Genomic DNA, 126,031 nt, shown 5'->3' with positions numbered 1-126,031 from the left:
TGAACAATTATATTAGAAAAAGATTGAAATTAGCAAACATTGTACTGTATGTTACTAAAATTGAAATTTATCAACATAAACTATCAAATAACAAAATGATAAATATAATGAACCAATATTGTAAAAATATATAATTTGTTTTAAATAATGAATATAAGATTTTATTCAAGAAAACGGAAAATAAAGATATGTAAAATAGATAAGTATTACAATTTTTTGTGTTTTATTTTTTGAAATGAGTCCAATTACATAAATTCAAGAAAAGAGGCCAAATAATCGATAAATAAAGTATAAAATTTTAACACATGAGTTGACACAAGATAAAATAATAAATATATTGGACAAACATTATCATTTTATGCATACAAAATTTTTAAAAATTTAATTAATGAGCCATGTAGCTTTATTGTTTGGGCTCTACATAATTTGATTAAATCCCCAATGAACACAATCATCATATTTAATCATGTTTTCAATGAGTCAATGTCCAATTTTTTTAAAAAAATGTCCAATGCACATACTATTTAGATGCAGGCCTCAACAACATGAGACCAACGATTTTTTTTTTGGGCCCCTGTGAAAGCCGGATCCTGAAGCGATGGCCTCTCTCGCATCACAGAAAGTACGGCCCTGTCTGCCGATATAGCTCCACTGCCTGTTTTTACCCGATCGGGTCATGTAATTTTCAAAAATGTTGGGCTCGAGTTAACACCCGAACTAGGTGTCAGGTAATTTTCAAAAATGATGATGAACTGACGGCTGTTCGTCAATGTAATCCGTTAAGAATTATTTTTATTTTTTTGTTTCTTTATTTTTATATTTGTATATTTTAGTAAATTATTAGTATATTTATTTTGTACATAATTTAAATAAAATATCTAAAACATATATATATATATATATATATATATATATATATATATATATATAGACACATATATAGACACATATATCTTCTTATTTTTAGTTTTAGAATTGAATGGTGATGAAATTAAAAGTTATGTCTTCGCCGAAATTAAAAGACTATTATGAAGCTGTAGAAGGAGTTTACGTGAATTCAATCAATGTCATTTCCCGTGATCAATATTTATGGTCTTCACGAAATATATTATTACACGATGAATTACGATTTTATAAAAGATATTTGTCAAAAGAACAAGATTATCACCTTAATTATGTGAACTCCAAATACATCTTGTATGAGATACGATAATGAATGCACTTGATTCAAATAAGGGAGATGTTTTCTTTGTATATGGATATGGAGGTACTGAAACGATGTGTCGCTTATATAAATATGTTTATTTTTTTCATGATGTGCATACCTCAAAATTTTTAAATTAAATAATATGTTTTGGAGTGCCGAATCACGTGTTAAACGTGAAGGTTGTAACTCCAGTTATGTAGCTATGGAACATAGATTTACTTGGATTATGTAATGACACTAGATTGATAATGAAAAGGCTCGGAAACCATGTTTTGGAAGGACAATTTCGTACTTGAAGGAATTCGGGTCATAAAATACTTATTCCAAGATTGTCATTGACCATTTCTGATCCAGGACTTTTAAATTTTGGAAGAATATCGTTTTTAGTCATTGTCAGTTGTATGTTGTTGTATCCAGAAACACAAATCAAAATTCTAAACTTTTGACATGTGACATTGATGACATCTAAATTAATTGTATGATCTATAATATTTATTAATTTTAATAATTAATTATATAAAATAACATAATGTTTAAACCAGGGCTTTTTTTAAAAAAATAATATAAATTAAAAAATTATTTAGTAAAATATTGTAAAAGTGAAACTTTTATAAAAATAGTGCAATCCGGGACATATTTTTCTGGATTCTATATTTTCTATAAAAAAAATAAAAATAAATGAATCCGTGACAGACTGCACTGATTCTGAATCCGTGACTCACTTTCATGGTTTCATTTAAATCCGTGACTCCCAAATCCCTTTAAATTGCGCCCATTTCTTCCGATTCATTTGCACAAAATCCATCCTTTCTCCTTTTTACATTATTCTGAAATCTGACTACGCTGCGTCGGAGCATCAATATTTTTGCAATATTTGACAGATATTAAAATTTGTTATCAACTGATATTTCGTTTTGTAGGTATTTCACAAGTAATTCTTAAATTTATATTATTGCTAAATTAAATTTTTTTGATAATGTTATTTTATAATCGTAATTTTTAATATTATTATGTATTAATATTTTTCGTTGATTTTGTCATCCATTTTATTTAAGTATGTCTTGAAAGGTAATGTTTAATTTTGTTCACAATATTATAATTATATATTAAAAGGTAATATTGTTACATGTAAGGTATTTTTTTTTACCTTTCTATATTGAAAATATTTTGTTTTGTGTAATATTTCTGATAATTTTTTCATTATTTCAGGTATTAACATAGTTCATTAATTTTATTACAAATTCCATACAACCACATTCGAAAAGATAATTTAAATAATTTTTGTATATTTTAATTGTATTATTTATATTGTATTAATATACTTATAATTTTTTTCATTTGCATTATACGAATAAGTATAATTATGTTAAATATTATATTTCAAATATTAATCACGATATAAAAATAATAATAGGAATACTAATAAGAAATAATAATCAATATAAATTTGTGATTTTTAAAAATATTTATCAAAGTTAGTATTTAAATATAGTTATTTATTTTAATATGAGAATTAGTTAATGTTATTGTACTTAATATCAATGTAATTATAATGTAGTTTATTACGTTTATAAGTGTTTAGTATGAAATAGTGTATAGTTACACTATAACTTCGATCATTTTAATATAATCATAATATTCTAATCATGTTTATGTCAATGCAAATTAATATAAAAAATTAATCGTTCTAATTAACATATTTTTATCCAATGATATATTTTGAATTAACTTACTTAAAATTTTAATTTTATTAATTAAATTAATTTTTAAGATCAAAATTTATTATGTGCTTATATAGAAAACAGCTTTAAAAAATATTACTCTATATCTTAAATTAGGAAATTTTTATCTGTTTATTTTGTTTTGTTTAAAAATTTATTGATACTCTTAATTGTTAAAATTGTTAATATAAAAAATTAATATATGTAGAAATTATAATTACACATTTACACAATTTCAAAATCTTAATTTTTTAATATAAGTCATAACAAATTTTTATTATTATATATACAAACATATGTTTTATTAAATATATGTTGTAATTAAATTGATTGGACAATATTTATCTCAATAATAATAATAATAATAATTACAATAATAATATTTATTTATTTATTATTATTATTATTATTATTTAACTGATTCTTGAAATTTACTCCAATATAAAATATATATTTTAATATATGTGTAATAAACTCACAATTAATTTTTTATGATGACATTATATCTTAGTTTTCGCTTCAGACATAGATACTTGTGAGGGCCTTACTCTACGTAGGTAGCTATGTCATTATTGAAGATGGTAGGGTTGGATATAGTATCCCCGCGACCAGGCCCATGAAAATTCCACGGTCTATTACAGTTTCGCAATTGGTGAAATATGTGCATTGCATGCTAGAGATCAACCCAACAAATTTCTGCATCAAATTGTCAACGAAATATTCTTATAGCTCGTTGTCTCGTTACATTGAAGAACATGTATATATCACAGATGATGATAGTCTACAATTTATGTTTTATTTACCCACACTGGATTGCATGTACTTGTACGTTGATTCATCACCAGTGTTACAGAACGTAAGTGATTACGATATTTGATGCAGTCATGCGGGTAATAATGCAAGGTTTGGGAACATTAGGTTTAAATCAAGCGGGACCTTCTACGTATCACGTTGATGAACAGTCAACTCATATATATTTTGGGATCGATACTGGTCCTTGGGATCATCATATCACGGTGCACACCGAAGAAGACTATGCATGGGGGATGAATAGAACACGATAATGGGATTTTACTTCAGGGGGTTGGGATCATCATATCACGGTTCTCTCAGGAGTTGATGTTGCATGGGGTTCGAATATAACACGACAATTAGATTTAAATTCATGGGATGATGAAAAAAATATTACAAATGTTAGACATTTCGATAGTTCTACTAGAGCTGCAAATATTCCCGCCCCAATTACAGAACACATGTCTGAGCAAGATGATTTATTTGGGAACAGTTCTCATCATGTCATGAACAACGATGATGATTTGTATGCTACATCAATTGACGGAAAAGATGATGACCATGTTGAAAATGCAAATGAAAGCACATCGTCGTGTGTTCTGATGTCTGGAACAACACTGACAGGGAACTTTCCTAATGCACCGGAGCAACATTTACGTGAAATTCCCCAATTTTTCAATGAAATATATGACGAACAAATTCCAGATCCATTTGGTGTTCCTTCTGCATCACGAACCAATTTTTACAATCCTGATAAGCTAGAGCTAGCTGTGAAATGGTTTTTAAGAGCAAAAATGATTTAATATCTTCAGTGAATGATTTTTCTATTTGAGTTTTGAGACGTGAATATATCGTTGTTCAAAGTTCTCCGACAATTTGGAAGGTCAGATGCAAGAACTTGTCAGAAGATGGAAATTGTGGGTAGGGACTTCGAGCATCATTGAAAAAAATTAGGCTATTTTCATGATCACAAAATATGGTGATGATCACACATGCATATTTAGCCAAGTGGGTATAGATCACCACAACCTTGACGTCAACATGATAGTCATTACACTTTTGAGAATCGTGCGTTGTGATCCTGCATACGAGATCAAGTATGTGCGAGAAAGTATTAAGGCAAAATATGGGTATGATATATCGTATGCTAAGTCATGACAGAGTTTGAAGTGCGCGGTGGAGATCATCTATGGTACATGAGAAAGCTCTGTAACTTTGCTTCCTAAATATATGGGTGCTTTGTCGAAGTGCAATCCAAGAACTATTGTAGAGTGGAAGCACCTTCGACAGCATGACCATCCACATAAAATTTTGAACTTTTTATTTTGGACCTTCAAACCATGTATATATTGTTTTCGACATTGTCGCAACATAATCAATGTAGACGATACTCAAATGTACACCAAGTATAAGCACAAACTACTCATAGTAGTAACTTTGGATGTCAATAACCAGGTCTTTCCTCTAGCAATTGCACTTGTTGAAGAAGAAAATTATGAGTCTTTGTAACGACCCGTTACAGGCCCAGTGGACCGCCCATACGGCCCACTGCCCCGATCGACCTAAGGCTATCCCGATCTTGGGCTCTGCTCTATGGGCCTTGGCCCATCTATGGAACTCTTCCCTCACGGGCTTTCCATAGGCGTCGTACGGGTTACTCATAGAACTCTTCAGCCCATGCACTGAAGCTTGTGCCTTCCCAGGATCGAACCTAAGACCACATGGATATATAGGTACTTAGCACAATCCTGGTACCAATTGAGCTGTAATAGCCAAGCCTGGTGTACGGTACGATTTAAGTTTTCATAAGTTTATTGACTACTTGGTCAAGTTTATGTATAGTTTGGATGTTAAGAGTTTCGATTTATGATTTATAGTATGGTTGGTTATAGATGATGTGTAGTGCTTTTGTAGCGGCGTTACGATTAAATTCATGATAGATTGTATATTGATCCAAATGAGGTGAGGCCATTTCCATTAGAAAGATAAGACATAGAGGTGTAACTTTCTTATTTTGAGTTTTGTTCAAATCATTGTGGAAGGTAAGCCAAAAGTGCCCCGAAGTGTTTCGTGTATTTCGACGTTCCTCCAGTGACAATTGTTGGGAGAATGGGCATAACGTTTTACTCAGACGTCCAATTGATCTGAAATTTTGAGGGATTTAAGATAAGACATAGAGCTACAACTTTGTAGTTTATCACTTTTCCAAATTATGAAGGGAAGAGGCGTTTCAGAAGCGATCTTTGGAGTGGCAGTGCGCGCCCTGCGGGAATGTTTGTGCGCCCGGGCGAGCCTACTTCGAAAATATTGTGTTTTGGCCGTGAGTTCCACGCCCGAGCGGAAAAATTTGTTCTCCCGAGCGGCCAGCAATTTTTAAAAATCGTGTTTTGGTATTTTTAGTGTTTAAATACAAGTGTTTGCCCTCATTTCTCTCATTTCCTCCATTCTTCTCGGTTCTTCACTTCAAGGGAGAGCTAGGGTTCTCATTCCTTCTTCATTTCCTTTGATTCAAGCTTCTTGTTAGTTATTTGTGTTGAGAGCAAGATTATTTTGGGATCAAGGAAGCTAAGGTAAGCTTTTGGTTTGGTTATTTCTTAGTTTTTGGTGTTGGAGATGTTATGTGTTTGTGATGATGTTGATTCTTTGGCTTTTATGGTATTGTTGTTGGGTTATTGGGTTATTGATGGTGCAAATTATGGTTTATTGTTGTAGGATTGCTACCAAGAGTATAGAATCAAGGTTTCAAGTGGTTGTAAGTGGAATTTCATTCTTGTGCTCACATGATTATATATGTATTGTGTTTCAAAGGTTTTATTGTGTTATTCCCTTCATTTGATTCACTATTATGTATTGATACCTTTGTTGTATATTGTGGAGGCAATTGATGTCTCAACTTTGAGAAGGGAATACAAAAGAGAAAGATTATCAAAGTGTTTGATGAAATGTCCCAAAGAAAGAGTTTAAATGTTTTATGGATTGATAGATACATAGTCAGAGATTGCATGCAATTAGTTGATCAACGACTATAGGCTTATATCCCTCAGAGTTGTCGATTTATATGGATGGGATAAGAGCACCACAGACAGAGTTACTATTGATATCAATCCACCATAGTAAAGAGAAATATCATCTCATTGTTATGCTATTGCTATGATATACATGTTTCAGAAGTGATAGTATTTTATGTTTCCAAAGCCATGTTTTACAGAATATACTATGTATCATTGCTATGTAAGAGTTCCACTTGCTGAGTTTTATACTCATTTCAGTTATTTCATGTGATGCAGATAAGAGCGACGGACCAGGACGTTGATTGTGGCCCGGAGTCATATGCATACGAAGTTGGAAGGAAGATGTTATTTTGCAAGTATTTTTGGATCATGATCATAGGAATGATATTTTGTATTTTGTTATATCATTTGAATATTCATTTATTTACTTTTAAACATTTTATGGTGATGTATTTTGAAACCTTCCTTCATTTTATAAGAAAATTTTAAATTCCGCTGCTACTGTTATTGTAAACGGGTCGAGGTGTCACATTTAGTGGTATCAGAGCACCGTTCTTCGGACCAATGCATATGACTTCGTCTACTTTCAACTGTCCGGGTATGTTTTCTTTTGCATCTATTCATTGTTATTTATTGATATGTCTTTTGCGAGCACATTGTAGAGTATGCCTCCTAAGCGTAAGGCGTCAGAGGGTGAGGATAGTTCTTCCTCGAGAGTTGTCGACGAGTTCGGAAAGTTGCTTAAAGAGCAGGCCAAAGTCCATAGAGAGCAGATTCAGCAGCTGCTTCGATTGCAAGGAACAGGGCAGGGTAGAGGTCAAGTGAGAGGCCAAGTAGCTCAGGCAGTTGGCACTGATGCCGTCTTTTCTGCTTTTAAGAGAATGGATCCACCGGAATTCGCAGGTAGCACTGATCCGTTAGTGGCTGTCGAGTGGGTCAAGGCGCTTGAAGCAATCTTCGACCATCTTCAGTATGAGGATAAAGACAGGATCAGCTGTGCAGTATTCATGTTGATAAAGGCTGCACGTATCTGGTGGAATGCCACTAAGGTTGGTGTCGATGTTTCAGCTTTGAAGTGGCAAGAGTTCACAGACCTGTTCTATGACAAGTACTTTCCCGACGCACTTCGAGCTAGGAAGGTGACTGAGTTTCTGGAGCTTCGACAGGGAGGCATGAACGTTGATGAGTACATTCTCAAGTTCGAGGAGGGTTGTTTATTTGCTCCGTATATTGCTTCAAATGACAAAGATAAAGGTGCTCATTTCATTCGAGGCCTTAGAGCTGAGATCAGGAGAGATATCAACATGTCCAAGGCTGTGACTTTCAAAGAGATTGTGTCTAAGGCGTTGTTGGCCGAACAAGACGAGAAGGATATCGTCAGAGAGAGGCAGGAGAGGCATCAAGCTGTTGCTCAGAGAGGCCAGGGCTCGAATCAGAGAGGCAAGGATCGTTTCAAAGGGAAGGGCAAGATGGAATCGAGTCCTAGACCACCGCCAGTTCCAGTTGATCCTGAGAAGCCGCTGTGTCCTAAATGCAGCAGACATCATCGAGGAGAGTGCAGATTTGGCACTCATATGTGTTATCGTTGTGGCACGGCTGGCCACATTGCTAAAGATTGTCCAAGGGGAGCGAGCAAGGATAAGGTGCAGGGTCGCATCTTTACGATGACCAAGGAAGGTATAAACCATGATTCTTCTGTGATCTCTAGTACTATTTTAATTTCAGGCAGAGTAGCTACGACTTTGATTGATACATGTGCTACTCATTCTTTTATGTCTGAATTGTTTTTGAGATCTTTGGGTATAGTTACTTCTGTTCTTCCCCTCCAGTTCAATGTTGTTTTGCCTTCGGGGGATGTGTTGTGCCCGACATCGATTGTGTATGCGTGCTCTGTTTAAATTGATGGGCGTTCGGTTTTTGCTGATTTGATTGTCATCCCGATGGTAGCATTTGATGTTATACTTGGCATGGATTGGCTATCAACCTATCGTGCAGTGATTGATTGCGTTGCTAAGACGGTGACTTTTGCAGATGATGGCAATAGGGAAGGTACGCTCGCCAGTGCAGGTACTTCGCTGGTCCTTCCTTTTATTTCTTGTCTTGAGGCTGAGAAGTTGCTGTGTAGAGGTTGTGATGTGTTTCTGGCTTCGATTGTGGATATGGATAGAATGGTTAAGTTGAATATAGATGATATCGATGTTGTGAGGGAGTTTGCTGATGTGTTTGAGGATGATGTGCCGGGTTTGCCGCCGGACAGGGATGTTGAGTTTGTGATTGATCTAGCTCCAGGTACGGTTCCTATTTCTAAGGCTCCGTATAGGATGGCTCCTACCGAGATGAAGGAGTTGAAGACGCAGTTGCAGGATCTTTTAGACAAGGGTTTTATTCGACCGAGTTCTTCGCCTTGGGGAGCTCCGGTTCTTTTTGTCAAGAAGAAAGATGGGTCGTTGCGGCTGTGTATCGACTATAGGGAGCTCAACAAAGTGACTATCGAGAACAAGTATCCGTTGCCACGGATAGATGATTTGTTTGATCAGCTGCAAGGTGCTACTGTATTTTCGAAGGTTGATCTTCGGTCTGGCTACAATCAGTTGAAGGTGAGGGAATCTGATATCCCTAAGACAGCGTTCCGGACCAGGTATGGTCACTATGAGTTTCTTGTGATGTCTTTTGGTCTGACCAATGCTCCTTCAGTTTTCATGGATCTGATGAACCGTGTGTTCAAGCCGTATTTGGATAGCTTCGTCATTGTCTTCATCGACGACATCTTGATATATTCCAAAACCAGAGAGCTTCATGCAGAGCATCTCAGAGTTGTTCTTCAGTTGTTGAGAGAGAAGAGGTTATATGCTAAGTTGAAGAAGTGTGAGTTTTGGTTGGAGCAGATTTCTTTTCTAGGCCATGTTGTTTCGAAGGATGGCATAGCTGTTGATCCACCAAAGATTGAGGCGATTCAGAAGTGGCCTATTCCTACCACTGTCTCAGAGGTACGCAGTTTTCTTGGGTTGGCAGGTTATTATCGTCGTTTCATCTCAGATTTTTCTAAGATTGCCCTGCCGTTAACCAATCTGACGAGGAAGACTGTGAAGTTCGAGTGGTCCAATGATTGCCAGAGTGCATTCCAAGAGTTGAAGGACAAGTTGACGACAGCTCCTGTTCTTGCTTTGCCCAGTGGTTCAGAGGATTTTGTTGTGTATACCGATGCGTCGAAGAAGGGTCTTGGAGCAGTGTTGATGCAGCGTGGGAAAGTCATCGCCTATGCTTCTCGCCAGTTGAAAGACTATGAGAAGAATTATCCGACGCATGATTTGGAGCTAGCAGCTGTGGTTTTCGCCTTGAAGATTTGGAGACATTACTTATATGGCGAAAAGTGTGAAATTTTCACGGACCACAAGAGCTTGAAGTATCTGTTTTCCCAGAAAGAGCTCAATATGCGGCAGAGGAGGTGGTTAGAGCTTGTCAAAGATTATGATGTGACGATTAGTTACCACCCAGGGAAAGCGAATGTTGTAGCAGATGCTTTGAGCCGTAAATCGAGTTCTTCTTTGAGTTCGATGATTCAGCAGCCGTTGTTGTTAGACTTGCAGCGAGAGGAGATAGCTTTGGTGGTTCCGGGGACCATTGCTCGCTTTTCAGCGTTGGTCATTCGGGCTACTTTGACGGACAGGATCCGTAGAGAGCAGGCTGTTGATGTTCAGTTGTCAGAGTTGAGAGCCAGGGCTGAGGAGAGAGGTAATTCAGAGTTTTGAGTGAATGGAGACGGTTTGATGACATTCAGAGGTCGTATTTGTGTTCCTACTGGTGATGATATTCGGCGAGACGTCTTGACAGAGGCACATACCGCACCATATTCGATACATCCAGGCAGCACCAAGATGTATCATGATCTTCGTAGACTCTACTGGTGGCCAGGTATGAAGAAAGACATTGCCATGTTTATTTCTCAGTGTCTAACTTGTCAGCAGGTGAAGATTGAGCACCAGAGACCTGCTGGGACATTGCTATCTTTGCCGATTCCTCAGTGGAAATGAGAGCATATTACAATGGATTTCGTGACTGGTCTTCCCAGAACGCAGAAATGTTTTAACTCTATTTGGGTTATTGTCGATCGATTGACCAAGTCAGCGCATTTTCTCCCAGTCAAGACGACGTATTCCATGAACCAGTATGCCGAGGATTATATAGCAGAGATGGTTAGACTTCACGGTGTCCCTGTGTCGATTGTGTCTGATCGTGACCCTAGATTTACCTCAGAGTTTTGGAAGAGTTTGCACAGAGCTATGGGTTCACGGTTAGCTTTCAGTACAGCATATCACCCTCAGAGCGACGGTCAATCAGAGAGAGTTATTCAGATTCTAGAGGATATGCTCAGAGCTTGCACTATTGATTATTCTGGTAGCTGGGATTCTAAATTGCCTCTTGTGGAGTTCACGTACAATAACAGTTACCAAGCGACGATTGGGATGGCACCGTACGAAGCACTTTATGGCAGGAAGTGTAGATCTCCCTTGTATTGGAATGAGATTGGTGAGAGGAAGATGTTGGGTCCAGAGTTGGTCCAACAGACTGCTGATGTAGTTGCTGTTATTAGAGAGAGGATGAAGACAGCGCAGTCGAGACAGAAGAGCTATGCGGATGTACGTCGTAGACCTTTGTAGTTTGAGGTTGGCGATCACGTGTTTTTGAAGATAGCAGCTCTCAAGGGTGTGATGCGGTTTGGCAAGAAGGGCAAGTTGAGTCCGAGATTTATTGGCCCCTTTGAGATTTTGGACAGAATTGGTGATCGAGCCTACAGGTTAGTCCTACCGCCAGATCTTGACAGAGTCCATAATGTTTTTCACGTATCGATGCTCAGAAAGTATATTGCGAATCCTTCCCATGTTCTTCGCCACGAGCCATTGGACTTGACGCCGAATTTGACGTACCAAGAGATTCCGGTTCAAATACTGGACCGCAAAGTTAAAGTTTTGAGAAACAAAGATATCGGCATTGTTAAAGTTCTTTGGAGGAACCATTTGATCGAAGAGGCCACGTGGGAACCAGAGGATGAGATGAGAGAGAAGTATCCTGAGTTGTTCGTGCAGTGACGTCAATTTCGAGGACGAAATTCCTCTAAGGAGGGGAGATTGTAATAGCCAAGCCTGGTGTACGGTACGGTTTAAGTTTTCATAAGTTTATTGACTACTTGGTCAAGTTTAGGTATAGTTTGGATGTTAAGAGTTTCGATTTATGATTTATAGTATGGTTGGTTATAGATGATGTGTAGTGCTTTTGTAGCGGTGTTACGATTAAATTCATGATAAATTGTATATTGATCCAAATGAGGTGAGGCCTTTTCCATTAGAAAGATAAGACATAGAGGTGTAACTTTCTTATTTTGAGTTTTGTTCAAATCATTGTGGAAGGTAAGCCAAAAGTGCCCCGAAGTGTTTCGTGTGTTTCGACGTTTCTCCAGTGACACATGTTGGGAGAATGGGCATAACGTTTTACTCAGACGTTCAATTGATCTGAAATTTTGAGGGATTCAAGATAAGACAAGAGCTACAACTTTGTAGTTTACCACTTTTCCAAATTATGAAGGAAAAAGGCGTTTCAGAAGCGATCTTTGGAGTGGCAGTGCGCAGAGTGCGCTCCCGGGCGGGAATGTTTGTGCGCCCGGGCGAGCCTACTTCGAAAATATTGTGTTTTGGCCGTGAGTTCCGCGCCCGAGCGGAAAAATTTGTTCGCCCGAGCGGCCAGCGATTTCTTAAAATGTTTTTTGGTATTTTTAGTGTTTAAATACAAGTGTTTGCCCTCATTTCTCTCATTTCCTCCATTCTTCTCGGTTCTTCACTTCAAGGGAGAGCTAGGGTTCTCATTCCTTCTTCATTTCCTTTGATTCAAGCTTCTTGTTAGTTATTTGTGTTGAGAGCAAGATTATTTTGGGATCAAGGAAGCTAAGGTAAGCTTTTGGTTTGGTTATTTCTTAGTTTTTGGTGTTGGAGATGTTATGGGTTTGTGATGGTGTTGATTCTTTGGCTTTTATGGTATTGTTGTTGGGTTATTGGGTTATTGATGGTGCAAATTATGGTTTATTGTTGTAGGATTGCTACCAAGAGTATAGAATCAAGGTTTCAAGTGGTTGTAAGTGGAATTTCATTCTTGTGCTCACATGATTATATATGTATTGTGTTTCAAAGGTTTTATTGTGTTATTCCCTTCATTTGATTCACTATTATGTATTGACACCTTTGTTGTATATTGTGGAGGCAATTGATGTCTCAACTTTGAGAAGGGAATACAAAAGAGAGAGATTATCAAAGTGTTTGATGAAATGTCCCAAAGAAAGAGTTTAAATGTTTTATGGATTGATAGATACATAGTCAGAGATTGCATGCAATTAGTTGATCAACGACCATATACTTATATCCCTCAGAGTTGTCGATTTATATCGATGGGATAAGAGCACCACAGACAGAGTTACTATTGATATCAATCCACCATAGTAAAGAGAAATATCATCTCATTGTTATGCTATTGCTACGATATACATGTTTCAGAGGTGATGGTATTTTATGTTTCCAAAGCCATGTTTTACAGAATATACTATGTATCATTGCTATGTAAGAGTTCCACTTGCTGAGTTTTATACTCATTTCAGTTATTTCATGTGATGCAGATAAGAGCGACGGACCAGGACGTTGATTGTGGCCCGAAGTCATATGCATACGAAGTTGGAAGGAAGATGTTATTTTGCAAGTATTTTTGGATCATGATCATAGGAATGATATTTTGTATTTTGTTATATCATTTGAATGATCATTTATTTACTTTTAAACATTTTATGGTGATGTATTTTGAAACCTTCCTTCATTTTATAAGAAAATTTTAAATTCCGCTGCTACTGTTATTGTAAACGGGTCGAGGTGTCACAGTCTTGGCATTGGTTCCTAAGTAATGTTGCACGACAAGTTACAAGAGGGTGCAGAGATGTTTGCCTTATATCTGATAGACATGCGGGTTTAACATGTGCAGTGCAAGATCTCCCTGACTTCAAGCCTCCACGCGGTGTTCATCGTTTTTGTTTGAGGCATGTTTGCTCTAATTTCAACAGTAAGTTCAAAAACATTCATTTGAAGGACTTATGTTTGGAACCAGGGACGCAATACCAAATAGAAAAATTTAATGTCACAATGGAAGCAATTAGAACAAATAATGCAGCTGCTTTCACTTATTTGTCAAACATCCCAAAGGAGAAATGGTCATTGGCTCATGATGGTGGATGAAGACGAGGGATAATGACGACGAACATATCTGAGTGTATTAATGGTGTGTTGAAAGGGGTTCGACGTCTCCCAATAACTGCTATAGTGGAGTTGATCTTACAGCGATGCGTGCACTATTTTATTCAACGCCAAACACAAAGTAATAAAGTGATGGAAAAAATCAACCATGGACTGATTATGCATGTTCTAAATTTGATATGTGGTCAAAAAATTCAATTGAACATCGATTAATAAAATTTGACTAAATGGATAAAACACCATCTGTCGCATCAGGAGTAAGACCAGGTCTTCAACACCACGTACAAGCTGTTAACATTTCTACACGTGATTGCACATGTGGTAAATTGACAATATTTGGAATTCCTTGTTCATATGTTATATGTGCAGCAAAATGGTTTAGATTAAATATCGCACAGCTGGTACAATCATGGTTTACACTCATCTAATACGTGAACATATAATGGAAGATTATACCTTGTTCATGATGAACAATACTAGGATGAACCTACATTTCAATTACAACACAACACCGTTCGTCGAGAAAGGAGGCAGGCTGGTAGAGATCGCAGGACACGCATAAGAAATGAGATGCATCAACCATCATCGAGGGAGAGACAATCTGAGAGGTAAAAGATCTACAATAACGTATTTTACATTATTTTTACTTGATAACATGTGAAGTGATTAATGTAATTATAAATTTTATAAAGAAATTATATAGTTATTAATAATTGTTTTCCATTGCATGTAGGTGCACGTGAGAAGATCGAGCTATGATGACAAATACATATGTTAGTAACGCCGGTGTCACATTTAATAGAAGTAGTAAATAAATTTTATTCTCTCGTGAGATTTAGTGTTTTATTGTTTTAAATATGTTTGAATATCAACACTTCGTTTGGTAGGGTGGATTCATAAGGATTGTGTTGATCTTTTTATGTTAATCCATTGTTTGGTCTATTTTTTAATAAACCCATCTAATGTCTTCTACAATGGACTAGCCTCTACTGAGTGGGTTAAAATAAACCCTTACATCAGCCCAATATTATTAATCCTTGTATCTATCAAGGCAGCATTTTCCTAAATTACCCTGGAGAACCCCAACAATAATTCAGCCTTCATCTTGAGGACAACGTACGAACAGACGCGATGTGCTAGGTTTTCGTTGTGTGCTGCGAGAAGTACATAAATCAGGTAAACACGCTTCGAACGACTTCTTGTAAACGCTTTTTTTTGGTAATCTGTTGTCGAAATTAAGTTTTGGTAGGTTCAAGTTGCTGCTGTGTCGTGCGAAAATTGAGAATTGTGAGGAGGCCATCACGGTGTCGGTAAATGCGATCTCTTTACTTATCTTGCTTTCTGAAATACGACATTGGATCTCTTTTTTTGTTATTCCAGACGTTGAAATGAATTTTGCGTTCTAAATTGTTTGTAGCATATTTGTTTGCAGCCACAATTTTTTTTTGTTTTGTAAGGCTCATCTTCTGCAACGCATCTTCTCCATCTTATTTACGTAACAACATAACTACTGAAGACCATTTCGGAGTAAACAACTGTTGATTTGTTGCTCACTACAATGTCGAAGTTTTAAAGTTAATAGAAATGTTTATAATATTGTGAAGATGTTGTTGTGTGCATTTTAATACTGCATTTTGTAATGCAATTTACACACTATTCGAAGAATGTGTTAACGTATTCATAACCATTGATTTCTAAACAATAATTGTTAAGGTTTAATATCTTCAGTATTTGTACTTGTATTGTGTTTTCAAAATTTCATTCTTAACCCCATTTTGAATTTTATTTCTCTCTGAAGTTTCTTCCATAGCTGGCTATTATGCGTAGACACATTACTCATTTTGTGTTGCTGCACCAAATAATGTGTCGAGCATTGTTGGTTATGTTACTCGTGAGACGACATGTACTGAATAAACATGCGCAACGACGTCGCAGCAAGCGTACAAGAACAATGTCCTATAGCATCACAGAAAGAATAAGTGTGCAAACGAACCATTTACACAGGATTGTTGAGATAGGAGACGTTCAATGTGTGCTGAACTTGCGAATGAACAGGAATGCATTTCTACGCTTGTGTTACTTGCTAACTCATGTTGGAGGACTAGTAGAGTCTAGATATGTCTGTATTCAAGAGAAGGTGAGCATGTTTTGTCTGTATTGGCTCATCACAAGAAAAATAGAGTTGTTGGACATGACTATGTACGTAGTGGCCATACAATCAGCACTCATTTCCATCAAGTGCTCCAATCAATTCTCATGTTACATCCTTTACTACTGGTCAAACCGTCTCCTGTCGATGATTCGTGCACCAACGAAGGTTGAAAATGGTTCAAGGTAATGTCAAACCTTTTTCAACAAACTGTACGAAGTAAACATTTTAACTACTGAGGTGTGATGTTTTTGATAAATACATTGATTTGTAGTTATTAATGTTAAACTGTACAGGGATGTCTTGGTGCATTAGACGGAACGTATATAAGTGTACATGTACCTACCGTGGACAAGGCACGATATAGAACAAGAAATGGTACTATCGCAGTCAACGTTCTTGGGGTTTGCGACCGTGAGATGAAGTTCATATATGCACTTACGGGGTGGGAGGGATCTGCTGCAGATGCCAGGGTGCTTAAAGATGCCGTGACTCATGACGAGACACTGAAAATTCCAAGAGGTTGTGATAATCTTTTTTGCTATTATGAACTTTGAATTGATGATACTTGTTTTTAAAATATTGTTCTCATACGTTGTAAACTAATATCTTATTTGTAGGCTGTTATTACCTATGTGACAATGGATATGCAAATGTAGAGGGGTTCTTGACTCCTTACAGGCGAGTACGCTATCATAGGGATGCCTGGGGAAACCGTGCAAATGGGCCACAAAATTATAAGGAGTTATTTAACTGGAGACACTCTCAAGCCCGAAACATAATCGAAAGAGCCTTCGGTTTGTTGAAAAAAAGATGGGCCATACTTCGAAGTCCTTCGTTCTATCCACTAAAAACCCAAAACAGAATCATAATGGCGTGTATACTGCTGCATAACTTCATCAGGTCTGAGATGCCCGACGATCCAATTGAGGAAGTCATCGATGATGTAGTCAGTCCGGAGAATGAGATGCAAGATGAGTTCATCACTAGTTTGGAAGCGTCGGATGATTGGGATAGTTGGCGGGAGAACCTTGCTATGTCTATGTGGATGAATCTAACCTAAATCATTATGTTTTTTGTAACTCTTTCGTTATAACTTTGGCATTCAAGTATTTTTCACATTTGATGTTACTTAATTTTTAATCTACATAACTTGAATGCATTTGATGTTATTATGTTTGAATCTAGTCCAACCAATTATATATTTCTTTGTTGTTTGAAAATGTGATGTTATGTAGACTAAACTAATGTGACAAGGCTAACCATTGTGGTGTGTTACTACCAGGTGGAAGACAACGGCAGTGTCAACATCGTAATTATGGATAGTTTTGCAACTCCCGAGAGTTTTGTTGATAAAGCCAAAAAAGTTGATAAGACAAGACGTAGTTGGAGTGAACGTGAAGAAGAGTTTCTAATACAAGCACTAAAAGATGCGTCCGCAGAAGGTTGGAAAAGCGACAACGGATTTCGGCTAGGCTATTTGGCTTTTCTTGAGAATCGAATGAAAGTTGCGTTTCCTGACACAAATATACGTGGGAACCCACATATTAACTCTAAAGTTCATGTCTGGAAGAAACTGTACGGATCTTTGGTGACAATACTAAGTAAAAGTGGAGTCGGATGGAACGACACAGAGAAGACCATTGAAGCTTCAAACGACATTTGGGATGCACTAATAAAGGTATTTTTGTTTCCAACAATACTTGTCAATTTTTGTTCCAATAAAATGACTCGTGGCATTACTCTGTCATAATAAATTCACAGGCAGACCAAAACGTCAGGTCAATGAGACACAAAAGGTGGACCTTTTACCATGATTGGTGCGAAATCTTCGGTAATGATCGTGCAACCGGAGAGAAAGCTGAACATTTTGCTGCTGCAGTTCAAGAGATTCTTACCATGACACCTGAAGTGGCTAACGATACAGGTATGAATCTAGACGCATTGTTCTCTGTTCATGAGGGAGGTGATGAGTCCATCTCTGTATCTGTCACACCGTCCTCGCGACCCATATGTGCTGCGAAATCAAAGGGTAAGAAACGGAAAAATGTAGACGCTGCTGACGATGCGATAATGGAAGCCATAAACAATTTCGCAACCATCACCAAAGACACAATGAATGACCTTATCAAACAATTAGCAAGACAAAAAGAAGCAGGTGATGAGAAGATGCGCAATGACCAAGACAATGTGTTAAAGGTCATGGAAACAATTCCTGAGTTGACCGAAGACGAGAAAGTTAGGGTTATTGAAGAATTGGTGGAGAACCATGCGAAATTGTCACTGTTCTTGCGCTTGGGTCATGGCGGAAGATTGAGCTTAGCTAGACGGTTGCTAAGAGGAGGTTGACGTTACGACATATCATGCGGCACTTTTGGGGTAAGATTGAGCTTAGCTAGACGTTAATTTTTTGCGCATCTCAAACTTCCAAATCAACTTTGCTGCCGCGGACTCGTGTGTTTGGATCGAATAGATTTGTGCGAATTTCGTGTTTCACGAAGGGCTTTGTTTTGGAGACGTAAGATGTAACAATTACATTTACTTTTGATTCATATTTCGCTGTAATGGTTTATTTTGGAAGGGGTTGGTTCTTCAGAACAAAGCTTCAGGCCTTCATTTGACAAAATTGTGTACAGTTGCTGTATCAAAACTATGGATATTTGATTCTACACCATTTATCAATTTACCTTTCTTAAACCAAAAAAGGTAAATTAAGTTGCTTCACTACACAACCATTTTATTGGATACGAACAAAGATGTATACACATCCACAGATTCAACACCTTTGATTGGTCTTGTGCAGATTTCAACTAAATGTGTCCCTATGCATTGACCCCCTCTCGTTGTAATCCATTCGTAAAATCTTTAAGCCAACGATTAAAAATATTCAACTACATATTTGCAACAAATTTTTTAGCAAGCTTTCTGAAATGAACACACCACGCATCTAATACCGATAAGTTCAAAGTCGTTGTTGGTAATGCATATAAAATGGCTAGCGAAATGTTGTATGAGTTCAAAGTCAGATGAGCAGCATAAAGCACAAATTATGGTATACATACTGATGAAAAGTTTCAAACATTGAAGCTTAGATGCATGTTCGCAATATGGTATCTATTAAACATTTACTTCAACATCTACAACAGATAGGGTCCTTTTTTTTTTTTTGTGTTGTGCTGTTTACAGAAACTAAAATTTGAACTCAAGAAGTCTGTATCATACAAAAAATGACTATTGTTGAACACAAGAAAATATTTGTTGTACTGGTACGCAACATATGGGCTGTAGATTTGTTAAACATAATAATATATTAAAATGTACAGGTACATAGCATCATTTGATTACAGTGGCACATCACACTAGCGAAATAGTCTTGACCACCAAACCGTCGACTACATAGACAACTATAATACACTGCAAAACAACACAAGGGTGACTGCAAGACCATTTCACCTGATAAACAAAGTCACTACATTACCCACTTGACTCGCTTGACGAGTCGATGACAACAACCGGTACACATTTATCTTCTGCAACTCGCTTCTTCGTGGCACCAGTGTCTGCAAGACAGCCACGCTTCTTGCTTGTCAGATGCTTCATTAGTTCTTTTACGTACATGTGTGCCACAGGGTGAAAAGGTTTTTTGGTTGATGCTGTTTCCTTAAACGAATCAGCAGGAAACAAACCCCCCATTTTTTCCTTCGTCGATGGTGCTGGAGGCTGATCAACACCATCGCCTTCTTCATCTGACAACAATGATATCAGCGGTACCATGTACTTGCTGGTCACGGAATCTTGAGACCCAGTGGGGAAAGTCACGGACATCTTGTTACCTGAGACAAAAGAATGTTTCTGTTCAGTGAGACAAATAGCACAAATAAATAGAAACTCAACAATTGCCTTAAGTAGAAGATGAAACGATTTAAATGATCACAACTCTACCAAATTTAATGCCACATCCTGTAACATACAGAAAATTAATTGATTGGATGTAGTTGGCAGTACAGGTCAACCACTACACATAGGCAGCTCTTTGCATTCAATATAATACCTTCAAATACTGTATAACTGGAACCGAAATTAATACTAATTACTGATAAATGCAATTAAAGCCAGTCCCATCAATCGAACCACCTGTGGTTTGAAATACCAAGGAGAAATGTGCACAAAAGAAATTAAAGTGTTTGTTAAATGTTCTTATCTCCACAACCATACCTAAGTAGCTAATTCACCTTCGCATGCAGCAATATGGCAGATTCAATTCACTACACAGCACAACAAAGAAGCTCAAATGAAAAAGCTTGATGCACCTTAAGCCCTTGCAATTATTTGTCCTCGTCCCTGTGGCAACGGAAAAGTTCAAAAAGTTATTCATAGCACTGTTCAATGAATATTAAAACAAAATCTAAACATTTTCAAATATTATAATGAAGTTCTTACTTTCATCTCAGCATTGCTTCACTGCACCGTGTATACATGGGGTTACAAATGAAATAACATTGACTTGTGTAGGTAAGAAGACAAATTTAAGATACAAAATACATTCTGAATTATATTGAACGTTACAACATGTACAATAACAAAATAGTACAGTATTACAACTCTACAACCAGCAAATAATTACAATGCCAAGTATTTTTGTGGCTCGTCAGGAAAATAACAAAAAAGGGCTAGGACATATACAATATCAAGCAACAACGTGGACAACATTTCGCACAACACTATTACAACATAACGAACATACACACAACATTTTACTTACGTAGTGATTACAAGAACAAGCATGAAGAACAGCATTAAACACAATATTGAGCAAATGCAACCAAAGCAACAACAAACTTGTTCGACAGATAGAGGTTTGTGATCCACTGGATCATTTGATGGAGCTGATGTTGTGGATGCCATGACTGACTTGGTTTGAACGTGTTGTTCCGTGTCAACTGTATCGGCATTCTTCAAATTATAAGACTGTGAACCAGAAGATGCATTGTATCCTTCTGTGTGCCGACGCTTTACGAAAGGAGAATTAGGATTTTGCGACGAATTTGAACCCATATCAATTTTGGATGATGGTTCATTGCTTGAAGTTACTTTTTGATACTCATCGTACCAAAAGAATCGGTTCCGATGTTTCAAACCGGCTGGACATATAAAGTAATAGTGGCCGGGTCGTGTCGAATGGGGACCAGCTTCACGTAAAACCATAAACCCATTGCTGCACTCGCACAGCGGTGCTGTCTTCAAATCCATGAAAGCTACGCTAAAGAATCATTACATGATTTCCTAAATGAGTTACGTAGGTAGACATATCTGCCTAAAATACATTTGCAACGGAATGAAATGTTTCGAAGAACAGAAACTTCAGCAAAACAAAAAATTTGTATAAAAGTGTTGATATTCAACTGAGAAATATCTACAAAAGCTGTACAGCGCGAAGACTGAGACTAACACATTCCCACCTTGCCACATTCAGGAAGCAACTCAAAAGGCAAGTGTAAAGGCATGAATGCAGATTTACGATGCCATGCCGGGGAACCAAATGTACATGGAAAGGGTTCAAGTTCAAGAGATAGGAAACCTGCTACAAAGTACAAATTGTCTAAAACACAGTAGGCAACCTTGAACTGGACTGTATCCACTTTTGCAAAAAATAACATCAACTACAGAGGAAATTAGCGTAGGGAAACCAAAAATCAGTAGCAATGTTAAAATGTAAATGTCCATCACTCCCACCCAATAAACAAGTCACCGATAAACATAATCCTCCCATACCATAAGGCACTCAGATTTCAGCATAAATCCTTCCATGAAACATTTACAAGTAAACTTCTATTTCACCAATGATACGAATGAATAACAGCAAAATCACGATGCCCAATCAACCACACACCTAAAATTTTAGTAACAATGCAGATAGAAGTTGAAATTTATATAAAATGTTAAACCCAAGAATAGCGTAACTCTAAAAACTTGTACACTTTTCTCGGAATTGCTCATATACCATGACAGAAAGAAATTCTCAACATATTTCAAAAACAAATTTACGGATATCAGTAAACGATCTTAAATCTAAAAACTTGTCATATTTTCTCAGAATTACTCACATTTACTGCAGCTGGTTGTATATCGAATTTCCTTCTACGCAATGTGTCCTCAGTTACATATTCTCGCCATTTCTCCAGACTTAATACCTGCAGAATCGATTTTAAATCTTTCACATGTTGGATTCACCGGTACCACATCAACGCAGAGTGTTGACGGCTAGGGTTTTGTTGCGAGAACGAGCAGATGAAATGTGGGGTAGATGAAATAGGTATTAGTTTAAAAATTTGTAAAGACAAAAGCAAATGGTATTTTTGGTAGTACACACATAAATAGTTTCTCAATCACACCCTTAAAAAACTCACCAAACGCAACACAGGATATAGGCAAACCATGCAAATCTTGGCATATCAAATACTTAATCATTTTGGTACTAATCATTTCATTTGTCCTATCATTTCAACCAAACGAAGCCCAAGTGTTCTGACTTATTTGCTTGATTAAGTGTTGTATTAATTTAAATTTGTTAGGAGATTGATTGTTTTGACTTGATTTATTAATTATACTTATGTTTTTCATCAATATAAATTTATTCCTACATTTTTTATAACCTTTGTTTATGTTAAAAAAGAATAATAATTGAAAGTATTAAAAGAAATTTTTTTTTGAATAAATGACTAATAAATCACATGTACTATTTGAATATAAGTTTTGTTTATATTAAAAAACTATATGTTTTTTATATAACATTAGAATAACTGAAAGTACTAAAAAATATAGTTTTTTCTTGTAAAATGAATAATAAATTACATATATTATTTCAATATAAATTTATTGTAGTATGTTAAAAATCGGAGACATTTAATTTCAATTATGACCACGAGTAAGAAAACTACTAACGATTTTAGCAATATCTAATCAAATCTTTCATATAATACATCAAATTAAAATAAAAAAATATTACAAAAAGATACAATAATACGACCGAAGTAATTGTGCAGCTCGAAAAAATTAATTAATGATGATGGTGACGATGCCCCCCCAGTGCCACACGAATGTTTTCTAATAACTCTATGTCCACGAGCTAACATCTCCTCAACATCTCTATGTGTACGTGTTTGTGCTGCAGACGTACTGGTATCACCAATGTTATCACAATCTCATATCCTTATGTTTCTGAATATTATTGAAATGGTACAGGCGATGTGTTTAATGTGTGGCGACTCTCACTCATAAACGATCGAAAGTCACTTTGTAAAAATTGTGTAAAACAACAGGCAAATGGAGTGTGGTAAGCATATTCATATGATGGAAAGCTTGAAACCACAGGCGGAGTAGTGTATGCAGTATTTGAAGTTGATGGTCCAGTGTGACTCTCATTTTGTGTCCACGTCGGTAGAGGTTGCATATAATTTGGGCGTGTCTGTGACATAGATGCATATATTATGTATGCTATCTTTAATACAAAAAATAAAAATATATGTACAGATGTAGATAAATTGAACATTTCTTACGATAAATTGTCGGTAGTTTGTATCTACAAGATGATAGCCAATGACGTTAGAGGGTACCAATGTTGGAAAAAAAAGTGAAATACAATGATACCAACCAATATAATCTATTGCGATGCCGGGTGTACCAGATATGACATAATCACCACCAATCATAAAATTATATTTGTCGTTCCACATCTCTACAAAATGTTTGTGATACGTCACTCAATCACAATTGTTCTGCTCTTGTCGCGTCAATTTATGAAAATTATCGAAGTTAGTAGCAGGTGGCGGGATACCCTGGCACATTTCAAATTGTCGAAGACAACGCTCTGATCTATGCATCTCAACTATATGAAAATTGATCAATGCACATGCCGACCGACATAGATGAATTCTATTTCCATCAAGAATTCTAGCAACCTCATGACTCAATATAATAAACGGCCCATAGAAACTGTAGCAAATAAAATAAAAAAAGTTATCAAGTTGATAATATAACATTTAGATTATATTTCAAAAGCATTAAAAAATTTAAAGAACTAAATAATTTGACTACCTGCCCTTTTACCATCATGTCAAGCATATCTCTCATGATACAGACTGAATGATGGGCCGTGTGTGTCCAAAAGAATCAACGTATCCACTTGTAATTTAAAAAAGTACACAATATAGTCATTAAAAATACATAACAAAATAATATTACAAGTTAATTATTTTTTATTAGTATTGTGCGCCGTATGGTGGTAATGGTAGACCTTAAAGCACATCTACAGCCTGCTCTGCTGACATAGTTACTTGTTGCGCTATATCAGGGCAAAGAAGAATAATTCTAGACCTACAAAAATCTACAATAACATACAACATAAATTGTCACATCATAAGAAAAATTACGTAGAATAAATATAAGGACCGTAGAAGTGCAAACATACATGCAGTATCTGAACAGGCCCACACAAATCGACCTTTAATCCCATCGATGTGTCGCACAGCTCTCTGTAAAGATATTCCAACACAGCAGAACCTCAGCTAAACGTATTCACCATTTCTATGTCCTCGAGAAACTGCAAATACATAAGTTTCACAGCAGCACCTGTAATGCCCGAGATTTTATTTACTGTAATCTGAGATTAATCTGAAATGATTTATGGATTAATTAAGGTAAGTATAGATGGAATGGATTAGGCCGGGAAAGACGCGAAAATATGTGCGAGGGAGGTGCTATTCGCGCATATGCGCGACCTAGTGCGCACACATGCGCGATTCGGGCAGAAGACCCGCGCATATGCGCGGAGTGAGGCGCGCATATGCGCTAGGTGTCCAGTAGCCAAGGAGCTATAACAGAACATTGCGCGCACATGCACGAGGTAGGCAGAGAGTTGGGCGCACATGCGCGGGGTGAAGTCGCGCATATGCGCGAGTATTGAAATGCCGAGACAATACGTCTCACGCATATGCGCGACTTATGTGCGCACATATGCGCGAGCAGTCCAGTAGCTGATTTCCGGATAGAGCTTCCGGCGCATATGCGCGGGGCTTAGGCGCGCATATGCGCGCAAGATGCAGAAGGAAAATAAGCCACTTGGTCTTGGAATGCGCGAAGATGTATATATATGTATATATCATGAATTCGTTTCAGAATTGAGAAGAAACGAAGAAAGGAAAGTGGGAAAGCTTCTGAAATCCCTACGCCTTTTTATTTCAATCCGTCCGTCAGATTTGGAATCCGACTTCAGTACTGGGTTCCTAGCGACGACAGCTACAACTAGACGTAAGTTTTGTTACGTTTAGATATGATTTGAAATTATGATATGGTCAGAATCGAATATGAATCATATATGGTGTTTATGATATAGTAGACATCGTATAATTGAAGTCAGATCGAAGAACAGATTGTGTATATAATTGTTGTGATTTTCGAGGTTGATTTGATTGAGATTCGATATCAGGATTGTATTGCTAATGATTATAAGTTGTACCGATATTGATTATGAATTCTGGTATTATATCTGTGATGTTGAGACTGATGGGGTTATCGAGACTGCATTGTTATACCGTCGAAACATCAGTAAATTGATATTGATCAGATTCAGTAGTGACTTCGATTATATCGTGATATCGTCGATATGGATTAGATTGTATCTTGATTCGATATTGATCCGATTATGTTGATTTGAATATTGATCATACTAGATTTTGAATTGAGTTGCATATTGAGATTGTGCCTATGCGATATTGTATTTCAGATTGATATGGACAGATTTGACTTCGAGACTTCGACTTCGTCAGACCGCGAAGACAAAGGTATAAATTAATGTTGAGTTGGGATTGCACAACTCGAGTGAGGTTTGACTCGAGTTTCCCTAAATCACATACCTTAGTTTATTGCAGTGATATTTGCAATTAATTATATTGATGTGTGTGGTCTATTGATTCATAGACAATGTATGTATTGAGTCATAGACTGATTCGTCTAGCTATCGGCTGATTCGCCTAGGCACTGGCTGACTCGTCAATTCTGTGGCTGATTCGCCCAAACACTGGATATATAAATTATATCGATATCGTTTAGGAGTTGATTCATTCCTATCGACTGAGATTCGATATATTTTTCAATATCCAGACACCGGGATCCCTAGATTAGGATTGAGTCGAGTCCGAGTCTGAGTGTGATTCATTACGTGATATTGATTTATGTTTCTGATTCGATACATGTCATGAATATCTGTTATATGCTTTTATATTGTGTATATGATTGCATGTATACATTGTTTATACTGGGATGTATTTCTCACCGGAGTTATCCGGCTGTTGTCTTGTTTTGTATGTGTGCATGACAACAGGTGGGGCAGGACCAGGATCAGGAAGAGGATGAAAGATTCAGAATTAGCGTGGAGATCCGGACTTAGAGTAGAGTGATTTTCAGTACTTGACCTAGCGACTGAACTTTAATTAAGTTAAATAAATGTTGTGCAAGATTTGTACTATCATACTGACACGTGTACCGGATTTATTATCTTACGTTTCCGCACTTGTATATTAAAAAAATTTTATGTCCCACTATTACTTAGTTGTTAACTTTGATCTTAATAACAATTAAGTGTTGAATTAGGTTCGGGTCCCCACAGCACCTTCCGAGTCCGGAAACATACAACCACCAATGATCATTAATGCCACACAATGGAAATATTGTGACACGTCCTTTTCAGTGCTGTGATCATTTATCATATTGTTTAGGCAGTGGTCTCGCAAAGCGGTCAGATAAAGATGTGCACCTTTAATCTAATCTGAGAAGATGTAGGCATAAAACCCAACCAAGTTGCGCAGCGCTGTAGTAACATATGTTTGTCGTACGCGGTATCTACACCAGTGATGGGCATGCCATCAATATTCAACCCCCAAATGAGTGCAACATCCTGCAGGGTGATTGTTGCCTCGCCAACTTTAAGGTGTAATGTGTGTGTCTCGCGACACCATTTTTCAACTATGGCTGTAAGCAAGTGATTATCATATTTTTTAATAGGACCACAGTGAATGACACCGTAGAAACTCGTGCATGCTAGACATAGGCGGACACGGTGGTGAATTCCAGTATTATGCAATCTCCAAATACATTTGTCAGATCGGCATAGAGGTATGAGTGCATTTATGTTTTCAGCTTTGATATTATTTGAAATGTGTTTACCCAGCAAATACAACATATTATCCGTATTTTCAGCCATCTAGCAAACAAAAAATCAGGATATAACATATATTATATTTTTTAAATCCAAAATGTAACTACATATTTTATATTAAATAAAATTATTTTGTTTCTCGGCCGTAAATAATAATATGTAATTGCTGATGACGAATTGATAAATATGATAAAGATGATTAATTTATTTTAAAAATAATTAATAATTCTTAATACTTAAATAAGCTAATTAGATTAAATGATTAAGCTGTCTTTAACTATTATTAATTAAAGAATATAAGTTTAAAATATTATTGTAGTATATCATATTAAAATTAACTAAAGAATTAAAAAAATTAATATTGTTATTATAATTATCATGTGTAATATTTAATTTAATCAATCAAATTTTTAAAAATATGTATTAGATAATAATATATTCAAAATAGTATAGATATTTAAATAATCTTATTTATAGAAAAATATATATTTCCGTTTATTCCTAATTATGATTGACAAATATAGTAAAAACCACTTTTAAAAAAATAATTATTACACTTTATGTAAAGATGTTATTTTAAAATTAGTACGGTTTGCTAAATATTTCACAATACAACCTTCTACAATTAAAAATATTTCTCTTTTCTATTTGTAAGATTTTTTAAATATAAAAAATATATAAATTGTTTTAAAACAAAAAAAGACTTCCCAAAAAAGTAAGAAAATTGATATATATTAAAAAATATAAGAATTAGTCATTTCAATAAAAATATTATAACGAAAATTTAAACAAGTAAATTTTATAATTTGGTGTACCACAAGATAATAAATAATTCATTTACTAATCGTGTATGAATGAAAATCACGGGTGATTGAGCCATACATTGATATTGGTTAATCCAAAATATTTTAATCTAACTCAAATATTATTACAGTCTTTAAACAAGAAAAAACAAACTTTAAAATTATACGTTGTTTATCTCATATTTCAAACAAAATAATGATTTATAATTAATTATTTCTCAGAATATGTTAATTTATGTCGTACAACTAACAACTCTCTAAATAAAATTTTTATATCGTTCTCATAATAATAACAATACTAATACGAAAATAATTTCAATATTATCAACAAAAAAAATAACGTAACATTTTAAGAGTTGCTCGAATGAAATGGATGACAAATCAACAAACAATTATCACCTAACAACGTTAAACATTTTTATCAAAAAATAACATTATAAAATATAATTATTTCAATAATAAAAAAAAAATTAATATCTGTCAAATACTTCAAAATTAGTAATGCTCGATAAACCAACGCAGCATAGTCGAAAAACACAACCGGAAACAAGAATTTGTTACAACCTTTAAGAATTTTGCGCAAATGTTTACGCAAATGAAACTGAGGAAATTTGCGTAAATGAATCGACGAAATGAGTGCAATATAAAGGCGGAAGGAGTGTTTGAATTCGTGACACACTATCTCGGCCTTTACTCTATTTTTTTTATTTATTTCTTTAAAAAAATTAGAATCCAGTGCACATTTTTGCAGATTGCATTATTTTTAACCTCCCTCAGTTTTGTAATATTTTAATAAATAGTTTTTTAATTTATATTATTTTTAAAAAAACCCTTTAGACCACATGCCACGTGTACCTAACTATATATAGGATGAACGTCAGCCGCTAATATAACAGAGCCCAAGCTTGTTTTTATCAAATTAAAAAAAAAGGCTTTCTGTGTATGAACGCTTGATTTGCTGCATCTATGAGGGTTTCTTCTCCTCTGACCCAAAACGTCGTCGTTTCACCGTCCCTTATTTCTTGTATCATCTCCATCACCCACTTAGAGATGTCAATGGGACGGGTATGTTATGGGTATGGCTAAACTCAAGACCCGTCCCATGAAGAAAACTTCGACCCATTATCCGTCCCACCCTGGTTAAATATTCTTCGGATCCGTCCCACCCCAAATACGAAACGGGGCCGGTTAGACCCGTGAGACCTGAATTTTTTTAAAATTAAAACTGTAATCTTCTCTTTCACATGACTGATTATGAAACAAACAAACATCTAAATACAATACAATAGGAAACTAATCATGTCTTCAATCACACTTAATAATAACAAACAAAGTATTTTTACGATATAAAGAATTACATAAAAAAAGAGTTACTAGCTCTCCAAAAAAATCTTGACATCCCAAAAAATAAGTCATAAGAGAACTTAAACATATCAATATAAAATCAGCGAGTAAGAAATATTTCAGACACATTCTTCATGATCATCTTCCTCTTCATCAAGAATGATGAGACAAGTTGGTAAACTACTTGAAAATTAATAAAACTAAAACCTGGAATATTTATATCTACATATATAGGACGGGTATTATAAGACCCATGACCCGCCTCATACCCAAACGAATTTAAAAAATTGGATCCGAGACCCACCTCGTTATCCATTTAATATACCCAAACCCATTCCATCTGAGACGGTCCATCAGACCCATTGACATCCCTGCACCCACTAGCTCAGTATTCAATCAATCAACTTCTCGATCTCCATTTTTTCAATCTTCACTTAACTTCGTCGATCATTGAGAGAATCAATTCATATGTTGCTACTTGCATTGATCATTGAGGTGATTGTGATTCTTATTTCTCGATCGTTTATCATTTCTGAATATATTTTAGTCTAGTCCCAATTAATGCGCTCACAATCTGCCAGAGACAGATCAAACGGGGTGGGAAGTTGGTTGTTAGCTGAAAACATGTGCCCGTTTCATTATTATTATTTTTATTTATTTAGATATGGAAAATTTTGTAATCGCCTGGAGTCCTAGACAAAGTTTTAGGTTTTGTTCCTGTTAATTAGAAAGAGATCGAATGATATCTTTATTGCAACCGTTTGATTTATTTATCATATTTTACTGATTGTTTATACAACAGTTTGTTTCTTTCATAAGTTCGTTTCAATCTCTAAAAGATTGATCTTTTTGGTTTAAGTAAGGTTAGTTTGTAGATAATTAAGAGAAAAGAAAATGGCATATTTCATAACATGGTGAGAAAGAGGTTCATGTGGTTTATTATCCCAAGTTTTCTGGATTGTGTTAAATTAAATTCTGGACACCTAGCTAAATCATGAGTATGTAGATTCGTTTGAGGTCTCAATATGTTTAGAAATAAAGCGATCGAACCTCTGAAGTGTAGTTTCTCCTATGATGTGCTTTGTTGGAAAATTTTGACGCTGCAATGTTTGGACAAAATACATTCCATGACTGTTCTAAGATTGTCGATCCGCAAAGCTCAGTCACCAAATCCATTTTCCGTTCTTCTATTTTACAGCTGTGGGAACTCTATTGTGATGGAAGACCTTAAAGAGCGCCTGCTCCTACCAAAACCTGCTTCTGCTTTTAATCTCAGAGATTCGTCGTGTAGGCCGGCTGCCTCTGGCTGGCTAGGAGTGGATGTTTCTGGCCTCAAAAAGCGAGGGCAAGGCCGTAGATCATGGATACGAGTCGATGCAAATGGGAATTCCCAAGAGATGGAGGTTGACAAGTTCACCATGATGCGGCGTTGTGATCTTCCTGCACGTGATCTAAGATTATTGGATCCAATGTTTGTTTACCCCTCAACCATCCTTGGTAGAGAGAAGGCAATTGTTGTGAATCTTGAGCAGATTCGATGTATTATTACTGCAGATGAGGTTTTGTTGTTAAATTCCCTTGATAGCTATGTACTGCAGTATGCGGTGGAGCTGCAGCGACGTTTACAAGGGGCGGAAGTTGGTGAATTTTGGCAGTCTGGAGGTCCAGAATTAAGCAGAAGAAGAGGAAGCAGAAATTTTGACAATATGCTAGCTAATGCATATCCTGATTACTTGCCCTTTGAATTCAGAGCTCTTGAAGTTGCCTTGGAGACTGCCTGTTCTTTTTTGGACTCTCAGGTATGCAATAAGAACCTAGTTTTCCGTTCATTTCCCTTAACTTTATCTGTTTTCATTGCCTTTTAGACATAGATTGTGCATCTCAAATGATATGATAAACATAAAATTTCCTGATACTGAGAAGTGACGCTAAAATTTCGGTTCTGGATCTGTTAATGACACTCTGGATGTTCTTGACATAATATTTTCCTGTTGAAAGCACCATATAATAGTGGTCATCTTTGTCTGTGATTGTGCTTAACGTTTAGAACACAGAATGAAATTTGTCTTATCAAAATTGCTTATTATGTAAATGGTGATGGTTCTCCTCTTTCTTTCTTCTTCGTCTGCTTCTTCTTTATCTTATCTTTTTTCGAGTACAGACATGAATCTGTTCTTCATTAGTATAATGTCAAATGACAAATCATTCATGATGTCAAGTTTTTATGTTGACCATGTGAATACCACCGGATTCTGGTTCTTTATAGGTTCTGTAAATATCTCGTGTTCAATAATTTTTGGATCATATAACCAATAATTATACTCGGATTTATAAAATTTTTGAAAAGGCAGCAGAACTAGAAATTGAGGCATATCCACTGTTGGATGAACTTATGTCAAAGATCAGCACATTGAATTTGGAACGAGTTCGCCGATTAAAGAGCAGACTTGTTGCATTAACTCGGAGGGTTCAAAAGGTCTGAAATCAATCTGATAAGTTCACCATCTTTCATGTCCCCTGGTGATTTGGATCTGATATATACTTCCTACATATTTCTAATGTTATTTTGTAGGTTAGGGATGAGATAGAGCAGCTCATGGATGATGATGGAGACATGGCTGAAATGTATCTTACTGAGAAGAAAAGACACATGGAATCATCTTTTTATGGAGATCGATCTTTGATGGGAATCCGATCAATTGATGGGTTGCTGTCTGTTTCTGCTCCTATTTCTCCTGTTTCTTCACCCCCTGGTGGCAGGAAGCTTGAAAAAAGCCTGAGTATTTCCAGGAGCAGACAGGAGAGTGTGAGGAGTTCAGAAAGCGTTGTTAATAGAATAGAAGAGCTAGAAATGTTGTTGGAGGCATACTTTGTTGTCATTGATAGCACCCTCAACAAATTGACTTCGGTATCATCTACAACCATGTATATGCATTTTCTTATGTTTATTCTCTCTTGTTGTAACAATTTCTTGTCTAATTTTAGCTGAAGGAGTATATTGATGATACTGAAGACTTCATCAACATTCAGCTGGTGTGACAACCTTTTACCTACTCAACTTCTTTCTTTATTCCTGAAGAAATACACGTCTTCTGTTAAAAGCAAGAGATGTGTTTCAAGTGGTGTGCACTATTTCTAAGTGAGCTGTAGATTAAATATGATTAAAAATCTTCTTTCATTACATGGACCCTTTTAACAATCTTGACCTGATGAACAAACTGTGTATGAAATTTTGTTTCTAGCTGCTTAAAGGTTGTAATTCTTAATCGTTGTGAAAAAGAACTGTGTGTTAATATAGAAATCTTCATCTGGACTGATTTACTAATCTGAGATTCAAGATAATGGGAGGTGCAATTGTAAGTCCTGATAAACCTTAGAAGCCACACTTCTAATCTATTAACCCCTTCAAAAATCATTTGAAAAGATAATGTTGGGATACCACTTGAGATTCAGAGTGCCTGTTGTGACAGTCTATGTTCTCTGCATTTATTTCAACATGCTTTGAATTTTTTGATGCTTGCTTTAGTCATCATAGTCAAATATCCACGGAATTTCAATGTCTAGTTTGTGGTGCCAAATGAATTGGATCATAATTTTTGTGCAGGATAATGTTCGAAACCAGCTTATACAGTTTGAGTTATTACTTACTACGGCAACATTTGTTGTTGCCATATTTGCTGTTGTAGCCGGTATATTTGGAATGAACTTTCCTGTTCCGTTGTTCAATGACCCGGATGCATTCAAATGGGTCATGATAATCACTGGAGTTTCTGGACTCATTATGTTTTGCCTATTTTTATGGTTTTACAAGTATAGAAGGTTGATGCCGCTATAGAAAATGGATAGAGCAGATGTATCTCTTGCTCTAGTCACTAAGTTGTTCAGGATCCAGACTTGAGGTACAGGTTCTAGCTCGTGTAATTTCACTTTTCCTTCTCATTTCCGTCTCTCCTCTAATCACTAAGTTGTTCAGGATTCAGACTTGAGGTACAGGTTCTAGCTCGTGCAATTTCACTTTTCCTTCTCATTTCCGCGAATGAGGAAATGTGTTTCGAGGTCATGATACTCTTCCTTTGGTCTTTGCCAATTACTGGTGTTGTCTTCCTCCCAACTGTCCGAGTGGTGGGCTGATTGTCCCTTGCTGCAGCCTTGCTTTTCTTGTCTATTTCCCAGCAAGGAATGGAACTGGGATCCACTTACCAAGTATCTTCTCCGTCGACTGACATGTTTCAGGTTCTTAGTAATGTTCCAATGGGCTGTGCTATATATCCCAAGTGAACTGCTCATATTTAGTTATTCACAAGTCTTGATGAAAAAGATGGAATTTTAAAATGATCAGTCCTAATTCACCTGTGTAAATGAAAATGATCTATCGAAATTCCTTGTATTTGCCATTCACCTGGATAAATGAAAGTTATCTATCGAAATTTCTGTAGAAAGGTCAAAAGGCGTTGTCACTTGTGTTCTTTTGTTCGCCAGTATGCCTTATTTGTTATTGTTTTCGGCAGTGCTAAAATATAATCATACGTACAAGTTGATCTATTTTGTCATTCAGTTCATTGTTCGTCTGATTTGCTTTGTTAACCAGTTAAAAATTTGTTTGGTAAGCATAAATTTAATTTGTATATTGATCAGAATAGTTGTCTGACTTAGAAAGGTAATCGTGATAAATAAACTATCATCTGAAGTTACGATCACTGACAAACTTTCTTTCCTCAAATATTGATGAACATGAATTCGACCAAGATGCCTGTTGACAAAAAAATGATTGTGGATATTACCGATAGATAAACTTTGGACCAATAATGTGGAAATATAGATAAAGATTGGACACCCCCTTTAAATGCATAATCTTCGATTAAAGTAAGTCTGACTCCCTTTTATTATCAATGAAATTAATTGGTACAGTTTTCATATGGGTTAATTGTATATACCATATTTGTGAAATTCTCAAGATTGTTAGAAACCATCATGAAAATAAATCTATTAATTTTTCGTATTTTCAAATCTTGAGCACATGCATCCTTGTCCGTGTGTATTTTCAATGGTATGTATGTGCAAGATTTGAAAACACGAGAAATTAATATTCGTAGGAGATTTTCAAGAGTCTCAGGATTTTTAGGTAGTGTATAGAATTAATCCTTCTCATATTTGTTCTACAGAGATTTTGCTGACATTAATATCAAACTATACGCATAAAATAAGATATTGAAATAATCAAGATGCAATATCAGCATATGTAAAGGATAATTAGATATATACTTCAATCTGCTAGCAGCTAGCATCTGAGATGCGCGAATCGCTAATATATATATATATATATATATATATATATTATATATATATATTATATATATATATATTATGAGTGTATTGTAATCACTTAAAAAAGTTATTCTTGGCTTTTGGTTTATAAAAATCTGTTTTTACGTGTTTTTAAACTAAGATTATGTATTAATTTTTAAGTAAAATTCAAAAGTTGATGAGAAGTTGATTTCACTTTTACAATTTTGTTGGAAAATAACATTGGGTGGATCATATTTTATATCGAATGTCCTAATTTACCAAAATTTGATTATTCTATTCAAAATGTAATTAAATCATTTTTAAAAAAATCATTTCCAAAATTTCAAAATAAAATCAATTAGTGTGTACATTTGATTGCACATTTAGTTATTATTATTTTTATTTATTTTTTATTTTTGAAGTTACACGTCTAGTTATTTTCAATATAAAATAATTAATTTATGAACTTTATGCATAATAATATCTTTATCTATATATAATACATGAACACAATATACAAATTACGAAGACTTATGCATGCAAATAAAGCTTTAAGTAACATAATCGAAAATCTTAAACAACGGAAACATAACTTAAAATTAAACAACTTGTAAGACTGAAATAATATCAAAGCTCATACAACCATATTGAACTACTGAATCAAAAATATAGTTCAAAGACTGAATGATCGGTAAACCAGCAAACATATACCTTCTTCTGCTAGTCCAACTTTGAGCATCTCTTATGTGTCGGCAAAATTAACGCAGTGGTTGGGGGAAATCATATATTGTTGGTCGGGGAAAATATGGAAACGCGTTTCACAGTAATTAAATAACTCTACAAATAGAGCTCTCTCATCTCATTTCATATTATCTATTCATCGAGTTTTCTATTATCATATAGCATTTGAGTGTTTAGTTCTATAATATTTGTGAGGTTTTTGTTCTCCTGTATTAAGAGAGTGTATGTTATCTTTGGAAACAAAGTGAGTGGTTGTACACCATAAAATATTATAGTGTAATTTTTTCATCATGTCCGTGATTTTTATCAAATAGTTGTCGCACGTGAGACCAACAAGTGGTATCAGAGCCTTGGTTTAAAGCCTAGACTGATCTTCCACATCAAAAAAAATTTTTTTGAGATTTTTTTTATTAAGGTGAGATTATTTTGTCAAGTCTACTAAATTGTTTTAGACATAATGGGGGACATGTACGAAATAACAAAGTTCAATGGAAGCAATTTTATGTTGTGGAAAATAAAGATACAAGTAGTTTTAAGAAATGAGAATTTCTTGGCGGCTATTAGAGATAGACCAGTGGAAATGACTGACAATAGAAAGTGGAATGAAATGAATGATAATGATGTTGCCAATTTACACTTGACTATAGCAGATGAAGTACTGTCAAGTATCTCTGAGATAAAAACACAAAAGTTATCTATGATACTCTGACAAAGATGTACGAGGTAAAATCAATGCACAACAAGATTTTCCTAAAGAGAATGTTTCATACTCTTCAGGTGTCGGAATCCTTATCGATGACCGACCATATCAACACACTAAATACTCTATTTGCCCAACTCACTTCTATAGGGCATAAAATAATGGAAAATAAACGTGCAAAGCTTCTACTTAAAAGTCTACAAGATTCATATGATCAACTTATCATCAACTTAACCAACAATATTCTTATGAGCTCTCTAAAATTCGACGATTTCTTAATAGCGGTTCTTGGAGAAGAAAGCCGGCGCAAGAATAAGGAAGATATGCTGGTAACTTCGAAGCAGACAGAAGCTTTACCGATGATGAGGGGAAGATTTATGGATCGTGGCTTCAGCGAGAGCCAAAGACGAGGTAGATCAAAGTCGAGAAGTAAGAAGAAAAATATTTATTGTTTTAAATGTGTCAGTAAATGGCACTTCAAGAAGGAGTTTACAGGTATCGAAGGAGTTGTCAAGGAAATGTGGCCAGTACTTCAGGCGGTGGTGCAATATTATTCAGTGAAGCGACAACTGTTGTAGAAGACATACACAAATTTTGTGACACATGAATTATGTATTCAGGAGCGACATGGCACATGACGTCTCGAAGAGAATGGTTTGATCATTATGAACCAATCTCAGGAGGATCTGTATTCATGATAAAAGATCATGCCTTGAAAATCACTGGGGTCGGTACTATCGAAATAAAATTTTTGATGGCACCATTTGCACCATACATGAGGTACGACACGTGAAGGGATTCATGAAAAATCTTTTGTCCTTTGAAAAATTTGATGATATCGGGTGCAAAACTCGTATCGAGAACGAGACCATGAAAATTGTGAAGTGTGCACTTGTGGTTATGAAGGCGGAAAATATTACAAATCTGTATGTACTTCTGGGAGAAACACACAAAGAGGCGAAAATAGTTGTTGCATCAATTAGTTCAGGAGAAGAATTAACAATGTTATGGCATAAAAAGCTCGGGCATATGTCAGAACGAGGGTTGAAAATTCTCTCAAAACGAAAGCTATTGCGGGTACTTATGAAAGTGTCAATACCTTTTTGTGAGCATTGTGTTACCACTAAACGGTACAGATTAAAGTTTGACACTTTCAATGCCAAAAGCAAAAGCAAAAGCAAAAGCATATTGAAGATAATTCATTTGGATATTTGGCAAGCACCGGTTGTATCTCTAAGAGGAGCGATATACTTTGACTCGTTCATTGATGATTTCTCTAGGAGATGATGGGTGTATCCAATCAAGAAGAAATAAGATGTTTTCCAGATCTTCAAAGATTTCAAAGCGCCGGTTGAACTTAATTATGAAAATAAAATCAAGTGTTTGAGGACTAACAACGGAGGAGAATATACCAGTGACGAATTTGATGTATTTTGTCAACATGAGAGCATCATAAGACAGTTCACGACGGCTTACACACCTCAACAGAATGGAGTGGCAGAGCAGATGAACATGACCTTGATGGACATAACAAGAGCCATGTTGAGAACTGCGGGTCTAGCCAAGTCATGTTGAGCAGAAGCAGTCAAAACCGCTTGTTATATCATCAATCATTCTCCTTCAGTGGCGATTGATCTGAAGACTCCGAAGATGTGGATCGGGAAGTCGTCTGATTATTTTTATTTGAATACATTTGGAAGTTCTGTGTACGTTCTGTACAATGATCAAGAAATATCGAAGTTGTATTCAAAATTCAAAATGCATCTTCTTGGGTTATGCTGATGGAGTAAAAGGGTTTCGCGTGTGGGATCCTACTGTCCACAAGCTTGTCATCAGTAGAGATATTTTGTTCGATGAAGATAAAGTAAGATAAGACAAAGACATGTTGAATTCAGAAACTACTATATTTCATGTGGAAAATAAGACGAACAAAGATCAAATTTCTTGTGAAGCAATACCAGAGCACGAAGAACAAGAACATGTTGAGCCTGAGGTTTCTAATGTGAGGCAGTCAACTCGAGACAGAATACCACCAGACTGGTTTTCAGATTATGTCACTGAAAGCATTATTACATATTATTTATTATCTGAGGATGGTGAGCCATCGAGTTTTCATGAGGCTACTCAAAGCTCGGATGTATCCCTATTGATGATAGCAACGCAGGAAGAATTGAAGGCATTAGACAAGAATAAAACTTAAGATCTTGTTACACTACCACGAGGAGGAAAGCTATTGGAAATAGATGGGTCTATAAGATCAAGCGTGATGACAATAACCAAGTGGAACGGTATCGTGTTAGATTGGTGGTAAAATGATATGCTCAGAAAGAAGACATTGACTTCAATGAGATATTTTTTAATGTAGTTCGGCTTACAACAGTCAGAGTAGTATTGGCATTGTGTGCGGTGTTTGACCTACATCTAGAACAGTTAGATGTGAAAACGATTTCTTTATGGAGATCTTGAAGAAGAAATCTATATGCTCTAGCCAGAAGGCTTTGCGGAAAAAGGTAGAGAGAACTTGGTTTGTAGGTTAAACAAATCTCTGTACGGTCTCAAACATGCGCCAAGGTATTGGTACAAGAGATTTGATTCTTATATCACGAGCCTTGGGTACGATAGATTGAGTGTAGACCCTTGTACATATTTCAAGAGGTCTATTGATGATTATATCATTTTGCTGTTGTATGTGGACAAAATGTTGGTAGCAGACCCCAACGAAGATCAAGTTCAAGGATTGAAGGCACAGTTGGCTAGAGAATTGAACTGAAGGACTTGGGACAAGCTAACAAGATTCTAGGGATTCAAGTTCACCGAGACAAAAATAATAGAAAGATTTGACTTTCCCAAAAAAATTATTTGAAGAAAGTCTTGCAACTCTTCAACATGCAAGACAGTAAGCCAATTTCGACCCCTCTTCCTGTTAACTTGAAGTTATTCTCCGAGATGTGTCCTAACAGTGAAGCAGAGAGGATGAAGATGTCTTGAGTACCATATGCATCAGCAGTAGGACGTTTGATATTTGCCATGAACTATACAAGACCGGACATTGCTCAAGCAGTGGAAATAGTTAGTCGGTATATGACGAATCCTAGAAGAGAGTATTGGAGCACGGTTAAGAGGATCCTTAAATACATTAAGGGCACCTCAAAGAATGCATTATGTTATGGAGGATTTGATTTTACACTCAAGTGCTATGTTGATTCAGATTATGTAGGTGATCTCGATAAGAGAATCTCTATTATTGGTTATATGTTTACGCTTGTAGGAGAGCAGTAAGCTGGGTTTCAAAACTGCAAACAGTTATGGCGTTATCTATAACGGAGGTAGAATATACGGCAGCTACTCAAACTTGCAAGGAGACAATATGGATTAAAATGTTATTGGAGGAGATCAATCACAAACAAGATTAGGTTCATTTGTTTTGTGACAGTCAGAGCGCCTTACACATCGCTAGGAATTCAACCTTTCATTCCAGGACTAAACACATTGAAGTTCAATTTCAATTTGTTCAAGAAGTAGTAGAAGAAAGAAATGTGGATATACAAAAAATTCATACAAAGGACGATATATCTGATTTTCTGACCAAGCCAGTGAATATTGATAAGTTTGAGTAATGCAGATTCTCAAGTGGCCTAGCGAAAAAGTAAGCAGCAGAGAATGGAAAGATTGAAATGATATGTGGATATGCGTTTGATTCTCAATCAAATCTCCAAGTTGGATAAATATCGGCAAAATTAATGCAGTGGTTGGGGGAAATCATTTTTTGTTGGTTGAGGGAAAAGATTAATTGAAACGCGTTTCACAGTAATAAGGGAACTTTATAAATATAGCTCCCTCATCTCATTTCATATTATCCATTCATCGAGTTTTCTATCATATTATAGCATTTGAGCGCGTAGTTCTATGATATTTGTGAGGTGTTTGTTCTCCTGAATTAAGAGAGTGCGTGTTCTCTTTGGAAACACGGTAACTTCTCGTACATAATATAATATTATAGTGAAATTCTTTTCATCTTGCCCATGGTTCTGACCCCAATAATTTTTATGTGTTTTCCACATAAATCTCGATGTCCAGTTTTATACTTTATTTTTATATTATTATCTCAAGTTGCAGCACGTGAGACCAACATTAAGAACCACCATGTTCGCTTGGTCCATCCAACCTGAGACTTGCCCCATGGAATAAGGTGTCTGAGACGAGAACAAAGATGCAAACGACAAATCGTCCGATACGTAAAGCACGAGTACACCGACTTATATGTAAATGCATGAAATATGTACCGGATATCTGAGATCAAACATTGTGTTGTCGCATCATATATATCTCATGAAGAGATCGAGTTTCAGAATGTGACCCTCTGATACATGATGTCTTTGTCCCGTGCATTATCTGATGTTTCTTTTACCATCTCTGGAGGAACATCGGTGAGTTGATTTTACTCCGATAGAACTCCCATAGAACAATGCAAACCTCTTACGCTTAATTACACATGAACTTAAAGGCGGCCACATGACAATGAATCAGGTGGGAATTGTGGGAAGGACAGACACCGGAAAATCTAGTATCCTGAATTTTTTATTCCGTCTCAAATCAATTTGTGGTGGATGTATTCTTTCCGATGGTATAAACATTGACGGTATCTCAATTAGACTAAGATAACAAGAATTTGGCCGTAGAGAAAATACTTAATTATGGTGATCCATTTGAACTTTCAGAGCCAACCTCGATCCGTTCCAGACCAGCTGCGATAAAAAGATTTGAGGAACACTCGGAAAATGCTGTCTGAAATATGAAACTGAAGCAGCTGGAGGACTAGACAGTCGACCGAAATATTATTCTTCATTGGTCAACAATGAAACTGATGAAGAAACTAAGTTGCTCTGCTTGGATGAGTGAACGGCAAACATGGTTATGCAAACAACTCCTAACCTGCAAAAGGCTACTGCAAGTGAATGTAAAATCAGTACGATTGTAACGATTGCTCATCTCATTTCCACTGTTGTGACCATGGACCACATGATCCTCTTCTTTGATCAAGTGTTGCTGGTAATTTCACATGAGATATGCTTTCTGTTTTCTTGACACGATAAGTTCATTAAGTCTCGCTGTATTTCTCCACAGGTTGAATAGGGAAATCCTCAGGTACTTTTCTTCTTGATGAATTATCTATATTTCCTAGCTCCGCCAGAGCATCAGCCTTGTGAAATTATATGCAAGTTTCTGTAGTTTTCACTGATATTACCATTTATCAACTCTAAGCAGTTATCAATATGCTTCTCTATCTGTTCTTGTTTAATCTTACATGATGCCCCATAATGTCCCGGGTTATGCACAACCCGGGACATAGATATAGAATAGTGCCCGAATCAGGGGCATGGATTATTCCCGGGTTGTACGGATAACCCGAGAATCGGGATAGACGGATTATTAAGTCCCACAAAGGAGCCTAAGGATAGCCGGGACATTTGATGCCCGGGCTGTGGGACAGACAGGTCGTCAAGGAGAATCTGCAGGTAGAATTCATCAGGAGCCGGAAGGCGAGTATCTGAGGAGTCCGATCATCCGGCTATTAGGGGTCCGGTTTCCTGTGTTATTTCCCGGGAAGCATTCCACCCGGACCACCTCGATATGAAATAAGCATTTAATACCGCCGATAAACAGAATGTATGTAGGTGACCTATCTCCGACATCAGTGCAAGTGGTTGGTCAAATCAAGTAGGCTGGATGTGACTACTATGCGATTTGACATGTCAGAACAATATGGTATAATCAGCCAATCTACTATAATTAATGCTCACACACACAAAACGAGGTCATCATTACATTCTCTACTATAAATACCAGGTTCTTTACTTGCATTTATTCCCTATTCAAATATTGAATACACACATTGAATACTCTCATTTATTGCTCATTTACTTCCACTCTCCACACCAATCTCACGGCCATCACTTGACTACATTGGTTTTATTGCTTGAGTATCCTACTGACTTAAGCATCGGAGTGGTCACGCCGGACACCCCTCCGGCGCCCATTCACGTGGTTACTTTCTTGTTCGCAGATCTCTCAAATCTCAGGAAGGAAAGAAGTTCGGTCCATACGCTTAACTCATATTTCCTTTAATTTGATAGCAAATCCGGTAGAGTACTCGACCTTACTCATCCATTTCGCCCGGGTTGCATCATTGGCGCCGTCTGTGGGAAATCTGAGTTCTAAGACGTTGATATGGCTCCTACTAGAAGAGCAAACCAAGACACTTCTCGAGTCCAAGATGAGAACAATACTCGTCTTTCTGGTGCAGGTGGCCCTCTACCTAATGGTCCTTAGCCCACCATTCATTTAACTCCCGAGGAGTTAAACAAGATTATAACTGATGCTGTTAAGATGGCCATGGCAAAGAAGACTCATACTCATCATTCCAGTCATCCTGAGCAGCAACGTGAGCAACCTCAGGAGGAGGAGAGAAGGGAGGAGGAAAGGGAATCAAGTGCAGGATCTAAATCTCCCACTGTGGCAGAGGAGTTGGAGGGATTAAGGAAGAATTTGAAGGCATTGGAAGGACAAGTTGTTTCTAAGAGCGTTATTAAAGTTGCGAAGGGTTGTCCATTCTCTGATGTCAACGTCCGGGAACCGCTACCCGGGCATTTCAAATCAGCCAAAATCAAGGACTATGATGGGAGTTCTGATCCCGAGGAGCACCTTGCTCGCTTCGAAAACATGGTCATGTTGCATTGTTATGGGGACCAAATCAAGTGTAAAGTATTCCTAACTACCCTGGTCGACTCTGCACAAAAATGGTTCGAAGGGTTGGCACCACAAAGCATCAATTGTTTTGAAGATTTCCAAAAGGTATTCTTGCATCAATTTAGCAGCAGCAAGAAGTACAAGAAAACTGCTTTCAGCTTGTTTGAAGTAAAGCAGGGACAAGATGAAATCCTAAGGGCATATATCAAAAGATTCAACCGAGTGGCCCTGGATGTGCCGGCCTGTGCACCCGAGACGAAAACCACCGCGTTCACGCAAGGGCTGTGGGAAGGGGTTTATTTCGATCCTTGACCAAAAAATTGCCTGAGAACTTTGAAGATCTCTTGTCCTGGGCAGAAAAATACATTAATATGGAAGAGGCGCAGAACCAAAAGAGAGAAGCTTTGAAGAGAGCCAGAGGAGACCGGGCTGTCAGGCCTGAAGAAAGAGCTCCCAAGAAAAGTGGCCCGGGACATTTCTCTCATGTACCTTTGAGAATTGCCTGGGACCGAGAGATTCAAGAATGCAGCTCGGATGTAGCCCCGCTTCCCAATCCAGTGACGAGGGCATCAAGGCCAGAGCAGAGAGGGTACTGCACCCTTCATAAAGATTTTTCTCACAACACCAGTGAATGCCGGACCCTGAGAAAGAAATCCAGTAAGCATCCTATGCCAGCATCACATCCCCCTCGAGATAAGTCTAGACAACCACCTTGGTTGTCTAGACGTCCCGGACCGAATATTCCTCCAAAGTCAGCAGACATCCCAAGTGGAAGCAGGAGGGAGGAAACAAGTTCCCGAGAAGAAAGGAACAGACAAGTTGAGAGGAAGGACCCTTCTCCAAGCCGAGGAGTAATAAAAATGATCTCGGGAGGGTCCACAGATGGTGATTCCAATCGGGCCCAGAAAGCTAGGAGCAGGAGGGAGTGTTTGGAGGTTGATGGAAGGAGGAGAGACGAGCCAATTATAAGATTTGGGCCAGAGGACCTCAGACGAGTTAGTCTACCCCACAACGACGCTCTGGTCATCCAGGCCCGAGTAGCTAATTATGATGTGTTGAGGGTATTTGTTGACAATGGCAGCTCGGTCAATGTCATCTTTAAGGAGGCGCTGGTCCAAATGGATTTACATGAATATCAATTAGAGGCGGTTGAGACTGCCTTGTTTGGTTTTGCTGGACATGCTGCGTACCCTGAGGGGGAAATCACCCTGCCCCTGACTTTGGAAACTAGAGACATGAGGAAGACTGTGATGACTGTGTTTACAGTGGTGGATGCCCCGTCCTCGTACAATATCATATTGGGGAGGCCAGCTATGAATGAGATGAGAGCTGTGGCCTCCACTTATCACCAAAAAATTAAATTTCTAGTTCGAGGACAGGTCGGGGAAGTCAAGGGATATCAACCCTCTTTCCGGAGGTGTTACGGGGAGACCGTCCGGGTAGATCAGAAGAAGGCAATGAGGGAAGGGGAGGAGAAGGAATGTCAAGAAGAAGGGGCTAAGGAGAGAGATGTGCATTTTATCGCTGAAGAAGAGCAAGAAATGGTGGAAATTGAGCCAGGAAAGCACGTCCAGGTGGCCCGGGACATCAGCACGTCCACCCGAGTAAATCTCTTGCAATGTTTAAAAACTAACATTAGTGTTTTTGCCTGGTCCCAACAGGAACTAACCCGGATCTCGCCCCAAGTGGCCGAGCATAAATTGAATATCCTCCCGAGATCCCGGTCCGTGAAGCAAAAGAAGGGGCACTTTGGCCCTGAAAAAGATAAAGTAATTGAAGAACAAGTGGGAGAATTGCTGAAGGCCGGGCATATCAGGGAAGTCCAATTCCCTACCTGGCTATCAAATGTGGTCCTCGTCCCAAAATCCACTGGGAAGTGGAGAATGTGTGTTGATTTCAAGGACCTGAATAAAGCCTGCCCCAAAGACTGCTATCCACTCCCCCGGATTGATCAGCTGGTAGATTCCACTTCTGGATGCGAGTTATTAAGCTTCCTGGATGCATATCAGGGGTATCACCAAATCCCCTTAGCTCTGGAAGATCAAGATAAAGCCAATTTTATCACCTCCGGAGGCACCTTCTGTTATGTTGTTGTGCCTTTTGGATTAAAGAATGCAGGGGCTACATACCAACGCCTGATGAATCTTGTCTTCCAAAAGCAAATAGGTTGGAATATTGAGGTGTATGTGGACGACATTTTAATCAAGACCCGGGAAATCTCCCACTTTGTTGATGATCTAGCTGAAACATTCACCACTTTGAAGCAATACGGAATAAAGCTCAACCCAGGCAAATGTGTGTTCGGGGTCAGAAGTGGTAAATTCTTGTGTTTCTTGGTAACTGACAGGGGAATCGAAGTCAACCCTGAAAAAATCAAAGCAATGATGGACATGCCTTCTCCTCAATCTGTCCGAGATGTGCAAAAGTTAACCGGGAGGATTGCTGCCCTGTCACGCTTCATCTCCCGATCTGCCCATCGGAGTTATCCATTTTTCCAAGTCCTGAGAAAAGTGCAAAAATTTTGTTGGGACGACAAATGCGAACAGGCTTTTCAAGACTTGAAGAAACATCTGGCTGAATTGCCTGTTCTGGCCAAGCCCGAGCCTAGGGAAAAATTATGGGTCTACCTCTCCGCTACTGAATTTTCTGTTAGTTCTGTGCTTGTCCGAGAAGAAGGAACCGATCAGAAACCGATATATTATGTCAGTCATGCCCTTCGAGGAGCAGAATTAAAATACAGTGAGGTGGAAAAAATAGCATTGGCCTTGATAATGACTGCTCGGAAACTAAGGCCTTATTTTCTATCACATCCCATTGTGGTCCTCACCAACTCTCCACTCGGGAGGATCATTACTCACGCCGAAGTCTTCGGAAGAATGGTTAAATGGACTGTGGAACTCGGGGAGTATGACATTGAATACAAACCCCGAGCTGCTATAAAAGCCCAAGCATTGACAGATTTCTTAATATAAATTATTCAACCAGTAGAAAAAAAGGTCTAGAGGATGTTTGTTGATGGTGCATCAAATTTATCAGGATGTGGAGTGGGGGTGGTCCTGGTTTCCCCATCAGAAGAGAAAAATCAAGCTGGCTTTGAGGATTGATTCCAGGATCACCAATAACGAAGCAGAGTATGAGGCTGTTTTGGCAGGGTTGCAGGCTGCCCGGGAAGTCGGTGCTTCCCGGGTCATTGTTTATTCTGACTCCCAATTGGTTACACAGCAGGTAAAGGGAACATATGAGGCCAAGAACGAAAAAATGCTCAAATATTTAGGGCTCATCACTGCCCGGGCAGCGTCTCTGACCGACTGGAGTATCGAGCAAATTCCCCGGGAAGAAAATACAGAAGCTGACACCTTAGCCAAATTGGCTGCTTCAATGACAGAAATAAACACCCAGGAAGTTATCTGTTTTACCTGACTAGTGCTCTCTACTGATGAAAAAGTACCCCCATACCAGAAAAGCTCGTGGATGACTCCTATCGTTGAGTATATATTCCATGGCAAGTTCCCAGAAGATCGGGCCCGAGTCACAAAAATTAAAAAACAAGCTCCCAGGTTCGTCTTTTTGAATGATGTTTTATACAGACGATCATACCAAGGCCTATTACTCAAATGCTTATTAGAAGATGAGGTGGAGTATGTCCTCCGGGAAATACACGAAGGATGCTGTGGTGAACACCTCGGTGGGACTGCTCTGTCTCGAAAAGCTATCTTGGCCGGATTCTGGTGGCCCCAAATGAATCAGGATGCTGCCCGACTTCTTCAAAAATGTCAGGGTTGTCAACACCATTCCAATTTTCATCATCGCCCAGTTGCTAGCATGCAACCAATCTCCGTATCATGCTCTTTTGACCAATGTGGTTTGGATATTGTGGGTCCCTTCCCCATAGCCCGGGCACAGAAAAAGTTTCTTCTTGTGGCTGTGGATTATTTCTCCAAATGGATAGAAGCCGAGCCCTTAGTCAAGATTACTGAGGATGAAGTCATGAAATTTCTTTGGAAGAATATCGTTTGCAGATTTGGCATCCCGAGAAAATTGATTTCAGACAATGGGAGACAATTCCAGGGAAAAAAAATCACTTCATGGTGTCAAGAAATGAAGATTATTCAATCTTTCACCTCAGTAGCATACCCTCAAGCTAATGGCCAGACTGAAGTGATTAATAGAATCATTGTGCAAACATTGAAAGCCCGGCTCCATGGGAAGGGTAAAGATTGGGTGGAAGAACTGCCGAGTGTATTATGGGGGTATCGAACTACACCACGAACAACTACTCGGGAAACTCCCTATAGTCTTATTTATGGTTCAGAAGCAGTCCTACCTGTGGAGATTGGGCAATCTTCTACTCGGGTAGAATCTTACCCGAGCAACAATGATCAATCACGGGCCATTGAACTTGATTTTATTGAAGAAAGAAGGGACCGGGCAGCCATTCGAATGGAAGCTTATCGCAGCCGGGTGATGAAATCTTACAACAAGCATGTTCAATCGCGCAATTTTCAAGTAGGGGACTTGGTTATGAAGAAGGTCAAGCCAGTGGGTGATGTGGGAAAATTAGAAGCAAGGTGGGAAGGACCCTTCAAGATAGTTCGAAGAATCAGCTCGGGGGCAGCTTATTACCTCGAAGATCCTCAGGGACACACTCTTAAGAGACCGTTGAATGCTTTTCCTTTAAAGAAGTATTATATTTAAAAGCACTTGTATCTACTGTTTCTACATCAAATAAAGAAATTGTTCTGGAAAAAATGTCTACTAAGTCTAGGGACCCGTACCCTTGCCCGGAGGACCCGTACCCCGGTTATATCCTAAGTCTAGGGACCCATACCCTGGCCCGGAGGACCCGTACCCCGGTCATATCCTAAGTCCAGGGACCCGCACCCTGGTTTTATCTACTAAGTCCAGGGACCCGTACCTTGGCCCAGAGATCTGCACCCTGGTTATCTACTAAGTCCAGGGACCCGTACTTTGGCCCAGGGATCTGCACCCTGGTTATCTACTAAGTCCAAGGACCCGTACCCCGGTCATCTCCTAAGACCGAGGACCCGCGCCCCGATCATCTCAAATCCAAGGACTTGTACCTTGGCCTGGAGACTCGCACCCTGATCATTCTTCAAAGATCAAGGATTATATCCCGATTTAAAAGTGTTTGGAGAAGATTGATTAAAATCTACAAGAGTATTTAAAGCGAAGTATTCACTCAAAATTATCAAACACAAGGAATATAGAGCAAAATATTTTCATTAACGGGAAAAAATTTACAAGGTGCCCGGAAGCCCGGGAAATAAAAAAAAAGGAGAGAAACCTAAGTCCTAATCTATTTTGGGGTCTTGACCCTGGTCCTTCTCCTCTTCCTCATCCGGGAGGGATGCAGCGGCCTTCTCCAAATCTGGAAAGTCCTCCCGGTCTGCTGGGATAAGACCCGCCTCTTCAAACTGCTCCAGGCATTTGTTAAATCCCTGTTCGAAGTAGGGGAAGGCTTTATCAGCCAACATATTCTTGAACTCTGGGGACTTCAGCAAATTGGCCATTTGTTCTTCTTGGGCAGTCTTCATGAGGCTTATTGCAGCCTGGAAATCCTCAGCCCGGACGCGGGACGACTCTGCCTCTGTCTTTGCTGCTTTCGCTTCCGCCCGGGCCTCAGCAAGCTCCACTTGGGCCAGGTCCATTTGCTGTTGCCAGCAGGCCTTCTCCCGAGCCAAGACATGCTCATGGAGGTCCTTCAGCCGGTTCACTACCTCCTGAAGCTTATCATGTATTTCCCGGGCAGAGGTGGCCTGTGTGTGGGCCCTTTTAGCAGCTTGTGCCACTCTCTCAAAGGAGGCCATGAGCATCTGCAAACCCTGTAAACATGGAAAGTTAGGAAAAAATTAATATGATAAAATCAAATGATGACAAGTAGAGATACTTACAGAGAAGGATCGGGCTACTCCTTCGCATAGCATCTCGTTAGGGTGGAGCCCTTGTAAATGCCCCACCTCATCAGGGCGCAGAAGGCCCCGAATCGTCTTCACGAGATCCGAGCTGACATCGTCCCCGAAGATGTTGGGAAGATTCCAGGGCCTTCCACCGGATGGACCAGCAGACGACCCGGTGAGTGGAGGAGACTGGATGATCTCCTCGGGTACATCTTCCAAGGCCACCGTCTCGATGACCGGCTCCGTAGTAGCTTTCCTCTTTCGATGATTAAGAGGCGCCTGGTCTTCCTCAATGACCAGGGAGATGGGCTTCTCCCGGATGGGGATCGCTTCCTCCCGGGCTTCCGTCTCTGCCCGAACCCGGTTATCCTCCATCTCCCGAGCCTCAACCTCCGCCCGGGCATGACGCTCTTCCTGCTCTTGAATTTCCCGGGCCCTCTTCTCCGCCCGGGCCTTCTTCTGCTCGGCCTTTCTCTTGGCAGCAGCCTCCTGAAAACTCGCCTTGATCATTTCTTCGGCTGCATCATAAATCGACATGTCAGACAGTTAAGCATGCAAAAGATACATAAACCAAGGAAAGTAGTTTACCAGCCTGCGACCCGGGATGATCAAACTCATCTATCATCTGGTCTACAGGGTCTTCAGGCCGGGACCCAACCCCGTAATGAACCAGATTATTTCCCCCGATCAATACAAAGGATAAGAAGGACTGCTTCTCCAAAGCATCCCAGACCTGGGTAAAGGGCGGAAGAAGTTTGAAGTCTCGGGGGAGCTCGGGTTGAGTGGGCAAAGAGGATAGAAAGCCCAGAGCACAGGTTGGAAGGGTTGGAAATCGTAAAAAGAAAAATTTTGTCTTCCACCCCTTCAAAGAAGAAAGGATATCAGTTAAAAACCGATAATGCATCCGGGCCATGAAAGAAAAGACCTCGTCATTAAATCGGCAAAAATAAAAATAATGGAAAATAAAGGAGTTGATCATAAGGGATTTCATGCGAAACAAAACAAAAGTGGCTGCCATTATCCTAAAGGCATTGGGGTGGAGGTGATTGATGGGAAGATCAAAAAACCGAGCGATGCTTTCGAAAAAATGGTGAATCAGGAAGCGAAGCCCGCTCCTAAATTGTTCTAGGAAGAAGGTATGGAAGCCGGGAGGAGGGGTGTCCAGGTGGTCGTTTGGCCCGGGGATTTTGATTTTATAGGTGGATGGGATAGAACCCAGAGACTTAATCTCTTCTATACTACCCGAGCGAAGGGTATAAGTTACAGTGGAAAACCACAAGGGCCCTGCTACTTGTTTTTTTCCCTTGCCAGAGGTCCCGGCAGGTCGGGAGGAAGACACTTTGGCCTGTTTTTTAGGAAGGGGTCGGGAGAAAATAATGGGTATACCTATTGGGATGTGAACGGATGTTTCAGAAGGGGTCGGGGAGTTATCCTCTTATCGACCCCTGGCGTTCTTACCGGATGTGGATGAGGTGGAATTGGACATGATGAAGAAACAGAGTAGGGAAGAGGGGACTTACTAAGAACGGTGGTGGAGAGTTGGTAGTGGAAATCGCTGAAAAACAAGAGTGCACATCGGAATAGCTTGAGGAGAAAATTTGGCAAAGCTTTGCTACAAGTTTCGATTTGCAAGTGATTTTTCAAAAATCAGTCATCTACTATATATAGGAGGAGGAGAATGATTCTCACCATTGATCTAAAACGAATCGAACGGACCAGATCAGCCTCGGAAATTGAGCGGCATGATTAGGCGGGATATTTGAAAAGACAAGCGCATAAATCGAGGCGTCATGATCATTTATCTGCTCGGAATCCGTACATATTCTGATAACTTTTCAGTAGGGGACACGTCATTATAACATCGCATTAATTGCCTGGGAAAACCAAACGACAAAATATTATAACCCCGGGGGGTGTAAGAGCCCGGCATCTTATCTATAAGCCCGGGCGATATGAGGCCCAGGTATTTTATGCTGAGCCCGGGAGATACGAGGCCTCGGCACTTTATTTTAAGCTCAGGAGACATTAGGTCCTGGCATTTCAGTTTCACTTATCGGTTTTATATTATTCAATTTACATTGATTTATTTGCAGAAGATTAAAGAAACAATGTACGTCCATTACAAATTTTATTAAGAAAATATTCGATGCCATGTTATGTTATCCATTATCGAAGCTACAGAATCTTGCCACACAGTTATCCAATCAGTCAATTCATGAATTCGAAGATTGGTAAAGGACTCAGCAGTTGAGATCTTGTTCAACTGATGTCATTCCTTCCACATCATCGCATGCAACAGAACTTGATCGGTAGCTAGATCTGCAACTTGATCTACTTCAAACTCTCGCTTATATTTCCTCGCTACTGCTCTTTGTGCACGAGTAAGAGCCAAACCATTTTGGTGCATGTTATTGAGATCTTAAATCTTATAACAAGTAGACATGACCTTTACCCAGATGTACTCTTCAATAGTCCTCTTCAGATCCTCCAGATGAGGACGTATTTCGCTTGTTACTTGAACGTGCGTACTACTGCAAGCATCGGAATCACTTGAACTCGACATATTGGACTGATACTCACATTTCATTTCTATCGTCTTATTTATAGACAAGTGACATTTAATATTGAGGAAGTCGGAAGGTCTCAAACCAATCGAAACGCCTTCTCATTTATTCAGGAGGAGGGAGCTAATCACAGCCGTTGATCTATGAACACATGAACGTTCAGGATTAATTTTGGAAGTTGAGCTGAACATACGAAAGGACGTGTACGAATATCAATGTGTCAGACTTATCGGATTCTCAGAATATGAAGCGATTTTCGGCAATATAAATGCTAAAAGCATGCGTCATAATGACACCCCGTGGACTATCCGAGAACCCTCACCGACGAGAAATCTAAGCCCGGGAAATATAAGGCCCCGGCACCTTATTCTAAGCCCGGGCGATATGAGGCCCCGGCATCTTATTCTGAGCCCGGGAGATATAAGGCCCCGACACCTTATTCTAAGCCCAGGATATAAGAGGTCCCAATATTTCGGTTTGTCGTTTATCCGTTATTTATCTTCGACTAATGTTAGTTAGCTTTGTCAGTTATTCAATTCATGATATATGCATACACTGATGAAATTTAAAAATACTGGGAAAATAAACTACAGAGACGAACTAGAAGAAATATTTTTCATATTATCCGCTTAACAGAAATTAGCACGGATTACATCAAAATATTCATCTTCTACAGCAGCCTCCCATTTTCTCAACCAACCGATTAAGGCTCCGGTGGAAGTCTTGAGGAAGCTGTCTGAATCAGCAATCTGGTGGAGGATTTTCCTTTCCTTCCGAAGCATCAGTTGGTAGACATGTCCATCAGTAAAGATGTCCGACCCCTCAGTTATGTGCAAGTGGTCCCGAAATTTCTTCATCTTTGCCACCAGTCTGGAAGTGGTAGCTTCTCCAGTTTCATAAAGAAACTTCAGCCCCTGAAGCTCTTCCCAATAGCAAAGAATTTTATGGAAGACTTCATCTTCCATAGCAGCTTTTCGAGCCTCCAAAGCAGATTCCTTGCAAGCCTCAGTCATATCAGGAGTCCTTGAGCTACTTGCACCGACCATTATACTGCTTGGGTAATAATTTGCTAATATGATTGAAAAATAGATGGGTTACTATGTATAGGAGTAAGGAATTGATCATAGCTGTTGATCTTTGAATGCATGAATGGTCAGGATGGATATTGGAAGTTGTATCAGATAGCCGAAAAGACGTTCGCAGATATCGAGATATCACAATGATTATCCTTGGGATATGGTACGTTTTGGATAAGTTGGAATTTTAGGGCTTACGACAGCATCAGTGATTGTGACGACATCTTTATTGTCTCGAGAGATTAAGCGACAAATTGCTTTGCCTGGTCGGGCACACATGATTAATCGGGACAGCGAGTAAGACTCTAGCCCGACTATTTAAGGAGGGAGTGATGATGCCCCATAATGTCCCGGGTTATTGACAATCCGGGACATAGATATAGAATAGTGCCCGAATCAGGGGCATGGATTATTCCCGGGTCGTACGGATAACCCGGGAATCGGGATAAACAGATTATTAAGTCCCACAAAGGAGCCTAAGGATAGCCGGGACATTTGATGCCCGGGCTGTGGGACAGACAGGTCGTCAAGGAGAATCTGCAGGGAGGATTCATCAGGAGCCAAGAAGGCGAGTATCTGAGGAGTCCGATTGTCCGGCTGTTAGGGATCCGGTTTCCTATGTTATTTCCCGAGAAGCATTCCACCCGGGCCACCACGATATGACGGAAGCATTTAATACCGCCGATAAATAGAATGTATGTAGCTGACCTATCTCCGACATCAGTGCAAGTGGTTGGTCAAATCAAGTAGGCTGGATGTGACTACTATGCGATTTTACATGTCAGAACAATAGGGTATAATCAGCCACCCTACTATAATTAATGCTCACACACAAAAAACGAGGTCATCATTACATCCTCTACTATAAATATCAGGTTCTTTACTTGCATTTATTTCCTATTCAGATATTGAATACACACATTGAATACTCTCATTTATTGCTCATTTACTTCCACTCTCCACACCAATCTCACGGCCATCACTTGGCTACATTGGTTTTATTGCTTGAGTACTTTGCTGACTTAAGCATCGGAGTGGTCACGCCGGACACCCCTCTGGCGCCCATTCACGTGGTTATTTTCTTGTTCGAAGATCTCTCAAATCTCAGGAAGGAAAGAAGTTCGGTCCATACGCTTAACTCATATTTCCTTTAATTTGATAGCAAATCCGGCAGAGTACTCGACCCTACTCATCCATTTCGCCCGGGTTGCATCATTACAGATAGAGAGTGTTCAATTTTATAATCATAACTTGGGGATGTGGTGTTTTACTGTGTGATTCCACATTGATACATTGAATCTGATAAGTCGCGTGAATTTTTAAGTTCTCATGAACACGCACATGACAGACAATATATATAACCACTAAAAATCAAAGTATCTCCATGATACATAACAAACAAATGAAACAATTTCTTGATTAATCCAAACAAACGACGGATTGAGCCAAACAACAGGTATCCCATTTTGACTGCTCTAAAGTCGATGAATTTGAAATCAGTCCAAGCACAACGAAGTTTTTTAATGGCTAACTAAGACATTAATGATAGCTTCATGCAAATGTAAAACAGGGTGTATGAAAAGCTGGGAGAATCCGGAATGTATTATGGCGAGCGATTTGGAAAAATCATTGCATGGAATACCGAAGCCAGAGTCAAAAATCTCGCGAACGTTCGGTACTGTGGGAGCTTCGTGAGTCTTGTCGTTTTCCTCACTTGGGATCAATCCATCTACATTGTCCTATGGCAGATAGGACTCATATTTATGATCAATTTGGAAGCAGAGGAAGATCCAACAACCATGGTTCGCTTTCGCGGTCGCGGAGATCGGAACGGATGCTACCGTTCCAGTTACAATGAAATTTCGCGGAACGAGTATTTAAAAAAAATATTATAAATATATAAAAATTAAAAATTTTGGAAAATATTTAGAAATATAAAAATTAAAATAAATATCATTTAAATAGATTATTTGATGTAAATAAGAAATTTAAATATTTTTAAAATTTTATTAACAATTTATTGAACAAAATTTATATCGTCATTATATTTAAAATATTTCCAACCATATCAAAAATTAAATATACTATTAAAAATTATTTGTATTTAATTAATTAAAACTTTAAAATATTTTCGATTGGATATATATAAGTTCGCACAAATTTGAATCAATTTAGAGTGATGGACTAATAATAAGCATCAAATCTTATATAAAGTGATGTTACAAATTATTTAACATCAATTAAAATAGAAATATTTTATAATTAACTTAGTTTTTTTCACAATTTGTAATGAAAATTTCTCAATAGAAATAGTTGACTTGCAGTCTCTTCTTTATTAGTCTTTCATTGATGGATGCAGCGGGAAGAAGACTCAAGATTCACCATCGCACATCAACCGATGTGATTTGCTTTCCAATGTTCCTAGTGAAATTAATGTTAAGCTTATTAAATTACTCATATCATATGATAATATAATAATAATGAGAAATGAAATATAAGTTGATGAAAACAAATATTTATATAGAAAGGTACATGTAAATGTTATATCATCGAGAAAGCAAAGATACGTGCATTAGGACTTACAATTGCATTATTTGTACTAGAAAGCAAAGATATGCGAAATTTAGCGACGGTTTTTATTAACCGTCGCCGATTTTAATTTAGCGACGGTTTTATTGAAATCGTCGCTAACTATAGCGACGGTTTTATTAAACCCGTCGCCGATCGGCGACAGTTGAATAAAAACCGTCGCTACATAACCGTCGTTAATAGCGACTGTTCAAAACAAAACCGTCGCAAATTGCGTTCCAGTTCCATTCCACCGTTGTATCCCCGTTTTCGGTATACGAAACGCCGATACAAGCAATCAACCTACTCACCTCGGAACTTTGGAATTGCATAGGCCGTTCCCGTTCCGGCTACATCACGGCCGTTCCGGCGAACCATGCCAACAACTCGCGTGAAGCCATTCTCGAGTTAGCAGCTCATCGGAAATATGGAGCAACTGTGTTCATGCAAATTTGCTTCAATCTTTTATAGTCTTGTGGCCTGCATGTATGTGGCACCAACTTCTGTAGTTAAATTTCTTTTTTTGTTAAGAATAACTAATAATGTATCAAATTCTAAGCAAAAATTTGTGTGAGACAGTCTCACAGGTCGTATTTGTAAGCGGATCTTTTATTTGGGTCATCCATGAAAAAATATTACTTTTTATGCTAGAAGTATTACTTTTTATTAATACAGATAAAGATTCGTGATCGTCTCACAAGAGACCTACTCATATTTCTATATATTTTAGAAGAACATGTTGAAGAATGACTAATGCAGGTCCTATAAATAAATAATTATTCAATAAATAAAACATTTTCGTTTTTCTTTTAATTTCTTGAAAGAGTCAAATTCAAGATCCAAATCCAAAAAATTTCACCGATAGTTAGTTAGGTATTGCAGTCTAGCCTTTAATTAATAACTAATACTATAATTTTTGTTGTTTTTAAATTAATTATTTTTTATTAAGAGTGACAAAGACAATCTAAATTCATGAGACCGTCTCATAAAAAAATATTTATCCGTGAAACATGTCAACTCTGCCCATATCTACAATAATAAATAATTTTTTTGGGTAATATTTTTTATCGATGACCAAAATAAGATATCTGTCTCATAAAATTGACTCGTAAGATCGTCACAAAAAAAATTATGTTAATCAATATGCATTAGAATTACAGGGAACTAGTCTTTATAAAATTTTGATATCATAACCATTATATTAAATTTTCTTTTAAATATTTTTTTATGTGATTTAGATACTTCTATTTATTTTTTATTAGTAAAGAAAATTAATTTGTGGCATGTTAACTTAATATAAGCTAATGGCATATTCAGAATAAAAATAATAATTTCTGAAATTCTTGTATTTTGATTAGAAATATATATTTCGATAAATAAAAAAATTAATTTCTATTTTTTAAAAAATACGAATTGTTTTATGAATCTTCAAGAAGTTTTCTGACCTAGGGACTGTGCTGATATGACAAACGTGTCCATTTAAACTTTCTATATTCAATTATTATTAATAAAAATATAAATTTAAAAATACTTTCTATATAAAAAATTATGCTTTTTATTAAATAAAATAAAAAATTTAGATTAAAAAATATTTATCTATATATTAATTAAAATCTAATAATTACACATCCCGACCCAAATACTAAATAACCTTGTTCACCCATGATGAACAAACAGAGCCGACCATCTACGGCGAATCAGACAGAGAGCTGCCTCGTTCTAGAATCTCCCGCAGGAGAATGGGCATGTGGGCATGGATGGGAGTGTTGTCTCCATTCCCGTTTTACTTCTTTCTGTGGACGAATCCGCAGACATGGGTAGATCTCTGCGGAAGACAGCATGATCCTTGTAGAATCATGGCTTTGGTGTCGCATTTTCTGAAGTTAGTCCAGTTCGCGTCGCTTTACTCCGTGTCCACTTTTTCTTGGCCGCCGCCCCTGTACTTTTGGCCCCTTCTCGTCATTGGCCAATTTCTCAACTTCAGGTGGCAAATCTACAACGCTGTTCATGTATATTAAATTTTATTGGGATTTTGACAGCAAAGAATGTTTCTTTATCCATTGCTTTTTGGGTTCTTTATAATTTTGGTGTCATGTCGTATTGTCGTTGCAAAGTAGCTATTGCTTTTCGACCCTTTGTAAGATAAAAAAAATGGAAAATATATTTTTCTAAATTTAATATATCAGTAGAAGTACTTGGTCTATCTATCTATATGTTCTATAAATCTCTGCACACCTTTGGATCATCAGAACCAAAATCAACTTTTTTAGTATAAGTTAGGGATTGAGTGTTTTAATGTGGATTGGACTTTGATAGATGAATTTGAATTGGCTAGTGCAGATGAGTAATTACCTTTTTCATCATCTGCATTCGTGTGATGAAACCGTAGTGTGATTCATATGTTACAATGTTAACGTGCTAAATGTTGTATTATTGTTAAGTGATAACACTCTTGGAAATACGGTCGCAGAAAGAAAGCTGTGCTGTTGCTTCAGCTCACCGTATTGGTAAAGAGTAGTTAAAGAACTGAAAGGATGTAGGTTTTGTGAATTGCTAACTAGTGCAGTGAGTGATGGGACATTGATAATTTGGCAAAGAGTGTATAATTACCGAACGTACATTTTAAAACTACACTCTCTGTTGGAAATGAATTTTTGTAAGATGGTTCTGTTTACTGCTAAGAAACGCATGTTTCTTGATGCCCTTTTTTATAATGAACTAGTATGTTGACATGTGTCTTCCATCTCAAGATTATAATGGCTCAATATTTTGTATCCCTTGAAGTTTTTGTTTGTTTTGTGTTGTTTGTTAAGCGTTGGTTCTTTTCTTTCATGTGACATGAAGTTTTGTGTAAAAGCCAGAATGGTTATGTGACAATTAGAAAATGAAAGGGTGTGAAAAATTATTTGAAGGAGAAATGAGGCGCAACCTGATAAATGGAAAGAAGTTGGCTTTCTTTCTTTTCATCATCCAGTAGTGGATGACTAAATTGATCTCCCGTTTTTATTATGCTTTATTTGAAATTGAATTTTTATTGATCTCCAGATCACCTAATATCAAGTTAACTTCATCATCATATTATGTTTTTTTTACTGTTAAACCATTTCAAGCATTCGATCTTAGTATTATCTTGGATAGTTTGTATCTCTTCAATTAGTTTAAAATCGGAATGAATACGCATAGGATTGAAGAAGATACTAGGTTCTAATTCTTGTGTTTATTGTCAAAGTAATAATAGCAAAATGAGATTCTAATCCTAAACATGTAGACTCGTGCTCACATACGGCTTATTTGATGGATAAATGGAATTTTTGGTTCTTACCTTGTATTCTTTACAGCTCACTTGCCTCCCGCTTTAAATGGTTGTTTCTAAGAAGAGATTAAGAAAAGGTTGGTGGGAAATTGTTTCTAAGTAATCACTAAGTGAAATAAAAATGGGGAGAGGGGAATGTATAATTTACATTTTCTGGTAAATTCACAGTAAAATTAATGTGGCATTTTATTGATATGTGTTCGGTCAGGAAAGGATCAACTGTCCTGCATTTTCACCTCATTCAATACCTGTTTAACTATATGAAATATTTTACATTGTTATCTCCATTTTCTGCTTTAAACAGGGTTTATCAGCTGCTGGGAGAATCTGGGACATATTATGGCGTACGTTTTGGAAAGAGCATTCCATGGGTTACTGAATTCCCATTCGGAGTGATCAAAGATCCTCAATACGTTGGGAGCATCGCGAGCCTTGTTGCTTGCCTCGCTTGGGTTCCATTCATGTACATTGTCCTGTGGATTATAGGATACATATTTATGATCACTATAGAATCTAGGGAGGATCCAGCAACTCGCGCAAAGCCAATATTGATTTAGTAGCAGGCACACCTATGTTGCCACATCAACCACTCTCGTCATCAGAAACAACATTCTCTTTTTTGGGAGCAATCAAATTTTCTTACTTCTTGTAGCCTGGTGCCCAATATGCGGACCTTTTTTTGTTAATTCGTTTTGCACGTCTTTTTTAATAAGAATGACCATTTCAGATGTTTTCTTGTTAATAATTTTGTTGTGGTCACTGTTGATTTACCTATTCCTGATACTAAAGTGGCAAGGACGCAATGTTAAAGTGAATTATCCTTTTAAACTGCAGCAACTTCTCTGAATGTAACCAAGATTATGGCATCAAATCAATCACCCATCTGCACTTCAAGGTATGCCAGTTTCAAATGGCACGGAACCGTCGTAAGATTATCCTAGAATACAACGGATGGAGAAAGCTAATTCGTTCTAGAAACCATGCAAGTACAAGTATATATCAGAATGGCCCCAAAATGAGATCAAGGTAAAAAATCGATCGATGTTCCAAGTTATCTTATGATCTCCACTTTGTCGCACAAAATAATTGTTCAGTAATCAACATGGTAAATCAATCCATTTTATGAGTTGAGAATTTACTCCTTTGTTATGCCCGAGCTGTCGCCAAGAGCAGGTTGCATCTCTTCGTGATGTTCATCCTCGATATGAGTAACTCGAGATTTCAAGCCTTTTTCACCTTTCAATCTAACAGAAAAACGTTTATCCGCGTTAAGGGTATGGAATTTCCACCCAAATCAACATGTTGAGTTTATGGACCAGAAAGGAAGACCGACCTTTTAGAGGACGAGGACATTTTTGGTTTCTCGAATGGACCTGGCTTACCTTTTGCTGTCGATTTTTTTGCCCTGATCCAGGAATAAAACAATTCAACTGAAACACTTGACTCAATGATATATCGTGGCCGAGGATGATGTGATTATATCTTGATAACATAGATGAGAAATCGAACACATTTAGCAAGAAAATAAAGCATTCCATCCCTCTTTTTCTCCATTTACTTTGGCCAGGGGCCAACAAATTGCAAAAAAGATTTTGGGCTTTGTTGGAGAGTAAGATGATGGTGACTATAAACCGGTACTGTCTTAAATCATAGATGGATATCAAGGTGGTTTATGTGTTGAAGAGTATTTCAAAGAACTGATAGAGACGTTGCCGGAAATCAAAAGTATACACATTATTTATGAACATCTTACTCGACATGTTCCTCAGCAGAAGCAGGAGGATCGGCTTCTTGTTTGCTGAAATCCTGGGTTAAATGATCACATGCATCAAAAAAGGCGAGACAAACTAAAATATCATTAACTGAAGAAAATAGGATGATCATGGTGATAATTGACAAATCTAACCTGTTGGTCATCAAACGGTTCCCAAATTTCTTTATCCATATTCAAAATTTCAGTTTCGCCGTCATCATATAAAACCTGCAAAAAATATAGCCAATTAAATTGCTTGTTTTCGCAGGTATCAGCACAGGAATGAATTCAAAGAAGTCCTGTAAAATTCAACTGAGAGAATGAAACAAACAAGAAAAAATATGGAAGTATCTAATCACCTTGTGCTTCTTTTTAAAAGAATCAAAAGATACAATAGTGCCTGAGTAATACCTGCATAAGTGGAACTTTGAATATGAGAAAAAGTTGTCTAGTTGAAATGCACAAAATTGAAAAACATCTGAGTGCCTCTGACCAGGGATAGGTCCACCGGAGCACGAAAGAACAGAGTATAAATTACCAAAAAAACTTCAGATTTTTTGATATAACTTGAGCAACCTAATACATACATGAGTCGAGCTCAAGTTCGAAATTGGATGCTCAATTGAGCTTAAGTTCAAGCAATAATTTCCTTTACCAAGCAGAGCTCAGATAATGATCTACTGAAGGTCATCTCGGCTCATTCATACTCCTATCCTATTCTAATGGCATAATTCAAATAAGTTTCAACAGTAATTATCGTTTATTCACATAACTAATTATATGATTCTCATAGTAAATGTAAAATAAAGCAAATGAAACAATTTCATAAATAATTATTGAAGTAACATGTGGAGACACGACGATGGCTTTTGTGTTAAAATTCTCTAACCCAAGGCTGCTAAATTCCTTAATGTGTTTGGTGGGGTGGATTAAACAAGGTTAGATAAATAATCAAACATTTATCTAATGTTTGGTTAAAATTTTAAGATACTTTAATAATCACTTTGACCCGGTTTAAGACCCAATTTTATGGATAATTATTTGATTATTAATCTAATAAAACAAGTGAGATAGGCTATCAACACTCATCAAATTACATTTTTATCCTCTTATTTCTTATTCCATGTCAACACTCATCATTTTATACCATGTCAAATATTATTTTGTCGTTTATTAAAAATACGCAATCTAGAAATATATTTCTAATAAATATAACAATAAAATTAATATTCAAAATATTATTACTATTTTAATTATTAATTAAATGCATATTTACAAATATATTTCTAATAAATATATTTAAATTAATTTTAATAAATGTAAATTATAATTATAAATATTTAATTATCTATCAAATTATTTTAAAAATATTTATAAATATTTTAAAAAAACAATAATATTGTAGTTATTACTAAATTTTATTTAACAATAACATTCAAAATATTATTGTTACTTTAATTATTAAAGTAAATGCATATTTACAAATTTATTTCTAATAAATATATTTAAAATTATTTTAATAAATGTAAATTATAATTATAAATATTTAATTATATATCTAATTATTTTAAGAATATATATTTAATTAGCACTTGGGGCATTTTGGTGATTACAATAAAATTTACAAAATTAATCAATCATTTTAAAATTATATCAAATACCATGTTATTTATCCCAACATATTATTAATGCACATCTCTCATTTTTTAAACACTCTAATTACTAATCATTTACTTATCCCATCACACATACCAAACGGAGCCTAAACTTCTTATTAATCATTTTATTCATTATAATCACAATTTATAATTTTTGTTTTCAAATATTTTAGAAGGGTGTATGGTTTTTAAGATCCACAAGAAAATAGCTGAACGCTTTGTGAAAATGTAGTCATGAATATATTCAGTACTTACATTTTATCCCTTGGCCACCAAACTTGTATCCTCGAATTAACCAAATCCTCCCCATTAGAAAGTTCAGAACTTCTTGACCTCTGGATGAAAAATCACCAATGGAGACAGTAAGCTACAACAATAAACTAAAAGTGATGTATATTTCAAATAGATATCATCCCATCCAAAATAATGATCAGAGTAGACATTTTACTCACTAAACCAAATTCACATAATATATTACAACAGAATGATTTGGTAAATTTTTCTCATTTTCCAGAGCCAAAATTCACCGGTGCATTGGTGCCGTGGTTTTAAAAGCAGACACAGAAGCTACTATCTATAAAATTTTCACATTAAATAAATAAAAATGGCAGAAGTTACCACGGAAAGAATTCAGTTACCTTGCCTAAGTCGATTGATGAATCCAGATTATTTGTCTGATTTATCATTCTCCCTTTCTTCTTTCTTATATTTCCTTCCTTAACAGAACCACAAGGATCCTTGTCTCTCATTCTGCAAGGAAGTTCATACCCTTCCTCCGGTTTGTGCAAAGAAGGTTTTCGGACCCTTCTTTGAACAGATCTTGCCTCTCCTTCTGATGGCAATATTTCCACGGCATTGACTACTTCATTTGCAACACCATATCTTGCCATATGACTTTTGTGCCGACAGGCCTTTGATGTTTCCAGTGAACTTTCACCATCCAATGTATTTCCATCACCATTCTTAACATGTGGAATGCAATCTTCTGGATCAGCTATGGCTAGTCCATTTAACTTGGATATTGTAACAGTTGATGAAGCTTCTTTTGGCACCTAATTCACATAAGAAACTTACTAAAGAGACTGAATAAATTTGTCTTTTTTCCGCTCAGAAGTAGTTTGAACAGGGAAAAATGAGCTCTAAAATCATTCAGCACAATAATGAGACGACAACACTGAAACAACCAGAGAATCTGGAATGGTTAAAATATCATGCTAGATACATTTTTCTTCTGCGTTTTTGTAAGTCATACTTTAGGGTCCATGCAACAGGAATATTTGATTTGGTTACTTCGAATGCAACGTTCTTCCTCACCTGCGAGGACCATCTACTACAAGAGAAATTAACAGATAATCTCTACACATAAATATCATGTTATCATGCATAGTAGATAGCACAAGTCTCTTTTGCCGCATTATTTTAGGAATTGCATATAAACTGAGTGTATGATTAAAAACAATAGTCCTTTCTAGTTTCACGGAGAAGCGTGATTCGGTACCACAGCCGTTCCAGAAGGGTCTCGATAGCTACCGATACAAAATTTCAGGTTGTAAAGATTGAATCACTATGGCATGTTTTGAACGAAAATCGCTGATTTTTTACGTAGAACGACATATGTCTCTTTTGCCTGACTATTCAAGGAATTGCATATGAACGGATAGTTGTATGATTCAAAAAACAATTGTCCTTTCTGGTTTCACAAAGAAGCATGTTTCATTGTAGCGGCTGCCAAATGATCAAACGGCCATTCTAGAAAGGTTTCAGTTGCTACTGATACAAAGTGTTTTTAAAAGGAAATCACAGGTTTTTCATCAATGCGAATGACCATCTCCGTTATCGCGGAATGGTTTTTGAATTTTTTCCAAAATTTACAAATTTTTTTCACTGTTGTTTTTCCAAAAAAAAATCCAAACTTTCTATATATATTTAAACATCCGCACCAGTCATCGAGATCATTTCACGAAATGCCGATGGTATTGAAACAATAACCTCCCGCAAACCTTTTAAGCGAACCAAGCCAAGAAGTCGACTCTTTTCTTTTGCACCAGTCATCGAGATCATTTCATGAAATGTCGATAGAATTGAAAGCGTAGTTTCCTTGACCATTTCAGCAAACCATGATGAGAAGACACCTTTTTTTCCTAATTGTATATGCCGCATGCCAATAAATTATCATTGATTATCTTCGCCTCTTTTGACAGGGTGGAAGCATTAATATATGCATTTGTCTAGATCTAGTACCTTGTCATATCCAGTTCCATGTTATGCTTAAAATGGATTGACCATACTTGTAATTTGCTCGTAAATGTATAAGCAATGAATTGAGTTAGTAAAGTGAAGGAACAAACTTACCTTTATACTTGATTTGAGTCATTTGACCAATCCAAAATTGGGGCATTCGACATATATAGTTGCCACCGTCAAAACACTCACATGCCTTTCCCATTGTACCCTTATAACAAACTATATCGATAATTTGAAAATTGATCAATATTTTCATATATAAATTATTTACATAAGTTGCTATTGTCTTGATTAGAGGTGTACGACTTAATTTGAGCTCAAATGAGTTTAAGATTTTTTGAAACCAAGCTCGTGAGTTCAAGCTTACTAATGAGTTCGAACTCGAGCTCATACTAACTATTCATGAGCTCATGATCCAACTCTCGTGATTAAATATTTTTTCATAACTAATATTTGCAGTACTATACATGTACATACAAAATATAATCGGTTGAGTTCAATCCACCCTTACGGCATTGCATCAAGTGTACATCCAACAATCTACATTTATGGCTACATATGGGGTCCATGATTGTTTTTTGGACATCACTTATAAGAATGACTAAGATCATTGGATACAGCCTTAGGGTATTACCCTAAGGCTAGCATCAACCAATATTATCATAGACATATTCTTATTGTTTCTCCAAGTGAAGTTCATGAATGAGCTTATCAGATCAAGCTCGTGAGCTAAACTCATGATTTGACCATACAAACATATATCTAAATGATTTTGTAAGCTGAGATTATTAGCCAGTTTACAAGCCCGGGCTCAAGCTTCTCTATTTTGTGCTCCTTAAACTCAAGTTCAAGCTCGACTATTTTACTCCCCAAATCTTGATATTTTGTGTTTGTATTTATGCATCAATTGTTTTAATCTCTTCAAAATCCCAAGTACTGCACGTTCATGAAAAACACCAACGATAAAACTTCATGATTGCGATAATAAGTATTGATCATTTTCTCGTGGTTAACATTCTAATAATGTTGGTTGCTTAGTACCTTCGAACTTGGGCAATAACTCTCTACTTTTCTTGCGATCTACATTAGTGTGGCATGTTTAATTTGTTGTCTTATCAATTATATTAACTAGATACAGAAGGCAGATAATAATATGAAAGGTAATTTTGATCTATGCCAATTATTATGTTAAGGGTCTGGGGATAATAAAACGAATTATTTGATCTTTCATTTGTATCACTGATTTTTTTAATCCAAACCTTGAATATGTCATAAATTCCTTCCCTAAGTTCACAACTTAAGATAAGAAGTTTTGCATGTAGAACTCCATTTTGCAAAAGTATAGTGGTGACCTCAATCTAGCCCCAATCTCTCTCCTTATATATTTAGAGAGAGCACTCCATATAACATCATTTGCACTCCCTTCATAAAACATCATTCGGGACTCCAAATGTATATTACCAAAACATCAACTTGAAAAAGATAAAACGGGTAATTATAGAAATCAAATGTATATCACATATTGATTTCTATTTACTACAAGGTAATGCTTCGCAAAAGATAGATTTGGAACTTCAATTATAGTCAACTCAAAGAAAAGGAATATGAATGGTTGATTATTTTCATTATTGATAAAATTTATCAATCAAAAAAGGTATTCTCTACCGATTTTTTAATTTTAGTAGGAAAAAGTTCTTTTGCAAAACAAATTTATGTATAATAGTCTTTTCAAAAATAACATAAATAAAAGTTAACAAAAAATTATTTTAATAAAATTTTCGATAAACGTTTAGTTGTACATATCTTATAGAGATTTTAGGGATTTATTTTCTCATATTAGTGTTTATTGGTCGTTCACTTGTTCTTATTCCGTATTTGCGCTTTTTTCATTTTACAATGTTTTTAAGTTTGATATGTGGAAAAAGTTTAATTACGTAAACGAGGTCAAACAATTCAATGTCACATTGGAAAGACTCCGAAAAGTGAAGAAGGAGCAGCCACCGCAATGAATCTTGATATTTAAGGAAGGAATTTGTGAAGAGCATTATTTATTTTTCAATGTGATTTTGCAAGACTCCAATGACAACAAAATTCTAAAAATAAGAAGAAAAAATTCCTAAAACTTCCTTGGACATTCACATGTGGAGTTTTCAACTTTGAAAAATAACCCTTTGAATCTTTGAAAACTTTTTCAATCACGATCGAGACAACGGCTGGGATTTGAAGCTTTTCGAGAGGAGATTGCAAATTCGAGCAAGAAAACGTGCCTAATCAATATTTCTCTTATTTTTTGTTATTATGTTTATGTTTATGGATTGAAACATTAGATTTTTCTTTTCTTTTAAATTTACAGAATAGATTTTGTCAACAGGGCTGAGACAATTTATTTTTTTATGTTTTGAGTTTGATTTGATTTTATTATTTATTTAAATTCATTTATCGGTGTCATTTATAATCATTGTGTTTAATTTGGCCAATTAGATGGCATAACTTGTTTGATCCAAACCGAAAGGCGGTGGACAAATTTTAGTTTCACGACATCAATCAACATATAGTAAAACTTACTATGAATATATTCAATTTCTCTATGCGATTTTAGGTTAAAAAACTAAAATTCCATGGTGCTATTATGAATAATTGGACTGTTAAATTTTATTGAGTTTATTAAATCCAAGGATAGTTTAATAAATAAATTTTGGAATTATGTCTTGAATTGGGTAATTAATTAATTAAATTTAAATTAAAATTTGATACGTGGGATATAACTTGACTCAATTACGTTGAGAGTCTTAGTCGTTGTTAAGAATTTGAATTCCCTCTAAGCATTTTGTCGTTATTTTTTGAGTTCTGGCATTAGTTGATTTATTTTAGTTTGGTTTATTTTATTTTAAACAATATGATCTCTCACCTCGCTTAATTTGATTTGTCTAAATTAAGATAAATAATATATATTCTAGTACTTAGAAGTTGACTTCTATGAGAACGATAATTGGACTCACATCCATTTATTATAACTTGACCTAGTTCACTTACTAATTTTCCCAATCGAGAATATCGGTCATATATGTTGCGCTTATTTAATTTGGTTGTCATACAGAACGACCGAATCATCTAACAACCTTCTTTCATTCATTCTCATGCCTCTGTTTTCCTCCAATTTCCACCTCTTGATCATGAGATCCTCAGCCTACCTTTCCACTAACAAGCGATTGTTTATCCTTACAAATCCATGTAAGCGTCAGACATCACAACTTTACACATACTCCCGCTCTCTTCATCCCTAGTTATTCTAAAGGAGTATGTGTAATTGATTATGTAGTTGAGGAATATTTTTAAATTTTTTATAGGAAACGAGTTTATATTACTAAGATATATTAATTACAAAAGGCGGAAACCGGAGTCATATTAACATAATATTAGACTTCAGTCCCTATATAAGCATGTAACCGAAAAAGTTTGAACTCCACATTCTTCAAAATCCAGCATGAAACCCTAAATTTTATCTTGTCTCAGCAATCTGCAAATGAGTCTTCTTCATTGTCAAAGGTCCTATTCATCTCCAACCAAACTGGCCAACATATACAATGAACTACCACAACCAAGAAAATTCTACCCTTCCTACCTAAATCACGACCAAGATCTGATGTGAATAAATCCCTAGTTGATCTTGGAAATACCCAAACCAGGCCCAACTCCGCCAAAGCTTTGAACCATAGGAAGCTTGTAAAAGGGCAGTGAATGAGCAAGTGGTCCCGGCTCTCCACCTCTTGCCCGCACAACACACACCGACTTGGACAAAGAGAACAAGCGGGGTACCTCTTTTGCATCATCTCGTAAGTTGGTAATTTTCCAAACATTGCAGTCCACGAGAACACTTGAACCTTGGATGGAATTGGTGCTTTCCAAATGGTATGATAGAGAGGAAATGATAGAAAAATATTATCCAGAAATAAGGATTCGAAGAAAGATTTCACTGAAAAAACCTGAACAATCCCAAACCTATTTCCTAATATCTTCAGCTCCTTCAATCGAATTTACCATGTCCAAGGACCATAGAAATACGCTCAAGTCATTCACCACCACATCCCTTAAGTACCAGGGAAAATTCAAATTCCATGAAAGAATGGAAAAGCTGGATGAATGGTCAGAAAGAAGAAAGTGGGAAATCGGCTGATTATGAGCCAAAGAAATCTAGCATAAAGATGGAAAAATTTCCTTACAAAAAGAACCTCCACCATCTATCATCCCAAACCCTAAATTTGTTTCCCCCTCTTGCTATATAACCCTCACTGACTCAAGAAAGCCGGTAGATCTTTGAAAAGAACTTCCAAGGACTCCTAAAAGTAGCATTCCTCACTAGACCCGCATCTCACACATTATAATGTAACACATATTTGCTAACAACAATTTTCTTCCATTACGACTTCCCCTCGCTGGAAAATTTCTACCATCATTTTCCTAGCAAGGCCTTATTCCTCTGACAGACGTTACCAATACTCAAGCCCCACTCACTCTTTTGGTCTACAAACTTGGTCCCAAGCGACCAAGTGACAATGGTGCTCCCCATCAGGACCATCCCACGAAAAATCCCTCATAATCTTCTCCGTAGCTTCCACTATGTCCCGGGGGATCCTAAACAAAAACATGAAATACATTGGTAAAACATTCAACATTGTTGAAATCAAAGTCAATCTACGAAAAGGCTCCCAAAAATAGACTTTTAATGGAATCCCACCTAATGGGACCCCCGGATATCTAATGGGCCAAGACTCAGTCCCACAACAAATTTCTCTAGCTAACCCTTCACTTTTTCTTCTTCACAATTAAGCCCCGATAAAGCACTTTTTCCCAAATGATCTTTTACCCTAACATTTCACCCAAAAAAATGCAAAATCTCGACCAAAAAACTTAAATGTTTGTCATTCCTCACAAAGAACAGAGTATCATCCGCAAACTGAATATGTGAGATCTCAACCTCTCTATGCCTACTACTCAACCCCGGATAAGGTCCATTGCCTTTGTCTTGTCGACCAATCTGCCCAACACATCTACTATCAAGTTAAACAGAAAAGGGGAAAGCGGATCTCCTTGCCTAGGTCCTTTTTCTAACACTTCTCTCTCAATTATCCTAAATCATTTGCTTTTTACCTCTTGATGACACAATCTCCGCAATCTTGCTGCAAATGAATTTATGTCCCACTAACCATCAATCTATCCAGATTTGTAGTCCAACAAAGATACATGTGTGCTACATTTATGGAGTTTAGAAACTAATATTTAGAAGTAAAACGTCATGAGACAAAGCAATGTTTAGATCCACCAATCTTTCTTATTAAATGTCCAGGTAAAATGTAAGTGTAGCTTTTAAAGTCAAGTAAAGATTCTCTGTCTACAAAAATAAAATAAAAATGGGAATATATGAAATTATGATTTTGATGGAACTTTTCAAGTTCGCAATCTTGATTTTGATGTTAACAAAACTTGTTATTGTGTTTCTAACATATTTACTCAAGTGTGAAGTTGCAAACACAAGAAGCAAGCTGAAACTGAATTTTGCACAAACTGAATTTCTGGCGAGCTTCAGTATTTTGATGATATCTCTCAACTGGATTATCCAAATGACAATCCGCCAGTTGGACTGATTAGAAAACTCAATTTGGAACAAATCGTATTTCACGTCAGTTGGGCAAAATCGGATGTTATCATGGTCTAACTGATCGCTCAATTACCAAACTGATCACACGAAAACAGCAATCAGTTGAGTTTGAGCAGCTGCGGTATTTTGGTCATATCTCTCAGCTCGGTTATCGAAATGAAGCGATTCAGTATGCGTTGGAAAGATAAGACGATGATCTACAAATCATGTTCAGAAGTCAAAGTCTGAATCAAAGCTTAAGATGCTGATAAATGACGATGAAGTTACTGGTTCTGCACAAACTGAAATCAGCTAGGCTGATTTCAGCACACCAGTTGAAACTGAACCAACTGCTGACCAGCTGACCAACCAACTGAACTGAACCGGCTGCTGACCAACTGAAACTGAACCAGACCAGCTGAAGACCAGTTGAACCAGACCAGCTGAACTGAACCAGCTGAAACTGAACCAGACCAGCTGAAGACCAGTTGAACCAGTCCAACTGAACCAGTTGAACTGATTGACCAGTTGAGTTGACCAGAGTTGACCAGTCGAGAAAATGTCCAGAAAGACGAATTTGACCGTTGCAATTCCAGAAACAGTACAGAAACTTTCCAACGGTCATATTCTTGTGTCTAACGTATATATCAGTGTTGGAGCCTATAAATACAACATATTGAATATCAAACAACAGCTTTTGAAGTGGATTCAAAGCATGGGCAGTTAGCATGAAGATATCAGCTAGTTGAAAGCACAAGCCCTTGTGTGAGGATACATTTGAGATATACACTGTAAATGATAAATTCCTCACACACAATCACTCACACATATACAAGAGAGTTGAACTTCAAAGATTAGTTGAGTGAGTCTTGCACAAAGACAATAAACTTGTATATGTAGTCTTTGCATATGAGACATTAAACAATATGCTGATTGTGAGGTGCTGCCTACAATCTTGAGTGCTAGGAGTTCTAGTTGGGTGCTGCCCTTCCGGAATGGGTTTGTACAAATAGTTGTATAAATCAAAGTCTTCTAGTGGATCCTTCCCAAGGGGAAGAAGAGGTGACGTAGGAGTGTTTGAAATCTCCGAACATCCATAAACAAATTCGTGTCTATTTGTTTATTGCATTTACTTATCATTTCCATAGTTTTAAAGATGCATTGTTGAAGCATTTTATGTCTTCTTCAAATACCAAAATATTGTATACCAAGTGTTTGATAAAATGCTTCAACTGAATATTTTAACTCATTCAACGTGCATATATTTTAAATGGTTTACAAAATATTTATTCGGTTTCTACGAAGGATTATTTCGAGTATTTTCCGCTTGGTTTGAACACCAAACTCGATTTAATTCATCGGTGTTCAATATTTCAAGAACTGAGCTATTTTAGCTCAACGGTGATCCCCCTAACCGATCCAACAGATTTGCATTAAGTCATAATAAGCATGTCCAACTATCTCAAATACCTCATCATCACTCAATCGGAAATGTGTTTCGCCCAGCTTTATATTTCATTTGCCTAACCAAATCTTCAATTTCAAAGTTGAATTGTCTCTCACTTTTACATGTTCTCAACTAGCACTTTACTCTTATGGCCCATGATTTAACTTTTTAAGACTCCTAATCATGAGTGAACCTAGTTCAAGGAAAGTATCATCAGTGCTTGTTATGTACTCGTTCTTTGCCTTCACTGACTTGAATGACAATCAATTCCATTCAAGTTAATAACTACATCACCTACATGAAAGTGGTAGCGATGGGATTTATATAGCTAACCATGATTTGAATTCAGTATGACTATGAGGCAAAGCAATCAGTATCTGGATCATTATAATCGCGAGTACAGTCAGCATTTGCACGGTCTGTCTTTATGAGGTAGTTGAAGTGATTGTGGCGAATGACACGGGCATGCCATTTCTTACCACAATACATCTTAATTTTCAAGAACAGAAAATTCCCATCCAAATCATCCACCAACAAGTTTTTGCTCGTGGAAAGCCATCAGCATATGGCCTTCATGAATTTTGTTCCAAGCTTCAAAATTTTATATTAGAGAAAGCGAGTGGCACTGGAGGTAAAACATTAGACGATAAACTCATAAACATGGTCAAGGCCATGCAAGACTAGAACACTTGCAAGGTTATCACAAATTGGTCTGAGTCATTTCATAGGACACACCGTTTTCCTATTTCTCATCCAGGGATCTGCTACAACAAATAGAGGCTCAACTGAATCTTCCACCAAGAGGTGCTGCGGGAATAGTAACTAAGCTAAATTGACTTAATCACAGATAACAAAGAGAAAAAAAAGGTAAGTGATGGGAGAATTTCTACCAAATTATGACAACAGAGATGACCATAAACAACTCTGCAGCTGAAAGACCTGAAGTGGTAGCATTACAAAATCACATTGATCGTGTTCCTCATCACTTTTATTTCTCTTTAAACATTTGTTTTAGTATCTCCTTAAATGAGACATTTGGTCTTGCCTCAATAAACCTGCCCCATTCCAAAAAAAAACAGATTGCAGGAGTCTATACTAGGAACTACTGTTAGCATTTCGGCGTAATTTATGAATTTATGGAGGAATATTTGGAAGTTGGATTGGTTTCCTCAATTGCAGAGCACCCAAGGATGTTCCTGTTGGATCTCGGTTTTCTACACGCCCAAACGCAGCGGAAGTTTTAAAATTTTAATTTATTTTGACAATCAAAATATGTTTTGCTTTGGGCGCTCGTATGATTTTAACATAAACATTCATAGAATGTTTAAAAGTTATACCTTTGGTGAATAAATCACGTGGCTCCAACTACACCGGTATTAGCGGACGTAGCTCTTGTTGTAAATCCCTACGAACTTTCTTCGATCTCCTAATCCGGTCCACGACTGGAATATTTGTTCCTTTTCTAAATTGCACTAGAAATTTAGAAAAACTTTTGCGTAGAGATGGAACACGAAGAAGAAATTGACTCACCAATGTCTAAATAAGGCATGTGTATTCATTTGACTGTCTTAACAGTCATTCTCTCAAAATTTCTATAAGCTTTTATAAACTTTATTTATAAGCTTATTGATTGATCATATCAAACTTATTTCTTATAAATTCAACTCATTGAATTTATTATCTCAACGGGAACAAATAAACCAGTGCTTGTGTGACCCTCAATGGTTCAGGGATACAGCTAGCCGTGGGTTCACAACTCTTTGTGATTCAGGACATATTCATTTATTCGGGCTTACCCTAGTTAGCCCCATTCTTTTCATCAACACCTTGATCAAGAATGTCAGAACTCATTTCTGATTGCACCCATCGGATCATGGTAAGAGCGTCTAGTAGCATCGTCCCATGATCCCCTAGGTATCACTGATAGTACCTGTAAGAACCAGTCGATTATGATTAACGCACAGTACGGTCCCTTCATCTCATATATCCCGATCAGATTTGAAACCATTGGTTCATCGAGGATTGCATAATAATTCGATAACTATGTGATAACTATAATAGTGGCATCGCGTGCACTATTTGGAGAACTCCTTCTCCAACGTACATCTCGTACTCTGGCCAGAGATTCCATGCACTATTATTTCATTAGGTCACATAGGATATCCACACCCGTAGGTGAGCGGTGAATCCCCAACTACAATGCACTGGCTCCTATATGTGTCGCAACTGTACCCAACCTCGCCACCTGATGACTCTCCTGGAGCCGGTAAACGAGTCAAAGCACAGCCCTAGCATATAGAGCCTCAGTGTTGTCCCGGGTCGTAAGGACTAATGGTGTACAATCATAACCACGGACTTATCCTCTCGATGAATGATAACCACTTGGAAAGTCCGAGGGAGGGTTGTTCAGTATAATCATCATATGACTACCCATCTGCATGTTTGGACATCTCCATGCCCTTACCAAGAAACGCAGTACACAACATCACAGATGCTAGTCTCGAGCTCAAGCGACCTTTATCCCTGTTTTAGGCGGCTGAATCGACTAGAAACGAATTTAGAATATGCAGTGTTTACAAATGAGTTTCAACGTCGAATTACGATTCATTTGTATTAAAGCATAATCAAGGACTTTATCTATGCTGTTTGCATGGGTATACAGATAAAGTATAACAAGACCATAAAAAGTTAAATTATTTTAAAATAAAGATTGTTTATTTCACTTGAGTCAATAAATTCCCTAGCCAACCGTTGGCTTGCAGGGCATCTACTCTAACAGTTCCCTTGGGTACCAAGCCAACAGTGTCAACTAATTTTGCAAAGAAAGTAAACAATTCAGAGCACTTAATGTCTTACGTTGTCTTTGCAGCTCAAGGGATTGAGTGGCTTCAACCTTGAAGAGCTAATAGCCTTGGAGGCTACTGGACATCTCAATAACTGGGATAATGCTTTTAACCTCAATCAAGCTTGCTTAACCCAATCACAACCATAATATAGAAAATCGATGACTAATTTTCCAAAAATCTGATCAAAACTCAATGGCAAAGCATCTAAGTTTACAGGCAAACAAGGCTTCAAAGAAGAGTCAAAAGCCACATATACTATCTTCCACACGATAAACATGTGAATACATATCATGCAACATTATTTTAACAATATATCATGTTAGTCAAATATCTATTCTCCGATGATTGGTATTCCCATGAAATTGCCAATGAAAGGGAACAAAGCACCAATTGAATGTCAGAATTACATTTAGAAGGAACGAACCATGTTTTTCATACTGGAAGCATCCTCGCATATAGAAGCAACTATTTCAGCATAATCATTAACATCCAGATTCAATGACTTCACCATTTCTATCAGAAAGGGCTGGAGTTTGGCCGAGCAATTTTTGAAGACTGTGTTTCCCAAATCCCAGGACATTTTTGAAATATTCTGAACCAAACAAACTCTATTTTATATTTTAAAATTGGTAAAAGATATAAAGGAATGATATCAACAAATTGCAGAGCAAAATATTGGATATAATTATAGACAGAATCATTGCCTTAGTATCCATTTTGATGCTGTCTAGAAGTGGCTTCAGGAGTTCAGATGGGATCTCATCACTTTCTTGTATCACTAAGGTCATTGTCATTTCCATGTATTTGAATATCTGAGTTGGGTGGTTGGGCCTTCAAGAAAATTGAACATTCGTGAATAGGCACTAAAAATGAATGCAGTTAGTGCATGGCAAATAAGCATTAAGAAATCAGCCAGTATATCAATGAAATGGATGAATTCCAATTCTTTTAAACTATAGAAGAATACAGACCATTCTTGCAGACATACCTAATAGTATTGAAAAACAGTTGGAACATCTCAACAATAAGTTCACCGCATTGCATGTCCAGAAGAACCAGGCATGATCTCACTGTTGCCAGTGTTTCAAGAATATTCAGAGCTCTAAAATAATTGGTACCAGACCCAGAAGACAAATGCTTCAAAGCAGCCACGCTTAATTTAAAAAACTCCTGTCACAAGTAACCAAACTGCTTATCAAGATACATGAATTGTGTTTGCTAACAAGAGAGGAACACATGACACATGTTCAGGATATTACATAAGAGAAAAAACCAAGGATTTAAATACCTTCATGTAAACCTCATTGCAAGTAAATTTAGGAGCACTGATTCTTGTAAGCTCAATAAAACAAGAAGCAACTGCAACTTGGACATTTTCATCGGTGTGCCGCAATAGTTTATTGGAGACAAATGCCTTCATCAATGGTGTGAGCGCCAATCTCATATAATCGGGAGGGTCTTGACATATCTGGAGCAAAATGATCTCTGCTTTCTGAGGGAAAATCCAAAACAAAAAAGTAGTATTCACACTATCTGTAAATGATTTCGAGATAACAGTGAAGTTATGGTGAAACTATTAAAAACTTAAGGGAGAGGGAAAAAAATCAAGCGTCAAATGTGTTGCCATAAAATTCCAGAAAGGAAACAGTGGGGATTAGGAATCCTGTGCTCCTCTTCCAGACATGTGAAAAATTACTTAAGCTGCATTCAAAATGACTGTATGCCGCAGAAAATATAGATCCAAAAAATAAGTAGAAAATCTCTATCATGACCTGTATAACAAGGTTTCATGAGAAAGTGTTCAGTTTCCCCACCCATTACATATTGATGCAAGAAGACTTGAGGAGGATAAGAGAATTTGAGTTTTAATGGATAACCGGCTGAAAATTAAGAAATAATTTATAAAATGCCCAGAGATGATCAACTTGCAAAATTATTGTGCATACCAACACATTTAAGTGTTCGCAAAACATCACCTAGGACACAGATAAACACGGAATGACACATTAAGTCCATTCCTTCCATAAAAGACTCGTAGAATTCCCCAAGTGCAGCAACTATATCATCTTAGCCAAATGGAAAAAGATGGGTCCGACACTATATTAAACATAAAAACTCCCTGCACAAGTTTTCATCAACAAGCCAAAAAATATGAGAAGAAGGGACAGAAAAGCACATAAAGGTTGACCGTAAGTCATAACTATGATCAAATCGATACAAATTTCAAGCATGATATCTTGTGAATTTAAGATATCAGTCAGACTCAAAAAATTTCAACCCTTTCGAGTAAACACTTTGGCCACATCACAGACATAATTAGGTAGTGTAAGACTCATTCCCATCATAACATCGAACATTATCGAATCAGGAAAAAAAATTGAGCTGAAATTGATGATCCAATCAACATGTTGTTAATCTGTATAAAGCTGTCCAGCGACTCATACTTAAACTGGGATCTTAACAGAATTATGACAGTCGTTTGGCCACATAGACATTCAACAGAAAAGGGTCTTCAGGCAACCGTATGAAATTTCTAAATTATACAATCAAAGGCAAATGCACCAACAGTTTGACAGCAGTGAACAAGTCTTAAGTTAACTTTTTCTTACATAAAATACATTCAAGACAACTGGCACCCAGTTGAAGTGAGTAAAAATGGAATCTTTACAGATATTTACACGCACACAAATGAGAAATGCAACGGTTGAAGAATTCTTTACCCCAAGAAGCGCGAGTTGCTCGTCAATGGCGGAAGGCAGAGAGAGGAGCTTATTCCCCAGAACACGTATCTTTTCCGCAAACTCTTTCTGCATAGCATCATCATAAGTAGAAGAACCCATTTTTCAATTCACCTGTTAGACAAAAAGAACAAAGAAGAAAAGCATTCAAAAATCCAAGCAAAAACTCTCAGCGAGTCCACCAGCACCAGCATTACACAAAAACCCACCTCATAAACACAAAATAAATAGTGAAAACACACCTCAATTCAGTTTGTATCAAAAAATGCAAACTCAGAAACAGCCAAAATACTGATGATAAACGAAGGGGTGGAGTAAAATAGGGATCTTTTGCAAGATGTCTTGCATGCAGACCCTCTACTCGGATTTCCCCCCATTTAATGAATTTCTACAATTTTACGAATTTGAAATCCGCTGACCGATACACAGATTATGTTTCCTACTCGGCTGGATGATTATTTCCGAAAGATTTTGGGCGATTAACGATGCCAAAATATACACTTGTAATGTACTTTCCATTGACATTTTTCTCAACTTTTGAGGCTTTACTGGCTACTGCTGCTGACTGAGAGAAACCTTAAACATACATACTTGTATCCTACAAAGCAGAAATGACATTACTGCCCCTGAGGTTTTGCCAAGTAGTCTACTTGTGGGGGGGTACTTTCGTACTTGTGATCAGGTTTTTTATGTTTAAATTTTATTGAATTAATATATGATTCTCAAAATCTAACAGAAATAAATAAATAAATATAACAAGATTACATATTATGTGAGAGGAAATGCAATTTAATTCAACAAGATTATGGATTTTCTCAGTAAAAATTCGATTATTTTTTTTTCAAATTTGGTAGCAAAAATCAATTAAAGAAAATATAGGACAATTAAGTGTCCAAAACAGCATGAACAGATATTTATAGTATAATGAATAATTTTTTTAAGTGATATAATAATTAATTTTGATGTGTAATGTAAACCAATATTTTTGGTTCTTTTTTCAATTTTGAATATTCTCTTTGAGTATCCTCCTTCAATTTATTCATACACAAAAACTCATATAAGATTATCTCACAAAACATATCACCGACACGATCTTTCCTATGAAAAGAAATTTATTTTAATGTCTAAAATATTACTTTTCATAATATGTATGAACCACATCGACCTATCTCACATATATATATTTACGAGACAATCTCACAAAAGACTTATTCTTATTCTTAAAGTAGTTTTTTTTTTTTTTATTCTGACTAGCCTTGAATGGTCTGATCTCCTTATTTTTCTTTTTCGCTTTCATATTCTTCTTATTTAGCAACGAATCATAGCTGTATAAAAATATCTATTTTGTAAAAAAATCATAAAACTAACCTAATAATCTTGATAACATATATGTTAAATTAATTTGAATCACACAATAACATTAATTAATTAACATATATAAATATAGACATAGGAAAAGGTCCACTTGGCGGGAAAAGTAGCATTTCCTCTCCAGGCTCTTTCCCTCCAGTTTTATACAATTTCAACAAACTTTAATCGAATCCACGTTTATTTGACTTGAAAGAAACAAGACCCGACTTATCAAAACACGATTTATATTTCATGCTTTATTTAGGCTCACTTAAAGTATTTAAGTTGAATTTTATATTTTGATTGTAATCCAATTTTCATATTTAATATTATTTTTAAAAACTCTTTTACCAATCTACTCCTATTCAAATGATTTGTACAATTTTTTTTAGACAAAAACTTGCATAAAACGATCTTTCGAGTCGTATTTTGTGATACAGATATCTTATTTGAGTCATCCATGAAAAAGCATTATTTTTTATGTTAAGATGATTATTTTTTATTGTGAATATCGGTAGAGTTGACCCGTCTCACAGATAAAGATTTGAGAGATCGTCTCACAAAAAACCTACTCTTTTTTTTATCATACTAAAATCTTTGTTAAATAATGGTAAATTAAAAATTGTTTTATTTTCCAAACACTATTTATATTTAATCGGTGTATGAACACACACTAACCAAAATACATAAGAAGGAAAGAATATCAATTTACTCGTACACCCATCCCTTGTGCGCAATGGGTCTGATTAAATTTGTCAAATTTTTATTTATTCATGGTCATCTTTTCAAATTTTCATATATCATTTTTATTGTTTAATATTATTTAGTTAAAAAAAATCATCCTAACAGCTTCAGAAGCCTAATCAATAATCAACAATGAAATAAATACATATAGAACAAAATTTTCAAATATCAGGAAGAAAAAAGAGAGAGCCTTGAACTCTAAACCAACTGCTATTTGTATTTAGGACAAATGATCTCAAGATTTCCCATGAACGGCCTCAATGGCTCGGGTATAATGACAGAACCATCCTCTTGCTGGTAATTTTCGAGCAGGCATATGATCATTCTAGGAACTGCACATGCTGTGGCGTTTAGTGTATGGACAAACTGTGTTGGACCCTTTTTCGAAGGAGTGGAAGATTCAGGACGATAACGAATGCCTAGTCGTCTGCTTTGGTAGTCTGTACAGTTGGAGGCACTTGATATCTGTTCAATAAGTAGAATACATTGATCAAGAAACAGTCAAGATTCAGCTAAATTGGCAGGATTGGTTCAAAAACAGGATGGTACCTCACCGTACCGTCCCAATCCAGGCATCCAGGCTTCAATATCAAACTTACGATAAGCTGGTGCACCTAGATCCTCAGTTGACATGTCCATAGTTCTGGTAATAGCACCATCAGCAGAAAAGTCGTTAATCTTGTGAAGAGGGAAAACGGCTATACAAGTTATGCAATAAAACAAAAACAACAGTCAGTTTGTTTTCGTTCTTTCGTGGTGCCTTTTTCTTGTCAATGCATTTAAATAAAAGAAAGTTGGATACGCACTTAAAATGTAGTCCTAATGACGAGAAGAGCTCTTCTTCAATTTGAATAAGATGATGATGGAAGGAATCACTCTCCTCTGGCCTGCATAAGATGAACATCTCCACCTTGCTAAATTGGTGAACACGATAAAGGCCCCTGAAACCCAATTGAACGCAAGAAAATAATGACTACCCAGATCATGTCTGTATAATTTTACAAGCGGCAAGAACTAAAGGATTTCAATTATGAATTAACTTTGGTTGGATGCAATTTCAGAAACTTTTAACAAAAATAAAAACAAGTGACGAAAAAGTAAATAGTGTGTACTAAAGTGGTCTCCAGAGGTCTTTGATATGACTTCAAGTTCATAAGGTGGTATTTTTTATCATTACTTCCAGATTAATTCAGGCACACTTGCCTAATTTGGTATAGCCCGCCCAAAACTTCTATTTCTTGAAATTCATTCAAAAGGAATCCATCTAATATAGCACCGAGTCTCACAAAAACTGGTTACACAGATTGGACAGATTATTGAGCGTAGGTATCTAATGCTTCAATCTAAGTCTAAGAATAAAAACTAAATAAAACTTGGACAAGAGAAAGCAAACAGTGATGAATATTTTCTATTAAGTATACCAAATGACCATGAAAGCTAAAGCCTATGAAAAGAGGGAAAGACAGAAAAATCAAGATGGAAAAGAAAACAAAGCTTAAAAAGATCAATACAGCACCCACACTGTATATAATCATATAACCTAAGCAAAAGCTTTACCTTGTTGCAGCACCTGCAGCACCTGCTTCTGTGCGAAAGCAATGAGAGAAAGCCGCATACTTTAAAGGCAATGATACCTCTGAAAGAATGGAGTCCATATGAATTCCTCCCACTGGAATCTCTGCAGTACCTATGAGGCATTGATCACTACCCTCAATTGAATAAACCTGAAAGAGTTGGTCACACATATCCATAAAAACCAAAACAATGTAGACCGATCTGAATTTTCATATTTCAAGCATCTTTTACATACCGATTAACTGAAAATCAGCCACAGATAAATTGAAAAATGGTCCTCACATTTCAGCATTCTGACTGAAATGTATGAGTTCAACTTCTCATGATTTCTTGCAATGGCCATCAAACCATAAATGGGCATTATGATACAATACAGACAAGGCCTGTGAACTAACTTTAAGACCGAGTGAGGGCCTTTCCATTAACTATAACATCAAATTTGTAAAGGCTGTTGCGGTTCTCAAATATATTTTATTACATTAAAAGATGTTATGATATGTGTGGCAGTACATTCTTCAAAGTTGTCAGGGGAAAAAATATATCTGGACTATGTAAAGGTGAAGAAGACTCGTATATTGCCCAATATGAAGACTGGTGTTCGATTGCAAGAATTGGCACCTGAGTGTTTGTTCCTCTGGGCAGGAAACCACATTTCTCTACAACAGAAGATCGGACAATTTCTGGTGTTGTAAGAGGTATAAAGCCTCTTTTCATGACTTCTGATACTGCCCAGTTCACGAGTCCCATCTCAAGCATAACTGCTTCATTCTTCAAATAATAAAACTTCGAACCACTAACCTGTAAAAGATCCGACAGATACATTAAGCGTAAACGAACCCACAAGCATATGGTAATATTAACTTGAAAGTAGGAAAACCACCATGGAACCATCAGATGCAGTCTGGACTTCAACGATTAAAACTAAAGTTTCAACTAAGAACTGAAGGTTCATAGAGAGCTATTTTGAGCCACACATAATTAACACATAGACGCAGACTGACGCAGGTCAAATCAAGGATGGATCTATTGAATGAGCGGGCGACTTTATTATTCAACCAAAGACTTCATACGACAGTTTTTTAAAAAAATATATTTCATGTAATTTCCCTTCTGAGGCATTTCTTTTTTAACCTATGCTTCATAAGCATCTTTTAAGAGCCCAGTGCCCTCTAGTACCTTCCATGAGTAAACTCTTTACTCTAGGTTCAGATTATTTGTCATTATTTTATTCACCAAGTAGTCCAGCATCATGTAAGAAGTTAACCCAAAAAATTAATAATTTAACGACGGGAATCAAATTTGAGATAATTAGCTGACACCCACCAACTTGGCACCTAATCAACAAGTGAATCAGCTTCATATTCAAACACTTGAACTAAATGATTAAAGAGGTTACCTCCGCGGCAGCATCAAAATCAAATAATTCCAAGTCTTTTCCAAGCTGGACATGATCCTTGACAGGGAAACTAAACTCACGAGGCTGACCGACCTGCAACCATGAAATGATAAAGTTTGCAAATAGAGAGCAAGCGAGACAGGAGTAATCGAGCAATTTACTGCAGAGGAAATACCAGAGCACGAAAAATTACCACTTTTCTCACAGTAGAACAATCTTCTCCGCCTAATGGGACATCTGGATGTGTCATATTTGGCACACATTGTGCTTCCTGCTGAATTTCGTCTGTAAGTTTAAGAAGGTCTTCTTCCAGGGAAACAAGCCCTTCCTTGAGATTCTTACCTGGATAAACATACTTAGAATGAATAAACGGAATCCTAGAACCCAGTATTTCAAATACAATAGCAATGCAATAGGTAATGTACCTTCTTCTATGAGTTTCTGACGTTCTGCAGGCTCCAGCTTTCCTTTCATCTTGTTTGCAACTGCATTTCTCTCTGCGCGAAGTCTTTCTACTTCCTGCTATCTGTGAGCAACAATTAGCTGAAGAAACTAACCTATCATAATGTGGCAAGACAATTAGCTGAAGAAACTAACCTATCATAATGTGACAAGCTAATTATCCATTTGTTCAAAATAGTTGTTTGTTATATCACATATGACATAGTTCATTCTAAAAAATCAAAAATAGGAATTATTTTTATTTTTGGATTACTAATCCCCCATTAGCATCAGAGAATTCGTGACATGCTACGACTTATGAAGCATGTGAAATCTATCATCATCATATTTTCAAGATACAGTTAATAAATTTCTGCCCTGCAGTGAATGCATGAAAAATACAACGTTTCATATTACTTTGAGGTTTAGATGCCGTCTGCAAATATAACGAAAAGAAAAACACTCGGGCATGCATGTACAGGAGTAACGAGGGGAACTGGACTTGATCATATATTGGTAGAACAATGATATTCACAGAGGAACAAGTAACAACACATGAAAGTTGTGTAAAATGCAGGTCTACTTGTTCACCTATGAATGTCATTGTGCTATCGATATATGAAAACACATAAAAGTTGTGGAAAATGCAGGTCTAGGGAAAGAGTAGAGTATTTCAGATATTTAAAGTTGATCGCATTTAAATACAAAAAGCAACCGGCAAATGTATTCTTAGGTTGTAAAAAGGGAAAATTTAAGCCAGGTCTAAGCTTAAGAAAACCGACTGTTTGATCATCATCACATTGCATAAGATTACTGCTTAACATGTGTAACCCTTTTACAGGTGAAAATGCCGAAGAAATAACTTTTTTGGGTTGTATCTATTTGCCATGCACATGAATCTCATAAGTTTGTGGCTATAAGTTCAAAGGAATTTCAAATTTTGTAAAGTGAAGCTTATCCTCCAGAGCATACACCTGGAAGCAACTGGGGAAACATGAATAGCTGGCACAGATAACGTTAAGACAAATTTGCGGTTGAAATTGCTAGGAAGAATGAAAAATGGAAACTTGACCTTTTGAGCATTCAATAAACTATCATAAAGCTGAAGAACAAGATCTAGATTAGCTTGTGATTTGCGATTCTTGATATTGGCCGCAACAGCCTCCTTGTTCTCCCGCATCCACTTGTAATCAATTGCCGCTTTCCATTGAGACATCTTCACTTCTATTAATCACCAAGACCCAAGATCAAAAAATGCAAAAAAAAACAAAAACAAGGCATACAAATTGCTGTGAATACACATGAAACTCGGGAAAACTACAGTTCTGAGCTGAAATAAGATCACCGAGAGTCTGGAACCCAATATGAAACAAAAATAAAGATAAAAATATAAAACAGGAAAGTAGTTATCATTGAATATTATTAAAGAAACAACTAAAAGGCACCAGAATTAACAGTGAACAAACTTAGTAGAGTTGGAGGAACGTAAATTCACCCTTAACATCATCTGGGCTGGTGACATCGGAGGTTTTAGTAGCTAGTTGAGGAGCGGCAGAGGCGTAGGCTCGTTCTCTAGCATGAAGCGGAAATGAACGCCGCCGGAAGTGGTACGGGATCAAGAATTTGGAAATTTGGGGAGAACTGGTGAGGGGTTTGAGGAGGGAAAATGGATATAATTTGGACGCACAAGATTGAAGCCCCATTGATGCCTCCTTATCTCTTTATCTTCATGTGTTCTGCTTCTTCTTGAAGAGGATGGATGAAGGCTGCTCCATAAACCCTCGTGTTTTCAGAAGATTTTCAAAAAAAAATAAATTGAAAAAATTTCATATTTAAAAAGGTAAAAGAAAAAACCATTATCACTAGACTTTTTTTTTCTTAAAAGTTTCTTAAATTGATTGAAAATTATCTTCGAAATTGTAAGATTTTTGAGACATTTATTTAACTTAATCACGAAATAAAAATTTTAAGCAAAAACTTGTGTGAAACGATCTCACGGGTCGTATTTTATGAGACGGATCTCTTATTTGGATCATCCATGAAATGCTAAGAGTATTATTTTTTAGAGTAGGTCTCTTCTTGTGAGACGGTCTCACGAATTTATCTGTGAGACGGGTCAACCCTACCAATATTCACAATAAAAATAATATTTTTTCATGGATGATCCAAATAATAGATCTGTCTCACAAAATACGATCTGTGAGACTGTCTCACACAAGTTTTTGTCTATTTTTTATTGTGAATATAGGGTTGACCCGTCTCACAGATAAAGATTCGTGAGACCGTCTCACAAGAGACCTACTCAAAATTTTATTCTAAATTTTATATAATTTTATAAAAGTTTGATTAAATAAATCAAAGTTGAAACAAAAATAATTCATTTTATTAATATATATTATATTATTAAGTGTGAGATTCTCAGAGTAACCGTCTTAAAGGACACCAAAATATTTAATTTCATAATTATTTTTTTATCATTAGAACAACCGTCTTAAAGGACACTAAAAAATTGATCTGTTTTTTGTTTTCCTAATTTTACTCTAATTTGATATCAAAATTACATTTTTGTTTTTATTTTTTTTAATTTCAAAAAACATTTTTGTTTATTTTTTTATATAAATTACAACGATTCAAATAGCACTTTAGTCCTTCGATAATTTGTCAAATTTCACTTTAGTCCATAGATAATTATAAAAAAAATGTACACACGCAAAGTAACTATTTTAAATAATAAATCTCCGTCATACTTGATTAATATGAACTTTAAAAAAAAATATTATTTAACGATTATTTTTCTATTAAAGTTTGAATTATTTTTCCCCTTTAACTCTAAATTGGCTTATGTTTATGGGCGAAGATGGTCAAAGAAATGTATGTTGATTTAAAATCAGTAAATCAACCATTCAGCTATGTGATTCTTCACTTTATATACTAGCATGTATGTGTATATATATGTATGTATTTATGTGTATGTATATATGTGTTGTACATACTACTAGCAAAGTACGTAGGTAACGAACTTAATTACATTATTAATATTAACTGTAAATTTGCAAATTAATATAGACAAATAATTTTTTCACAAATTATTCAATAATAAATATTATTAATTTAGTTTTTTTAATCATTTTCTTGTATGACTTTTGAAACTTTTAATATTTTTTATTTATTTTTTACTGCTTTTTTCTTCAATTAAATTCAATAATCATTTCATAATATCTAATTTTCATGTTTTTTGTTTTCGGATTTTATTTTGCTTAATCTATTTGATGCTTTCATTCTTTTTCCTATGTCTTCTTATTTAATTTATTTGACTCGTTCAGGCTTCGTGTCTAACTCTATTTTATTTTTCTGTCTTTTTTTTTTGAAGTCTCACTCGATTTTTCACATATTATATTACATAAATAATATCTATACCATGACTAAGTGTATGAATTAATTGTTAATGAAAAGAAATCACGCTTGAATTTTGATATATAATGAATAGAAAAAATTGAAAAAAAATGGAGTGATTAAAATGAATGTAATGCATATATTAATGTTAAAATTATTGATATAATTATTTGATATAAAAATTAGGCAAAAATACATAAAAATTCAAGATCAGATAATTTATTAGAAGAAAAAACTCTCCCGATGTAAGGGATGTAGATAAAATTTTATTATCGAGATAAAATAGATTCAAAATAATTTATTATCGGAAAAATCTAAAATAATAACTGTATTTTCTTTTTAAAAAAAATAATGAGACACTTCCTAATTTTTAGGTACAAATATTAATATTCAAAAGTTAATAAATGTTTTTTTTAGATTTAAGTCATAATATCATAAAAATAAGAAAAAATATGCATATATTCACATAATTCAAAAACTAATTTAAAATATATATACACACACAAAATATATGTAATCATTAAAAAATAATAAATAATAAAACAATATTTTGAATAAAGTCAAATATTACAAAAAAAATTAAGGTACGATCACTACATTTTTAATTAATTTTGAGGCATTTAAAAGTTCATATAATAGTTAAAATTATCTAAAAAAATATAAAAACACTTTGAATGTAGTTAATAATGTCAAATATTACAAAAAAAAAAAAATTTAAGTTGCCCCAACACTTTGTAAAATTTTATAAATGTTAAAAGTAATTGAGGTCTTATGCCTCCCAAGCTTTGAATAAAGTGTCGGGACCTCATTAACGTTCATTACTCATTTTTCTTTAACATGTACTATAATTTAATTTTTTTGTAAATCATTCGGCCAAAACACACACACACACACAAACATATATATATATATATATATATATAGAAATATTTTACACCGTTTAAAAATAAACTCACCAACTAATAATTTAAAATCTCAAAAATGCAATTCAAAACATGGAAACGTATCGTCAACTAAACCTAAAACTAGCATTTTTCAAAATAAATCATAAACATCGTAATCCCTCAAAATCTCTCAAAATCATCATAAGTCATAAAATCTTTAAAGTAAACTTAAATCATAAAACTAATTTTGTGGAAAACTAGCGACGGTCCTCCGGTTATGTGCACCTTCAGTCCAACTAATTCAACCATCAAGTCCTCCATCAATATCATGTTCACCTGCATCGATCACACCTAGTGAGTCTAATAACCCAGCAAACCTTAACCATGATAGCAAATAATACATATACATCCACATGCAACAGTGAAAATACTTTTAATAAAATAGCTTTTCATAAACATAAATTTTAAACATTTTTCTTTCATCATATACTTTTCTTTCCTTTCATCATATACATATATGTTTCCCTTTTTATTGAATTCATATTCTCAGTTGTAACTTTCGTATTAGTTGTAGGTCGATGGATCCATCTACGTATAACCACGTTATCGGGCGGCGGGGCCATCAGTGACACTGTCACCTGTCAACTGAGCATTGGTCTTACATATCATGGTATCATCGTACTATTCACAATTAATTCATTTCCTTCAACATTTCATATTTCCACCACTTATAAAAATTCATGTAAATATAAATCATTTTTTCTTTCAAACCACGCATGCAATATGTCTTTTAGCATAAATGTTTCATCATAAAATTCCATAAAAATTTGAAATAAACATTTTAATATTTATTAAATCATTCATGGCCCTGCCAGAACGTCTAACATTTTTTCATGTGTAAAATGATCGTTTTGTCATTGAAACCCTAATTTTCTCAATTTATCCTTAAGCCTTAAAACGACGACCCAAATCCATCCAAACTTAACATAATACCATAAAATACACTCATAAATATTTCTTAGACTTAAACTTAAGCTCATCGGCTAATTTCTCAATTCATATTTAAAACTTAATCGTACATCCCGGTTTTAACCCGAATTGACTCGAAACTTAACCAAATTTACCAAAATTGAACCATAGTTTATCAGAACTTAATCATCCCTATACAACCCAAATCAAGCCAATTATAACCTCTGAACAAGCCTATAACTTTACTGGAATTTTCTGCACTTAATATCCTAAACCCTAGCTTTCTCGACCCTTGAGCCCTTTCGTCCCTAGCCCTTGACCACCATATCCAGACAATAGTTGACCATTCTAGGACCATGAGCAAACCCTAGACAAGCTACTGGAATAGCCTCTACAGCCCTTGCACGAGGACGGCCCCTATGAACCCTTCCTAAGCCTTGCGCGCGTCTAGCTTCCCTTATAGCCCTAGGCCTTGCACCAGCCTTTCTCCAAGCCATCTAGTACCCTGAACCAGCCCCCTTAGGACTCCTGGACGTAGCCCTTAACCATGACCGAGCCGCCCCCTTCAAGGAACCTCAAGCCAAAAACCTTAGGACTCTAGAATCTCATATTTTCGTTCATCTTATTGCCCTAACCTTTCCAACCCTTAAACATGCATCTCATCACCCATAAATACGTAGATAAACGTCTCATCTAGTAACCCTACCATGGCAGCCCTTTTGAGCATCATAAGCAAGAGTTTTAAAATATGAAAACTCTAGTTTTATCATGTTTATGCCATAAAAACAAAAATAAAATGCGTGTATCATGTTTTTCATGCAAATATGCATCAAAACATATAATATGGTGTGAAAAATAAGTGAAGGAAGATTAAGACGTGCCTTTGCATTTATTACGCACGAAAAACGACTTGCGATGCGAGGAACGTTGGCGGAGAGACGACCCCTTGCTGAATTTTCCTTCAAAAATCACGTGAGAATCCTTGGTTGTGTGGTGTGTGATCGTGTAGGCTGATGGAAGAAGATTCCTTGTGTTTCCTTTGGATGGGGCGTGAGTTGTATTGAAATAAAAGAGCTTGGAAGCTTAATTATTTGATATAAAAATACATGGTGCGAGCTTAGGCTCATTAACCTATTATAATAGACTCATTAAGCTCATTAGATAATATTTAAAATATTTTGTTTAGGTTGTTTGTCGAAAATAATAACTGAACCTCCAAAATGTCTCTATTTTCGTCAAAGATTGATTGCCGGTTTAAAATACTACTCGAAGCGTAAAAACACCTCAAAATACCTATTAAAATATACCATATATTAAATAATTAAAATAATCATTTAATAAAAATATTTTTTCTCTTATATGATCAACGGTCTTCATTCATCGATCGTGTCTAAAATAACCCTTTAAAACACAATTTTTATGCATTCTAGTAGAAACTACATTTTAAACATGTAACAATGCCTACCATAATCAATTTATACGATTAAAACAATTTAATTAAAATACAAGAAATTTGATAACTTGCATGCATGTGGTTCACGTGGACCTTCAAATTTTCGGGACGTTACATCTCATGTCTTCCGGGGTTAGATAAAGTGTCGAAGCCTCATATCTCCCGTACATAGAACCCTGATCGAGTGACCTGAATCCTGGTCAAGGGAGACGAACACTGGTCGGGACAGATGAACCTTGGTCGGGCAAGATGACCTTGGTCGGGGGAGTTGACCCTGGTCAGGTGACCTGAAACCTAGTCCGGGGAGATGAACCATATATAACTTCTACCCGAGCTCTACTTAGTTTCTCGAGAGCAACTTGAAATCTGGTCTTGTTTTGGTCCTCTCTTCCTGCCCGAGTCCAAGGATGACTCAAGCTTTTCCGGAGCATCGACGATCTTTATTTCGACAATTGTGAGCCAAGAGACCAGGTTTTTTACAATTGTAACATTTAAATGAATCATCCTTCAAATAGGGACTTTCTCCATTTCTGAGTATTCCTACGGTTTATGTTGCAACGAAACTTATTTTGATTCTTCAGAAAATTCTTCATCGGTTTCAAAACATAAGTGGATCTTATGATAGTTAACAACAAATAATACTTCCTCATTCTGGTCATGTTCACGGGCAATTCTAAGGCGGGTGACCAAACTTTCCAATGAATTATTATTTTTTTTTTGTCTTGTGCCCAAGAAAAACATAAAAATCTTCCATAAAAATCTTTCCAACTAGGGGATAATCATCAATCATGAGAGCAATACGAAATTGTTCATTTAAAGTCATACATTATGGGCTATCTTTTGGAGTTCATGTGATTGTATCTCGACCGATTTGTCATCCATCATTTGGAATTTGAGAGAACGACTCATGACGACATATTTTTGTCGATCCAGACTCCTCGCTATCATACTTTCTTTGAAGTTCTTCCCAAATCCCTTTTGCGGATTTGTTAGAATTGTTGTCATAGTCGTATAGGTAATCACATAAATCACTCGGGATGTAGTTTGTGTAAAGGAAATCATTCTTGGTCCAAGTTTCCAAATCCGTCCCCAAGATAAATCAGCCCAGAACCTCCGTTGATACGCACTTCTTTTAAGCTCAAAAATATCGACAAACTAACACTCCGTTAGCTCTTCGATTCCTGCTTGAAATTTTGACTTTCTTTTGTACATACAGCATAAGAACCAACATATATACCTTAATCTAATGTTAGAACAAATCTAATCTCAAAATAAAATTCTTGAAGATCAGAGAGTATCACAAATTGGATTAATAATCTATGAGTATGTCTCTTGTGAGACGGTTTCACGAATCTTTATCTGTGAGACGGGTCAACCCTACCGTTATTCACAATAGAAAGTAATACTCTTAGCATAAAAAATAATATTTTTTCATGGATGACCCAAATAAGAGATATGTCTCACAAAATATGACCAGTGAGACCATCTCACACAAGTTTTTGCTATAATCTATTGTGTGTCGACAAAAACACACGTTAGAAATATTTCTCCTAAAATAGGATGTCCAAATTCATATAAATTATGAGTATGGAGCTTTAAAAAAAATTAAGATTGTGAATATTAACTGTTAAATATAAATCATTCCAAATTTGGAATCATCCTCATTCAAAAATATCAAGCATTAGCCAATCAATATCCTTCCAGCACAGATATTTTATAAAATAATATAATACACATATTGTAAATATCTATACTTCTATACTATATTATTAAGTTTGAGCCCCTTAGAATAACTATTTTAGAGCACACAAAATATTTAATTTCATAATTATCATTCTTACCCTACTATAAACTTCTGTAAGTCACTTCGTATTTTACATAGAAAAAAATCTAAACAAGATTTTTCTTTTAAATCGAACAACTATTCTAAATTAAAGATAATTTCGTGTTAATTGTTTAATAATATTTGATCAAATTAAAAATAATAATAACACATATAACACGTGTACATATTTCACTAATAATATATTATGTCAGTGTTTGGTAGGAGAGATAAAACATAGATAAATAAATAATACAATGTCTTGTGTTTGTTTCGTTTTCCAACTTATGATACACATCATGTGCCAATTTATATTTTTTAATATATTTTTTTAATAATTTATATTTTAAAATTTATTTATGTAATATATTTCGATTTAATTTATTTGTAAAATGCTTTGAATTACTATTTAATTATGTATTCACTTGTTTCAAGAATATTAATTAATCACTACAAGGTAAAGGTCTTTTGGTCATTATGTGAGATATAAAATTCTATCTTACATTTTATACTCATACATAATAATTTTTTTAAAAAAAGGTTGTTTAACATATTTTACAATCAATTTGTATAAGATAGAGACGATGACATATCATTGATTTTGAGTTAAAATTTGATATCGATAAATTATTGAAGAAATATAAGGATAAACAAGAAAAATTAGATATGTAAGCAAACAAAAAAAATTTGTTTTATCGGTCGTCTGACTACCGCCCATCGTTTTTTAGAACACTAATCATACCAAAAACCATATATTTTTTATCACACAATATTAATTATCTACGTATTTAAACTATTTATCATTCTTGCAATTATCATATCTCACACATTGTATTCACTTAATTACTATATAACTTTTAATTTAGATATTAATTTCAATTTAGATATTAAAACTTAATATTTTATGCTATTTTTTTATTACAATAAAATTTCATGATAATTATTCTTCGGTGTATATTGGGTAAACTTTGGGCTAAAATAATAATTTGCAAACCACGTTAGCTAGATAAATTACATTCGAAAAATAAAATACAACATACTTGCTCAAAAAATTATTTATACATAGAATAAAATTCATAATCATTGATCACATTTATATATTCTACTCGCTCGAACATCGAATATGGTATGCTATTAATTAGGTGGAAGATGCATTTTTAAAATTTCCAAAAATGAAATTCAGAGTTTGATTAGGAAAAAAAAGTTAAAATGCAGAGTGAAAAAATTATTGGGCAAATGAAAATTTTCCTCAAAAAAAAAATAATCAAATGAAAAATATATAAAAACGAGAAAAAAAATACGAAAATATATTTATAAATTATAACCACATATTTCGAAAGAAAATGCCAGAGGGTATTGATCGTTCAACGTTGGCCCACTCCATAGCCGCCTTACATTCATTATCTCCTCCTCCTGTCCAAACCCTAACACCTACACCCTCTTCTATATATTTAATTATCGTTAATATTTCACACCCGAGAAATCAAAATCTATGCAGTGTATATGTATCTGTTATGAATCTGGGGAATCGAATTTAAATTTCACATCTTTCGTGGATCCAATTTTGTTGATGAGAAGGTAAGTTTTTCGATCTTTATTGCTCATTTTGTGTTTTTTATTCAAATGGGTTTGGATTGTTATTAGCAAACGCTGTTTGGGCTGTGATTTCTAAATCGTTTGAATAGGGTTTGTATTTCCTTTAATTTGGGGCTTATTTATTCATTTTTTGGGTTTTCTTGCAGATTTTGCTGCGAATTGGTTACTTTATGAGGTATTCGTTTTGAGGGATATTCAAAAGAATCGATTTTGGGTGCCCCTTGGATTCGAATAGTTGAATACGTCTCGTTGATTTTATGTGGGAATTGCTTTGATCTTCTTAGATGTCGCTTTTGCCCAAAAGCGATTCGATTCAAATCAGGGACGTTTGGGCCGATAATTTGGATGAAGAATTGGCATTGATTCGTGATATTGTCGATGATTATCCTTATATCGCCATGGACACCGAGTTCCCGGGAATTGTTCTTCGTCCCGTGGGAAACTTCAAGAACTCGGGTGACTACCACTACCAGACATTGAAAGACAATGTTGACCTGTTGAAGCTAATCCAGCTAGGACTAACATTTTCGGACGAAAACGGAAATCTGCCCACTTGTGGTAGTGACAAGTATTGCATTTGGCAATTCAATTTCCGCGAATTCAATCCAAACGAGGATGTCTTTGCAAATGATTCAATCGAGCTGTTGCGACAAAGTGGTATTGACTTCGCGAAGAATAATGAAAAGGGCATTGATGCCAAGCTTTTTGGGGAGCTTTTAATGTCATCTGGTATCGTTTTGAATGACAACGTGTACTGGGTGACGTTTCATAGTGGGTATGATTTTGGGTACTTGCTCAAGCTCTTGACATGTCAGAGCTTGCCTGATACGCAGTCTGGATTCTTTACCTTGATCAATGTGTACTTTCCAGTGCTTTACGATGTCAAACATTTGATGAAATTTTGTAACAGTTTGCACGGTGGGTTGAATAAGTTGGCGGAGTTGTTGGAAGTGGACAGAGTTGGGGTCTGTCATCAGGCAGGTTCTGATAGCTTGCTTACTTCTTGTACATTCAAGAAGTTGAAAGAGAACTTCTTCATCGGCTCGATGGAGAAGTATTCCGGTGTGTTGTATGGTTTAGGTGTTGAGAATGGATAAAATAAGTGAGATGTATTTTTTTTTTATTTTAGTGCATTTGTTGGGCTGTCTCTTTTGTATACTTTATTTTACATTTTTTCTATACATGATGTCACAATGTCACGTCTGTTAAGTTCTTAGGTTTTTTTTAGATGATTCACCTAATTTTCTTTCAGAACGAACGCCAAGCAGTCACTTGTGAAATTTAAAAAGTAAAACAAAATTTCCCCATTTGACCAATAGAACACACAGGTTTTTAACTCGAAGCGCATGAAATCATAGTTTCTTGTCAACATCTTGGAATCCGCCACCAATTTCAACTGTGACCTCACACTTCAACAAAAAAAATTTAATTTAACAACAAATGTCAATTGAAGTTCGCTTTGGAAGTTTTTTCTGATATATTTTTTGGTCTTCAGATTTAAAGTGATGGATGTTGAGAATGTAGAAGTAATCAAGCATCCACTATTGACGCAGGTAGGTATTACTAGGTTAGGGAAAATAAATCATGGGACGCAAACGACAGCTTCGAAGTTCATATTTCGTTCTATGGGGAGAGGGATGAAGGAGAAGTACGAATACCAAATTAAGACAGATTAAATCAGAGGGTCATTCATTACTCTAGGCAAAGCGAAAGCACAAGCAATTGTGATTCACAACCATAATTAATGGAGAGCCATAAATCAGAATATACTCATGAAAACAGTAATATTAGACTTTCCAAGAAAAAAAAACAATAGTATTTGATCGTCTAGCACGTTACAAGATCTAATTTTCTTATGCTAATTCATCTTTCCAAGTAACTCGTTTATAAGGTCCCCGCGATTTCCAGAGTCTCCTCCATCCTTAAATCGTTTTTTCCTACCGCTCAATGCTTTATCCGGGTTGTTCAACACAAAGGGACGAAGAAAATTAGTGACTGCCTTAAAATGTGTGCCGACGTTAGCAATTTCAGACACAATATCCTCAATGCATATGATGTTATTCTGACCCAATTCCTGCCAGAATAAGGAATTACATTATGATGTTAAGACTTCTCGAGGAAAAACCAACAGGAAAACATGCTTTGAATATAGATCAATACCTGTTCAACTATGTTATTGTCCGTTAAAGGAATCCTCTGCTTGCCAACTTTTACAACACCCTTTTTGTATATCAAGTCCTTCACACTCTTCAGATTTGGATAACTGCCAACCATGAGAGTCCATTAAATTGGAATATAATTGATGATTGATCAATAGGTAAATTGCTCAGATAATCCTCCGTTTTATTATTCACGTGTCTGGACAAAAATCAGAACAAATGAAAAAGTAATAGACAGCTGTTCGGATCCAAGTTTTACGCATGGAACAGAACACAGATACAAGTTCTAGCCTTGGAAAGACAATGTGTAATCAACATAGCCAACTGCAAGCTAGCTGGAGAAAGCTTTGCGCTATTTGTAGGTTGAACTGGTTTTATAGGTATGAAGTTGACTAGGTAGTCAACTGTCAATTTTTTGAAGAAAATGATTCCTTTTACTTCTTCCATTCCAATATATGCACAATTTCTCAGAAAACAGAGTTCCAATGCTTAACTTTTTAATGCAACACCTAGACTCAACATAAATACAAACTCAAACAGAGAATTCAAACCAGCCAGCATTATGATAATTTAGCCCCATTTTGGAAAGTTCAAGATAAGAAGAGCCAACTCATGGTATTATTATTAGATAGTGTGTTTGAATACAAAAAGTTAGAGTATATGAGATTATTTTTTTAAAAGGGCTTTTGAAAAATAAGTTGTCTGGATGGGTTTTTTTCACACGAAAAAAAAGTAACTAAAAAGACAAAATATGGCTCTTTCCTCTTCTAAAAGCTCAACAAATAGGTATTCTTCACTACTCTATCCAAACAGTAAAGTGCTTGAAAAAAAAATACTTAAAAAGCTTGCTAAATAACCAGCCTTAAAGCATTAGGAATGATGTAAAGAAAAATATCACATACCCATAGGTCACATAAGGCTCCACCTTCTGTAAGATTTCCATTATTCTTTCATTTCCCTGCACAAACACCCCGCTGAAGATTTTCCTTAATCTCAAAGAATACAGAAGCTTACGAGTTTGTGGATGCATGTCATTTTTCCTGAAAATAGTAAGTTAAAATAGTAAAGAAAACATCAAATTTAAATAATTTTTTAAAAAAAGAGGCAAGGGCTAGACTATTTGAGCTCACCCCCCAATGCGTATGATGAATAAGAGCTCGGAATCAAATGTAGCTGTTGCCCATCTCCTTAGCCTTCTTCCCCTACACTTCATTTGGATGAGGTCCAACTCCTGGATACAAAGCAATGAATATGGGTAATTTTTGCAATCTACCATTTATTAAATATTTCAGGACAGATAAGTTGGACTCCTATACAAAAGCTTACAACTTGACATATGTAACAGTAGAACTTTAATGGATTTTACACCCACAAACAATAAGATAAAATACTGAAGTTCTTCTATAGCAAAAAACCCACTTGATTTTGTTATTTACCGAATGCAAGACTCTTTTGAAATATAAAAATGAAAAAAAAAATTAATAATCAAGCCCTCGAACTTCTGTAGACCACCAAGAATCACCTCTTGAAGAGTCACATATAATACCGAGAGAAAAATGAACTACCAAGTCACTTACAATCCCATGAACATATGTGTCCAGTACATTAAAAATGCACCAGCACAATGGTCTGGAATTAAAATAAGTGGTCTGTTTGTCTGGAAATTAGAAAATATAATCCGATCCCATAAGTGATCATCAATCCAAAAATAAATTTTCTGCCGTAATTGCCACCCGTATGGCATTCATCAGCCACACACACACCGACACACAAAATCAAGTAAGAGCGACGACACAAACAAGCAAGTAACAGAAAACACAAGCAAGCAATAGCAAACCTGTGTTTTAGGGTCAAAATAGCTCACAAAGTTTTAAAAATTCGGAAAATGAATAAAAAAATGGCTGATAGCAAGCATTTTTACTTTATCACGAAATTCACGGATGAATTGCTCGGGCTTTTTGATAGCAAACTTCTCCGACTTAAGCCGCTTAACCCTCTCTTGTAACTGAAGCTTCCTTCTAATGGCCCACTCCTCATTGTTCTTCCTCTTCTTCAATATCACTTCCGGAATGTAATTCAGAGCCATCGGCGCAGCCTCTTCAGCTGCCATGGTTACTCGATAAATGTTCGAAGGCGGGGAGGAAGCGACGGAAAGAATAAAGAAACTTGTAGCTCGAAACCCTAATACGATTCCTTCTTGGGAAGACCGGGTTTATTAACATAATAGCCCAAGCTTCTACTTATTTCGATTTCTCCCCCAAATACTTTTGAAATTTACATTGGAATCCCTTTTGTTTATTTATTAATCGGAAACCTTTCGGGTTTTTTTTAGGGCAAATTGTAGATAAATCTATAAAACTCAAGTCAAATTTATTCTAACTCCCTACACTTAAAAACATTTGTTTGAACTCCCTAACAAGTTTAAAAAGACCAAAATATCCCTTATAAGTGTAATTCCTAATGATTGATTTTCTGGGCCGAAAATTGTATCAGAGCCTATGTTAAATTATTTCAAACACAAAATTTATTATTATTAAGCAATTATTGCACCCAACAATCTCCATCCCAATAATTGCACTCCTTGCAATCAATGAGAATCGAACCACTGACCTTGGCTCTGATACCAATTGTAGGATCGATCGTTTGCCGCTTTAACAAAAGCTATAGCTGGTGGTAATGGTGCAACTCAAATATTTTAAACCGCACAATAGCTCAAGCACCACGGTTCGATCGCTCTATCAAATAGGGACAATTATTGCACCCAACAACATAATTTACGTGTTATATCGTAATAAAAAAAAAGTATGCATATATGATATGTGTGACTATGTATTTAGAATTTAAAGTCATGTAAACATTCAGATACAAATAACGTAATAAATTAAAACTTTCCTTTTGAATTCAAATTTAAATTCTTGAACCCAATTTTTTGAATACCAACTTAAACACATAGAATTGTATTTAATCACTCTTCCTTCACTAGGTGTTTCTCTATTCAAAACGACCCCAATTAATAAGGGTCGTGGATAAGAAATTTAATTTGTATAAAGAAAACTTCTTGATCATATAATCATGTTTAAGAGCCTTATTTATTCCATATTTTTTTAATTAAATGATATAAGTTTTCTATAATTTATATAAAGAAAACGTTCAAATATTTTCAAGTGCTACCTTAATTATATTTTTCTACACAACATCCATTTGTATTATACAAATAAAAATGGTGCAATAAAATAAGATTTGACTATATCTTATGGAAAAAACTTGTGTGACACGGTCTCACCGGGTCGTATTTTGTGAGATGAATCTCTTATTTGGGTTATCCATGAAAAATATTATTTTTTATTGTGAATATCGATAGGGTTGAACCGTCTCACAGATAAAGATTCGTGAGACCGTTTCACAAGAGACCTACTCTTATATTATATGTACACATGTTCCCAAAAATGGGAAAAATACCCAATGAGAGAGAAAATGGTAAATGACGTGGAAAAATGACAAAGGTAAAAAGTTGATAGCACATTCGATTATTATATTACATATTGGGGGAAATGTATTTTCTTCATGGGGTTCTATGAAGAACCTAGTTTTTGTACAAGTATCCCCTCCCCTACCTTAGCCTACACGTATGAAAGAATTACCATACATGGAAAATTAATTGAATATGCATGCAAATATAAAAGTACTTAACAAAGACATAAATATTTAACATATAATAAAAAATTGGTTAAATAACAATCACAGGCGATATGCATATCCATATGCATGAATAAATTATAATTTATTATAAAAATTCTTGTGAGACAGGTCTCATATGTTAATTTTGTGAAACTGATATCCGATCTGACTAGACTCATAAAAAATATTAATTTTTCTGTCAAAATATTATTTTTCACTGCAGATATAGATCAGACGACCTATCTCACATATATATGTATATGAAACTGTTTCACAAGATACATACTCATATAATATATACTATTGTCAAAGTGTTTCTTTATCAATTCATAATATTTGCTTTTTAGAATGTTTCAATTCCAAAAGAACACCGAATAATAACTCACATCAAGCTATATAAACATAGATAATTAATAAGTTATTTTATAGTTGTTATTAGAGAAAATAAATTTTTTTTCCTATTAACTTAGATTTTCAAATTTTGATTTCGGTAAACTAACTTTTAATTTTCGACTTTTTTAGTTCGATTATTAATGTGACTTCGGAAAATACTGATGTGACATCGAAAAATGCTGATGTAATATCGAAAATTGCTGATTTGTCTTATGTCACGTCATAAATTGGACCAAAATAATTGTCAATAAAAATTTAGTATACCAAAAACAAACATTGAAAATTTATTGAACCAAAACTCAAAATTATACAAGTTAATGAACAAAAAAAAGTAATTTTCGTTTATTATTATTACTTTTATTTGGGAGATATGTTTGTTATAATTGAGTTTCAAAAGCAAGACTTCGTCTTAAACTTCAATACCACATTAAGTCATGGTAAGTTATTGTCATATTGATATTAAAAATGATTCAACTTCATTATTATTTGGAAACAAAGGAGGGCATTGTCCAAATTTGAAATGGTCATATGTATTATCCATCCTCCAAATGACATATAATTGCTCTTCAGTACCCCTTCTCCATTTACATCAACTTCATGATTATGTTTTTTGCGAAGTCCAAATCCCCCTCCTTACATAGTACATAACTCCTACTATAACGTACGTTTTATTTCCAACCAATTAGTTATATGTATATCTATACACATATATACACACACACGCACACACATATCTGATATACATCACTGAGAAAACCCAGAAAAAGAAGATTTTGGACAAAACCCTTCATTTATGGAATCACCAAGATTAGAGTCATGCAATTATCCTGACACCTCAAGCATCAATTCCCCATCATCATCATGCCTAAATCTAATTTCGTCCAAGAATCAAACGCCGATTAAACTCATGCAAATCGAAAAGTCCCATGTTCAAGAATCCAAGAGTTCCGATCTTATGTTAGATCTGAGCCTCTCAAACAAGAATTCAGTGCAAGAACTAAGCCTTTTCCATAGCAAGAGTCCATCTCAAAACTCACCAAATTATCCAGAAAATGGAGGCAACAACGAATCCGAGCATCGGGTTTTCTCTTGCAACTACTGCAGCAGGAAATTCTACAGTTCACAGGCTCTTGGAGGCCACCAGAATGCTCATAAACGGGAGAGAACATTGGCGAAGCGAGGACGGATCGCTGGCGACGACGGTGCCTCTTTCGGTCACCGATTTTCGAGCATGGCTTCGCTACCTTTACATGGATCTTTGAACAGTTCTCTTGGGATTCAAGCTCATTCCATGGTCCACAAGCCAGCAGGTTTCTTTGGTTTCTCATCACCATCGAGTACTACTTTCGGTAGGTGGCCAAGAATTGGCCCGCCTTCGAGTGGCAAAGCTGCTACATTTGATGGTGGCCGGAAGTTATCTCCGGTGGTGATGGATGGAATCGGAGGATTCAAATGGAATTCTAATTCTCATTATTCGAAGATTAATAATGATGATCAAAAGGACATGAAGAAGCTGGACTTGTCTCTTAAACTGTAACATGTTTCTTTAATTTTGCTTCTCTCTTTGTAGTCAGTCCTCTTTATTTCGTGATATTTTCTTATTTAAATTCGGTCAATCTTTTCTTTTTAAAAAATACCCTCTTAAATGTATCGAAATACACTAGAAACTTGTCATTTAATCTAAGTTAAATAACTAATTGAATGCCCCATTTTCATAGTCTTCCCCTCTTCAGAATTTCGCAAGAATCGATCACAAATTTTCTTTGCACTTTCTTTACCCTTTAGTAAGATTGTCACATCTTTTATATCTTATGACAGACGCTTTTCTTCAAACTCTCACGTTGACATACGATAAAAATTTACATCCTAAGAGTTACAACTGAGTAACATATATAAAAATAATAATAAAATACATTTTTGTTCATTTAACTTGAACAAATTCCATTTTCGATCATGTTTTCCGTCCCGTAATTTGTATTTCTTTGCTTCAATTTTAGTCTTTTTTCACCAAACTATTGACCTGATATCAAATATATCAGCAATGTCCAAGACTACATCAGAAATTTTCTATGTCAAATCATCAGTTTTCTGATAGAAGATCGTGAGTTGATTGATAACACGAATAAAAACGAAAAATAAAAAACATACAAATGACAGAACCAAAAAATAATAATTTTCCCTGTAAAAAAAAGCTATACTTCACACATGTCGAATATTGTATCATTTGTTTGATAATGACTCAAAATGGGAGTTTCACACAATATTTGAAGCAACTTGCCCACAAGAAAATATCAAAGAGTATATTCAATTTTAGCACCACGTTCTCAACAAGATCTTATGATCTTCCTTAATTACAGTTTATTATATTTTTTTGGGGGGAAAAAAATTATAATATGGACCATGTCAAGTCAATACATGAATCCGTACAGTCCGACTGAAACAATTATGTATGATACAATAAATTATCAGAATTGAGTAATTTAATTTATGCGTACAAGTGGATGGTTAAGATTGGTGATTGGTCCCTAAACGACACAGTTTTGTGACCCACATGCAGTTAAGTAAATAGACCATCTATTAGGCAGTCTTTGTCAATAGGTTGGCGAAGCCTGTCCTTCCGCGGTAGTACATTTGAAAAAGATGACCCTTTTTTTTAATATTTTATTTATTTATTTTTCTTCAAAGAGTGAGAATATGAACAAGATTAAGCATACCTTTTCACTTCCTGATTTCTCTTTTTAAAACACTTCCAAGACATTCAAAAACCATAGATTGTATTAGCATGTCTAAGATTCGGAATTTAAAATTCACTGCAATAACTCGAAATATAACTAGTTGAAGATTTGAAATTTATGAATTTCCTCAAACGTGAAAAAATGCAATTTGATCGCTCTACCTACATACCATTTATCGAAATGTAATTTTTTTTTAAAAAAAATGTTAAACATGTCGTCGTATCGACTCGTGTGGTGGCCCATCTGAGCAATGAAATCACATCACTTTTCCAATATAAAACGTCTCAAATCTTGATCGCATCGATATCTTACCTAAGAAATCTTTTGAGAGAGGATACTCCAATTAATCGTGGGACCAAATTGCAGTCATTAGCAATGATTCATGTTAAAACATTAGATTAATCATGGAATTATCCATAATTGACCATACATTAAATTAATCCCACGTTATTCAATTATTATTTTTATTATTATCACGAAAAGGGTTACGATTTGAAAATCACCTTCCCTTCAAGGAGATTGCTTAAGATTTAAATTCAAGAAACAAGCGACATTAAATTTGTATTTTTAAGTTAAATAAAACTTGTGAAAATAATATTTTACCAACCCCCACACAATTGAAAACACCTTTCTTTGAACATGTGATTCTCAACTCCATATTAAATGCAAACATAATAATGTATAATGTTTTGAGATATGTTTTATATACAAGTGATTCTAATCCTAGTTTTTTTAACAAAATCATTTCTGTAGAAGCAGAATCAACATCTCCTCAACTTATGGATTTCAATCGAATTAAGCAAAAGCTAATGCATAACTTAGAATTAAGAAACACACAAACTTGATTTTTCAAGTCAAAAACTAAGAATCACTCTTTTTAGTGATGGCAAACACTCCCTAAATATGTCTTTCCTGATATAAATTTTAATTTGACACAATCATGAAAGCAAAGATGCATGATTGATCTTGCAATGATAGGATGTGATGGTGTGGGGCAAGTGGCTCCGAACAAGCATGACTTGTAGCATGAATACTTGGAAATATGTCCCTCCAGTGTTTATGTGAGCACTAATAGGACCATAATTTATTGATGCGTATGTGGGGATAAATGACATATGACTACGCCACTTCCCAAGTTTATGCAACATTGAGTTTCACTCTTAACTGATGCCGACAAAGCTCTACATGAGCATATAACTACCAGAATTGAATGCTACAACCACCATAATTAGTTACCTAGTTAGTTCCTAGAATATGTGGCATAAGATGATAATAACATATATCCTAGTTAAGACCCATAAATATTAATATTGGGAAAATGTTGATATATGGATTTTAAGGTGGACAAGTATTTACAAGTACAATAGGTAATGATGTATGAGTAGTTACCTAAATATTGACTGAATTTCGAAGGAACTGGTATGTTAAAGAAAAGAGTGAGTTGACGAATGAAGATAAGATGTTCCGAAATCGTCTAGCATGATCTGGGACTCTGGATAAATGTTTAGTTTTCGCCTTACAACTCACCTACCTACAACCCTCAATGGTCACGAGTTCAAGTCACCTGGAAAGTGGATCAGGTTTTCCTTTCTGTGATCAGTCAAGATGGATGGCCAAAGCAACTCCACACAAAACTCTCACTTGGTTTTCCTTTCTCTGATCAGTCAAGATGGATGGCCAGAGCAACTTCACACAAAACTCACTTGTAACTTAAGAGTTGGCATTCTAAAAGTGTGTGATTTATGTAAACATTGGTGGGTCGAGACTACTGAATCAAATGGCCAATATCCTTCGACTTTCAGAAGGTATAACGCGGGACACAAAATTCAATCAATTACAGTCTCCACTCTAGTCGGATCGCCACATTTGTTTATTTTGCCTCAAAAATTAAGCTTTCATTACTCAGTTTCTTGAACCGTGAACAAAAGATTTTACCTTTTCCAACCAGCGTATGTACTCCGTTTTATCTTTGTTCGTAATATATTGATGCAAAAATACAGCCAAGTCATCATCTATACCCCTTGCCTCTAAGAAATCATAGAGTGAATCCTGCAATTCATCATCCAATTCTCTGCAAATCAAAATAGCCAAAACTGTAAATGAGAATGAGCAAAAGGTTTAGACATTCTGGAAAATATAGTGGAATTAACGAAGGGCACATACTTGAATCGAGGACCTGTGTAAGGGCAATCTTTTATTTGGTCACACCTACGAATGAAAACTTTGCGAATCTCAATACTATCAGGCCATGCAGAGCAAACAAACTGCATAACATCCTTGTTCTCCTCTTTGAATATTTCAACAATCAAAGTAATATGAAGCTGTACGCCATCCTCTGCATCATCACCATCTTTTTTAATGGGAAGAGACCCATCGAACATAGTTACTTCGATTTTGATCTCTTCAGCTGCTCCAAATTTCCTGGATAAACGAATCCACTGTTCCCCTGGCTTTTCCTCGACCTTGAAAGCATCGAATTCTGGTATAGGCTGCAATTCTTGCTCAAGATTAGGTACTCATTTGTTTCTAGTATCCGTATAAACATTATCTGATTCGTACTGTCGTTAATGCATCTTCTTAGGAAAAACAAATCATTAAAATATGGTGAAAAAAGAATGATTTCAACCTGAAAAAGACCGGACACAAGAGAGTAAATTACAGAATGTGCGAGTGCATCATCCTCATTGCAAATGGAGCGAGCAACAATTAATGCATGAGACTACATTGTTTGAGAATAAATTAAGAAAACACCTTTATACAGTTTTTAATAGGTTAAATTTCATAACCATTTACTAATCACAGGTCGTCTCTCCTCTATAATTGGTCTGTCCATAGTTTTTGGAGGGAAAGTTATGTGATCAAATCAAGATCAATGAGTAAATTAATGCAGGATCACCAGTCTTTGATGCTGACCGTCAATGGGATATAAACAAGGAAATCCAAGATAATGTCATTATTAATTTTAGAAAAGGAAAAATGTAGAAAGATTATGCTTTGAAATTCAAAGTGGATCAACAAATTTAAACTCAATATTTTCATTAATCATAAGCTTGGTCCAGTTATTAATTTATGATTGCTACAGTTTCCCAACACATTAATAAATACAAGGGGACAAACTAAACAAGAACTCGACATTTTTCATAAATTAAATTGTGAGTTTTCTCTCAAAACTAGCACGTAATTCTTCAAGTGTTGCAAACACTCAAACTTACCAATTGCAATCTTATCGTTTTCAACCCAAACTTACCCTCAAATGATCTTTGACGGGCGGCGGTGTCCAAAACTTTTTCAAAACCTTAAGAGTATCAGCACTGTGACTGTTACACAGTCTATATATGCTCTCTAGGTCAAACCAAGATTAAATTTCGGGATAGTGTTTTGGTATCATGTTGTTTGTGAATATTCCATTGAAAATATTGTGATTAAAATATTCAGTGTATTGATACAGCATCTCTTCAATATATTGTTTGAGTTTGCATCAAAAAGTTTCTGCCAAACTTGATAGACATACCAAAAAGCAAAAACCAGGAAAATCTAAAGAAATCCAAAAGCAATAAACTCAAACTCAAGAACAATTCGATTCCTAACCGTGCATGTAAATATCTTCTTACCATTAAAATGAAAAAAGAGGAAAGTCAATTTATATTTAATCGGATGATGAGAAGATGATGGTGTTACCATTCACACATATATCAGTCAGACTCTTCCAATTTTTCTAGGGACTAGAATGCCAACTAAGCCTATCTTTCAGTTGAGTGAAACTCGATCTCTGTAGTGGTCTGATCCAAATTAACAAAATTCTGAAACCATTGCTACGAAAGTCCAAAGAATCCAAAAGTAATCCCCAAAAATGCACGAAGGCTTTGGTTGCTAACAGCAGATATAGGTTTTTACTGAACATCGAAAATGAAAAAATTGTGTTAAGTCAATTTTTGTTAGTCAGAGGCTGGGAAGATGCTGATGTTTCAAATCAATGGATACATCTTTCAATCTTTCTACCAGTGCTCTAAAATTCGGCATAGGCTACAGCCTAGACGCTAAGCCCCAGCCGACCCCACCGAAAAATTGCTACTCAGCCAGCCTAGGCGGCCTTAGGTGGCCCTAGGCACCAACTAATCGGTCTATACGTCTTAGGCACCGCGGACGATTAGGGTTTTTAGGTTTTTTGAGGTTTTTTTCAAAAAGAAGCTTTTGGACTTTTAATTAAATTGAAATCACCAGTCCAGTTAAACAAAATGAGAGGTAACTTTTTATAGGCCCTAAACCAAAGTTCAACAAGAAAATCGATTTGTTGGCTTGCCCTAACTCACCAAATTTCATCTTCGTCTACGATCTAGAGTTAGAGAACTTTATGAGAATGATTTTGAATTCGAATTTTAAAACCCTGCTTTCTACTCATTAGAATACAAACTGAACATATCTTTCAATTAAGTGAAACTCAAAATCTGCAGTGCTCAGGTCCAAGTTAACAAATTCCGAAACCATTCCTCACCAACTTCACACCATCTAAAGAATGAAAATCGAAACTGCCTCAAATATCATTCTTCAAATCCTCACCAGGTAACTCAAACTCAAGACTGTTGCGGTTGTAATTGCAAATCCCGCTTAAATAAATACAAACTAAAATCAAGAATTTCAACATGTAACTTCACTCCAAAAACTAGTTCAAGGGAGAAGAATTGAAAAAATCCATATATGCAACTCTCATGTAACTGCCGTGAGACAACTCTCACAGATTTTGAATCAAGGCAGCATTTCTTCCACCAAAACTCAAAGATGACACCACAAGCTAAATGCTATAATCCACTCATTCAACAGTTTATTTCCACTTTCTCATCCAAATTTCCTTGTTTTCTCTCTCCAGAGTTTACCACCTCCGAATTTCATCAAAACCGAGAGGGAAACCATAGAGTAATAGTAAGTAGGAATATACACCAACATGAAATGAACTAAAGCATGAATAGACATGTAAATACATGCACACCAAAATTAATGCAGTACCGGAAAAGGAGGTGAACGGTCGAGCTCGTATTGAATTTCGTAGCGAATCAGGCGGAGAATTTTGCCTTCGAACGTAGATTTCTCCATTTCCGACATGTAATTTCGTTTGATTATACTACTAAAGTAGCCAATGGGTCTCGATTTTTGATGGATCCCGACGCTTTTCGCTGCTCCTCGTAATCCTCGGATTACGCGATAAGCCATTCCCAAAATTAACGTAGAAATCGACCTGAAAAAAACACAATGGATTCAATCGGTAATTCAGCGCACAAACATAGGGGTTTTAGCTTTATTATTTTTATTTTTTTTCAGTTTCCTATTTGATTATTTTGTAGCCCATTTAGATCAAACGAAAGCCTGGTAAGAGGCCCATATTATTTTCAGATGACAATTGATTATTTTGTAGCCCAGAACAACGGGCCCATTTGGATCAAACGAAAGCCTAGTAAGAGGCCCATATTGTAAGGATTTTACTTTTGCAAAAATTTATCGTAGTTTCCGGCCTAATCAATTTTTGGACAGCAACTGAGAGCGAGGTGCAAGAAACATGAAATTTGAACACTACAAAAAGTTTTGTTTCTCAACTTTACACTGCACAGGCAAAGCCAAAATTTTGTTTTCGGACGTAGATCCTCAATCTGGGATCCTAATAAGACAGATATACAACACAAAAAAGAGCCTTTAAATCAAGAAAATCCCATACAAGATTTCTTTGGGTTCTGTTATAGCTATGAAGCCAGATTCAAGAACAGTTGTTTCGCCTATAATTCAAAGCTATGATGCGGTTTACTGAGCAGGATTCGTTATCCTCAACGATCCTCCAAGATCAACTGGTACAAGGGGGATGAATGAATGCAAAACATCTGTTATCAATGGTCGATAACTTGGTTCCGGTTGCACACATAACACTGCTATAGCAGCCACCTGAATCAAAAATTGTTCTTAGAAGTTAGACTTGCTAACTTCTATTTATTAAATGTAACCTTGAAGCTGATTGATATTGTGATGGACACACACTTGGTACAAATGCTTCAAATCCATAGTGTTTCTGATGGCTGGATCCAAAATATTCGGAAGCTTTGATCTGTCAGTCAGCTGAGGCATTGCCTGCTTGTTGAAGGTCAAGATATTAGGTCGAACGGGTATTGGGATAAAAATTCTTCTGAAAGATTTACGTACCCATGTAACTATTGATTGGCATTGTGCTTCGGCTACTTTCTCCACAGCTTTTCTCCCCATCAGAAGTTCGAGAAGAACCACCCCAAATGCGTAAACGTCACTTTTGTCAGTAAGTTTACCTGATCATTCCTTAAAGAACTTGTATCATTCCTTAAAGAACTTGTCAATATTGGAAATACGAATGTGAAGCAATAAGTAAACTGCAAAAAATCAAGAACTACATATTTGACAAATATTGGTATGAACTAAACCTGCAATTTTTATGCATTTTGACAGCTTAACCATTACACTTTTATACAAGTGGTTACAGCAATATGCATTTTCTGGTGTTTCAACAACACTTTATTAAAAGCAAAGGATGCCATATTGAACCAGAGCTGATAAATTCAATGTGATGTTTAAAATGTAATTTCATTACTATTTTTCACTTGGGGATTGTTCTTTGCTTCCAAAAGTAAGAACTTTGATTCCAGCCCTGAATATAGAGAAGACAGGACCACAAGTTCTTGAGACGGAAAAAGGCCTTTACCATCTAACAAGTACTCTGGAGCAACATAACCCAAAGTTCCAGAAAGCTTGATGTTGGCCTTGTTTGAGCTTCCACCCGTGATCGCAAGTCCAAAATCGGAAAGCTGAACCAAGAACAAAAACATAAGAAATGCACAAAATTCAAGTATAAATATCAATATCAACACCTTGGCATTGAAATTGGAATCAAGAAGAATATTTGATGATTTGATATCCCTATGGATCACAGGAGGGTTGCAATGCTCGTGCAGATACTCTAATCCTCTGATGACCAAAAACGACGTTAATCCAGGTCAATGATCAAATGATTAAAGCAACAGTTGATGAGAAATGATTTTCAAAATGGGGTGAGTACCTTGCAACATCAAGGGCGATTCTCATTCTCACATTCCAAGACAATGTCAATTGATGTGAAGGTCCTGAAGTAATTTTTTTCAAGAAAGTATCATTCATCGTTCATGTATAAAACCTTTTGAGAACTCAAAAAACACATTTTACCATGCAAGTGGAATTCCAAATTTCCGTTCTCCATGATTTCGTAAACCAAGAATCGTGCCTCGCCATGGATACAATATCCTAAGAGAGAAACTATATTCTGATGTTGAAGTTTACTTGATAATTCAATCTCATTCTGCACTTTCAAACAATAATGGAGAAATGATCAACAGATGCAACAACAAATTAATCAAATCTTTCCAGAGAAAAATAACAATACATAATATGCCCTAACTGCACCTCGAATTCTCTTTCAACTTCTTGCCCACCAATTAATATTTCTTTAACAGCTGCACGTAAATTGTTATTGAAACGAGCTTCATACACACGTCCTAATCCACCTTCACCGAGTAAATTATCCTCACTGAAATTGTTTGTGGCAGCTACTAGGATCTGATACTCAATCAGAGCAGTCGAACCTTTCTTGCCACTAGTTTTTAGCAAAGAGAATTTATCCAAGATTGGAAGTCCCTTTGGAACATCTACGTATATATATTTCAGAAAAATACAAAATGACAATGTATCGATAAAAAAATAGAACAAAATGCATATTTGAACTAATCGAACACAAAATGATTGGGGAAAAATATGATCTTCAAAGTTTCCTTTTGAAAGAAAGATACCTGAACTCTGACAGCTTTTAGAATTGCATTTCTTCACATGTTTCGATCTATAAATCCATAAACAAGACACCAGCAGCAAAATCCCCCCGAGAAGAGCAGAAGAAACAATAAGTGAGATAAGAATTTTCTTGTTCAGGTCCTGACGGTGCACTACTTTGACCTCTGCAACTTCACATTTCAGGGAGAAAAAAAAAAAGAAAATTCACATTTGAAAGCATAGATTTAAGCCTAAAAATACAACAATCGCTCCACCAAAATCAAATGGCCAAAAAGCATATAAAATAAAAATCATCCCCCCTCTTGTCCACCCAAAAAAAGAAAAGAAAAGAAAGAACTACACAGAATTGCATCAGCAGCAAAATTCCAGATTTGCATATGAATATCAGTCGCTCAATTTATGCGTCAACACTTTCAAGGGAAAAAAAACAAGAACCAACGAGCCCTCATATAACCATTCAAGAAAAACAACAAAGAATCTTGAAAAGCACAGAATCCATGCATCATTAAAAGTGTGGGGAGTAAAAATAAAGGTAATGTTAAGGAAATTCAAAAGTTACCTGGGGAATGCGCCACAATATCAGAAGAATTCCCCAAAATCGGATCTTTTTCAGTAGGAAGAACAGGTTCAGCAACCGGAGGATCCGGCTTCACAACAACTGGAAGTGAAAACGAAGAAGAACTGAAGACCCAAATGGGAAAGAGTATCAAGAACCAAATCTGCATTCTGACACCCCGCACCCCCTCTTTCAAGAAATCTCAAGTCGGTAAAATTTTACGTGGGAATTTCCTGAAAAAACCTTAAAACTTTGTCAGATAGTTTAAAAAATTTAAATTTCAAATCGTCTTCTTGTCTTGAAGTTTATGCAAGAAGAGGACAAAAAAGGAGACAGGGAAAGGCATGGGGAAAAAAACAAAGAAATTACTTTATTTGTTCTCCAGATAAAGCAAAGACCAGGCAAATACCAACAATCACGTGGCAGTTATTAAAAGGTGAATCCCCCCATTTCAGCTCTACTCTTCAACTTAAAGAAGCTCACGTTCTCCTGCTAACTTCCCTACTCAATTAATCTCTAAATTTTTTGCATTAAAATTTTTTATAATATAATCTTAGAGAAAATAAAAACGTAGGTAAATATATAAATATGTTTGATAATAATAGGAAATTACCTGAAGAAAACATAGTTGTATTATAATTATGATTCAAGATTAGTATTTTTTAGCATTATTAGTATAGTTAATTGATTTGAAATGTAAACTGATATACTGGTTAAAGCATTTAAAAAAAAGGAATTAAGTAATCTCACGGGACATTTGGATTAATTCGAAATCATAATTTTTTATTATTGAATAAGATTCTTGCGAGACAGTTTCACGAAATTAACTTGTGATATTTTATCACATAAGTTTTGTGTTTGTGATTTATGTAACTGAGTATGAATTAGTATGATATAAATTTCTCTTATTTAATTGTCTAAATAACAAAAATACATTCAAATAACTAAATCCAAATACACCCCTAAAAAAGTTAAGAGCCAAATAGTAGGTTGAGCTCCAGAGCGGAGTTCTCTCTCTTCAGCGACCCAAACATGCACGATCATTCTTTGAATATTATGATAATTTTAAATGATATTTCAGAAATATGTCGTTACTATTTACACGTCCATGTCCTCTAATGGGCTTCTTCCCCGATTTAAATAATAATGATTGTAAAAGAGTAACATGTTTTTTTTCGCGTAGACTAACACATTACTTCACATGAAAAAATGATATAGTTCTTTAATAGCTATTGGATAAACCATTGGGATACTGTCCAAAAATAGTGTCGAACTAGCCGTTTACCTGACTGAGCTTATACAAAGTTGGTGAAATGCGACTATGAAATTCTTGAAATTTAGCACACATGAAAGAGGAGACCAAAGTGTGTGTATTTGAAAAATCAAAGTACTTTGTGAAAATTTTAATATTATACGATTCAACTAGGACAATGCCGAAAATATGAACATGTTTGGTCAAAGTCTTAGTTTAGAAATGAATTCGAAAATTTTGTGGTAGTGCTCGATCGGTTCGCGAGACGAGATGATGAAATGATATAAATTCGTATAACAAGTGATCAAGAAATAATAGATATAAGAAGTTTATGAGATGTAATTACTTATATATGTTGATTATAGGTTGAATAATATATTATTATTTTATCAACCACACCAAACAATACATTAATAATGATAAAAATGAATCTAAATAACATTGTATAAAGCTAATATAATACAATAAAAACTTAAAATGGAATATAAAAATAAAAATTTAGTGATATTTACTTTAAGGTGTGGTGACCTATAAGTTACCCACTCATTTTATACACAAATCCTAGACATCACTTTTCTCTAGGAATATTATATATACAAGAAAGAGCACTCTTGAAGCATGAGTTGGGAACATATATAGGGTAAGTTGCAGGTACAAGAAACAAAAAATCTGGGTTGTTGAAATTATTTAAGGTTATATATATTGCAATAACAAAGACACTCCAACGAATTTAGGGTAGAAAATCACATGCTGGTTGGGATAAATCTAGTCGCTATGAATATGAGGAGTCGTCGTCGTTGTCTATCTTCAAATTTTACGAATGATTTTCTTGGTAAAAAAATAAAAGAAAAATTTGCATTCATGGTATTAATTTCGTAATAGAATTATGATTCTATGGAAAATTAAACTCATTAGGTTAATAAATCGATAGAATATGTTTTTTTTTCTTGACCTTAAAATCGGAAGAGTGAAATTTCAACGGAAATCGTTAGAAGTCGGAATCATGTCAAGGCAAAGTTTGGATATATGCAGAAAATTGTTGAATAAAAACAATAGACGCGCAGGGTCTAGACGGTAATTAGACTTTTCATAATTTTAAAAGAATAGTAGATCTCTTGTAAGATGATCTCACGAATATCTATATGTGAGACAGATTAACCCTATCGATATTCACAATAAAAAGTAATATTTTTTCATGGATGATCCAAATAACATATATGTCTCACAAAATACGATCCGAAAGACCATCTCACACAAGTTTTTGCCTTAAAAGAAATAGCTAGGGTTTCATGCCATTAATTATTAGATTTAATATATTGTTTTATAAAAAGTAGAAGATATTCCAATTAAAATATGAATGTTGGACAAAATTTATGGTATAGATATGTGACAAAAACTCATATGAGACGGTATTATGAGTTAATTTTGTAAGACATATATTCTACTTGGGTTATTCATGAAAGATATTATTTCTAGGCTAGAAGTATTATTTTTTATTATAAATATGAGCAGAGTTGACTCATATCACGAATAAATATATGTGATACTGTCTCACAAGAAACCTAAACCTGAATTAAAATTAAATATTTGAACCCCCAACATATATATATATATATATATATATATATATATATATATATATATATATATAACCCCTCATAAAAATGAAAAACCAAAAACCCTTGTATAAAGTTTGTAATTAAGCCAAATATTGTATGCATAAAATTTTTTTAATGCGCATATTTTTTTAAACATTTGTATATGTACTTATATCGAAAATTAAAGTGTTCAAAGTCGAAATGCTATTTTGATAATTATAATAAGGAAATATATGCATTTTTTCTCCCTATATTTTAGAAAAATATTTGTCAAAAATGTTAAAAAAATTAATGTTATGTTAAAAAAGGATTAAAAAAAACATCATTGTTTTCCAATTATTAAATTCAAAATGACGTCGTCCATTTTGGAAACTTTTAGTAGACACAAATCTGGAAATATCATTGTTTTTCAATTATTAAATTCAAAATGACGTTGTCCATTTTGGAAACTTTTAGTGGACACAAATCTGGAAATTTGTAATTTTATTTACGTAAGTTGACATATCTTTTTATTTTAATCATTATTATTGTAATATGTCAAAATTTGATTTTCATCTCATAATTTGGATTTTTTGTTTTGATCCTTTATTTACCGAAGTCAAAAACCACAAAACTCATCTAATATTGCATATTTGGCATCAATGTCTTTTGTGTGGCTCATGTGACGAGAATAAAGCATATGTTACACGCATTAAAATAAATCTAAACGAAATAAAGAGAAATTAGAATTTGGTCAGGTAAGTTATCGTATTTTAGATTTTAGCCACATAAGATTGTGTTTCATCCAATAACTTGGAATGTTGGATATTTTGCATCATCGATGATGTCTTATATAACTCATGTGACGATAATAACATTTATTACATAAATAAATCGACCTAAGTAAAATGAAAATGTTGTCTCTCCAATTTTTAAATATTGATTGTCGTTTTGGTTTGCCTCCCACCCTTTTGTTTTTGTTTAGATAAGTTTTATGTGTGTAACATTGACTTTATTAGCATCAGATGAATGAGAGAGAATTAATGACAAATAAGTAATACTCGTTTGAATTTTATTGATCTCCAACAAAAAATGATAAAAAATCAAATTACAATATGAAAGCCAAAATTTGACAAGTTATAAGACTAAAATTCAGAACAAACCAACTTTTATGTCAAAAATCCCATTTTCCCCCAAAATAAAGCAAAAGACACATAATCTTTTAGGGAAGAGTGTTGTGTGTCGAAGGATTTGAGGCTGCCGCTATATATAGGCATTGTGGGGACCCGGACGCTAATTCATTCCTTAATCATCTTTAGGAATAATTCAAACAATTATAATAAACATGGTCTAACTTTTTTTTTTTAAATACAAAGCGGAAACGTAATGTAATTCAATTCAAATTACATATTAAACATAAACATACAAATCTGATATTATCTACAAGAATTCAACTAGGTTCAACTATAAATCAGTGCTGAATCCTAAGTTGCTTCGAAGCCCGGATCTCCACGCTATCTAGTCCAGCCTCGTTCTCTTCTTGACCCTGATCTTATCCCACATGTTGCCATGCACACATACAAACAAGACAACAGCCGGATAACTCCGGTGAGAATTACATTATCAGTATAAATCATGTATACATGCACTCATAAAAACAATATAAAAGCATATAACATATATTTCTAACATGTATTCAGATCAGAATATAAATTCATATCAAGAATAAATCCTATTCTAAACATGTACCATCATCAGGAACATAATTCATCATGTACCCTATTCAGGAACATAATCAACATAAATCGATATAAACTGTCAATTAGACTCATGACTTCACATTTAAGACAAGACTCAACCCTAGTCTAGGGATCCCGGTTTCCAGAAGTTGGCATTCCCATATCGACCAACAGTAATAGAAAAGACTCCAGTTCTATCCACGTCGATAGGGTATCGATCACCAGTAATAGAAAAAGCTCTGATTCTATCCACATCGATATAGTATCGATCACCAGTAATAGAAGAAACTCTGATTCTATCAACATCGATATGATATCGATCATCAGTAATAGAAGAGTTACGATTCTATCCACATCGATACAGTACCGATCACCAGTAATAGAAAAAACCACATTTCTATCCACATCGATAGCCAATCATCCGGTGACAGACTTTGGCACTATCGCCAATACACGATCTTGTGACATCGTGCAATGTGCCCGTGGCGATCCCACCACTATCAGGCACTTCTGTCACAAGATTACTCGTCTAATACCTGCTGTCTATAAATCAAGAGAACAAGTACATCAATCAAATCAATACAATAAGGTAAAGTATGTGATTTAGGGAAACTCGAGCTGCAATCCCAACTCAACATTAATTTATACCTTTATCTTTTCGCTCTGACGAAGACGAAGTCCTGAATTCAACTCTGTCCATTCTCAATCTGGTAATAACAATACCGAACAGACACAATATCAATATATAACTCAATTCAGAACATGTTCTGATCAATACTTAAATCAACATACTATCTGATCAATGTCAATCGACATACAGTACAACAATACAATCTCAGTCAATCGTAAATCTGATCAATATCAATCTACTGAGGTTTCGACGACATAACAATACAGTCTCGATAACCCAGTCAATTCCAACACCACAGATATAATACCAGAACTCATAATCAATATCGGTGCAACTCATAATTTCAATCACAATGCAAATCTGATATCGAATCTCAGTCAAATCGATTCCGAAAATCATAACAATTCTAGAAATAGTCTGCTCTTTAATCTGACTTCAATTATACGATGTCTACTGTATCAGAAACACTATATATGATTCATATTCAATTATGACAATATCATAATTTCAAATCATATCTAAACGTATCAAAACTTACGTCCTGTAGAAGCCTGCGTCGATAGGAACACAGTACTGAAGTCGGATTCAAAATCAGACGGGCGGATTTCTCACAAATCGAATTAAACTCTTTCGAAGGACTTTAACCCTATCTCGGCCCTCCGTTTCTTTCTTTCTTCGGAAGGTTGAGGAAAGAAGCTTGTTATATATATCCCATGCATGTATACAAACGTGGCATGATTCTTCAAGCAACACGTCTCGCGCTCGGGCGGTCATGAATTTCCGCGCGGGCGCTTGTTCGGTGCTCGGGCGGTTGAAACTTACCGCTCGGGCGCGGCAGTCTCTGTCGAGATACTCAGCCGATCATCACCTGGCGCTCGGGCGGTAATATTCTACCGCTCGGGCGCCAAACATTCTGTCCAATGGTGCATTGGCGCTCGGGCGGTTCTTTTCTACCGCTCGGGTGCCAGATGTTCGGTCCAACATCTTGGGTTATACTGTAACGATGTCCTGCTTCTTCATTTGAGTTCCTATAACCTCAATTCTGTCAATTAATCAACGTCTGATTACAGCAATTAAATCTCGGGCATTACAGGCATTAAGACTCTATATGGACCGTCATTGAATGACCATTTGAAAAGGCCCAAAGTTGGTCAGCTGGAGCACCAACAGTTGGCCATCCGATAGGCCAAAAGTCAGTTTAGCAAAAGCACCAACATGCAGACCTTATGGAGAGTCAGACAGATGGAATGTCATCCAAAATTGAATTTTCAAGAATAAAAATAACAAAGCCAGGTGAATCTTGGTGGGCAATTTTGCACCAACAGGCATACCACATGGAGAGTCAGACAGATGAAAGGTCATCCAAAATTGAATTTTCGAAAATAAAAATAGCAAAAGCCAGGTGAATCTTGGTGGATAATTAATTTTGTCTTGATCGATCCAGACATTCCACGCACCTAGGTTAAGTTTGTACGCTTGCACACAAGTCAAGCTTTTTCCGGTGTAAATCGGGCCTATGATTTGCACCCCCTTGCATCGATGTACGCGAGAGAGAGCCTCTTGACCAATCATTTTTACATCTTCACAAAGTGTAACTCAATATAAGCTGACTCATCTTATTATTTTCTTCCTATGTGGGACATTCTCATGTACTTATTAAGGCGTTACTTGTCTAATATTCTATTCAAATGAACAAGCCCAATAGACCAAAATATTCTAAGTCCAACAATGTAAAATATTGTTAGATACATATTTGCAAAAATATTCTGAAGGTAAGTTGAATTTAACTTGCAGATTGCACCATCAACGAAAGCTCAAGTTTAGATTGATTAAGAAAGATTTTTAAATATTAATTGATGAAATTTAAACATTGATGCTCGGAAAATAATGAGTCAATAGTTCGGATAGTCACCGAATGAACTAGATGTTGATAGATTACCCGATCATCTGAAACCAAAAAATCGACATTAGAAAAGGTTTAGAGGTAAGCTCTGACGTATCTCTTACGACGCTCAAATCAAATATTAGAAAATATATAGTGAAGAATGAATACAAGATGTTAATTCCAAAATTTTAAACCAAACCCAATACTTATATAAAATACAATGTACTATTTTTGATAAAACCTTGAGGTCAACGCCTTAAATCGGAGGTTGATCTCCCCTACAATTTTAACAAGTCCTCTACCCTAGAACCTTTCTGGGAGCTCGGCCCCAACTGCCAATACCAATAACTTTGGATATGTCACTTTTAAGGATCATTAGTTATTGTTTTATGATTATCGATGGTTGACGGGTCACTTTCACATGTCAAAAAGGATCATCAAGATCCTAGCTTCCATTGAGAGCATAAGGGTTAATTGGCTCACTTCCCCAAATTGATATATCGTCGCTTTTATTAAAATTTTATGTTTACTTGAGACACATATATTATCTGTTTAGAAAAGATCAGTCTCATAAAATCCTTAAGACGGGCTCGGAGCTCTACTCTCTTGTTGTGGGAGTAGCTCGCCTTGACCATTAACGAATATATGTCCAATCCAACACCTAACATAATCTGGTGGTTGTCATCTCACGAAATCTCTTAATTATTTCTTGATTTACTTCTCTACATGACATGACTTTAATTAGCCACTTAAAAGATCCATGTAGGCGGCTAATTAACCTAAACATTTATTATTAAATATATACCATCGACACCTAAAATATCATTATTGTTGAAAAATATATTTAAAATGTGAGTATTGAATATTTGAATGTTGAAAATAAGAGTTGTAAATATTGAAAATTAGTGTGTGATGATGTAGGTAATGATGTATTTTATTTTTGGATTATTTGTAAAGATTTCCTATAAATAGATCTCTCATTTGTGAAGAAAATTACAATTGAGTAGAGAGAAAAATATTATAAAGTGTGTAGTTTGGTAAATTTTGAGAGTTTGAGATTTTTACTTTTTACCATAAATTTTTACTTTTTCACAACACGTTATCAGCACGAAGCTCTAAAAGTCCTACATACTTTTCCAAGCTCCAAACAGAAGAAAAAGGTAACAAAAATAATTATATTTATTTTACTGTTATTTATTTATTGTGTATTTATTTAATATACAATATAATGTTATTATTAAAAATAATAAAAATAAATTTTTCATAAACTTGTTATAAATCCTGGGAGGATGTTAAGACGACATCCCACACTCCCGGTAAGGGATACGACAAGTATAAAAGCCTATAAGGTTTTTAAACAAAATAAATTATGACACTCATTATAATATTATGATATGATATACATAATTATTTAAACATGTCTAATATTATATATATCATATTATTATCATAAAATTATACAAATACATACCTTTATTTTTTTGTACCCCAACGGTCATAAATGGTAAACAACGGCTATTTTTTGCCCTATAAATATGATCTCACAAACACATTCCATCACTCCAACTTTCTCTTCTTCTCTAAAAATTATTCATCATCAAATTTTTCGAAGAAAAAAGAAGATGGCTTTCTCAAGGTTATTTTTAATTATTTTGGTTATCATACTCACGAGTCTTTTATTTATCGGAGAATATCCTCCTCGTGTGTTTTCTTTATTTTTACAAATACTTGTACTTGTTGTTTATCCGTTACTTTGTATTGCAATAATTATTAACTAATAAAATGCATCGTAATTTTTTAGTACCACCATGTCAAATTTAACAAAGCTCGAATTTGTTGCGCTCGACATCACGGGAAAGAATTATATGTCATGGACTCTAGATGTAGAAATGCATCTTGAGTCATTGGGTCTAAGCGAGACCATTAAAGAAAATGGCATATGCACGTCACAAGAAAAGGCAAGAGCCATGATATTTTTGCGTCGACATCTCGACGATGGATTGAAATGTGAATATCTGACTGAAAAAAATCCCATGGCTTTGTGGAAGGGATTAAAAGAAAGATTCGAACATATAAGAGAAGTTATACTTCCGACCGCCCGGGATGAATGGAATACATTGAGATTCCAAGACTTTAAAAAAGTCAGTGATTACAATTCGGCGATGTATAGAATAATCTCGCAATTAAAATTTTGTGGACATGAGGTCACAGAATCTGAGATGCTTGAAAAAACATTTTCCACGTTTCATGCATCAAATATTACTCTACAGCAACAATATAGAGTACGTGGATTCGCGAGATATTCTGAACTCATCGCCTGTCTTCTTGTGGCGGAAAAAAACAACGAGCTATTAATGAGAAATCATCAGTCCCGACCCACTGGATCAACAGCATTTCCAGAAGTAAATGCTGTAAGTAAAAATGAATTTAAACCTGGAAACCAAAATCAAATTCAAAGACAAGGTTTTGGTCGAGGTCGAGGTCGAGGTCGTGGACGTGGACGTGGACGTGGAATTGGCCGTGGTCGTGGTCAAGGCCGTGGTTTTGAAAATAATCGAGATAGTTATTTTTATAACTCATCTCAAAAGAACGTCCCAAACCATCCACAGAAAAGGCATCATGAGAATACAAGTGTTAATGAGAAGCACTCAAAAAGATATGAAAGTTCTTGTTACAGATGTGGTACTCCAGGACATTGGTCCAAAGTTTGTCGAGCCCCTGAGCACCTTTGTAAACTTTATAAAGAATCATTAAAGGGGAAAGAAAAGGAGACCAACTTCACTGAACGCAGTGACCGTTTAAGTGATGCAACTCATTTTGATGCTGGTGATTTTATGAATGATTTCTCTGGAAATGATCAATATGTTGGTGGGATAGAAATGAACAATATTGATGCTGCAGATTTTCTCAACGATTTCTCTGAAAATGAACAATATAATGGTAGAATATAAATGTACAATAATCTATTTTTCATGTATTCATAGAATAATGTTTTATTGTATAATTATGATTTGTGTTATATTTAAATATATATTGCAAGTAATTTATTTCATTGCATATTTTTTTGAAGTTCAAATATGGAAAATGCTATGAGCAAAGCTGAAGTTTGCATACCCGATAGTGGTACAACGCACACTATCCTCCGAGATAAAAGATATTTCTTGGAACTAAAACCAACAAAAACAACGGTGAATACAATATCAGGTCCTGTAGACTTGATTAAAGGATGTGGTAAAGCACAATTTTTGTTACCTAATGGTACAAAATTTTTGATCAATGATGCTTTATATTCACCACAATCGAAAAGAAATTTATTGAGTTTTAATGATATATATTCCCATGGGTATGATACTCAAACAATGAATGAAGGGAATGAGAAATATATGTGTCTTATCACATATAAATCAGGAAAGAAATATGTGATTGAAAAACTACCAATGCTCCCTACTGGATTGCATTATACACATATAAGTCCCATTGAATCAAACATGGTAGTTGATAATTCTTCGATATTAACCAATTGGCATGATCGATTGGGACATCCTGGTTCAACAATGATGCAAAGAATTATAGAAAATACACATGGTTATCCACTGAAAGACCAGAAGATCTTTCAGAATAATAAGTTTCAATGTAAAGCATGTTCTCTTGGAAAACTTATTATAAGACCATCACCAGTCAAAATCCAAACTGAATCACCAATGTTTCTTGAACGTATTCAGGGTGATATTTGTGGACCAATCCATCCACCATGTGGACCATTCAGATACTTTATGGTATTGATTGATGCCTCCAGCAGATGGTCACATGTATGTTTATTATCAACTCGAAATGTTGCATTTGCAAGATTACTTGCTCAAATAATAAAATTGAGGAATCAATTTCCCGATCATACAATCAAGAAAATTAGACTTGATAATGCTGGTGAATTTACTTCCCAAACTTTCAATGATTATTGTATGTCTATGGGAATCATTGTTGAGCATCCTGTTGCTCATGTACATACACAGAATGGATTGGCTGAATCATTGATTAAACGTCTGCAAATGATTGCTAGACCAATGATAATGAAAACAAAGCTCCCTATTTCTATATGGGGACATGCAATTTTACACGCTGCTTCATTAATTCGCATCAGACCAAGTGCATATCATAAATACTCCCCATTGCAGCTTGCATTTGGTAAAGAACCAGACATTTCTCATCTGAGAATTTTTGGATGTATGGTGTATGTGCCTATTGCACCACCGCAACGAAAGAAAATGGGACCTCAAAGAAAGGTTGGAATTTATATCAGTTATGATAGTCCATCAATCATTCGATATATTGAACCTCAGACAGGCGACGTGTTCACAGCACGTTTTGCTGATTGTCATTTTAATGAGGAAATCTTCCCAATGTTAGGGGGAGAACAGAAACATACCGAAAAAGAAATTACATGGTATGTATCATCATTGTTACATCTGGATCCAAGAACAAAACAATGTGAAAAAGATGTACAACAAATTGTACACTTGCAAAGAATAGCAAATCAAATACCAGATGCATTTGCAGACACAAAAGGGGTAACTAAATCATATATACATGCTGCAAATGCCCCTGCTCGAATTGAAATTCCAAAGAAACAAATGGAAGATACTCATGATGTCATTAAACGCCTGAAGCGTGGAAGGCCAGTCGGTTCCAAGGATAAAAATCCTCGAAAAAGAAAATTCATAGAGAAACACGATGATCACAAAATAAAGAATGACGTTTCTGAAGAAACACATGATGATCACAAAATAGAGAATGGTGTTCCTGAAGAAACACATGATGATGAAAATGTTCTGTCAGAACCACAAACTGACGAGAATCATGAAATCTCTATCAATTATATTAATACTGGAAAAATATGGAACCGAAAAGATATAGATGAAATTGATGATATATTTTCTTATAATGTGGCAATCGACATCATAAATGATAACGAAGATCATGAACCAAAATCTTTTGGTGAATGTAAAAATCGGCAGGATTGGATAAAATGGAAAGATGTCATCCAGGTTGAATTAAATTCGCTAAATAAACGTAATGTTTTTGGACCTATAGTCCTTACACCTGAAGGTGTAAAACCTGTTGGATACAAATGGGTTTTTATTCGAAAGCGAAATGAGAAAAATGAAATAGTAAGATATAAAGCTCGACTTGTTGCACAAGGTTTTTCTCAAAGGCCTGGAATTGATTATGAAGAAACGTATTCTCCTGTGATGGATGCAATTACGTTTCGGTATTTGATTAGCTTGGCGGTATCTGAAAATTTAGAAATGCGTCTTATGGATGTTGTTACAGCTTACTTATATGGATCACTTGATAGTAATATATATGAAAATCCCTGAAGGATTTAAGATGCCTGAAGCACAAAGTTCAAAACCCAGGGAATGTTATTCTGTGAAATTACAAAGATCATTATATGGGTTAAAGCAATCAGGTCGAATGTGGTATAATCGACTAAGTGATCACTTGATGAAAAAGGGATATGTAAATAATTCAATATGCCCTTGTGTTTTCATTAAGAAAACAACATCCGGATGCGTAATTATTGCTGTATATGTTGATGATTTAAACATCATTGGAACGAATAAAGAAATTCAAGAAGTTGTGTCATACTTGAAGGAAGAATTTGAAATGAAGGATCTTGGAAAAACCAAGTATTGTCTGGGTTTACAAATTGAACAAAAAGAATGTGGAATGTTTGTTCACCAGACAAATTATACAGAGAAGATCCTTAAACGTTTTAATATGGATAAAGCAAATCCTTTAAGTACTCCAATGGTTGTTAGATCATTAAACATAGAAAAGGATCCATTCCGTCCATGTGAAGATGATGAAGATATTCTTGGTCCAGAAGTACCATATCTAAGTGCCATCGGTGCCCTTATGTACCTTACAAATTGTACAAGGCCTGATATATCTTTTGCCGTGAATCTGTTGGCAAGATTTAGCACATATCCAACAAAGAGACACTGGAACGGAATTAAACATATATTCCGTTATCTACGAGGAACGACAGACTTGGGACTTTTGTATTCAAAAGATGCTAATCCAAGTATAATTGGTTATGCTGATGCTGGATACTTATCTGATCCACACAAGGCACGTTCCCAAACTGGATATGTATTTACTCGTGGAGGCACTGCAATATCTTGGCGTTCTCAGAAACAAACGCTCGTAACAACTTCATCAAATCATGCCGAGATTATTGCACTACATGAAGCAAGTCGTGAATGTGTGTGGTTAAAATCAATGACCCAACATATCCAAATTTCATGCGGATTATCATCTAATGAGAAGCATGTGATACTATATGAAGATAATGCTGCATGTGTTGCTCAAATGAAAGAAGGATACATAAAAAGCGACAGAACTAAACATATTCCTCCTAAGTTCTTCGCATTCACTAAGGAGCTAGAGAAGAATAAATATATTGATGTTCGTCACATTCAATCAAGTGAAAACTCATCAGATCTCTTCACAAAGGCCTTTCCTACGTCAATATTCAGAAAGCACATATATAATATTGGGATGCGCAATCTACGAAATTTGTGAAGAATTGTTCGTGTCAACATGAGGGGGAGTTTACGTGACTGCACTCTTTTTCCCTTACTATGGTTTTTATCCCAATGGGTTTTTCCTAGTAAGGTTTTTAACGAGGCAGTATAAAAACACGTAATGAAGACAATCATTATGATCATCATCACAAGGGGGAGTGTTGAAAAATATATTTAAAATGTGAGTATTGAATATTTGAATGTTGAATATTTGAATGTTGAAAATAAGAGTTGTAAATATTGAAAATTAGTGTGTGATGATGTAGGTAATGATGTATTTTATTTTTGGATTATTTGTAAAGATTTCCTATAAATAGATCTCTCATTTGTGAAGAAAATTACAATTGAGTAGAGAGAAAAATATTATAAAGTGTGTAGTTTGGTAAATTTTGAGAGTTTGAGATTTTTACTTTTTACCATAAATTTTTACTTTTTCACAACAATTATATTATTTAATTAATTAAAAAAAGACGTCAACTTTAATTTTATTATAGTACGCCTACGATGTCCTTAGTTTTTACTTTTTATTAATACATTTATTCAATCGTTGTACGTCGTAGAACGCTATTTATGACCCTCGGCCCCATAAAAAATATGAATAAACTATTTTAAAAAATATTTATTAGGGAAATTATACAAATATAAAAACGATATGCTAAAAAAATGAAACCAATCAAATGAAGAAATCACGCAATGGTTAAGATTGTAAATGTATTGACTCATATGTATTTCGAAACTACACTCAATTTCATCATTTTATGACCATCAATAGAGTCGGCATGTTAGTACGTAGACCTTTCACGTTGTCTTGAGTCAATGACTAATGATGTACAACCATAACTGCATACGATTCCACCGGATAAATGATAATAACTTGAAAGTTAGAGGGAGTGGTTGTTCAATGCATCTTTAAATGATATTACATCTATATGAATGGACATTTTCATGTCATTACTTATGAAACATCTCGTTTACATCATCGATGATAATCTCAAGCTCGAGCAATATTTATCTTTATTTTAGATGGTTGAATTGATTAGGAACCAATTTAGAATAAACAGTCTACTTTCTAATAAATTTCACGATCTAAATTTTAGAGACAAACCTCATGATATATATTGTTTATTCAAGGGCTTTATCTGTGTACTTTTAATGAATATACAGATAAAGTAAATGCCATAATTAGATAAAAACCATAAAATATTATTAAAATAAAGATTATTTATATATAGGAATCAATAAAGCACAATCCATAAGTTGACTCGCTTACGATTGTGATGTTTCCAATAAATAATAGTACCTGAAATGAGAGGATCCAGATGATCAGTGAATCTGGATGATCAACTAATCCATATAGACATTTGATCCCCGTGGACAACCAATTCTAGTGATTAACCAATCCTGGTGGACGTCGAATCCAGATGGTCAAGGAATTCAGGCGGACAACCGATCTAGGTAATCAACAAATCCGGGTGGTCATCAGTCCACCCGGATTGGTTTTATCACCAAGGTTGTTACGAGTCCAGGAATGCTTGAGGAAGGAGAACAGAGGCAGCAACGCATGAGAAGTGCACCTAGGAGATTGGTAGATTTTGTATCAGAGTAATTGCATACCAATTATAAGAGTAGTGTACAAAGCGTGAAATAAAGTTTAGAAGGCAAAACACGTTTATAGCTTGACTATTGTAAGTCAAAAAGAAAGGTACTTGTTTATATATAAAAGGAAGGAAATAAAAGAAAAAGGGTAGGCCCCTGGATTGAATTCTCTCATCTGTCGTTCTTAACTCCTCTCTCTGGACTTCTCTTCTTAGATGCTAACTTGCAGGTGGATCTGATCTCCGAAGCGGTGCTCTCATTAGTCAAAAAGAAAGGTACTTGTTTACATATAAAAGGAAGGAAATAAAAGAAAAAGGGTAGGCCCCTGAATTGAATTATCTCATCTGTCGTTCTTAACTCCTCTCTCTGGATTTCTCTTCTTAGATGCTAACTTGCAGATGGATCTGATCTCCGAATCGGTGCTCTAACAGTTGACTGATCATATGGATGTTTAGATCCGCTCATTTCGGGTAATATTATTTTTTGGTTACATCATATTCTTTATATTGCTTTTGTAATCAACAAACCTTTGGATAGACTTCAACATGGCTCGTTTAGTTAAAATATGTATGTATGTTGTAAGATATATTTAGCCTAAACCCAGAATCTTGAAATTTCCAAGTCTGATCGTGATTCTCGACTACTTGGTGACTCTGTGTTGTCTGATTTGATATACATATGATAAGGGCTGTCATGTGGCTTGGAAATTATGGGATAGCTAAACCCAGAATCTTGAAATTTCCATGTCTGATTGTGATTCTCGACTACTTGGTGACTCCGTGTTGCCTGATTTGATGGCTTGGAAATTATGGGATAGAGTGGGTGCCCAATGTCCGAGCTAGTCGCCTTCTCTCAGCAAGTGATGTCTGAGGTGGACGAGCAGGGACCGAGCTCAAGTTGATTTTCCTGGCACACACTTCAACGACAATTCACGTGAACACAAATAACAACAGGTCCATTCTTGCATTGGTTTAAACATAAAAACAGAAAAGCTTAAGATTAGTTCTAATTTATTGCACTAACACAGGATAGTTTTTTTT

At 35.6% G+C, this 126,031-nt stretch overlaps 11 protein-coding genes and 2 long non-coding RNA genes across 29 annotated transcripts; 7 read left to right on the top strand and 6 right to left on the bottom strand.

Moving 5' to 3' along the window:
- The first annotated feature begins 17,481 nt into the window (after window positions 1-17,481).
- LOC142511902 (uncharacterized) lies at window positions 17,482-18,535 on the top strand. Its single transcript, XM_075619668.1, has 2 exons — window positions 17,482-17,844; window positions 17,928-18,535. The coding sequence occupies exons 1-2, from the start codon at window positions 17,482-17,484 to the stop codon at window positions 18,510-18,512; spliced, it is 948 nt and encodes a 315-aa protein (XP_075475783.1). The 3' UTR covers window positions 18,513-18,535.
- A 10,549-nt stretch (window positions 18,536-29,084) lies between these two features.
- On the top strand, window positions 29,085-33,927 carry LOC142547030 (magnesium transporter MRS2-1-like). 10 transcript variants are annotated; one of them, XR_012820574.1, is made up of 9 exons: window positions 29,085-29,230; window positions 29,912-30,017; window positions 30,721-31,321; window positions 31,870-31,998; window positions 32,095-32,430; window positions 32,508-32,555; window positions 33,127-33,211; window positions 33,339-33,421; window positions 33,503-33,926. XR_012820574.1 is itself a non-coding variant. In XM_075655093.1 (8 exons), the coding sequence occupies exons 3-8, from the start codon at window positions 30,740-30,742 to the stop codon at window positions 33,344-33,346; spliced, it is 1,188 nt and encodes a 395-aa protein (XP_075511208.1). In that variant the 5' UTR covers window positions 29,085-29,230; window positions 29,912-30,017; window positions 30,721-30,739; the 3' UTR covers window positions 33,347-33,926. The 10 variants fall into 10 exon arrangements, 5 of the variants coding, with proteins under 5 accessions (XP_075511208.1, XP_075511195.1, XP_075511228.1 ...); XR_012820571.1 differs by having other exon boundaries at window positions 33,127-33,421; window positions 33,503-33,927; XR_012820575.1 differs by lacking the exon at window positions 32,508-32,555 and having other exon boundaries at window positions 32,095-32,447; window positions 33,503-33,927.
- Window positions 33,596-34,056, bottom strand: LOC142547065 (uncharacterized). Its single transcript, XR_012820586.1, has 2 exons — window positions 33,922-34,056; window positions 33,596-33,872 (listed from the first exon to the last, which is right to left on the bottom strand). It is a non-coding gene; the product is annotated as an uncharacterized LOC142547065 (long non-coding RNA).
- Window positions 34,057-43,367: 9,311 nt separating this feature from the next.
- Window positions 43,368-45,968, top strand: LOC142511886 (uncharacterized). The gene has a single exon (XM_075619666.1). The coding sequence runs from the start codon at window positions 43,368-43,370 to the stop codon at window positions 45,966-45,968; it is 2,601 nt and encodes an 866-aa protein (XP_075475781.1).
- Window positions 45,969-56,764: 10,796 nt separating this feature from the next.
- On the top strand, window positions 56,765-59,259 carry LOC142547022 (phosphatidyl-N-methylethanolamine N-methyltransferase-like). Its single transcript, XM_075655071.1, has 2 exons — window positions 56,765-57,106; window positions 58,740-59,259. Exons 1-2 carry the CDS (start codon window positions 56,862-56,864, stop codon window positions 58,990-58,992), a joined length of 498 nt encoding a protein of 165 aa, XP_075511186.1. The 5' UTR covers window positions 56,765-56,861; the 3' UTR covers window positions 58,993-59,259.
- Window positions 59,260-59,269: 10 nt separating this feature from the next.
- Window positions 59,270-77,290, bottom strand: LOC142547011 (sister chromatid cohesion protein PDS5 homolog C-like). Of its 2 annotated transcripts, none has more exons than XM_075655059.1 (13): window positions 76,966-77,290; window positions 76,739-76,870; window positions 75,307-75,510; window positions 75,007-75,188; window positions 74,723-74,849; window positions 74,443-74,610; window positions 62,485-62,898; window positions 62,102-62,181; window positions 60,548-60,599; window positions 60,342-60,416; window positions 60,189-60,241; window positions 59,769-59,840; window positions 59,270-59,679 (listed from the first exon to the last, which is right to left on the bottom strand). In XM_075655059.1, the coding sequence occupies exons 2-13, from the start codon at window positions 76,856-76,858 to the stop codon at window positions 59,571-59,573; spliced, it is 1,656 nt and encodes a 551-aa protein (XP_075511174.1). In that variant the 5' UTR covers window positions 76,859-76,870; window positions 76,966-77,290; the 3' UTR covers window positions 59,270-59,570. The 2 variants fall into 2 exon arrangements, with proteins under 2 accessions (XP_075511174.1, XP_075511165.1); XM_075655050.1 differs by having other exon boundaries at window positions 76,999-77,290.
- Window positions 77,291-78,888: 1,598 nt separating this feature from the next.
- LOC142546987 (serine--tRNA ligase, chloroplastic/mitochondrial) lies at window positions 78,889-84,062 on the bottom strand. Of its 5 annotated transcripts, none has more exons than XM_075655005.1 (10): window positions 83,758-84,062; window positions 83,335-83,486; window positions 82,247-82,340; window positions 82,015-82,163; window positions 81,822-81,914; window positions 81,044-81,223; window positions 80,408-80,574; window positions 79,657-79,791; window positions 79,400-79,493; window positions 78,889-79,315 (listed from the first exon to the last, which is right to left on the bottom strand). In XM_075655005.1, exons 1-10 carry the CDS (start codon window positions 83,963-83,965, stop codon window positions 79,061-79,063), a joined length of 1,527 nt encoding a protein of 508 aa, XP_075511120.1. In that variant the 5' UTR covers window positions 83,966-84,062; the 3' UTR covers window positions 78,889-79,060. The 5 variants fall into 5 exon arrangements, with proteins under 5 accessions (XP_075511120.1, XP_075511135.1, XP_075511126.1 ...); XM_075655020.1 differs by having other exon boundaries at window positions 79,405-79,493; XM_075655011.1 differs by having other exon boundaries at window positions 83,335-83,483.
- Window positions 84,063-92,149: 8,087 nt separating this feature from the next.
- LOC142546979 (putative CCR4-associated factor 1 homolog 6) lies at window positions 92,150-93,578 on the top strand. Its single transcript, XM_075654993.1, has 2 exons — window positions 92,150-92,361; window positions 92,526-93,578. Exon 2 carries the CDS (start codon window positions 92,664-92,666, stop codon window positions 93,474-93,476), a length of 813 nt encoding a protein of 270 aa, XP_075511108.1. The 5' UTR covers window positions 92,150-92,361; window positions 92,526-92,663; the 3' UTR covers window positions 93,477-93,578.
- Window positions 93,579-94,101: 523 nt separating this feature from the next.
- Window positions 94,102-96,732, bottom strand: LOC142546970 (large ribosomal subunit protein uL30z-like). Its single transcript, XM_075654981.1, has 5 exons — window positions 96,460-96,732; window positions 95,669-95,769; window positions 95,441-95,578; window positions 94,540-94,642; window positions 94,102-94,453 (listed from the first exon to the last, which is right to left on the bottom strand). The coding sequence occupies exons 1-5, from the start codon at window positions 96,646-96,648 to the stop codon at window positions 94,238-94,240; spliced, it is 747 nt and encodes a 248-aa protein (XP_075511096.1). The 5' UTR covers window positions 96,649-96,732; the 3' UTR covers window positions 94,102-94,237.
- A 2,670-nt stretch (window positions 96,733-99,402) lies between these two features.
- On the top strand, window positions 99,403-100,146 carry LOC142511855 (zinc finger protein 1-like). Its single transcript, XM_075619665.1, has one exon. It carries the CDS (start codon window positions 99,403-99,405, stop codon window positions 100,144-100,146), a length of 744 nt encoding a protein of 247 aa, XP_075475780.1.
- A 2,498-nt stretch (window positions 100,147-102,644) lies between these two features.
- Window positions 102,645-107,189, bottom strand: LOC142546958 (uncharacterized protein At2g39795, mitochondrial-like). The gene is made up of 4 exons (XM_075654963.1): window positions 107,049-107,189; window positions 106,346-106,574; window positions 103,508-103,833; window positions 102,645-103,415 (listed from the first exon to the last, which is right to left on the bottom strand). Exons 2-4 carry the CDS (start codon window positions 106,547-106,549, stop codon window positions 103,247-103,249), a joined length of 699 nt encoding a protein of 232 aa, XP_075511078.1. The 5' UTR covers window positions 106,550-106,574; window positions 107,049-107,189; the 3' UTR covers window positions 102,645-103,246.
- LOC142546963 (uncharacterized) lies at window positions 103,840-105,244 on the top strand. Its single transcript, XR_012820557.1, has 2 exons — window positions 103,840-104,293; window positions 104,331-105,244. It is a non-coding gene; the product is annotated as an uncharacterized LOC142546963 (long non-coding RNA).
- Window positions 107,051-110,139, bottom strand: LOC142546937 (putative receptor-like protein kinase At1g80640). 3 transcript variants are annotated; one of them, XM_075654949.1, is made up of 10 exons: window positions 109,728-110,133; window positions 109,171-109,338; window positions 108,788-109,029; window positions 108,551-108,683; window positions 108,408-108,471; window positions 108,220-108,316; window positions 108,054-108,156; window positions 107,525-107,643; window positions 107,363-107,452; window positions 107,051-107,269 (listed from the first exon to the last, which is right to left on the bottom strand). In XM_075654949.1, the coding sequence occupies exons 1-10, from the start codon at window positions 109,891-109,893 to the stop codon at window positions 107,132-107,134; spliced, it is 1,320 nt and encodes a 439-aa protein (XP_075511064.1). In that variant the 5' UTR covers window positions 109,894-110,133; the 3' UTR covers window positions 107,051-107,131. The 3 variants fall into 3 exon arrangements, with proteins under 3 accessions (XP_075511064.1, XP_075511056.1, XP_075511047.1); XM_075654941.1 differs by having other exon boundaries at window positions 108,054-108,316; window positions 109,171-109,332; window positions 109,728-110,139; XM_075654932.1 differs by having other exon boundaries at window positions 108,054-108,316; window positions 109,728-110,136.
- Window positions 110,140-126,031: the final 15,892 nt, after the last annotated feature.

This window comes from Primulina tabacum, chromosome 1 (assembly GCF_025594145.1).
Source record: "Primulina tabacum isolate GXHZ01 chromosome 1, ASM2559414v2, whole genome shotgun sequence".
Taxonomy (NCBI): Eukaryota; Viridiplantae; Streptophyta; class Magnoliopsida; order Lamiales; family Gesneriaceae; genus Primulina; species Primulina tabacum.
This window is presented reverse-complemented; position numbering and strand designations above follow the sequence as displayed.

Excerpts from the sequence above, each read along its gene's own strand:
- LOC142547011 (XM_075655059.1), bottom strand. The coding sequence starts at position 76,858 with ATGGGTTCTTCTACTTATGATGATGCTATGCAGAAAGAGTTTGCGGAA. Across the intron at positions 74,611-74,722 it reads GCATCAAAATGGATACTAAG|AATATTTCAAAAATGTCCTG; the intron begins GCAATGATTCTG and ends TGTTTGGTTCAG. Across the intron at positions 62,182-62,484 it reads CATCAATCGACTTAGGCAAG|AGGTCAAGAAGTTCTGAACT; the intron begins GTAACTGAATTC and ends TTTTTCATCCAG.
- LOC142547030 (XM_075655080.1), top strand. The coding sequence starts at position 30,740 with ATGGAAGACCTTAAAGAGCGCCTGCTCCTACCAAAACCTGCTTCTGCT. Across the intron at positions 31,322-31,869 it reads GTTCTTTTTTGGACTCTCAG|GCAGCAGAACTAGAAATTGA; the intron begins GTATGCAATAAG and ends ATTTTTGAAAAG. Across the intron at positions 32,431-32,507 it reads CCCTCAACAAATTGACTTCG|CTGAAGGAGTATATTGATGA; the intron begins GTATCATCTACA and ends GTCTAATTTTAG.
- LOC142546970 (XM_075654981.1), bottom strand. The coding sequence starts at position 96,648 with ATGGCAGCTGAAGAGGCTGCGCCGATGGCTCTGAATTACATTCCGGAA. Across the intron at positions 95,770-96,459 it reads TCCGTGAATTTCGTGATAAA|GAGTTGGACCTCATCCAAAT; the intron begins GTAAAAATGCTT and ends CTTTGTATCCAG. Across the intron at positions 94,643-95,440 it reads GAGCCTTATGTGACCTATGG|TTATCCAAATCTGAAGAGTG; the intron begins GTATGTGATATT and ends CATGGTTGGCAG.
- LOC142511886 (XM_075619666.1), top strand. The coding sequence starts at position 43,368 with ATGGAAGAGGCGCAGAACCAAAAGAGAGAAGCTTTGAAGAGAGCCAGA.
- LOC142546937 (XM_075654932.1), bottom strand. The coding sequence starts at position 109,893 with ATGCAGATTTGGTTCTTGATACTCTTTCCCATTTGGGTCTTCAGTTCT. Across the intron at positions 108,684-108,787 it reads AAGTTGAAAGAGAATTCGAG|AATGAGATTGAATTATCAAG; the intron begins GTGCAGTTAGGG and ends TTGAAAGTGCAG. Across the intron at positions 107,270-107,362 it reads ATTTGAAGCATTTGTACCAA|GTGGCTGCTATAGCAGTGTT; the intron begins GTGTGTGTCCAT and ends TTTTTGATTCAG.
- LOC142546958 (XM_075654963.1), bottom strand. The coding sequence starts at position 106,549 with ATGGCTTATCGCGTAATCCGAGGATTACGAGGAGCAGCGAAAAGCGTC. Across the intron at positions 103,834-106,345 it reads ACCGTTCACCTCCTTTTCCG|CCTATACCAGAATTCGATGC; the intron begins GTACTGCATTAA and ends CAAGAATTGCAG. Across the intron at positions 103,416-103,507 it reads TACACAGGTCCTCGATTCAA|AGAATTGGATGATGAATTGC; the intron begins GTATGTGCCCTT and ends TTTGATTTGCAG.
- LOC142547022 (XM_075655071.1), top strand. The coding sequence starts at position 56,862 with ATGGGCATGTGGGCATGGATGGGAGTGTTGTCTCCATTCCCGTTTTAC. Across the intron at positions 57,107-58,739 it reads GGCCAATTTCTCAACTTCAG|GGTTTATCAGCTGCTGGGAG; the intron begins GTGGCAAATCTA and ends TGCTTTAAACAG.
- LOC142546987 (XM_075655005.1), bottom strand. The coding sequence starts at position 83,965 with ATGGGGCTTCAATCTTGTGCGTCCAAATTATATCCATTTTCCCTCCTC. Across the intron at positions 82,341-83,334 it reads GTTTATTGAATGCTCAAAAG|GAAGTAGAAAGACTTCGCGC; the intron begins GTCAAGTTTCCA and ends CACAGATAGCAG. Across the intron at positions 80,575-81,043 it reads CCAGAGGAACAAACACTCAG|GTTTATTCAATTGAGGGTAG; the intron begins GTGCCAATTCTT and ends CAACTCTTTCAG.
- LOC142511902 (XM_075619668.1), top strand. The coding sequence starts at position 17,482 with ATGGATAGTTTTGCAACTCCCGAGAGTTTTGTTGATAAAGCCAAAAAA. Across the intron at positions 17,845-17,927 it reads TTTGGGATGCACTAATAAAG|GCAGACCAAAACGTCAGGTC; the intron begins GTATTTTTGTTT and ends ATAAATTCACAG.
- LOC142511855 (XM_075619665.1), top strand. The coding sequence starts at position 99,403 with ATGGAATCACCAAGATTAGAGTCATGCAATTATCCTGACACCTCAAGC.
- LOC142546979 (XM_075654993.1), top strand. The coding sequence starts at position 92,664 with ATGTCGCTTTTGCCCAAAAGCGATTCGATTCAAATCAGGGACGTTTGG.